This window comes from Phoenix dactylifera, chromosome 7 (genome assembly GCF_009389715.1).
Source record: "Phoenix dactylifera cultivar Barhee BC4 chromosome 7, palm_55x_up_171113_PBpolish2nd_filt_p, whole genome shotgun sequence".
Lineage (NCBI taxonomy): Eukaryota > Viridiplantae > Streptophyta > Magnoliopsida > Arecales > Arecaceae > Phoenix > Phoenix dactylifera.
The window spans coordinates 2,293,576-2,399,950 of record NC_052398.1 but is presented as its reverse complement, the minus strand read 5'-3'; the positions used below and the strand labels follow the sequence as shown (position 1 = coordinate 2,399,950).

Genomic DNA, 106,375 nt, shown 5'->3' with positions numbered 1-106,375 from the left:
TGCGGCTCTAATTTTTAAAAATCAAATTATAAAAATCTTCTCGTGGTTTATATATTGATTACATTTATATGCGCTAGTCTGTAAACCTGCGTAACGACATGGTAAAACCATTTACTTCGTATCAAAAATCAAAGTTATCCTTGGATAGAGAAGGATGCACATATTTTCTCATGTTCCTGTCACTTAAAGATTATTTCAGTTATTTCAGAAAATTTTTCTGATATAATATTTGGATCTAATATTCCATTAAATTATAGGTTAAAATATTAGATAAGAATAAATCTTGGAAGGGTAAATATAAATTTTTTAAATTATTTGGTATAGGTACGATTTACCTCTTATGTCAAGGGGTTTCTATAATTTACTTATTTTCAAAAATACAAAGGGCTTTTCAACTCCTCTAACCTACTGAAATGATAAAATAATATCATTTAGCCTGGGTTGAGATAGTCTGAAAGCTGATGAAGCTGTAGATAACAAGTACATAAATTATATAGGAGAACAATCATTTAAGGGTAGTTACCTCGATGGGCTCTAGAACAGGTAGATCTTTCATTAAAGAATTGGGATTCAAAGGGTTTGGACTTTGTGCTTCCCGAAGCTTTGGCTCAAACGTCTGGTTCTTGACTTGCAGGCTCACATGGTTTGATTGCACTCTGCTTATCGTCAATCAAAATGGAAGCAATGAGTTTAAAACACCAATTGTTAATGTCGTGCCAGTTGCATCAAGAATAGATACAAACTAACCAAGTCCCAAAGAAAAAAAATCAGCATAAATATTCAATACATATTAACCTTCAGGATTATCATACACAGCTTATTGTTTAAATATCAGAGAAGTTGCATATATCAAATAAATAATGATTCGATAGATTATATACAATTAAAAATGACAAAACAAGGGGTCTTGGTTTTGCAAATGCTCATATTAATCTATCCGATTAGAGAGAGAGGGGGAGAGATTTTTTTAAATGCTGTGTAATTGATTGGGAGAATAGAACAGAATGCACCCAACTGAATGCAATCAGAAAAGATTAAAAGCAGGTTCTCACCTAGTTTTCAACTATTTCCATTGATTCACCTGGAGTGCATGTACTCTTGCACGTTCAATTTCGATAACAGATAATGCAGGGATATTAAGTTCTTATCATGTTCAAATCAAAAGAAATCAAGAGTGCAGCAATAATAACATGTCGAAGACAGTCGGTCAACTGGAAACCCTTCGGCTATATCAGTCTCAGCTCATAATTGTCGAAAGCCAGAAATAGTTGTAGATGAGCACCAAGAAATTCGATACAGACCAAACTACTTTCTCACAATCAAACTAAAACCAAACCCTCAAACCTTCTCCAAACTACTTATAGTACAGCTTTGGGGATCCTTATTTGTCAGGACTACTAACTTTTCTAAATCCTTTCTCACTACTTGTAATTCTTCGGCTAATACAAACTTAAAAAATGTAATTATCAGGAATAACAATTCATATGCAGCTTTAACGATCCTGAATATTCAATGGATGATAAACATATGACACATAGTTTAAATACATCATGCTTAGTTGTAACTGAATATCGTTCGCCCTAGGTTTCTAGTATGACAGAATTATGAATGATATCACAAAAGTCACCTTATTAAGAGCAAAACAAGTGGCATAATGGGTTATTTTGTTTCATTGACTATAATATTGCACGACAGACTTTTCTTTGGAAATTTACATATAATAACATAAATATGAGAGCAGCTTTATGAAAGCATATGCACACACATGTTATGAATCAACAATATTGGGGAGGAAAACAAATTTGAAGTTTCATATTAGCTGAAACTATAGAAGTATCAATTTCGTGATACATATCCTTCTTTTCAGGAATACATTGCCTGACTGCTTCTGCCTGAGAAACATATAATCTTGTCCATAAAAGGGAAAACATCGGGTCTTTGCTAGGTCCTTGACTAAATCTAATCCAGATGATCTAAACACAGGTATGGATGCCAAGCATAAATTTTATTAATGGAATTTGAAGAGAATTCTAGTCATCTTGTTTTAATGGATCTAAAAATAGATGGTGGCGAATAACCACCATGCCCTCAAAAAATTCTACTCATCTTTATTATGGCATGGATTGTTTAATGTACAACCTGGGTGCATAGATGGAAGTGCTAGAGGAATTGCACGCTATGCGTATGTGGATTTAAATTAATCACGACCTCACTAAACAGGCCTTTTTCTAGTTATTTGAGAATGGTCTTTTGATTATTTTTTATCATTTTAACAATCTTTCTCTGAAAGTGAAGATTATGAATTACTAGGTGAAGATTATGAATAGAAAGCGCCAGATAGATTATAAAGGAATTTCTAATCAGGTGGATATAGGACTATCCCTCAATGTTAAAATGGGTAAGAGGATAGAAAATTACATTGCATAACATGAGCCTAGTAATTACGGGGATCTTAGGGTCAAAAGTGGTAAACCTTGAAGGGGAAGAGAATACAGGTATGAATGAATAAATTGTGGAAGAAGAATTTATGATTGTCTTGCCATGAGCAACATAAGCCAGAAAAGTAAGTCTTGAATCAAGAGAAAAGGGGTCAGAAAGGAAGGAAGACAGAGGAAAAGAGAAACCGGTGGAAAAAAGGAGAAGGGATTGGATGCATATTTTTATTGATTTGCCTGAGAACCAGTGCCCTTTTATGCAAAAGGCTATATAAACTCCGTCACAGACTAAGTAGGTTATGCATAAATATCTGAGCTATTAGATAAAGAGAACCACGAGGAAAGCACCAAGCAAGCAATACCTGGCAAGCTTAATCATAACAAGAAAAAGAGTCTCAATATTTAATATATTAACGAACATACAGGCCATCTTTCTAGAAAAGGACTTAACAATAAGTTGCATAGGTATTTTTGGAAGTCAATGTAACTTACAACTTGTACCTTAGCACATTCTAGATCCAGAGCTTTCTCCATTAGAAAATATCTCATTCTTATCATCTCAACAATTCCGTGAATTGATACAATGAAGAGTAGTCTGGATATGATTGGCTTCCCTTTGCAACTTATGAAGAACCCTGCAATACAGTAACAGCAAGAAACATAGAACTGTTCCCAATGCTAGTTTCCATAACAACTATTTGATACTTCAATGGAATACTAACATTGGCAGCACCAGAATTCGCACCCTCATTCACTTGAACATCTTCGGTAAATAATTCATTAATAATAGAAAGGTTTAATCCTTGATGCACAATACCAGAAAGCCAAACATATTTATCTTCTGTTATAACTTACCATCTTGCATAGTCATGCCTTTAATGAAGAAGATATAACTAGATGCCAAAATAAAATGTAATTAAACATCAAAGCAGCAAGCAGAATGGACTTGAAATTATATGCAGATTGGATCAGACTTGATAGTTACAAACACTAGTAAATAGAAGAGTTAAGAACATAATCAATATGACTTTTGCTATCCACTCATTGAAAACTTGCAGTTTCAATTATTAATTTTATAGAAAAAAAACTAAACACTCATGAAACAAGCATAAACTGCGTACCTGTACACCGTGTCCAGCTCTCAGAGTATGTGCCAGATACGTATCCAATTGGATATGCATCAGACACTTGATAAAGATTAAAACTCTTTCAACTCGTCCTTATAATATTGATACATATAAAAACTCTTTCAACTCATCCTACTAATGTTAGCCATCAGCCATTGTTCTTATCAGCGATAGGTCAAGGATACAGGTATTAAAATACTTCTGCAAAATGTCATTTTCTTGTATACTTAAGCTGATTGGGAAGTTTAGATGAGAAAGATCCATGCTAAAAATCCTTTAGAAAATAATATTTTTATTTGAAAGAATATAATTTGGATAATTTTTTTCCTGTATGTACATGTATGTCTTTTTCCTCCTCTTGCTGGGTCATGCACTTGGATATGTCATACGTGCCCGAATTTGATCTTTGTTTCTGTATCCATGAAAAACCGAGCATAAGCAAGAGGACTATACCATGATATTTGCACATATCAATAACTAATGACCATTTTAACAAGTTATTTATTACAAAATGGCATAAAAAGAAAAATGTGCCCATCAAACCATCCAAGTCTCCAGGCCCAATAATGTTTAAGAGATAGATTCCATGAACATATCTTAATTTCCTAGTGCCATGCTCATGATCCAACAAATAGCTCACATTACCTGACAAACTAATACATATGTGGGGTGTCATTCAGCTTTCAAGAAGTAATCACCTCAAAATGTGGCAATAATCCAATGTCCAAAATGGAAAATCTCCATGTCAACCACTTCATATGTGCAGTGTCTAATGGCCAGATTTCTCACAGGTCATCCAACTTCATTATCCTACTGTCAACCGCTTCATGACCAATCACAACTGGTTAACAGTTCTCAACATCAACTTTACAAAGATATTTAAAACTTTTGCTATGCACATTCTTCCATCCTTGTTCCTCTACCCATTCTCTTCATCCTAATCATTAACCTCTCACAACTAGCCACCTCTTTATGGAGATCTACCCCAACCCAAAATGGTTAATGACTGATCTAAACTCAAATCCACTAAAAGTTTCCATAAAAGATCACGACAATCACTCTTCCATCCTTGTACCAGCCCAAATTCAGTTCATCGATTACATCAGAAGAAGCTCTAAGAAGATGATGCCAACTGAGGTTCCCCAGTAATAAAAGTCACAGCCTGTCTCTAATTACAAAAAATCAAGCAGAAAGTTAGTAAACAAACAGCCAATTCTCCTTCTTCATCCCATGCCAGCCAACCCCTGCACTAAGAGCAAAAATTATCCTTTCAAACTGCCAATGCATGCATTCAAAATGTAAAGATGACTTATGCAGCCTAAGTAAACTGAAGAGGCAGCTTGCTACTGATAATAATTATATAAACTAATGAATGCACAATAATGACATCTTCAAGAAAAGTCAAATTTCATTAATTAGCAAGCTAAATCCATTTGATGAAGCTTGCTTAAAAGAGACACAAGGTAGCAGCATCAGAAATTGTACCGATTATCGACCAAAATCTTGAAGAAGTAAGAACAGATACATACCTTGCAATATGACGCATTGCAGAAAATGCAAGCATTTCCTCATTAGATTACTTGGATCACCACTGAATGACACAGAAATCATGTAGCTGCCAGTGTCTCATAAACAAATGGATACAATTCAAAGTAATGCCACATATAATGTCAATAGCATGATTGCAACCGCTCAAATAATTCAACATCGCAATAATCCACCGCAAACCCATTAAAAAATAAAAATATAGAAGCATAAGTGAACCTCAGCATGCACAAGAGCAATATATCAAGATAATTGGAACCATGAAAGGGTGCAACCTTTTCCTGCCAAAGGACTAGAAATACACATAAGAAAGTAGAAAGCATCACACGCACATAGACTCACCAAACATGCTTTTTTTTCATTCATTCAATTCTTATTAATAATACTAATTTTTTTTTACTCAATGAGTATTCTGTCCATTCTCAACACCCAGACCATACAACACGCCTGCATATCTCTCAGTGGCGCCGTTGAAGAACGATTCCTTCAACTTCCTAAACGTGCACGAGGTGAGCAGGCTGTCCGATCCGGCCTGGTGGCAGATCCCAACCCTCTCGACATCCAGCAGCTCCGCGAGCTTGTTGAGCCCGCCATGGAGGCTGTTGCAGAACTTCATCAGGTGCTTGATGTCATATACCGTCGGGAAGTAAATCTTGATCAGATTAAAGAAGCCGGGCTGGGTATCGGGAAGGTTCTGGCAAGTGAGCAGCTTGAGAAGGTACCCGAAATCATAGCCACTATGAAAGGTTACCCAGTGGACAGAGTCATTGAGCACGATGCCGGACGACATGAGAAGCTCTCCGAAGCGGTTGGCGTCGATGCCCCTCTCATTGTTCTTCTTCAAATCGATGCCGCTCTGGCGGAGGAGCTCGATGGAGTCGGTTGCAAATATATCATGGTGGACGTCGAACTCCCGGAAGTTGAACTGCCAGACACAGCCGTGGCCGGTGCCGCAGGTTGGGAGGTTGCCGGACTCGTCCGAGAAGGTGAGCCCCAGCTGGATCAGCTTCAGCATGTCGACGTTGGCCTTGAGGGTGGCGTAGTTGAAGTCGGAGCTCGTCTTGAAGTTGCCGAGGGGGCGGGCGACGATGCCCGGAAACTCGGTGTCCATGGCAACATAGGGGAAATCATCGACAATCTCGCGAATCAGGGCGAACTCCACGTCGACGTTATCGTTCCACACCTCCCGGATCTGGACGGTCTCGTTCTTGGGCAGGATGGACGACATCGCAGAACATGAACAAAAAACCCTAGCCGATCTGAAGGTCGAGAAAACCCTAAACCTCAATAAAACCAAATCGAGAGACGGAAACCCTATAAATGGGAGGAGAGAGCCAAGATCTAACCTCAAATGGGTGGAATCTGGAGGAGGACGCAGCGGATCTCGCGAGATCTCGGCGAGGAGGAGAAGGGGGGGGAGCGGGAGAATTTAGGGTTGTGGGAATCTTCTGATGGCGGCGGAGGAAAGGGGGGAAGACGAAGGGATTTTTTTTTGGGAGGTCAATAGAGGCGGTTCGAGAAGGCCCACAAAGGGAAGCGGGGCCTCTAAAGACGCGCTGTTCGCCTCACTCCCATCGTCGCATCACGGCGGAAGCGAGGAGGGTCTCTCGCAGGGGAAGAAAAAAGAACCACCGGAGGGGAAGATGAGGATAAAAGAAGGTACGGCCCCCCTTCTCGTTCCCCTGCTCTGCCGGCAGCGCTAATATCTGAACTATCTTCCACGTGTTCTATTTTTAATGGCTAAGATGGGAACATATTTTTCTCTCGTCCAATCATCGGATTAGGCGCGTTAAGGCGGTGTCCTGAGTAGGAAGAGAGGACGGGAAAGTGACTTATGGTGGGGCCCGGGGCCGGTCGAAGGCGGGTGGTGGTAATGGAGATGAGGGCCGTTATGGACCGCGGGGTTGGGCCGTTTGAAACTTTTTTAGCCGTCAAGATGAGGACGGCAGCGGAATGCGAGATGGTAGGAATAGGATGGACACGAGTCATCGGCGGATGGGAAGTGGGAGCCCATAAATGGACGGCAGAGTTGAGGGCCCGTAGACTCGTCTGGCAGCGTGGGCCCGGGCTTGGAAGGTAGGTAGCAACTGCAGCTGGGTGGTGGAGAGCTTGCAGGACGAGAACCAGCGGATGGATACTTGCCACGTAGCGTGGCGAGGAATCCCATGCGAAGGCGCGTGCAGCACGAATCCGGATGCAAAAGAGATATTTTGGTGTGAGTTGTGCGGTTGTTGGAGGTCGGTAGGAACCGGTTCGGGTCGCAAGGCCGACCCGGCCCGCACTTTAGACCGACCGGGGCGGATTGGGGGGGGGGAGAATTTGGCGACGGGAAGCGCCAGTTGGGCTGCAGAAGCTGGAGCATGATTGAGTTGCTTGCTTCTCGTCACCCCCGTGAGCTTAACCATCAACTTTCCCGGTGCTCATTGACCTTATCAACTTGCACAGTCTAGGAGACTAGGACTGACTAATTGGATGGGTCGAGGTTCAAATTTTGGTATCTTTCATTGGACAAAAATGGCAGCCCCTTGGGTTGGGTTGCAGCACAAGTTAATGTATATGAGAGTTGTAACTCTTTTTTATAACGTACCTGTCGACTTCATATTATGGCAAGAAGATGGGTCACTTCACTTTCTCCAATCCCCCTAGATTAAAGGTGTTGAGTTTTCCAGCAAGATGAGGTGTGTAAGTTGAGCGAGTAGTTAAAAGACAAGTCGGGTCGGGAGTGCCGTGCGGTCCAAGTCAGGCACATTTTTCAGAAAGCAAACCAAGCTGCTGACTGGATCGCCTTATTTACTGCTCATTATTTGAAAAATGTTCTCTAGATCCAACTGTCTTCCGTTTCTTCTATTTTATGTAGTCTTATTGCTAGTGATGTAGCTGGTTGTGCCCACGTGAAAGTAGTGTGAGTAGCCAATGTCATAGATCAGAGATGCAAAGAGGTGAGCATAGAGACTGTGAGGACTCCGTGTTTGGTTGGAAGCGTCTTTGAGAACATGATGGGTGAGATGGATACCAAGGGGTAAAGACTAGACCCAGTTATTAAACAAAGTGGCGATGACGCGGTCAATCCCGGCAAGGTGGAAGATGACTTCTCGCCGCCACGGCAAACTGGGTTGCCAAACTTGATAGTCTTGGGCGCGTTCTTCATTCAAGCCAGTCCATGACCCCAGGGAAACCCCCTGGAAAGCAGCATAGATTTGACCAATTTGGGGACGACTTGACCATGACCCATGACCCATGACCGGAGAAGGGAAGAAATTTTACGAAGTGATACATGCGATTGTCGGCCATATAAATCTGAAAATAGTTGGAAAACATGGACTCATCAGGTCAATAATCATTCTCGTGTATGGTATAATCATTTGAAGATTCATCAAGTCAACCTTAACAAATGGGTGAAGAGGAGTTTTATATCGCGCTGTGTGAAAGGAGTGCACATCTTTATTGTCATCTGTCACAGCTGAATCTAAGAGCGCAATTGACGGCATAAAAATTGAGAATTTATACCTTACCCCATTCACCATACGGCCATGCATGCATAAATATTTATTAATCCTAAAAATTATTACTCCTATAAAAATCTATTAATTATCATTATAGATTGATATTTTTTTATTTATACTTATATTATATATAATTTAAAATTAATATTTATTTTAATTAGAAACATAGAGCAAATAGAAATAATATATTAAATAATTTAATAATATAAATATAATGTGCAATAATACATCTCTATTATAATTTAAAATTATAATTGAATAATAATATGATTAATAATTTGTTATAGTATAATATATCATAAATATAAATATGTTATATCAATATAATATAATATATAATATTAACATAATATATTAGGTATATTAATATTAACAGCGTCAGTTTTCTTTGCAAAAGAATGTATTCCAGAACTGAAGACACAAGGAGTTGTATAATGAGAAGACAAGAACTCTTTTTTACAGATATGAGAACGAAGGAATGCATTGATCTATCACAAGCAATGGTGCTTTGATATGGTTATGAAAAGGAATAAAAGGCAGGGACAAACACACTACAAACCCTTGACCAATAAAGCTGCAGCGACAGACCTCTCATACCAAAATCTTGTCAATATTCAAGTAATAGAAATAAAAAACAAATTGTTCATGGGAAGGGAAATATAATTATAAACTCAAACATGACCTTTAGCACGAAAAATTTTCTTAAGTTCACCAGTCATGAAAAAATATATGCAAGACATGTTTGCCAGATCTGTGGTCGGTCTTATATTTTGGTTGAAAACATGTTTCATCCTTCTTGCCTCTGTTGACATTGGTGTGTTTAGGAATTACACAAAAGGTTTCAACCCCCGACATTGAATAGCTATTTCCCTACAACTCTGGAAAACTGGATTCCAAAACCAGATCACATCTAGGTGCAGTGAGCAAGAAAAAGGGCGTTGATCAGTTGATGGTTACAAACACACAAAAAAAAAAAGTGGATTGATGATTTTAAAGTTCCTCAAAGTCATCAACAGTCCAATAATTCAATCCCGAAATCCTCACCTGCGTAGTTAATAATAATAGGCACCAAAACAACCTTATAACTTGGTTCTGAATTTCTGATATAACATAAACCTAAATAGGATCTTCTTGGATCCTAAATTTTTGAAGTGAAATTCCTACTCCTTCCTAAAGTCAAGGATTTGTGGTCCAAGTAAATGATGGAGAATACAAATAAATTATTTAAATCTGACCCATATATATTCCCAAGATCTGCAGCAAGAACATCATTATCAGATGCTTTTCCACCTCATGAAGCTCACCTTATAAACTGCACAAACGAAAATGACATGATCCAGCAGGGAAAAAAAACAAGGAATAAAGATCAAGCAGCCTCGCAACTGAATCACATCAGAATTCTCCCAATTATTCCCCATGAACAAGTTAAAAAAGCACTATGCGCAGCGTCATATGCCATGTTTTCCCTTCCAGCACGTAGTTGGTTCTTCCATAACAAATATTGAGCACTTGAAGAAAAATATTAAAAAAAAGACAATCTTCAATCATCTTAAACAAGGTATTTATAATGATTTGGTTCAACAAGAGCTTTACTTTAAGGTTTGCTCAATGTGAACATCCTCAAGGATCTTTCCTTACAGAGTTGAGATAGCATCATAGTCCTTGAAATAACTCTCAGAACATTGATATAGATACTTTTCACAGCATATTGATGTCAAATATCAGTAACGAAGATACTATTGGGATGCCAATGGATGCATCTCTTCATGGCTTCCCAGCAAATGATGAATCCTAAGGCCACTCTTAACAAAAAGATGGATTACAAAAACAAGAACAAGAAGACATCCTTCTCATTGCTTTTGATTATTTCATCAAATTTTTTGCTCCATCCAGTCAATATATCTCTTTTAAAAACCCGATCATCTTATGGAATTTTCACACCATCCTGTCAAACCTTTCGTGAACCTTACAAATAGAAGAATTTGCACGCACCATCTCATCTTGATTCACTATTTTTATGATAAGCATCTTAAACATAGAATTAATGAATCGATGAACAGTATATGGACAAAGAAGAAGATTTGGCAAAATTCTCCAGCGAAGGATTATATGAAAATAACCAACAATCAAATAATGCATTCCCAAATTCCAAAACTCAAAAAACACAACATATGCATATAGAGGTACTCAAAACACAAGAAACCAAACACATGGCAGTCTGAATTGCATCTAACTTAACAAGGAACTAAAGGTCATTTAGATGCCATACAATTATAAGCATCCCAAAACTTTAAAAAACATAGGGAGTCCTAATATGACTCAGCAAAGCACATATAATCGGGGGTTGCAATTTTTTGCATGAAAAAGAAGTATCAGAAAACACCCCACTAGTTATGTTGCATGTTTCCTTTTAAAAAAGACAATATCAATATACATACTTATTCAGCTTCCCTTGATAAATAAATTCCAGATAAAACAGCTAGACATCTGCATTTACAATCCTTGCTATAGGTGCCCTAAACATAATCCTATATGATCTCATGCATTGCAACTAAGAGGGAAAAAATCATGCCCAATGATTTGTAAATGATGCACAAAACAGAACTTGGATAAGTGGCAAATTAATGCAAAGGTTAATGCAGGAAGAAGGATTAATTGAAAAAAATAGTTTCAAAGGTTTAGATTTCAAAACAGATAGAATGGATTTGATTTTAGAGACCAATGGGGCAGCTTGCAGCAGCTCTGCAACTGATAGGTGCTAGGTTTGCAGACTGCAGGTTATGGGCGATCATGAGATTAAAGGACAAATTAGCTTGGTAGGTTGGGCACCAAAGAAAGGCCAGATGTGGCTCCTTTAGATGGTTTATAGCTGCTTTAGATGGTCGAGAGTTAACCAGTACAAACTGATACGGTCAGTATAAACCAGTTCAAGAAAGAATGATGTCCCATACCCATACCAGTACTGTTTCTGTTGGAATAGTACAGTGCCGATGGTACCATACCGAACTGGCGGTATTTAAATCCTTGGCACAAGGTTTATTGTTAGTCATTAGCTAGATATCACAACCCTTTTTCTACCTGATGCCCTACGCTGATGCCTTTTTTGGAAGCTATGACTAATTGCCATGACGAGGGACTTAATTATGTCCTTGTCTACCTAAAAGTACCATCCTTCCCCTCTGGTCTATCATTTAGTATTCACTGAAAAGATATAAAAGTGCTGATTGTTGACCTCTCTCTCATGATTGAGATTTAATTACGTTGTGATACCACCCTAAATAAGTCTACATCTTCTTATCCCCGACTCTTTTGGCTTTTATTCATTTCTCTTTTCCTGTTTCCCTCACCTTTTCAGCTCAACTATGATCAAGATCAAACTTTAAAAGGCCCCTTCACCACCACTGCAACAGGCCCTCAGCAGCTTTAAAAGGAGCATCGTCCAGTCAACTAGGGGGTGGCCTGCTACTAAAACCTTTCGATTCTCTTTTACATCCCCACAGCCAGAAGATGCTGATTTTCTTCAAACATCCTTACATTCCCACTAAATTGAACCTAGAAGATGCTGAAAACCTGCATTCCTAGAAAACCCAATACACCAAGTGCTAAACCACTAAGTCCCCAATTCTAACACGAAAACCATTGTCTCATATCTTCATCCATACGATACAAAACCAGCAAGTTGATTTCAAATATAGGATACTTATCCATGGCTAGCCTTTCCCAAACCCAAGAGGCATCCAAATCGGTAAGGATATATTATTCTCATGACAACTCTGGTGACTCTTGTGACGGCATTCAAGGTGCTTTCTTAGGTATTTGATGGGAGTCTTCTATGGATAAAGCAATGCCTACTGGGTACCTCCTTGTTCTCTAGGGCTCCCACTTGAACATCTTGTAGTTATATTACTAGTTCAGTTGCTTAGTTTAACTAAATATTATTTTCAGCTTTTCATTGAACCTTTTCCTCATCTCGCAATATCTAATCCAGGCCTTTGGTTTGCATAGAATATTTTATCTTTCTTTTACACCATTTGGTTGCAAATAGAACTTCTCAGGCTGATTCAAAATAATTAGTGCAATTTGTAGTACAATATCTATGTTTGTAGACAGAGCATCCCTTTAGGACTGTCCTATGTCATATATTGCAAGCATACAGAAAATCTGTTGTTCATTAACTGAAGGATTTGAGTGGTCACGGAAAGATCTGTAAACGCAAAAACCTGTGTGCAATGAGCAATTACAACAGCAAAGGACAAAGGAAGAACAGAGGAAAGGGAGAAGAAAAGGATACAACACATCTGTCATAGATTTCATTGTTTTCAAAATTGAGAACACTAAAGTCCAGTCATGATTCTCATTAAAATAACCTAATGTTCATGGGTTGGGCACGGCTGCCCCTGCAAATGAACCAGCTAGCCACCAAAAGAAAAAATCAACTAACGATATTACTTGTGACACAAATAAGTTACAACATAACGTAAACCAACCATGACTCGCTATACCACTAATAGACTGCTGACGTCCATCTACAATAATCTTATGCTTAATATTTGATCATATTTAACTAAATAGTAGCTAAAGTATGTAGTAAGAACATGTGCACATCAAGTTATGCCTCAAGACTTAAGTCCTCTAGAGAATAAATAATCTACCCGAGATCCTTAATTCAGCAGCAAATCACCAATTAATTACATCCATTAGTATCAAATATGAGAATGCTTGCCTTAAGTGTACCACCTCTAACTTAGTAATTTTTAGACTACTAAAACCCATCCATACCACAACGTATACACTAGTTATGTGCACAAAACTTCACCATAATATTTGGGCATCATGATCAGTCAAACATATCAATAAAAGATAAGATGCTCAATAGTCAGCTTCAAAGTGCATACTCACACACCTAAAACAAATGAATTTATGGCAGACTCGGGAATGGTTGGCTCATTTAACCAAGAAAATAGTTTACATAGCTTCCTTATATAACACAGAGAGAGAGAGAGAGAGAGAGAGAAAATACATGATCCATAAGCAGAAAAAAGAGCTCAAACTGTGTCCATTCTAAGAAGCGTGATGATCAAATGCATTAAAACAGTATCTATGCAATAAATTCAGCAGCACCTCCTTAATATTCATCACGTGAAGGAGCACAAACTTGACAAGTCAACTGCTCTAAAAGAGTTTTCATGCTGATTTCTTATGTTTTTTTTAAAAAAATGCATCAAGCACCTTATACAATAAGAAGCGACCTCAAACCTGCATGAAACAGTATGATAAAACAAAACGCTCCTGTCTGTCCACCACGTCCGTCCCCATCAGTTTCTCCCAAGCGGAAGCGACCTGCAAGTAAAGGTCTCCTTGAAATCGGATTTCTTCGATGACGTGAAGATAGATGCATATACTTCCTTCGTAGCATGAGTTGGCATCACATCAACTGCCTTGAACCTTTTAGCACGCCCATCCTTCTTCCCGTTATCCAAAATACCACCTTTCTCATCATTGGCATGCTTTGTACCACTCAGACATGCACCCACCTTCTTCTCCTTCCTCACCTTCAGCCGCCCCCTCTCCTCCTCCATCTTCTCCCTCAGCACTCTGACTTCCTCTGCGCTTCCATTAATCACAATCTTATCCATATCCGAGAACTCTTTATGACAAACCAAGCAAGTCGATGACTTGACCTCTTTCAATGCCTTGACGCTCAAAACATGCCCGCATCCACGGATCGCCAAGAATCCATATTTCCCGTTGAACTCTTGACCGGTGATCGGGCACTGAAACTTGGTCTCGGAAACGGCAGCACTGGGGATCGGGGTGAGATGGATTGGGATCATGTCCTTCAATCCCCGGACGTGGCTGAACTCCTTGGGAAGCTTCTTGTGGAGCAGAGCCTCAACGAGCGGCTCCTTGTTGAAGAGGTTGCCCAGCCGGTCGATCACACAGGGGGGCGAGAGGGGCTCAGCGGATAGGGCACAGGTGGTCCATTTGGAGAGCCGGGTCTCATTGGGATCCACCTTGTCGGGCTTCTTGATCGCGTACATGTTGAGGTAGCAGTCGCGAGACTCGGCCCCGGTGGCGCCGCCATCGCCGCCGCCGCCGCGGAGGCGGAGACGGAGGGTGAGGGCGGAGAAATCGGGGACGCCCGCGGCGGCGAGGGAGGAGTCGTCCGGGAGGGGCTTGCCGTTGAGAGAGAAGTAAAGGGAATCGATAGTTAGGGCTTGGGAGAGGAGGGATTGGGGGAGGAAGGCGAGCTTCAGGCGGCGGAGGGTGAGATCAGGGGCTAGGGTTAGCGCCCGGGAGGGTAGGACGAGGTCGGGCGAACGAACGAAAACCCGGAGCTTTTTCTGAGATTCCATTTCTAGGGTTTCTACTTTCCCCTCTTAATCGATGGAGAGAAGATCCCACCGAGAGTCTCGAGAGTTCTTCGGGCGCACGGCAATTGGTATTTATCGACAGGGCGCGATCTCTGAGACGGAGAACCACCGCAACACCGCAGCGAGAGAGCCCTTCGAAGGTTACCGGATTCGGATGTTATATAAACCTAGTTTAAGCACGCGGAGTCACGGGTAACAGTCAAAAGACCGACTCGAACCCTTTCCCAAAATACTAATTACAACTCTCTTTTTTTTGGTTTATAGAAGAGAAAAAAAAAAAAAAAAAGAAGAAGGGGAGGAAAATTAACCTCACCCACATAGCAGCTTCCACCGGACCCTCCCTCCATCAGAAAATGTTCGATACAAATAGAAAGTTTCTCATACCCTCCGCACTAGCATGGGCGAACCAGCGTGTAAGTACGTAACTCCAGCACCACCTCAGTACCAGAGGACCAATAGCGCTTCTAACGGGCAAACCATGCTGGGGACATCCGGTTCCTACATTTAATCGACGTCCGCGCGTTTTGAACCTAGATCATTCCGTTGGAAACAAAGCCCGGCTACAACTTCTTCATTACGTTACAAATATATTGGTTTTAAACCCATGCAAATAAGTTCAACAAAACCATTTAATAAACCCATGTATATTACTACCAGTAAAGGATACAAACTTTGGCTTTTCTATCCTCGCAATAAAGAACTGTTACCACAGAGGCATATAACAAGCCTAAAGAATACATTTAGCGCAGTTGGCTTAACAATGTACTTAGGATATTTGCATTTACCTTTGCAACAAAAAGTCACTACTCACAGGTACACGTGAGGAAGAGAGAGTGACCTTTCCAGTAGCAAAGTGGTGCAGCAATCGTCAAGTAACTCACTGTTCGCTCCCCACCCCAAGAATGCATTGGGCAAGATGTGTCAGATATGGCTCTGCTTGTGAACTGTTGCTCAAGATGGGCACAAGACTTTGAAGCTCAGCATTGAATTCCCTTTCAAATTTCCTGCATTACATGAAGCAAAAGCAAATTCACAAAATGTTCCATCTGGATTCTTCGCATGGACCTGATAACAGAGGTACATACAAGATGGAATCGCAGATTTTGGAGTTTTCTGCTGCGAGCTTCAGTTGCTGACTTCTACTCTGTGATCTCCTTGGTTTAGATCGATCCTTTTTAAATGAACCAACTGCAGCATCCGGCTCAGGTATATAGATTGATGGTATCAACAACTGAATGGCAGCTGCATATTGAAGGCATATTGATTTCAGCTTCTCGACCTTCTGCATGTAGTTAGATGGCATAAGAATCATGAACATTTTTTGCACCAGAAGCTTCTAAATAACCAAATATCAATTTTTCTGACATTATCTGAGCTATAAATTTTAACATGTAGACATATGCATAAGAAATGTATCATCAGCTTCCAGCAGACACAGCCCCCAGTATTTTCTCAGCATGGATGGGTGTTGTTTTATCACCTCAGTACTCTCTAATTAAATGGGAGGTGCTAACATAGCGATCAGCATTTGCAATAAAAGATCTCATAGAGCTCCACTTCTGATAGAATATAGTTGTGCAAGGGAATAATATTGAGAACTCTAACTGTTTAACATATGTTAAAAACGAGAAACATCAACAAGAAGCACACATGATGCGCGCATATGCACACATACATGCATACATATATACATACAACATTACAACATGCACACAGAAATAGCCCATCTGCATGCACAGAGATAGGCATCTCCCTGCTTGCTTAAGTGTGAAAGTGTAACAAGACCAATATATGTCTATTCCTTCTAAATGGTCTTCCTAACTCCAGAGGATTGAATTTGGATCAAAAGCCACTGATATGAAATCCTCAATGCTTGCAAGGAGGAGCCCATATAAATAGGAAAAGGCTTGCTTTATTTTTTTAATGGAAAGGCTTGGTGGTTAAGATTAGAGTTAGTGCAACAATAGGCACATCGGAAAAACAAATTCCCTTCAAGCTATATTTCAAAAAACAAAAAGATGACAGGGGTTTCAAGTTTCACAAAAGTAGAAAAAAGGTACAGAAAAATAAAAGCATGCCTCAGCACATCATTTTCAGGTTGCGAATAAAGAATGATAGAATCTCCACCATAAGAAGGGGAAAACCACGAAGAACATAATTGACTACTTATTTTTACTGATATGTTTCTTTATATTAAAAATTTGAATAAATAAAACAAGCAGACCACCTTAAGAAGCTGAGGCAAAAGAAGCAAGCATTCTTTCAGACATTTCTGGAGGAAGAAGTCATGAAACTGGATAACCTGTAAGCATTATCCAATAGCAACAATGTAAATCCAGTACTGTTTCTATAATGTGCCTGGGCAGATAATATCCAAACCACAAACCTCATCTATGCTCTTTGCAATTCTAAGTCTATCATGCATCAGATGCCAATTTGGTTCAAGAACCTGAGAAAGATATACACCCAAAGAATCAACATTCCAACACTTGCAGAATATATGTTTATCTAAAAACTAAACCTTACCTCGAATGTTAGATAATGTAAAAGGCTATTTATAAATTTCAGCATACTGCGACAAAGAATAGAAGATCGCAAGATGGGAGTTCCCAATGTGTTGAAAGCACGAAATCCCTGTAAAATATTTATCAGTTAATTTAATAAACGCAGATCAGAATTGATCAAATGAATTATATGGAGGAAACAGAAAGATTGATACTTGATGCACTTGCCATGCCACACAAAGTTGGCGGTTGACATGTCTGCAATGGAAAAGGAACCGAAAAATCAACTGATACTTTGTTAAAGCTTTTCTTGAAATAACAAGTGATAATGGCCATTGAACCTGAAATTTATCCAATTTACAGAAGTTATGAAATTGTAGTTGGGGAAGTCATGATAACAATAGGAGACAAGTGAGCATGGGAATACAAAAGACCTTGTAATTTAGGCAGAATGTTTCCAAGCCCATGATGCTCAATGGCTCAGGCTGGTCATCACTATCAGGAACAGGTTTGTTTAAATGTGGAGGATAAACACATTCCAAATCTTTAAGTGTAGTCAGTCTCTTGAGCAATGAGGCTCTTTCCTGTTTGGCAGTATATATGAATACAGATAATTAGAAGTAAATATGAATATTATATTGGTGTGTGTGTGTCACTCATGGTTAACAATGCAATGTATCACTTACCACACAACATGTCAAGTCCTCATGACATGGATCTGAAGCAGCAGCAGTGCTGCGCAAAGCAAGGTCAAGCAGAGACTGTAACATTACATGACAGAGAAACCATATTTAGGCCTGTTCATAGACAGTCAGGTCTCTGCAAAAAAAAAGTGTCATAAGTTCTAAGAAAAGAACCTGCAGCTTCTCAACAGAAATGTCCTCTAGTCTTTTAGCAAGCTCATCTCGAGCAATGTCCATAAAATGAACCAAAAAATCACCCTGTAAAACCATGAATAGCTTAATAAGTGAAGGTACTAAAAAAAAATCTCAAGGAAGTAATTATGATGACAGAAAGAAAATATTTTATAATAAATAAGCAACCATATAAAGCATTTCATTCCAAAAAAAAAGATAAACAGAAGACTGCTGAGTTTTATGCCACCTCCATAGCACTAGGAGGGAAAGAGCATCAAGAAACATTTGATAACCAACAACATACTTGAATCATTTGATTAAAAAAAATCCTCTAATTAAGCATTTGATTGCAAATATCAATAGGCATACTTCAAAAAAAGACATCTATTCCCTAAATAAACTGTATAGAAGCCCATATAACAGATCAATACCAACTAACGGAGAAGACAGATGATACACTTAAAATGAAAAATGGTTGTGGAATATATCATAAAGAACTAATGTTGGCAAATACAGAATACACTTGACAGCTGCAAAGCATTTACCCACGGATATACCAACTACTGTTGAAAATAAATAATGTGCTAAAGTACCTGGTCCAGAAGTAAGTAGCGCTTCAGCGACCGCAATTTTCCAATGAGATCAAACTGAGTAAATAATATAAATTATTCTTATATTAGCTGGTGGCACAAGAAACCAATGTTCTAAAAACAGGATAGACACCAGAAATCATAGTCTACCTTATCTTTGATGAGATTCAAGAGCTCACTACTTGCAAAGTCATAAGCAGCTTTGATACATTCCAGATAATGATGATTTGTTCCAAAGCTTGTTAATTTTGAGTTTTCTGATAAGGGGACCTAACCATGACAAGTTGGGCACTCACAACTACGCTCAAAAAATGGTGATTTGATCCTTCAGATAAAATATAGACAGTGACATATGAAAGAATTAACAGCGTACCTGAACATGATGCCCACATTCTCTCATTACATTTAAATATTTCCCAGTTATCAAAATTGTCCCTGCAACACTGGTAAGGAAACTAGGAATGCCATCTTTGAGGCTATATCGCTGTTGCCAATACTTGGTGTCATAGTCTCGGGTGAGGCTCTCCTGTAAAAACATATAATTTAAAGATCCATTATAGCGAAAAACTACAAGTTGTCAATCCACAACTCATATCAGATACCTTCAGAAGTGATTTGTTTTCAACAATGAAAAATTCACCATAAGGATCATCAATTATTCCCTCATATACCCACCTGCAGACTGAATGTTATTAGAAACAAAAGTAACAGGAGATTTCAGAAAGAAAGTAAATAACCTCAGAGCTTCTACAAAATAACTGAACATGATTGCTACACTAAATTAGAACCAAAACAGTAAGAAAAAGCAGAGCCGAGGTCAATTAATGGTGAAACCATAAAAGTGAAATCTAATAACAGGGTCTCCACAAGTAGACACCTCTCTAATATGCCCAGGTATGCAGAACTTGCACACTGTGTCATCTTCTCAAGCAATGACCAAACTGCTTTGTCACCTGCCATAGCCTTGGCCTGCATTGCAGGAAAAAAAAAGGATGACATGTTGTAACATCCAGCAAAAGATAGAGCATATGCACAAACTTTTCAGGTGGAGGCTGCATGGATTGCCAAAGTCAAATCTTTAGAAGAGGGGAGAAAAGGTAGGGCACCGAAGTGGACAATGCAAGTAAATCAGTGTCCAGATATTCTGGATGACAAAAGAAAAAATCTACAAGATGAAATATTGTTATGGACTGATTGCTAAATACAAATGATCCTTAAAAAAAACATTCAAAATAATGCAGATCACGATGAGGAAAAACTGAGGAATTTTATAACAATGTGAATACTTAATCACTAACTAAGACTGCAGAATAAGATATTTACCTGGCTTTGCAAGAGGTTAAGCATTGCAGAGCCTGAATAGTTGTTAGAAGAAGCCTTCTCGACCACAATGGACAAAGCATGCAGTGATCCCATCATTGGCTGGAAGCAGCGCATAGCAACAGCACATGGTAATTGAATGAATACAAATGAGTTGGTATATAAAAGTAGACACAGTAAAAAACCTCAACCTGACAATAAAACCACAATCCTTGAACAGAAAGTCTTCCAAGGCGGAATTGATGTTCAAGTTGTGCAACCATTGCTTGGTAATCCTGATATCAAACAAGAAAATAGGTGAATCATGCAAAAGGTTGGACCCCCCACTACAAAAGAATTGTGTCAAAAAACTGGAGAAATAATTCTAACAGTAGCTGCCACATTAAGTCACAAACTATTTTCAGTTAATCGAAAACTGAAATGTCAATAATGTTAAAGAGACATATAATAATTAACAGATATGCATATTGATTTATTGACATATAACTGTTAACTGGGATGAACCTATTAAAGTAGAATGTCAAAGTAATGTTTGGTGATTAGCTTTGCTAGGAAAGATCAAGGTACTCTAATGATCCGTAAGATCCAAAGATGTTATTCAGTCCCCTTGTTATCAAAATGACAAAAAAAAAAGACGTTAAAATTCACATTCTGATGTAAAGGAGAGCATTCCATTTCACAGGAAAAGTGGTGCAACATTATTTTCAAATATTCTGAGAAAGCATACATCTGGCATTATACAAAACCACAAACAAATTTCTACTGTTGATATAATTATTAAAGTTGGGAAATATCATCCAGTATACGAAATATTTGAAAACCTCCTTATGTGATTAGATATTGCATTTGATGAAGTCAAAATTTACTCACGGTTGATTGCATAGGGATTCCATTCAGGTGCAGATTTAGGTCAGCATACATTGAAAAATAAAAATGAGCAAGCAATACATGTATATATGGTCAGATCACAACAAACTAGAAAAGAAACAGTACATTTGTAGCACATCAATAAAGAAACAGAAGAAACAGAAGACCTAAATAAAGAGACCAAGTTTGGGTTTGTGTCAGAAGGCCAACAAATGCCCGCATTGAAAAAAGGAAAGCAATAAGCCTCAAATTGATTTCACAAAACTTGTTGGTTGTGAATTTCAAGTTGTATGACTTGCCATAGAATAAAAGACACCTGAAAAATTCAGGGCAAACAACCATCATACCAAAGAAAAATTCAGGAAAAACAGAAAGGTAGTATACCAGAAGGAGGGCTCTCAGTGCAGCAGCAAATGCATGGTTAACCAGGCCATTCTTGAATGGGGACTTGGACTCAACAAACTGACTGATCAACACAAAGTCCTCGCATAAAGGGAAGATCCGCTGTGTCAATTCCTGCACCACTTAAAGCTGATCAACCCCAGCTCCATTTTAATCTTTTTTCCTACAACCAATTCTTCACATCCTTTGGTCTCACCTGCAGTGCCAGGTCCATAGATGGATCGATCTGAAATATCACATGGCCTTCCTTCCCTCGCACTCTTTTTATTGAAATGTATCGCCCCTCAATGCCCACCAGAGCAGATAGCAAGTCATCAATGACCAAGAGCTCCTATATTATCATGAAAACTTATAGCTTTGATGTTTTTTCTTCATTAAAGGTTATATCTTTTTAGAAGTGACATTAAGTTGAATACAGTGATCAACTCAAAGAATTTACTATACGAAGATGTCATACCTGGACCGAAACAGGATAGGATCCAATGACATTATCAGTGCCTCGACTGCCGAACAGAAAGTTTCGAAAAAGGAATTTTTAGTATAAAGAAGAAAAACATCAACTTACCAGCTACAGATCACTGAAAATATAATGCCAGTACGTAGAATGGAACATATATGCATAAAATGGAGACAATTGATGGAGATTGTTGACTTGGTGGAACACTGAGATTGAAGTATACCTGAAGGAATCCATGGAGAAGGGTTTCGATACTGTGGTGTGAGGTGGGGCTTTGATTTCCTGAAATCGTCGGGACATTAGGAGGGACGGCGGGTCGGAAGACAGAGAAAAATGAGAGGCCCTTCGATCGTCGAGGGCGAGGAGCTCGGGAGAGAAGAAGAGTACCTGATGGAATCGGCCCGTGAGGAAGGGACGCTCGAGGTTCCATCGGGGAGTCCCGGGGGTCGAGTCCATGGTGATGGCCCGAGATCCGGTTTCGATCGAAACCCTAGATTTAATACCCTACGAATTTGAGAGGAGGTTGGCGTCGCAAAAAGGAAAAAAAGGCGGGTTCTCTCTCTCTCTCTCTCTCTCTCTCTCTCTCTCTCTCTCTCTGGCTATTTGACCCTTTTTTGTTCCCAATTCCTCGTAGCCGGCTTGAGGATTTGCTGTTCGACTGCGAATATGCGGGTCAGCTACATATTAAAAGGTGAGATCCTGGCCAAGTTTTTTTTTTTTTTTTTTTTTGGAGGGGATACAATATTCTGGGCTAGTTAATAAGTTTTCATGTCGCATACAATATCCTATTGTTGTTTACAAATTTCAGCTAAATATTAGAAGCCTTATTCTATTGTTATGTAAAAAATGTCAGAAGGTCACAAAAAGAATGTTTGATCATTTACATTGCTATCTTTAATTGAAATGCATCAAAGGAGGAAGTTATTTGTTGCAAGATAGATGGAAAATATGAGTTGCACGTTGCTCAATATGATATTTAGTGTTGTGTGTAACCCAAAATAGAAGAAAACGTTTGTTAGAAATAAATCAAATAAAAAATAAAAATATCTAATGCACGGAGAAGATTATACATCTGCATATATTATATGAGAGCTATATATGGTAAGCTTTGAAATATGCATGGAGTATTCGTTCTTACATTGTTGCATTTGAAAATGTTATACATTAAGATATTTATAAAGTTTCGTAATGTTGTACTTAAAAATATTGTATATATAAATCTCAACACAATGCAATTTATTTGTGATATTTTTAGCTTTGACTTAAAAAAATAGAAAGCAAATTATCCATGATAAAAGAGAGAAACAAAAATAAAAGTTTAGCACGTAAAATGCGACTCGCACCACAATACATCAATATTGGTAAACCTAGTATCTAGGTGAACTATTGAGGACAAAAGCAACCACTTTGACCATAAATAGCACATCGGACCCATAAAGAAAATAATAGACATATTGATGGATGTTGGGGTATAGGAAACGTTACTCATGGTTTAAAACTAAAGTTTTGAGCGCTACAAAATAGTTTGCGTTGAACTAGTGAAAAACAAGTAGCAACTAAAAGTCACAAGCTCCATTTCCTATAACCTATCATTTTTCCTTTTCTCTCAGTAAGTCATGCTAACAAACTAATTCAAACTATAATTTTCCAAATTAACTTGCAAGAATTATACTCCAAATGCATTCTTGTCTTGAAGCAGTAAAAAAATGGCATTTCCAGTAAAGATGAAGAATAGTCCTTGACCTTGTTTTTGGTTCTAAACCGAGCTCTCTGCAGCACAAGATTGAACCTACCATTCTCATGTCATCTTCATTCAAAAATCCTCTCTATTTCATCAAATTTATAATATTTTGAGATTGTTTTGCCTAAGATTTTCCTGTCTAAACACTTCATGCATGTGCTCCCTTATATCTACAGCAAAAGAGAAGAAACCATGACAAGAGTTTCCCAACCCAAGCATGCATATGTGTTCTCCTTCTGGTTTACCATTATAAGGTCTGATGCTTCGATGCTGATTTTTGCCTACCACAAAAATGCATGTAATTTTATTATTATTATTATTCTCAAAAAAATGATCTTATTAATAGCATTTTTCAAGTTTTTTGATGTATTTCATCAAAGAAGTCGATCATATTTTGTACGAAAATTTAACATGTCGAGTGTATCTGAAGTAATAATGAATGAGCCATGTCCTCTCTCTCTCCGCAGCTGAACCTTTTCAATTGTCATGGACGCTCAGCAGACTCAACTCGGCAAAATGGACGTGCCTTAAAATAATATACTAAATAATTTGAAACTAGATCAGTATTACTTGAGACCATAGCATATGCCCATCTCTTTCAAATTTCTCCAAGATCTTGGCTCATTTTAGTGTCATCAAAAACATCATAGGAGACCATCTAGTACTCTTTAGTTGTGTCCCTACCATTAAGCTGTTTCCAGTCAAAAAGATCCATGAGCGGACGATCAACATTAGTAGACCGCTACTGCAGTTAAGGGTGCAATCGAGCCAAGTAGTTAGAGGCTCAAGCTCAACTCAATTCAAAATATTTAGGCTTAAGATTCAACTTGAGAACGATCGAATCTTAATATTCATACTTAAACTTGATTTGATATATATAAAAAAAAAAACAACACTCGAGATCGATTCAACTCGACAATCAATCGGGCCATATTCAAACTCGAGTTGGAGCTTGAATTCAATTCTTGATCGTAATTAAAAAAATATAGTTAAAACAAAATTATTATATTATATTATATTATTTAAAAAATATTAAATTAATAAATAAAAAATATTATTAAATATTTATATGTATTTGATTAGGCTCGTGTGCTTTCAAGCCAAGTATTTTACTAATCAAGTATGCTCAGATGCCAGCAAAGGAAAATTAGTTATAGACACCGTTGTATCTTAATCCATCTTAATCTAAATCCACTACTCCCGTGATCTCTCCGTTATTTTATGCGTTGGAGGTATTCGAGATCTATGCGGTTGGATGACTGGCTTACTTGAAGATTTGTGCGAAGCGTGATCTAGTGATCCACCTTGCAAAAGAAGATCAATCATTGCGAAAGATACAAACCTGGACCCTCGGCCAATGCCCCACTCTCACTCCCATCCTTTCCGTAAAGCTAACAACCGACAGAATTTCTGGACACGGATTCGCAACTAAATCACAAGTTTACCACCCCGCCGCCCGCGTTAATTCCCATCCCGTCATTCTCTCCAGGGGAAATTATGAAAATGGTAAAGTGGAAGGAAAGAAATTAAACGAATTAAAATATTCAGGTTCTAACATTGGATGAACTTTCCTATAATTTTCATGTATCTATGGGATCATTCCGGAGAACATTTGAAGTTCCTTCACAAATCACAACAAATCAAAGTAGGTTATAAATGATCGAGCCAAACTAACCAATTAGACCACCCGACCTATAATGATAACCAAATCGGCCGACCAATAATAATGAGCCATGTGTCTCTTATTCAAAATGCACTAAAGATGCTTAAAGTTTATTAAGAAGGATGATTAGATGCCAAGATACGTTGCAAGATAGTTACATCTTGTCCCGCATGTTTAGACAATTATTGCACGTTCGATGATTTCAACATGCTTGCTCTTTTCGGGCAACAACTTAATGCCCAAACTTCTATATACGTAGGATCTAGAGGGCATCAAAGTACATATATTGATATCTACTCCACTCTACATAGCACACATTCTTAAATCTTCATCGTTCTATCAAGGTTCTGCCTGACTTAAGCATTAAAGAGCCTTCATTAGGTTAACTCCGGCAACCTTTAATATTTCTCTTTTCTATTTGTATGTAAAATTCTCCACTTCAAGCCAATCTCTCAGTTCAAGCTAACCAAATGTCGACTAATTGCAATCCACCAATCAACCCATTTTTGTTTTTGTCAAATTGGATTTTGGAGGTAATAAATACTTTTTCAAGATTGAAGAGGATTTTGCTGGAAAACCAGTAGTTTACCTATCTTCAATTGCCACGAAAATAATAATTACTGTTGGCTCATGCTAAAGTGTCTTATTAGTTTATTTGGAAATAAAATACCGACCAGTAATTCTTACTAAATATATTTTATTTTTTTAACTGTCACATGAACTTTAAAATATTAATTATTCAAATAACTAATATGAATGTTAAATAACAGACATTATCATCATTATATAATGGCTGTTGTGATAAGATAATAAATATTAATACACTTTATTTGAAAGGTTGGACATGTTTTAAGAGCTGTTATAATGCTATTCAAGTAAGGGTGCAGAACTTTGCCTCCATCTTTAACATTTTTCCCACAAGAATCTCGCCACAATCCTACATTCGTACCGAGAATCCGAGGAAAAAATCATTGCTACCGTACGGACTCCTCACCAACCTCCCGCTCTTTCCCCGAGACTAACGGTGACGGAATCCCATTAACTCAGCTCATACTTGCGCTCCACGCTCTTTCGTCCAACCGACTTCTACTAGTTAAATAGGAGAATTGGCATTCATGTAATTTAATCCACATCGACGCCCTAAAAATTATTTCACTAAAGCCAGCTTATATAAAAGGCGCATTGATAATTTCCACCCATCGTCCACTAAAACTCCGACAAATCAATACGTCTGTCCCCCACGTACACAGAAAGCTAAAAAGTCGTAGAGTACCAATATCACTCCTCTTCTCAAAATCGTTATTCACAAATATAGATTAATCCCTTCGAACAAAGATTAACTGGTAAATTAACAAATAAATCCAAGCTTGCGCACTTAAAAGTAAAAAAATAATTTAGCTAGATCCTAATTTAAACCGACAAAGAGAGAGACTGGAGAGACCTATAGTGTCGTATTAAGAGAAAAGGAAGAGAGATAAAGAGAGCATTCGGGAGTGAAGATGAGTACGGCCATGGCTTCTTCTCCAAGCCTCCGCTCTCTCGTCGTCTTTCGACTGCCGTCGATGTGACTCCCGAGGGATTTTCGACATGGCCAGATGCGAGCGAGGAGATGCCGGATCCCTGGCAGCGGCCGGAGGATTCCGTCTGTGGCTGGACTTCTCCGCGGCCGCATTCCGCCGGAAGCTGCTGGAGGCCATGATGTGCGGCGTCTCCAAGCACCGGCGGAAGGGAGGCGCCGCCTTCGGGTCGCCGGAGCAGCGGCCGAGGAAACCCCGGTCGGAGCGGCTAGCGGAGCTGCTGCGAGCGGAGGTCTCGGTGGCCGGCTCCGACGAGGTGGAGGCGGAGACGAGGCAGAGGATGGTGGTTTTCGAGGAGCTCCAGCTCGTGGTGGGGAGGCTCCAGTCCGGCGGCGGGGACAATGTGGGAGGGGATCGAAGGAAGGAGGCGGCCGGGGAGGTGCGGCGGCTCTCCAAGGACAACGCGGAGACGAGGAAGACGCTCGCGATGCTCGGCGCCATCCCTCCCCTGGTGGGAATGCTCGACTCCCCGGATATCGACTTCCAGATCTCGGCGCTCTACGCCCTTCTCAATCTAGGGATCGGCAATGACTTGTAAGCGCTCTCGTTTCCTTCTCCGATCGGGGTCTATAAGTTCGTCGTTTCTCATCAGAGGTTCTAATTTTAGGAACAAGGCGGCTGTAGTGAAGGCCGGAGCCGTGCACAAAATGCTGAGCCTGATCGAATCGGGGAGCTCCCCGTCGGTCTCCGAAGCGATCGTCGCGAATTTTCTTGGCCTCAGCGCTCTAGATTCCAACAAGCCGGTCATCGGCTCCTCCGGCGCGATACCATTCCTCGTGAGGGCCTTCAAGAACCCTAGCGGCACCGCCGGGGGTGGAGGCTCCTCTCAGGAGAGGCACGACGCACTCCGGGCACTCTTCAACCTCTCCATTGCCGCCGCCAACACCCCCTACCTTATCGACGCCGACATCGTCCCCTGCCTCCTGGCGGCGGTCAGCGACGTGGAGGTGAGCGAGCGGGTGCTCTCGGTGATCTCCAACCTCGTCGCCGCGCCCGAGGGACGGCGGGCGGTGAGCCGATCGCGGGACGCGTTCCCGATCTTGGTCGACGTCCTCAACTGGTCGGACGCCCCGGGGTGCCAGGAGAAGGCGGCGTACGTGCTAATGGTGATGGCCCACAAGTCCTACGGAGACTGGGCGGCCATGATCGAGGCCGGAATCATGTCCTCCCTCCTCGAGCTCACGCTCCTGGGGAGCCCCCTGGCCCAGAAGCGAGCGTCCAGGATTCTTGAAATCCTGAGGGTGGACAAGGGGAAGCAGGTCTCGGAAGGGTTCGGCGAGGGGGGAGGAGGAGGGTGCTGCGGCGTGCCGGCGGTGTCGGCGCCGCTAGTTGGAGGGGCGGCGGAGGGGGAGGAGGAGGAGGCGGGGATGAGCGAGGAGAGGAGGGCGGTGAGGCAATTAGTGCAGCAGAGCTTGCAGAGCAACATGAGGAGGATCGTGAGGCGGGCGAACCTCCCGCAGGATTTCGCGACGTCGGATCACTTGGAGGCGCTCGCCGCTTCCTCCACTTCCAAGAGCTTGCCCTTCTAGTCCAGCGGCGGACCAAGCCACAAACCAAAGGTGACAATTACCAAAAATGGAAGGTTGTATTCTTCTTTGTTTTACTTCCCATTTTCGTCGTATTAACTTTTCTCTCTCCTCTCTTCTCCTAGAATGAGGCCTCGGCCTATTTCCCAAAACTACTGCCGTAGTTTTGCTCTACGATATGCACCACAGAAGTAAGCCATGGGTGGTTTTGGTTTTCGAGACCTCCCTTTGTCCCGGACTCTGTTTTGTTGTCATCTGGCCTTTTACGTCATTGGGTGAGTGATGGAAGTGTCGTCCGTTTTCTCAGTTTCCCACCTCCACGGCCGAATGGCAGACCAGAGCCAGATCTCCTTCTCTGCCTCTTAATTCCCCCGCTTTTTAATACATATACATACTTTGGCCGTTGGTATGGTTTTGAGCAACGGCTGTGATATTTTAAAGTTAAAGGTTTCAGCATGTTACACTGTGGCCGTTATTTTGATCCTGTGGACTGTTTCTGGAGTAATTCTATATCTATTTTGGTGTTTCGTTGATAACACATGCGTTCATTCTGTAAAAAAATATAAAATATATAAATAAATTTATATTATTCTATCATAAGCTTTTGAAATAATTAGTAATTTCAACATGATATTAAAGCAATTATTATAATTTTTGCAGTACATATGGTTACTGTGACGAGTTGGGAATCTTTAGGTCTTCGGGAAATGGCATATTAGAGCTGAAAAAAAAGAAGAGAGAGCATGCATGGATCTTAAAGCTGAACTAATTTCTTTCTAGAACATATGGTTTACAGAGAGATCAACGCTATGCATACAAAAATCCGCTGAAACGGTTTACTTTGTCTGTTTAATTTATAACTTATTTTACTTTAATCATGCTTGCTGATGGAATGCACGTGTTGTTACAGGAGGGAGGAGGGAATGCCAGGGGAGAAACTTGTAGTTGAAAAGCCCTCTCGATTCGTTGTCTTCTATAGGTAACGGTCTCGTATAGTTACAAGTTAGCTGGCCTCTCTTTTCTTTGTGTTTGTTTCGATCTGTCTATAGGAGTTTATTTTATGTGAATTTAATGATAATGGTTGTTAGATTGTATAAGAGAAGAGCGAGTGGATGTATAAAGAGTTAGTGTCGAATGTTGGATGAACCATCTCAGTTCTTTAATTTTTTTAGTATTCTAAGAAAAGGGTAGGATTAGAGGTCTAAGGCCGTTTTGTCTTTGAGATTTTTTCTGCAGTGGACCGGCCTAAGACGAACTCACAGAAGGTCTTTTTCTTTTCTATTTTATCTTCGAGGCCTTTTCTGCTATAGGTCTTCTTTGGATCGGGGCCTTAGACGACTGCCTCAGTTGCTTAAGGATTGGGCCGGTTCTATAGAAGGGACAACCTATACCAAAAAAACAAGGAAACTTAAAAGAAAGGAGAAGGGGCAAGAGATGCAAGGGAGACTTGATGGTTGGTAGGGTGGAATGGTACTCCTTTTGGAATTATGGGTGGTTGGTGGTGTATGGCTGTCATGGCCAGCCGCTTTCTAATGCCTGAGCTGTTTGGTGCTGATGGAAGAAATGGATGAGAAAGCGAAAGGGGCAATTCAGGGATGATGTTTGGAGGTATCTCTAGTTGCCGTACGTAAGACACTTCTTTACTTGGGAATGCAATGCCCTGTGAAAGCATGAAGATTTTGAAGTTTTGTGCCAAAGCCACTAAAATGTTGGCTTCTGGTGGTGAGATGAAAAAGGAAGTTGATAGGAATGTCTCTCTGGTATTTATTTTCTAAGGTGGTTGGGATCACATTTTATTTTTGAATATATTCGTCCGGACCAAGCTAAACATAATTTTAGCATCACAATAATTTTTTTTTTCCATTTTCTGCTGTTATAGTGCGAAAGTCATTATTCAGTCCATAGTATGTGTCACTTCTAGAAGGTGCACTTTGAAAACTTGGATAGTTTTTTAAGGTTGGTTTGTTGAGAAGGTAAATTTTCTAGCATGCATTGATTGAGTAAAATTGTTATGTTATTCTTATTTATTTAGTATTTAAATAAATATTATTTAGTATATCAGATATAAATATATTCATATAGTGATTGGATAAAATAATTCATTTTGCTCTTAGATATTTTCATTATTTAAGCAATATTAATAATAATTCTGATAATAATTATTAAAATAAAATAATCAGTAATAATTTAATTATTCTATAATACAATAATAGTATAATATAATATAATAATATCATCATTAATTACTACGATAGTCAAATAAAATAAATATAAGTAATATAATCAATATTAAATTATTAAATTTAGAAGTAAAATAATTAATTTGGTAATAGTATTATATTATAATGTAGTAATAATATTATTATATTTTTAATATAGTAATATGTAATATTATTAATAATTATTATATAATAATATAATGTTTATTAATAATAGTATAGTCATTTCTAAGCTTCATGGCCATTGGATAAAAGTCAGTTTATTTTTTTCGCATCCACACATTGCAAATGATCGGATATGCACTTTATGAGGATTTGGGAAGAGCCCTGTATAGAGTACTGAATAAGAAATAGCCCATCCCATGGAAAAAATCCCTTTTATCTTTCTCCATGTAAAAATTCAAGATCCGGGCAGCTTATTCAAAGCCACCTACTCCTCATTCCACCCTCTACGAGTGCTTGGGCATCATCTCACTATCAACCCTATCAAATAAATGTTGACGGTGTTTAAACGTACAGGTTTCTATAGATTTCATATCCATCGGCACCGAGTGAAGCGAGTTATTCTATTAGTAGTTCACTACCTCTTCATGTTGGTTTCTATCCTTAAGCTGGAAATGACGCTGGTCTCTATCGCCATGCATTTAGCGAACTGGACCGGTCTGCTTCAAAGCCGGTCCCGTTGGGCCCGACATCCGGATTAGCACCCAACACCAATCATTGCCGGTATTTGGCAAGCTAATTAATGCAGGCTAGTAATTATTTTACAGTGTTCCTATGTGACAATAGAAGAGCTCCGGCACATCATGAACAATTTCGTTTCATGCTCTTCGTTCTATCCTTCTTCGGAAAAGGGGAAATATATATTTATCACTTGTTTGCTGTATCCACATCAGATCATGTCCAAGCCACTTGAAAAAACAATGTCACATTTTATTACATATTTTTGCTCTTCAATCGATCAGATGGATCACGTGATAGTAATTCCCATTACAAATAGAAAATGATGGAAAGGAAATATAATGCCAAACATTTTACTGATTTACTGAGATGGAGAAATAAGAGAAAACAAACAGAAGCAGAGTTGACGTGGCTTATGTAAATCTGGAAGGGGCGGAGGTTTGTGGTTGCCTTTCTATGCTCACACCCAACAGCAACCTCCCTCATCTTCACGCGCCACCGCCTTTTTCTTTTCTTTTTTTTTGGTTTGGTTTGGTAAAAGCGGTAACTTATATAGCTCTAACGTGAGTATATTCTGCCAAATCACGAGAAGGTAAAGAGTACAAGGAAGAGAGAATGTCTTCTATAGATGTTCAGAGAAATTCTCCGAAATGCCGGACGACGAAGGAGGCGATCCAGTCTGCTGCCCTGTTCGCCTTCTGAAATACATGTATTGCCTGGAAGCCGTCCATCTCCTGATCCAGTCTACGGATCTATCTAATGAGAAGATGATCATTATTATATCTATCCACACCTCAGATCCAGTCAATCACCACAGAAAAATCTCCCTCGAGATACACCGGCTCGGCTCCGAGAGACTTCCTTGCATATGACAGTCCCTTCCATGTAGCCCGAAGCTCTGTTTCTACAACAGTGAGCCCAAGCATACGCCGACCCCCGGCTGCATGTTTTTGCCCCATGTTTATTAAAATATTTTTTACCGTTCCCATCTATCCAAGCGCCATTATGAGAACAAAGAACACTGCATGGTTGGTTCCCCCTATGATATATCCAATAAGAGCAAATGAATGTTATTTAAAGGAAAAACGCAGAGAGAGAGAGAGAGAGAGAGAGAGGTAACTAAAAGACTGTTGCTTGCTGGGCCATCCTAATCTCCGATCAGCACGCCAGTCTCATGCGGCAGTGGAATTGCCGTGGAAGACGGTCACGTGATGGACAGGTGGTGGGCTCCATATATCAATCCCCCAAGCAGTGCCGGCCCGTCTCCTTCTAGTCGTACTCGGTTCCTGCATTCGTTTGGTGTCGTCGATTGACTGCAACCCAAGTTCCGTGCATGAAGGTGCCTGCAATTATTTTTGACAGCAGAGAAGGCTTTGTACCCGAATTGCCCCGCCCAATCATCAAATCTAGAGCAGTAAGTGCCTGGCTTTCTGCGTCGCCGTCTTCTTCTGATTAGCTTCCGCCATGCCCCCATGGAATTCTTCTAGATCCATGCCAAGGGCAGGAGAATAAAGGTAGTCCACACAATATTGAAATTTAATATATATGTACATGTGCGGGTATACATACATACATACATACTACAAATCAATTGTTATTATAAAATTTAACTTATTGTTTATACACTTTTAAAAAAAATATTTTAAAATTTCTGCACCTAAAAAAATGTTTTTCTGATATTTTATAAACAGCCAAGGCAGATAATCTCCAAGAATATACCTTCACAGTTTAGGAAGGCATGCACAAGATGGAACTTTTGTGCCTTGTTCTGTTGACTTTTTATATCAAATGATCAAGACTGCTCCCGAAGTCAATGGCTCCAGGTAATATCCAAACCAGAGCCACCATTATAAGTCCAAAAATTTGCTGAAACAGAAATATACCCATTATATGATTTTATTCCTTTCTATTAAACTACTGTTCAGCTAAATTCAAATATAACCAGCTTGCAAATTTATCCGTGGTTGTCAAATTTGCTACTACTTCTCAAATGTTTACATTTGGCAGATTGATCAGAGATTACGTAATAGCATGAAAAGATGTGATTCACAAGGGTATGCATGTGAAGGTATATATATATGCCGTACATGCCTGCAAACTGTAATTTCTGTAAAAAATTCAGATCTAATGTATAATTTAATAAATTAGAGAAGGTGGACCTCTCAAGAGAATTTCCATAACCATTACAGATATTGCCACAAGACAAAATGAAATAAGAAAGAACCAGCCCTTGTAGCTACATTTTACGCTTAAGCAAGACGTGTGCGGTGCTACGTTCAGGCTTAAAATTCTGCAGCCTCCTTAATTAGCATCAGTTCTCTATGAACTAAACATTTCTGATCCAACTTTAATAAGAACAATCCGTTACTTGCTTCCACTAATTGGAAGATACACACCCTCTGCTGCTGACCAGACATTATCAGGGCGCCTATCTCCAACACCACAGACCTGCAAGAGTACCAAAGCGATGTTGAGCAAAAGGGAAGCCTTAAATCCAGATAGTTGCTGACATGACAAGTCTTCAAAATAATCTTCTTTTTGCTTTTGGATTAAAAATAAATGCAGATTTCAGTTGGGGAGCTTCTGCATTGCCCTAACCGTTGGAGAGAATAGATACAAGAAACGATAATTTCTCTTCTTACCTCTTGCTGCCCTCCAGCTATGCGAGTGTACTTCTTGTCATGACTGTGCAGGTAACCACCAGTATCAACATGTTGGAGCCTTATTCTCTGGTCTTGCCTCCATGTTTTCCCACCACCCTCAATTTCAAGCCTGAAGAAAAGTGACATGAATGATGGACAAGAAATCTAGAGTCAGATATTAGAAATCTTCTATATTGACATGCAAGTCTGACCGCCAAAAATCACCAGTATCTGACTCGTTTTCTCCTCCAAAACAGCTCACCTACAGATGATGGCAAATAAGTCGTCAGAAATTGAAAAAAAAATCCACAACTTTATACAAGTGAAAGTAGGGACTTTATATAACTAAAAAAAAATGCAAAATGAGTCAGAAAGATGCACCCGAAAATGATACTAGTCCAAAACAAATGGATCAAATAAAACTGGAATCCACCGCGTACATGCTGACACTCATCTTCTTTGATGAAATTGTCAACTAAATCTTTTGAAAATGTTCCGGGACAATTAAACATCAGTCTCCTGATGGTCTACAGAAAACCTTTACGGCATTTATTCATTTGAACTCCTAAAGAATCTGCTCAGGTTTCATGCAGATAGGTGTTTTGGGTGCAGTAACCTTCTGGGCTTTTGATGCCTATTTGCACTCCCATGAAAAAGGGCCTGCCCTTAGTATGACAGTTTCTATATTACATGCCGTACACACTAGCTGCATCAATATGTCCATGGTTCCATGAGACTCTCAACTGCATTTTGCTGCAGGCTCCAATAGTATCCACCTGCCACTGGGCCCATCCCCATCAGCAAAAAACCCCACAGCCCTCCTCCCCAAATAATAGTAGTAATAAACAAGAACAATAATCAAAATTTAGAACAACAATAAAATGTAGACAGGCTAGATTCTGAAACTTATAATTAGTTTCAAATATAATTAATCTTCTCCAACCAATAATTTCCTTCCATCACAAGCATTAGTTACCAGGAGTACATCATACGATCAAAAACCCGACTTCATTATATTGAGAAATGTATTGCTCCTACCTTGTATGCATGATTTCTGATATCATAGTTTTTGACTGCACAAATGCTCAGTAAAGCACTCTTACAACTTTACCATGACTCAAGCAAAAACAACAAAGTTCAACAATGTTGTCTCCTATAGAAACAAAATAATCACTACTAACCAATTGAACTGACAAAATGAAATAGATACATAGATTATCATAGCTGCATGATACAAAAGTGAAATTCAAATCCCGACTAACCTCCAAGTTGCCAGATATTGGAGAAGCATGCAAGTGGCTATGTAACCACCTTCGAGTCCTCATATGCTGAAGCCTGATAATAGTTCCACTTTGAATGACATCACCTTGTTTGGCAACCGAATCAAGCATAGGCCTTACAAACTGCAAAGTTTAATCATTTTTTTGAGAAAAAAGAGAGATGTTAATAGATCAAACTAAGCCAAATTAATTAAACAGTTCACACAACCTATTGAATGACCAAACGCCACACAGACATTAAATAAACTTAGACACTAAGAATTGTTCTCACAAAGACGCCGACTATCTGAATATAAAAAAAAATGGCATATGAGAAACTAAGAGATCAGCAAGCTATAACAATGGTTCTAACCTACACTTCAAGTAAATTGCAATAATAGGTTTGTTTGCTAGATATTTAGAAAATCAAACTGCGAAAAGATGTTTCAGAATGAACGGTTTTTATTGATGACATTAGTCTGAGTTTAAAGACAACACATGGTTGTTAATAGGTCAACCTAAAAGAAAAGAATCATTCTGTCCTATTTACATGAGATCATAAATGCAATGCAAATAGTCAGTTTGATGATAGCGTGGGAATACACGAGGTTGTAAAGAACAAGATTTCAAATCCCGGCGGGACGTCCTGCAGGATGCCGGGGCAGAGTACAATCTCAAGTGGCGGAATAGGACCATCCGACCATCATTCTAACATCCTAATCGACATGTCCTAGGAATCCCTGTCCCTAGTTTGTCACAGGATAGCGATGCATCCCATTCCATGGAAAAATCGTGATGGCCCTGTCCCGCAAGATTTAAAATCTCTATAAATAATTGTTATATGATTTTTTTTCTTGCATTTTGTACTAGTGTTCTTTTCTACCTTTATGTGATATGTGCAACAACTTAGAGGAGATTGTGAATCCGATCATGGCTAAACATCAATCAATTAGCTGCACCTGGAATATCATATATGAAAGTCTTTATATTTGCATGAAGTTCAGCTCCATACCAAAGTTGCTAGATCTCTTGTCAGCTCTAAACTTCCCAGAGAAACAACAAGGAGTGCTCTGTTATGCTGGGTGGAACCTCAAAATGCTAGAAATGAATGACTTTTTTTAACGTAAGGTGCAATCAGGAAATGTGTAGTTATTTTGGCCATCCAGCTAGCTAATGAGTACCACAAGACAATAGGGAAACGACCTACACAATTACTACTAGGGATTGCAGTACCAATGGTGCCCCAAGCTCCTACAATTCTTTCACCATCTTAATCAACTGGATACTTCCATCCCTTAGAATGGTTCATTTCAACTATTATGGCTTCTCAAGGGACCCTTTTGCTGATGCAAGCTTTACATAACCAGTGCTCAGTGCCAACTACATAACCAAGGGCTGCTTGTGAAGGACTACTGGCAGCCGCACATAGACTAGAGGCTAATTTGATTTGGTTGCAAAGAGATTCTATGACAATCATTTAATGGGTTAGGAACCAAACTTTTGGTGATCAACATTAGAGGGAAGATAATCCACAGCAGATTGGATATTGGGAAGGGAAGTCCATAATGATCGCAAGTTTGGCCCAGGTGGAAGTGCCTTGACAGCTCTCTGCACTCATTGTAGCAGATTCCAATACTCTTTGAGGCCCCTTCTCCCTCTTTACCAAAACAACAACAACAACCACCGCCAAATAATTAAAGATAGTTGCACGAAGCACATAGTCCATCACTTCAATAAGTTGGTAAGAAGTTGAATAAAAAGAGGATCCTTTTCCTATTTTTGAAACTTTATAACAGGAGCAGTGTTATAACAAGAGCTAGAAAATAATTATCATTCCCACAATATTCATATTTCTAGCAAACAGATGTCCTCTCACCCACAATGATCGGATTTCAAACACTAAGTATGACCTGAATATAAAGTTGTATCTTTCAATCAATGACCGCACACCTCATATACTAAAACTACAGAGCTGAAATATAAGCTTCATCATTTCCACAAACTCCTATACATAAAGGAAAAGCATTCTAACTTCCTCTAACTTGCAACATCTGTTGACCTTCCAACCATAAACAATCCAAGCTGACTCATATTACTTTAGACATTGAATTGGATAACTGGATCTGCAAAAGGGACTATATCCCATTAAGGGATCAAATCCTAGTTTTACATTAGATTAGAAGTTATCTTTGAATCTTTTTGGCTGAAAATTAGGGACAAAATGAACATATGGACACTGAAAGCAATGATATCCACATCCTACAGTAATCCTCAAGACCAAAGACAAAGGTGCACAAGGAACGGGGAAAGAGTAGAAAAGAGACACGAACCAGGAATTGATTAACTAAACTCAAAATTCTGGTTTATGTAAATTTTCTTCTCATTTTATTACTCTGAACTTGATTAAAATTTTTTTAAGGACCATGACATTACACTTTCAGACTTTTCCTAACAAAAGGCAACCAAAGACTTCATAAACAGTACATTTTCGAACTCATATGCATAGAACCATTAAAACCATATTTAAAACACGAACACAATGACTCTAAAACATTCCTAACAAAGGTTATACCAAAAGTAAGACGTGTACGATAATTCAAATCATAAGAAAACTCAAACTAGTAGCAAATGACTTGATAATAGAACCCTAAACAAGAAAATAATAGCAATGGCTCCTGATTGAAATATAGACCCCCTGAGACAAATACATATGCTTTGTAACCTATCAAGAAACTCATTCCACAATGGCAAACTTCTCAACACATCACCCTTTTTCCTCGCTCTACCATAGGGGCGGGGGAAAAAAATCATAGTTCGAAGTTAGTATAACAATTAACAACAAAATCAGAGACTGAAATTTACAAGCGAACGACCTGACCTTAAATAGTATACGCCTAAAGAAATTAAGATCAAAGGTGAAAAAGTCGATGATTAAATTTAACATAGTACCCACCCAATAGCTATTGGAATCGTCGACATTGGGAAACCCGGTGACTGACTGTTGCCCGCTCCCCGACCCGTAGGGCACCTCGTGCGAATGCAATCGAAACTTCGTCCTCTCGTGCATCAATTTAATAACACTCCCATAGGTAATCTGCCCGGAAAAATCCCAACAAAACAAAAAGATAACATAACCTGGAAATCAAACAAGTGGCCAAAGATCTGGAGATCTAGCGTTCTAGAAAGCGAACCTCGACACCCTCGGGGGCCGCGGCGGCGGGGAAGACGGAGCCCTCCTCCAGATCGAGGGCGAGGAAAAGGAAGGCGGCAAGAGCGAGAAGGGAGATAGCCATGACAAGGAGGAGGACCAAGAACCAGGTCTGCTGCCAGAAGGGGAAGTCCGGGTGAGGGCGAGGGCGAGGGCGAGGGCGAGGGCGTCTAAGAGAAGGTTGGGATGGCGGAGGAGAGGGGGTGACGGGATTCTTCCTTCGAGAGAGGCTCTGTGGCCCGGGTGGAGCCACGGCGCGCTCCGCCCGGCTCTCCAGAGCGAAGGACCGGAAGCAAGAATGGAAAAAGGGAACCGATCCGGTCGTCTTCTTTGCTTTCTTGTTTAGATTTGCTTCGCCTCTGTATCTCTTGCCGGCATTAATGTGCGGAAGCTCAACTCGGGTTTCCTTCTTTGACGGGTCCCTTTGCGTTTGGGTCGGGGAAATGCGGGGCCACGTCACGGAATGGTTTCTTACCAATGAGACAGCGCCACCTTCACTTGAGGCTGTCGTGGATGGATTCCATTGGTCTAGTGATTGGGAACCGCTTCTAAGTTTGGTCAAGTTAGATCATGAGCTGCGTTATTTTAGGACTTGTCCATGAGACGCAGAGTGGAAAAAAAAAAAAAAGGTTGAGGCTGTGTTTGGCATGATGAGTTTCTAAAAAAAAATAAAAACAGAAAAATTAAGACTATATTTGGCATAGTAATGATTTTTTAAAATAAAAATAAAAAATATATTTTATTTTTAAATTTTTGATAAAAAAATATGTTTCCTTTGCTTTTATTTTTTTTAACAACAAAAACCAACGGCCTAGCCGACGAGAGAGAAGAAGGGGGGGGGGGGGCATAGGGCTGGCGACTTGGGCAAAGATGAGGAAGACCTCGACGTCAAATGAAAAGATAACTAAAGAAGCAACAATGGGTGAGGGAGTGGAAATAGAATCGAAGATGCAGCCTGGGATAAGAGATAAGTCAGCATCAGATATAGAGGCAATCAGCGAGGTCCGACGAGCTAGTGTAGTTGGATGGGGGCAATAGGATCAAGGGCGAGATAGCGCAAAAGAAGAGAGGTCAGAAGAAAGAGGAGTAAAACTCTACTTTTAAAAATAGTGGGAGTGAAAATTTTTATTTTAAAAAAAAAAAATTAGTAGAAGTTGTTAAAAAAAATAGAAACAAGAGTAGAATAACCAAACAAATTTTCAGTATGGATTCCATATTCTGTATGGATTCCAGAGATGGAATAGCCGGCTATATGACACAATAGAAATTGCATACCATCTTATCCTTTGCATGTTTGTGTACCAGCATCGTCTAATGTATTCAGTGCAGGGCCCAATTGGGCATTGCACGGCCCAATTGGGCATTGCAGGGCCAGAAATCCTCATCTTAGGATAGAGGAACATGTCCTATTAGATGAGAATGACCCCTAATTGATCAAAATTTGCATCATCACTTTATTTTATTTTAAATTATAGCTATCCCACTCGATGCTTCAAAGTCAAGGAAGAAAGGTATGGACTGGTTTATAGCTTAGAAATCTAGAACATTTGCGAGTAGTGAGCTGACCCGAGCTTAGAAATCAAATGTTCGAGCATTGAGTGGTTTATCCCAGGATATTTAAATCTTTCAGCAAATTTTCCCGTAAAATTTGTGGATTCGCAAGTTCGTGCCCAGGATAGACCCAAGTACCTCATCTCTTCTCGTATGGGCTGAAATTTTCATCCTCTATTTTAAAAAAAGGGTTTGCAACTATGAATTGTTACATGAAGGTTCATGTGTAAGTGCCTCTATAAAAGCCAAATAAACAAATGCTGCAAATTATTATGTAGAGGTTAAGAATTGGATCATGGATTATTATGTCATGGGTTCCTGTTCATGTTTTTTAACTTTTCTAATTAAATAAAATATCGGTTAAAAAAAATTATGACAAATGAAAGCTTGCTTAAAATCAAGGGCCTCTTCGCATCGATACAATGAATTTCACTGGTCTAGATCCCATTGTCGTTAAACATATTATGTCCAAGGTGCATAGTTTATTTATTGGGTTTTGTTGTTGTATAATATTGCTTGTTGAATATTTATTTTAATGACCTTTCTCAAATTGAAACCCATGCTTTCATTATTTAGGGCTAATCATATAATTAAATCAAACAATTTTTGATTGGATCGATGTGATTTGGCATCAACATTGGTTTTGATCATGAGAATTGATAGACAATTAAGACTGGACTGGTTTTTAATTGATCTCTAATTATAGCTAATTTAAATCACGTTCATCATTGTTTGGTTGCTTCGTATATATCTGAAAAGAAAACTAATGGTCGGGTCCAAGATTTATCATCCTACTTCTCTTTGCAACAAACAACTTGGGTAAATTTAGCATCAATAGAATGAATGCTGACCTTTGCACTCTGCAGGATCTACGCAAAGCCCCAATAAGCTCGAGTAGGCCAAGAAATTATATCCTACATCATGTGCACCAAGTCAGCAACAACACCATAGAAACAAATTGAGACGAGATGTGCATGGCAGCCATCCGAGATGAGTGTACGATGAATGGAGCCTACACAAATCGAGACATGTGATACGGAGTGCAAGTGATGTGGAGTATAAATTCAAGGGTAGGCCCCGCAATCTCATGGTTCCAGCTCAGCTCAACGTGTGGTCGCCGTTGTATCTAACCCGAACACCATCCTCTCATCAAATCCACTCGTTCTTGGGCTCTGCGCTGCTCTTCGCATCTGTTAGTGGCTGCCCTTCCAAACGAATCCTATCCACAATTTGACTCACCGTTACCTTTCCCAAAAACGTGGACGTGCTACCAAGTTATGCTATCTTCCTTTCCACCTTTCCAACAACTATTTTTGTCATGAAATCCCACTGATTTGTGGAGGTAAAGCACCAAACCTGCTGCGTGGAAACATTTGGGCACCAGAGTTTTGTTTGTAGGCGATAGTCTAACCACATTAGGTGGCAATCATAGTGCCCATCCCCTCTACTTTCCTTAAAGAAAATGACTACCATTTTGCTTATCACAATCTCAAATTTTTTATATCAAGATTGTATGGTTTTAATACTAAATTTTTTTTTTGCATGAATATTATTCTAAAAATTTAAATTTGTGTGAATACTCCTTTAAAATTTATATTTATTTCTGTACCTTTATAAAATATTATTTTTACACAAATGCCCCTAATATAACGATTTTTCTAACACCGTTAATAGAAATCACATTTATTTTAATTAAATAAAATAAAATTTTGAAATTATTTTGTTGTCTTTCATCACAATCGTTTTATAAATGTTTTTTTTTTTGCACATCTACCCATTAAGAATATTTTAGTCATTTTAATTTGAAATCGTTAATTTTTTAACGGTGTTGGATAGGGTGGATACATATGCAAAAATAAGAATTAAAAAGAGAGAGGATAGAATAGTAAAATAAGTATTTTACGAGGATTTACATATAAATAATAATTTTGAAATGATATTTATGTAAAATTCAATATTTAGAAGGATATTTGTGCAAAAAAATTCTAATACTGATAAAAAAAAATGTGAATGCAAATAACTTTCTATCATATAGTTGTTGCGAGTTAATTTGTTGGGCACTTTGTCCCAGCTAGCACCGGGCGTGAGGCAACTATGCTTTAGCTATATTCGTGTTTAAGAATCGATCCCATCCCTCTTCATGCAATAATGTTTATCAAAAAACATGACCAAAAAAAAAAAAACTTAATGGCGTTCATCACAAGTTTTGCCCCTATCCAACACCGATATGTTCTAGTCTTACACTAGTGGAGGTGTATATAAACTATAGAGCCAGTTTGGAAACAAAGTAGTTTCTTGTATTCTATTGCAGCAGCAAAAATTTTTCTCTCCTTCAATTTTGTCATAACAAGTGGTCAGATATTTTTCCAAACTGTAATTATCTGCTAGATTTCATTTGTCCCGCGCTTTTTTTTTTTTTTTTTATGAGTGTGAATGAATAGATGCTTTGATATATGATTGCTTCCTAATAGAGTAAGAGTTCCGCTTAGGCGGACCTTCGTCATGCCCGATGTATTTTACGGACCAATTCCATCATTTTAGAGGGGACTCGGCCACGATTATCAGTTGGATCCGGAGGGCTCAAGGAGTAATGGTTGCATCCACCCTTTGCTTCGAGATATCTGGTAAGGAATGAAGGAGTCTTGCAGGCCAAGCATGTTTTCCATGAAGCTAATGAGATTTCAGATTGGATGACTGCTTATGTAGCTAGTCATTCCGGTAGTATCTTATGAGCTTCACCAGTTTTAGGAAAAAAAAAAAGAGTGGGAGTTCCAACTAACTACATGATGTGCTGTTACACGTGAACCCACCACACTTCCTACCAAACCCGTCCGACGGCAATCCGCAGCTAAAGCGAGACGGTACAAAAGTTACTAACTAACAAGCTTCATGAAGAAGCTTAATAATGTTCGAAAAAAGACACTCAAGGTGCGTGGGACTTTTGGGTAAAATAATGCTTTGCGGACGTTCAGATGGAATCTTTACGCGGTCCCCTCGGAGAAACATAAAGATCTCTCACGTTTTTGCCTGGAAAGTAGTTTTTTGTGTCCTTCGCAATCTATAATCAGGTTGCTTGGCTTCAGTCCAAAACGTTGTGCCATAGTTAAACAACTGCTGCAGCACGTGGAATAGACTCATTTGGTTCGCCCCCCAAAAAAAAAGTCACCAAAAAATTGAAGAAATATCTTTTATTTGATTATATTTTTTTAAAAAATAAAATAAAACAATTCTTTATATTTTATAAAAAAATATATAGAATAAAATAAAAAAATAAAAATAATTTTTGAAAAAATATTCTTAAGCTTTTAAGGCGAAGAAAATATGTATTTTATGTAATTTAAAAAATAATTATTTTTTCTTTTCTTTTATCGAGAAAATATTAGATTTTTACCAGGGAAATTCATCCTCACGTGGATTTGTTTAACATACATTCCATAATATCTTTAAAAATATTTATAACTTTAGACATCTATGCTTTAATGTTAAGGGAGACCATATGTTCTCTTTAATTCCCATCCACTTTGTCCTATATTAATCTCAATTTGATTTACAAGGCGTGGCACGTAAATCCTTAGAATAAATGCCCTTTAATCAGTACCCACTACCCACCCAACTTGCATAAGTCCACATTTTAGTTGCAAAAAATTGAATGTCAAATTAACTAGAAACCGCTCTCCTCCTAGACGTGCCAACTACGGCAACAAAATTTAGTCAAAGGCAAAAATCTCTCTCATTTAAGAGAGTTTGGCGAGGAAGTGACATGCAACGTAATTTGAAATAGGAGCATGCAACTAACGTCGTATAATTTTTTGCACAGCTTCCAGGTGCTCGTTGTGCAAGTCGTCTATGTTCCAATAAATTGGTCCACTGAAATTCATGCACTAAATGAATTATACACAAAACTTGGTGCATATGAATCTCGCCAAGCCAGTAGGGACATGAAGACTAGCTTAATTTCATGCATAGGATTGCCCTTTTTTTTGATGAAATATGCACCTAAAATGATGGTCTCAAACACCCGAAACAACCATTTTTGGTCTTCCTTAGTTGTTATCGGCCTGATCAACTCTCGCATAGCTCAATTATACTGACAGCTCAAGACCGATGCACGTCCCTTGCTATCGAATTGTTTCCTTGCGACTATCTCATAGGCTCGTCCTGTCCAAGAGAACTTGAAAAGGACCAAGATCCACTCCGAACGAGACACTAACCCTCCATCCTAGACTTCAACTTACCACACTCATGAAACCACTGCCAAACGCTGATGTCTAATTATATGCCTCGGAACTAGCCATGGCAAGTCGACCAATGAAAGCTCGCCATGTTTTCAACATTAAAAGCATGTGCAAGAATATTTGAATTTCGAATTCATCCTAGATGACGTCCAATATAGCTTAGCCTAGGATCGCACAAACGAGATACAGGGGCAAGAACGGAGGACACGACATGCGGGCGTAGTGCTTGAGCGGATTGCCCGAGTTGTTTTGGAACAATCAGCGTACGTGCCTGATTTTCTCGGCAATGGACGTTGATCCTTGCTTATATATATTTCACCCATGGAGACCCTCCGGTAAGTTTTATAGACTCGTCATTATGCCGCCACTTTGCCATCCAAAAACTGTCCTATTTCTTTGAAAATCGTGCCAGGTCTCGTGCCAAACGCAGTCTGGTAAGTGGACTTCCATGCCTTCTATTTTAGGTTGCATTTGGCATCGGAATCCTCATCCAAACGCAGCCACCACCATCTTTCCACACTTTGGAGGTGTGCAGCGAGCCTATTCTGACCCTGCCGACTTGATCGGAAGCTTCGCCAACCACTTCAGCGACCTCGACAACTCAATGCTTTGGTCGGGCTGGGTTTTAGCAAGGTTAGGGGATGGGGCGTTACACCAGAGAATAAAAGCCAAGGGGCTCTTCGTTGAAGCATGGCTCTTAAGGCTGAAATTTAAAAAGATACTAACATATTCATATCTAAATTTATTTTGTTTGATGATTAAAATAAATATATTACTAAATAAATAATAAATAAAATTATTTATTTTTTTAAAAAAATAGTATTATATAAAATTGAATAAAATTAGATTTTTTAAAACAAATTAAATAATTATGTATTCATATTTATATATTTTTTATAAATATTTGTAAAAATTAATAGGATGCTTAAATTTTTATTTATATTCCAGCAGATTCGCATATGAATAGATCCGGACACAAATTATCAGTGGCTCTCTTCGTCTCGATATAATTCCCCACTCCTCACGCTCGCCCCCTATCGTTTGCTCTTCTCCTTCTCCACTATTCGTCCTCCGCGCGGTGCCACCGAGAGTTTTGAGTGCAAGCAAGGAGAGAGGGGAAGAGAGGTAGGAGAGCTCGGAGGCTTACGGTAATGGCTGGAAAAGGGGTGTTCGAGGAGATCATCGACGGGGATGTGTACAAGTACTACGCGGATGGGGAGTGGAAGAAGTCGGCTTCGGGGAAGTCGGTCTCCATCATCAATCCGACGACGAGGAAGACTCAGTACAAAGTTCAAGGTGCTTGACGTATTTTTTTTTTCCGCAGCAAGCTATTTTCTTCATTTGTTGAAGTTTCCGATATCTTGCAGTGAGTTTTCTGGTGGTTGGGATGTGATTTTAACTTGTATTTTCTTAATTTTCTGGAAAATGGGATTTTTATGAGTTTTTCTCCTAAAAAATGGATTTTCCCCCTTTTTTGTCCGGGAACGGGAGCCTCAGTGCAAGGCCCGGGATCTTCGGATTATACTTTAAAATTCCTTATACTCTTTTTAATTCAAGATATTACCTTAACCGGATTTTCCGTCTTCTTGTAGCTAGTTTTCTGGCAACTGGAATCAAATTTCTTCTGGTTTTTGTTCTCGGTTCTCACTTCCCCAACTCCCTACAAAAAAGGTTTTTTTTTTTTACATTTTTTCGGTGTGAGTCTGGGGCTGAAATCACTTCCAAGATACGCTTCTGTTTGGATTCTTGAGTTTTCAAGAACAGGGATTTTTATGTTTCTCCCCGCAATAATTGGATTCTTTTTGGGAACCAGGACGATAAGCCTCGGTAGTCAGTACAAATTTCGAGCTACTCGTTTTCTTGAGAATTTCTTCTGTTTCATCGACACTTTAAAATAATTATTAATTTCGTGGGCGTTTTCGTTGTAACGAGTTTTTGCCTTCAACTTTACCATTCCCAATTCCGGAAAGGGGAAGGGTAAAAAAAAAGGCAAACTTTGTCGCTCTTTCTCCGTAAAAATTGGATTTTGGATTCGAGTGGTTTGAGGCCGGTTCTCGCTAACCGGAGAGCGTGTCGTGGTGGTAGCATGTTCGCAGGAGGAGGTGAACAAGGTGATGGAATTGGCGAAGGCGGCGCAGAAGTCGTGGGCTCGGACGCCGCTGTGGAAGCGGGCGGAGCTTCTCCACAAGGCGGCGGCCATCCTCAAAGATCACAAGGCCTCCATCGCCGAGTGCCTCGTCAAGGAGATCGCCAAGCCTGCCAAAGACGCCGTCACTGAGGTTAGCTCACGTCACGGTTCTTTTATCCAACGTTTACAAGAACCTTTTCTTTCCTGGTTAAAACGTTCTTTTGTTGATGTTTGTAGGTGGTGAGATCGGGGGATCTGGTGTCTTATACCGCGGAGGAGGGAGTTCGGATACTCGGGGAGGGCAAGTTTTTGGTCTCGGATAGCTTTCCTGGCAACGAGCGTAGCAAATACTGCCTCAGTTCTAAGGTATAGGCCTTCTTTCTTCTTTCATTTTGTTTTTCTTTCATTAAATATTTTATGTCTTATTAGGAGCCTCGAGTTAATTAAGGCAACTTAAAAAGACCTGATCCTCTCGGAGCTTTCATTCCATTATATGTTAAATGGATACCTTTTTAATGGAGATAAAAGGAGAATTGTAAGTCTTTCTCTATTGTTTTTGGAATAAAATAATGTAGTTACAATAGCAGTTGTTGGTCGTTATAACAGAAAATGATAGTGAATATTTTATATTTCCTACATCAACTTTGTTCACGGGTAGTAGTATTATTTTTTGAATTAATTCATCTGTATATTTAGAAGCATGGTGATACAAAATGATACTTATTCTGAAAATCATGAAAATAGCAAATAATGGCATTTATTTTTGTTGTGCAGAAGTGAAGACTTACCTAAATGATGTTTAATATACATTAAAAGTAATGTTTGTTATATTGAGCCATGTTGCGAGGTGAAAGGCAGAAGGGGATCTGATCAATCTTGCCAAAAGTGAAAGGGTGAACAGTTGCTACATTCTGATTGTCGGTCTCCATGAACTCAACATCTTTCCAACTTGATGATATAATATGAATACAGAATTTGCCTCATAACGATATTTTTCTTGAACTAACAATATAATAGGCCGGCATTTCTTGCAAAACTTGAGACCTAAACAAACGAGCAGAGGTTTTGCTGTCAAGTTGAATGTCTGTGATGGGAAAAAGGAAAAGCAAGAAACTGATGCCAAAACATTAGACAAAATTTAGCTGATTTTGGAAAGTACAGGGGTTACATTGGTTGCAGAATGAGAGAAGATTTTCGCTTCAGCATTAGATACAATATGGCTTTAACTTTCAGGGGGAGAGCATGGTTTAAATTCTGGTAAACCCAATGATAGGACCGCTGGCATCTCCTTTTGGACACCAACTTACAGTGTAGTTGCATGGTGATCAGGTCCATCATAAATTTGTAAATACCTAAACTCTAGTGGTATCCTCAACAGGAATTTGTGGGAAGAGGCATAAAGCCAACTACAATATGGTTGGGTGGGTATGACCTTCGGTTATATAGGGTGCTAATTCAAATACCAGGTTTACCATCGGAACCAAATATCATTTCTGTATTACTCTGTACTGCTTTACCTCACAAAGTTTGAAACCTTTTTTGGATTGTTGATTAAAATATCCAGCATTCAGCATTCAGTGAGCGCGCGCACACAGATTTGTGCAGTGGAAAAATAGTGTAGAAGTTGCTGAACGGTCCCTTGGTATAGCATATGGAGTATGGATGATTGAAAGTGAATAGAGCACTTTTAAATATCGACATGCTATACCAAGGGAATAGGAAGCACCTTCTACGCTATTTTCCACTGCATGAATCTGTTTGTGTTTCTCACTGAGTGCTGAATGCTGGACATCTAATGTTTTCTGGAACTTGAAAAGACTGCATGGACTATGGAATGGCAGATAGGGTCCTTCCTCTCAGCTAAAATTAGTTGGCGAAACAAATCGTTCTTCAAGTAATATCTTTAGCGACTAGTTGTACCACTCCATCTGGTTTCCTAAAGTATTTGGCTATTGTTTTTCTACTAGTTATGTGACATCTTTATTGACTTCACATATATGTTGTGCGATTCCTGCCAAAGTTAAAGTCATGGTGTTTCTTCATCTAATACCTTTTTCCTGGCTTCATTATTGCATCTAACATTTCTTTCTTGAGCTATGATGGTCAGCATCTGATGATGCTCCTGCATTTCTAATAGCATCTTATTAAAGTTCTGGGTCAGCGCCATAAAACTTATCCAAACCAAGGAAATGAACAATGAGGAGAGGAAACGAAGCCCTCACTCAGTAGTTATCTCGCTGAGGGTTCTTTTGGTAATTAAGTACGCCGAGCAAATGGAGCTGCATCGAGCTAGAACCACAACTTTTGATAATGTAACTTGAGTGACAACCAAGTGTAACTTCAATAAACACTGTTGACTGCTCTCATGACCTGCAACTCAACCTTCAGATCTTCAATCTAATGCTCTCCCAAGTCCCCACTAATCTATCCCCACCACTTTAGATAAAAAATGGAAACGTTGAATGTTGAAATCACCACTTATCCTAAAAGCTTAAGCTGATAGGTTGAGATAGATTTATTTATATATTTTATTTCTTACACTTCCCCTCATATGTGGGCCGGACTTTTTTTTTTTAAAGGCGAGCCCAATATGTAAATTTTTTTAATAATAGGGTTAAAGAGTGCGGAGACAGGATTCGAACTCAGGACCTCTGCTCCGATACCATGTTAAAATCGCCACTTGTCCCAAAAGCTTAAGCTGATAGGATGAGATAGATTTATTTATATATTTTATTTCTTACATTGAAGACGTAAGATTGCAGTTGCTTTTCACAATCCTTTCCTATTTACAAGCTTGATTGCATTTGGCCACAGATCCCTCTTGGAGTCGTTTTGGCCATTCCACCCTTCAACTATCCTGTCAACTTAGCAGTCTCCAAAATTGCTCCTGCACTAATTGCCGGCAACTCCCTTGTGCTCAAGCCTCCCACGCAGGTATTATACATTAGTATAAGCACCAATTCTCAGTCCATAAGCTGTGCACCTCTTCTGAAGCAGTTCTCTCTCATTCATAATTTTTTTTCCCGATCAGGGTGCTGTGTCTGCTCTACACATGATACATTGCTTCCACATGGCTGGTTTCCCAAAAGGCTTAATCAATTGCGTCACAGGCAAAGGCTCAGAAATTGGTGATTTTCTGACCATGCATCCGGGGGTGAACTGTATAAGGTGGCACCCTTTAGCTGCTGTAGCATCAGATTGTTTACTGAAATCATTCTCTATCCAATCCTTCAGTAACCTGCCTCTAATACTTCCTTGATTGTCCTCACAGCTTTACTGGTGGTGATACTGGAATTGCCATTTCAAAGAAGGCAGGCATGATCCCTCTCCAGATGGAACTTGGGGGGAAGGATGCGTGCATTGTGCTTGAAGATGCTGATCTTGATTTGGCCGCTGCGAATATAGTGAAAGGGGGTTTCTCTTACAGGTAATATTCCTAGCCTGCCCCCGGGCAATCTTTTACTGAAGTAAATTCACGATAGTCCTTATCTAAGGTTCTTTCCTATAAGCATGCATCTTAATCCCTTAAAAAGCCCGAGAAACAGCTAAAGCTTGCAAACAGAACATTTGCATCTACTATCAATATTTTCTAATTGTAAACTGGCATTTTATATATGAAAAGATATCTAGATTCCAATAGTCAGTGTATAGCAGGCCCTGTTATCAATATGTAAATTAATATTGAATTGCTTGAGCGACTAATTTCAACCAGATAAACTGCTCTGCTTTTGTTTGCTGCAGTGGTCAAAGATGCACAGCTGTTAAGGTTGTCCTGGTTATGGAATCTGTAGCTGATGCTCTCGTAGAGAAGGTGAAGGCCAAGGTGGCAAAACTCACAGTTGGTCCACCAGAGGAGGATTGCGATATCACTCCAGTTGTGACAGAATCCTCTGCGAATTTCATTGAAGGCTTGGTTATGGATGCCAAAGAAAAAGGAGCCACATTTTGCCAGGAGTACCGAAGAGAGGGGAACCTCATCTGGCCATTGCTGTTAGATCATGTCCGACCTGATATGCGGATTGCTTGGGAAGAGCCCTTCGGACCAATCTTGCCAGTGATCAGGATCAACTCTGTTGAAGAAGGTATCCATCACTGCAATGCTAGCAACTTTGGGCTCCAGGTATACAATTCTTTCTTCATTGTTTATTTTTCGTTTTTTTTAACCATTGCATAGTTGCAAACATCAGATGATTCATGATATAATGCTTAAAAATCTTGTAAAAAACGAAAAGAAGAGTGAAAAAAATTAGCAACTTATTGATTGATGTGGATACATTTTTCATAAGAATGTGGAATTCTTCCTTGATATAATTTTATTCAGTCTACTTTGGTATTGTTTGTGAAATAAATTAGGGACTATTGGCCTGGTTTGTGTAAGGAAAAGATAAGGATTCTGTAATATCGTACTACTTTTGATCACCGGCTTAACTTCCCTATATTGGCGCACCAAAGTTTAGGGATCACCGGCTTACTTCGGAATGAATAAGAAAATAGTTACAATATCAACATTTCTTAATTAATCTCTAATTCTAGTTTAACAGTTGATAGTATTGTTTTTGGTTTCTGCATTAGCAATTCAAAGGAATGGATGTTTGCAAGGGCTGTGATACTTGTAATACTGCCATCATGAGATTTGGTCCTGCTTGAGCCTAGCAAGGAGTGCTTGACCTGCATAATTATGAGGAGAGCATATTCTAAAACTAATGCACTTGATTCTTGCTTCATGCTTAATATCCCCGTTCGCTAACCACTATCATACATTTTAGGCTCTATTTTTAACATTCTCTGGTGCATTTTTTTCTTGAGAAATCTGACCGATTCTGTTGCGGCACAGGGATGTGTTTTCACAAGGGACATCAACAAAGCAATAATGATCAGTGATGTTATGGAAACAGGAACAGTACAGATCAATTCAGCACCGGCTCGTGGGCCTGACCATTTCCCCTTCCAGGTATAATTTATCCCTGATAACCGTGTTGTAGAATATATATATATATATATATATATATATATCAAAAGTCTTGTATTTCCTGCTACATCTTGTGCTAACCATGGTATGGCTGGTGCATTTCAGGGTCTGAAGGACAGTGGCATTGGATCACAGGGAATTACTAACAGTATCAACATGATGACGAAGGTTAAGAGCATTGTTATTAACTTACCATCTCCTTCCTACACCATGGGCTGAAAGACTAAAGTAGATTGGTCCAGATGTTAAATAAGCACGACATAAATTGTGTGCCTTTCTCATTTTAGTTCCAGTTACATTTTAGTATTAATTGATGACAAATATAAGATGGATGCCAACTAGTCTATATTGGCCTGCTATATATCTACTTTTTGCATCTAAGAAAAGGCAGACTTTGATGTATTTCTTGAGGTGATGGTTATATGAAATCAATAAGAGCTGTTGCATTGGCTGTATTTCTTGTAATGCGAGGACATATTTTCTCTGAATGGATATCTGAGATGATATTTTTGAGACTGTGTATGGCAGCAAAGCATACACTGTGATGTACCCGTCTTTTTCATGCTTGTTAAGCTAAAATGGATGAGAAAACCTCTCTTTGGATCCATTGTCTCAGTGATATGGATGACAAGTTTCGGATTCAGACAATTGTCTTTAATTTGGTAGGACATTTTTATTGGCAAATCATTCTTGAAAAAATTCCAGAGTTTATTAATGACAAGAAGTTGTCTTCGTATTGTCAAACAAACTCAGGAGGCAGTGTTAAATTACATGGCTTTGTTCCTCTTTTGGAGAGTGTCAAAACCCTCTTATAGGGGAAAGACAGAGAAAGAGAGAGATAGTGGAGGGGCATGATGTTGACGTTTAATGCTGGAAAAATAAAACTTGGTAAAGGGGCAAAGCAACAACGGCTTGACATGGCCTCCTATTCGCATTAGCACGGGACTTCAGTAAAGCCCTCCTCTGCTCTTCCTTTACGACCGTTGTTAGCTATGATAATGATTACAACGGCATTTTTTTTTTTTTTTTGGTGGACATCCTCTCTCAACCAAGCTTATTATGAATTATAGCATGGCCCAAACCAAATCCGAACTAGACTCGAATCGGACCCGAATTTTTTGGATTTGGTCTAGATTATGCATGAACCTGACCCGGCCCGAATGACCTGTTGGATCAAAAATTATAGCCGTGGACCTGATCCAAATGATCTGTTGAGTCAAAAATTATAGCCGTGGACCCAAATAAGAAACCGAATTAGGTCGAGATTACTTACAACCTGGTCCGACCCAACCTATTTGTATTTCTAGTCGCATATGTCTTTTGTTAACATTTAGTAAAGATATTCAGAGTTCCTATGTGGTCAATGTAAGCTGATTGTGACGTTGTGTTGGGATAGGGTGCTCTAGCTTGGAAGTAATGATGCTTCTAGCCTCGGAGATAGACATGGCTTCCTTCTCTTCTCTCTTCCTTAATTCTTCAGCAAACTGAAATTTTCAGTTGTCTATTAATTACAAATGAACTTTTATTCTTTCTCCTTGCCAAGATTTGCATCTTCTTTGGTTAGATTTATACGTCTTGTTAGAAATTTTATATCTAGTTTCATTACGTGAGGATCCATATGGATATATGTTTAGTCTCATATTGGTTATATATTAGATAGATTTTGAGTACTTATACAAGACTAAAAAACCCAAATAATATCATCCGGCTAGCATTTTTAGGTGATGTTCCGAATTGTAATAAATGGTATCAGAGTGAATTCGGTCCATAGGCTATGTGGATTATGAAACACTATACCACATATTCATGAAGGCTGACTATGGGCCGATCATGATGTTTGTAATTAGATTTAAATGAATTTGAATCCTTAGCTTGGCAAAGACACCAGGGCTTAAACTAGACGAGTAGGTGAGGATCCGTGCGGGCGTCTGTTTAGTCACACATCGGCTGTGCGCTAGGTAAATTTTGGATATTTGTATAAGGTCAATGAACCTAAATAATACTCTCCGACTAGTTTTTTTAGGCGAGATCCTGGGTTGTGCCATATTAGGCTTGAACCTAACTCTACAAAAAAAATAATATACACATTTTCTACTCGCCAATCCATGGACGGTGTACCTTGGAGACAAAGAAGTTGGGTGTGTTTTAATTTTATATTAGGATGAACCTAGTAGCCCAAGTGTTTTGTGATACATTCTGTCAAATTGTGCGTATGTGGTTCTTGCTCTGAAAATATAAAGCAAAATTTATTGTCTATTAAAAGCTCAATTTTCAAGCAGTGTTTGCGAGGCTCCTACTTAGAAGGTCCTCTGTTTTCACACATGTTTAAAATGCATTGAAAATGTATAACTTCGGTGGTTGTAGTGTTTGATTGGTTAGGGTTACTTTAGGTGTATGCATGTGGATGGCAAATCTTGCACACATCTCATGATAAAGATGGTTTATTGCATGGTCATTGACTCATAGGAATCAGTCTTTTGAATAAAATCACTGTAGTTGATCAATGCTATGCAATTGAACGCTTGTTACGAGAGGAACTATGTCAGCTCACTAGTTAATATGATTAAATTTTAGAATCTGAATTTAGTTTGTAAATCAAAGGGAAAAAATCACAAAGAGGGAGAAAGAAAGTTCAAAACTTTGTAATTTATATTTGTTGATTTATTAAAATCAACAAGTGATGTGGTGTGCCTCATATATTTAATAAATAATTGTAATAGTTTGCAAAATTATGTGTATTGTCGCCTTTTAATATAAAAATACTTTTAACAATTTTGATGTAGGATACAGGAATAAATTGAAAAATTAATCCACATAAAAAGAGGTTGGGTTTAGATGCACTCTATTTTTTAGACCATGTGTCACTGGAGCCACATTCGAATTAATATCGAACATGGAATGTGTTTTGGTGAAATGATTTGCTTCCCTAAATGTGAAATTTTAGTACATCTAATTAAGCTTAGTTGAGTTCAGCATTGTTCCTATTAACACTTGCTGACTAATGAAATATTGGATTTGATAAAAATCATTGCCACATGCACTCAAATTTGTTTACGAGATAAGAGAACAAACAAAAGCTGTGTTATAATAAATGTATCTGTTTTTATTTTTGGACAATCTTATCATACATTTTGAACGTTCTATCAGAAGTATTTGGTATATCCCTCTAATCTATTTTTTCGCTCGTACTAGTTTGCTCTGCAAATAGCATGTTTAAATATATTCACAATGTCCAAGAACAAAATTAAATAAATTATATTTGTTCTTAAAATCATAAATGCAGCTAAGCAACTATTTATCTTTGAAGGTTAAAGCATTAAATTTAGAGCATCTCATATATAATAGCAAGAGTATCCATGTACATCTCGATGGTATCTATGTACATGTTTAATATGTAGTAAGATTCAATTAACAAATACAAAAACCGTGCTTTAAGTAAAATATCTATTTTGTCCTTTATAATAACATATTTTACAACTAGATTAAATAAAACTTTATTAGCTGCAAAAGATATTATAATTTATAGTAATTTTAAAATATTATAACTCTACAAGACGGTGCGTACCAGTTATGAAATCTAATTCCTCTCTTGGTATTAAACATCTCTGAAAATAAAATTATAAATAAATTTATATAATAATTTATAAATATATATCTAGTGTCAAAAGTTTTTACAAAGCTACAAATTGGTTGAGCAGATAAAATACTAATGCTAGTGATACGCTGTCATCATCCTAATTCATCGGGGCTTTCCTCATCATTGTTTTAGGAAAAAAACATTAAACTCTTAAACTATCTCTAAATGCACAAATGTTTTCATAATCATGTTCCTGGAGTACTTCAATCAAATAAAAACAAAAATGAAAAGAAAACCTAATAATTCAAACACGACACCACGATAGTCTCGTAATCTCATTGTTACCACAGAAATCTTGAAGGGCAAACCGGTCAATTCATCTAAGTCCTAACGCGGGACCGCCGATTTCTTCTCGGACCTTCCCACGCGGGACCCGAGAGCCAAGGGAAACCCGTTACGGACGCGAAAGTCCTCGGCAAACCCGATTGCATAAACCCTGGGGAATCCGTCAGGTCCGCTTAAAAGCTCCTCATCCCTCGACAGTTCTGTACTCATTTAGCACTCATTCCGTTCCCCTCACGGCTAGCCCGCAACACCACTTAGAGCGAGCGAGTCGGCGAGCGGAGCGAAATCAAGAAAACAAAATAAAAGCGAAAAGAAAGCCGTTTTTACGCGAGCGAGAGAGGGAAAAACAAGAAAAGGCCAGGTAGATATCACCGAGCTCGGTCCTCCAAAACCTAGCTCTTTCTCCCATTCGGAACCCTATAATTCGATTTCTTTTCTTGCTTTTTTTCGCTCTCCAATCCGTTCTTCTGGGTTCTTGATTCGAGTCCTCACGGTGGGTTTCTAGGGTTTTTCTAGGGTTCCGATGCCCTGACGCTTAGGGGGAGCTCGGAGCGCCGGCGATCTCGAGGCTGGAGGAATGATGTCCGCGCAGAAGGAGCTGGAGGACCGGCTCCAGGAGGTTGGGAACCGGCTTGCCTCTCCTCCGTCCGCTATCGATGAACTCCTCCATCTTCTTGATGTAAGCCCTAGTATCGTCTTTCCGTTAACTTTCTACTTCGCTGTCTTTTTTCTTGATTTGTTTTTTTAAGCCTTTGTGGTGGGATTTATCTGACCAGTCTGTTGCCGGTTTTTAGGATATCAGAATGCACGGGGTTCCCCTTGTGTGGATTTACTATTTGTTTATTTCATTAATCAATCTATCATTCTAATAAGCAGGGTTTAGGTTTTCTTCTTCTTCTTCTTCTTTTCTTGGGAATTTTGGTTTAGATTAGCCTCGTTTCTTCGCTCGTAGGTATTCTGATTTGTTACTTGAAGCTTTATTCGGCATTTGATATGCAGCTAATTTCTATTTGCATATGTTTTGTTGATTAGAAGTTGAAAGAGTTGGATTTTAGACACCTGTGGAACCGTAGGGAATGATCACACATGAAAACAGAGCAGACTCTTAGTGCATTGATGGATGGAGATGCGGGTCTATCAGTTATTCTTTTTTAAGTTTTGCAAGTTTCTTTGTGGATTACAGTAAATGAGTTCTGGTGCAAGGCTGTATGGAATTCCTTAATGTTCTTTTAATTTTAAACTTTGTTTAGTACTGCATGATAAAAGTATTATATTCTACTTCATTCTGAGGAACTGAGAATATCAGATTGTGAAAACTTATGTGTAGATGCTCTACCATGCGTGTTTTCTATATCACATAATCAATAGGTGAAACACACAATTCCTTCTAGCATGGTAGAATGCCTTCCTTATGTAAAAGATATGTACAAATAAGAGCAGGCATGCAATTCTTTCTTTTCTTTCCTTTTTTTTGTTACTTGGTCTGCTTCCAGAAATCATTTATGATAGAAGGTTCTAATTTGTCATGGTTATAGCTCAATATTGTCAAACTAATTGTGGCCTTCAGGAAAGTGTGTTATTATTGTACATTGTTTTGTCACATTAAAAAGCTGATAGGCTATTTATTCTTCAACTTCTGTATCTCCTGCCCTTTTTATTTTTTACTTGTTCTAATGCTGATCAACCTTTTATTCACTGTTGAATAATCTTTCTTTGGAGGGTTATTGTTATTATAGTAATTAAACACCTCTTTTGACTTGGCAAAAATCAGTACTCTAGAAACATATTGAAAATATCAGAGTTTGATCACTGCACTGCTTTCTCTTTGTACATACTAGTTCTTTTAAATGCACCTCCTAAGTTGATTCTTCCATGTGCCGTGTTCCTTCATGTGACTTTGGTTCTTCTAATTTCCAGCAAACTGAGAGCTTTTTAGCAAGAGTGGAACAATCGCCATCTGAGTCAATGTCCAATGCGCTTCGTCCTGCAATGAAGGCCTTGGTTGCTAAAGAGTTTTTAGGACATTCAGACACAGATGTGAAAGTTGCTGTGGCATCATGTATCAGTGAAATCACAAGAATAACAGCACCGGATGCTCCATATGATGATGATTTAATGAAGGTTCGGCAAACAAGCATTTTTCTATTGAGGCATATTGCACTGTCTGAAAATTTATGAAAGACATCACAATTTGTATGATGGTGTTTATAATTTGTCTAACCCCCTCTTTTTTATAAACATCCAGGAGGTATTTCAAAAGATTGTTGAAGCCTTTGAGAAATTGGATGACATATCTAGTCGCTCATATTCCAAGAGAGTTTCAATTCTTGAAACTGTTGCTAAGGTCCGGTCATGTGTTGTGATGTTGGATCTTGAATGTGATGCTCTGATTCTTGAGATGTTTCGTCATTTCCTGTGTACCATAAGGTGAGGAAGTCTGTTAATGGTGTTACTATTTTATGCCATATCTCCAGCCCCCCAAACCACTGCATGCTGGAGTAATACAAACTGTTATTCTTTTTTCTTTTAAATGGAAAGGCACACAGCTACTTCTGGTTTTTGCATGTTGGTGTTGGGTATTATACTGTGGGGCATGTATGATGCAGTTGTGTTATTTGGATCATTTATTTTTCTAATGATCAAATTCTGCTGTTCCAAGAGCTGTAGAAAACCTGGGATTTTTTATTAATTAAATGTTTAAATTGCAATGTGGTCGAGATCTTGGGGGAAACCATTTTCACCCTTGTGATCTTGAAACTGCTGCATGTATGGTGATATTTGTAAATGTTCTGCGAGCAAATGCTGCAAAATTGTGCTGTTTATGTTCTTTTTAGCTTATTTAAGTTCCATTTATCATTAAATTACTATCTAACCTGATCATATCTGGAGGAACCTAAGGTAGCTAATAGTTGGGAGGGTGCAAGCCTTACCGGAAATTCTTGATAAATTCTGATAGTTAAGGTCACCTATGGTGTGTCAGCTACTGTTTCAGTGTTTCCAGAGAATATTCAACATGTGGAAACAAAAAAAAAGTGGAGAAAAAATGAGAGGAAGAATTCACTATAAACAGTTGTCATCCAAAATCTTGGCTCTAGTAATGTGCCATCTCTCATTCATGATACAAATTTTCTTTTTCTCCACATAATGCACATTGTTTCCAATTTTCATGGTTCGTCTTTTAAATTTTCTAGCATTCGACTATTTATAAAGAACTAATGATGTTGTCATGATGGACATCAGGATGTGTAATTCGTAGGCTTTATAATGAGTATTTACTTTTATGTAATGGTAACTCTATTATGGAGAGTTTCTGGAGTTTCTTTCCAACTTCAGCTTTATTGGGTCAAGTGTACCTTGTTGTGTCTTTCACTTTACTGCTCTTTTTTTGGTTCCATTTTATATAAAGAGTCCTCATTTCATGCTTTCTGTGCACTGTCCTTGCTGTTTGTGTTTCAGCAATTTTAATTTTGTACCTGTTTCTCTTGTCAATTGGTTTATCGGTTGTGTGTTTATGATTGATGGACTTTATCTATTTATTTTTCATCTCAGGCCAAATCATTCAGAAAATGTTTTTAATTCGATGGAGACCATTATGACACTTGTATTAGAAGAGAGCGAAGATATTCCTACAGAGCTTCTCACGTGCCTTCTAGATACTGTAAAAAATAATAACAAAGTAATTTTTTATCTCTGTAATGTTGTTATCTTCCCCTAGATAATATGCATTTTTTAATCCTAACTCTTCTTCTTCTTCTTTTTCTTGGTTGCTTTAGGATGTGTCACCTATTGCTTGCAGACTGGGGGAGAAAGTGATGAGTAATTGCACAATGAAGCTCAAACCTTATATGAAAGGATTGGTTAGTTCCATGAGTGCTTCTTTAAGTCAATACAGTAAAATTGTTGGCTCGATATGCCAAGAGAATTCTGATGGCATGGAGCAGAAAGATGCAAATGTTTCTGGTGAGGTTATGGTATGTCCATCTTTCCTCTGCTTCGTAAAAATAAATTGTGTTATCTATACAGCCATGATTAGCAAATTATGAACATTGTACTTTCATTTCATGGAGAACTGCTTTACTTATGGACATGGATGAAAAGGGTCAAAAAGATGTCCGACTTTATCTTAGCTTAATAAAAGAAAATGCCTCTCAAAAACTCTACTGCTTTCGTACCCAAAAAAAAAAACTCTATTGCTTTTATCGTTGATGTTTGAAACAAACTCCAGGGGAAAAAGTTCAATTTTTCTTTCCTTACTAATATCATCGAAGATGATTGTGCATGTTAAAAATAAAGATGCTTCTTGGTCATGCAACAACTCATCTGTACGCTTGTTAGCCAATAACTTGTTATTTCTAGATTGTGTTAATAAGGTCTTTCTTATTGAAATACTTGCATGCGCTGATGTTTCTTCTTTAGTAAGTGGTTTTGATGCTATTAACCGCAAACTACAATATATTAATTTCTTTGTATATTGGCTTGCTCTTTCTTACATCTTTTTGTCTTTTTTTGTCAGTTGATAGCTTGAATTTCACTTATTTCATCATCTATGTCATAAAACTGTACATAGTGATGATCCTCCACCAGATAACAGCCTTTCTGTATTCTCACCATGAGTGCGATGACCCACAGTGTAGTTGGAAGGAAATGACTGTTCATAGAATTCTCTCTTTGTTGCCTATCATTCCAGGCACTGGTTACCAAATGTGTTGTCCAAAAGTAAATACTATAACATCTGAATTATATCCTGTAGAAATGGTCCAAATCCAGCATCAGCTGCCTGAATCAGTATTGTAATGACCCCTCTGGACTCTTTTCCACCCAAACACAAGGGGCTCCGAATTTCACTATACACAAGCATTGTCTTCCCTAAAGCCTTGAATCTCTGCTTGTTGATATATTGAAGGTTTTGCCCTGATTCTATAAATTGCCCCTTATGATCTTGGCTGATATAGTCACAACCTGCATGAGGCAGTTTGGGTGAAATAAGACATAGTTAATCTCAACCATTCCCATTTTGTGGAGTTGCTATTTGACAAAATGATATTATTTGCCTCCCTCCCCTCCTTGCTTGTATTCTTTGATGTTCAGAATAGGATGTGTTGTGTTAAAAGATCTTTGCGCACCCAGTCAGTCCAAAGATTTTTTTTCCTTTCTGTTGAGCATTTTTTGATGATCCACTCAGCAGATTAATTGCTCTTTGACAGGCCAACTATTCTATTATTTCCATAGCGCATAAAAAATGGTTATTGGTGTGGATGAATCTTAGTTTTTTTCCTATCCTTAAGTCTGTGCCCTTGAACTTCTGCAGCCATCTTTCAGTGCCATGGATAATGGTATTGTTTAGATTTCAATCTCAGAACCGGCCCACTTCTTGTAAGAGTGGGGGCAGTGGACAAGGATATGGTTGAGATGTTCCTGAGAAAATTTGGAAGGGTGACATTTTTTCTTAGTGACAACCACCCGCCCTTTGTGCTAATTTCACCCAATGTTAGTATGTTTCAAGTTTCTGAAACTAGCTAACCTGGAAGTGATTGAAGTTCATCTGTCTGGTCAATGCTGGTGGCAAGTATTATATGATCCCATAGGATATTGTTGATATGTTCCCGAGGAAATATGGAAGGGTGACATTTTTTTTAGTGCAACCCCCTGCCCTTTTGCGCAAATTTCAACCAATGTTAACATGTTTCAAGTTTCTCAAACAAGCTAACCTGGACGTGATTTAAGCTCATATGTTTGGTCAATGCTGGCGGAAAATATTATATGATTGTATGATAAGTGATTCATATGATTGCATTTTGTTCTGCTTTGAGTATTATGATGGTTGGAAATGTTCTCAATTTTATTTGTCTGTTGACTTCTTCTTCAGGTATGCTGGAGCTATTTTATTCATCATATTCATTCAGTCAAGATGCTTTTTTATTGGTTTCCTTTTTCTTTTATGATCTATTAATTTGTTTCAGCTGTAGCTTTGCTACTGCTTCTGAATGTCGTGACGTTAGACCCTGAGGATTTTGTTGTATTTCTCTATGTTTTGGAGTTTTTATATTGTCATTTGCAGCATGTCCAGCAATGACATTTTCATGGCATTTCTGTGCGTTCGTCCTTCATGCTTCATTGAATGTCATGCTATCACTTGGCATTAGTTAAAAAATATTAGTATGTCCCATGTGATTTCTTTTAACAGGTACCATATGGTGTGACATAATTCAATGGTTACCATATGTTACCTGTTGTTGTTTTCAGATGTGTTTGGGGATAAATCATCACTGGTCAGTTTGCATCTTTGTAGCTTCGAGCCTTCGAATGCAGTTACTGTTTTTTAAGATAATTGGACTAGCCATGATATGTTCAGTGATTGAGTTTTCATGCTTCAGGCAGATGACAGCAAACAATCTGAGAGGACTGTTTCTGATGAGCTGCGTCAGGCATGTAACTTACATGGTTGCCCTTTGTTTGGTAAAATTATTTTGGCAATTGAATCACAGGATGCTATGCAATTTTTCCTTTCCTCATTTCAGGGTTCGGCGAAGATGGAGCAAGAGGTAGGCTATGCTGAAGAAGTCGGTACTGCTGCAGACAAGTCACCTAGATCAGTGATGAGCAACGGGACTGTTCAGCTAGGCAATGGAGAATCAGTGGTGGAACCAACATCTCCAAAACAGAGGCCTGAACGCTCTCATCGCAATTGTCAGCCCAAAAGTACTTCTGGAGCTAATAGACCTGATTCAGATAACTTGGAGTCATTCCCTGCAAAACCAGAGAGCACCTCAGATCTTAACACAAGGAAAATAAGGGGCCGAGCCACTGACCATTCTCGGATCGACAGCGACAAAGAAGCTCCTGCATTACCTAGTAGGAGGAAGGATTGTGGCAAGGAAGCTGATACTGCACAATTTGTTGGTTCATCTGGAAAAGTAGCAGACTCAGCTGAGGAGAAAGATGAGATTCAGCCCCATTCTGGATCTGATAATGGAACTGGTGTTGTTGCATCACCAGACCTTAGTGAGAGTCCTGATGCGACTCGACCCAGAAGGGGCCGACCCCCTGGGTTAAGGATTTCCTCAAAGAGAGGTGGTGGTCATGATCAGGATGAAGCGTTACCCTTGAAAGATGTTGATTCTAAGAAGGAGCTGGAGGGTAGTGGTGATTCAGAAGGAAAGTCTTCGAGGCGTTCCAGCAGAAAACATCCACGGAATGCTGATGATGGTGCAACACCAACAACTGTAACAAGTGATTCAGAAACAAAACCACAGAGACAGACTAGTAAAAAGACACCCACAAGAAGGGTTGCCGATGGGGAGTTAGCATGTAAACAGCTAAAGTCCAATGTCAAGCAGAAGGAGAAAGGAAATGCTGACAATGATGTAGCTGCAGAACTGAGGTTGAAGGTAGTCATAGTAAAGTTGATAACCCTTCTTCTTGAGTGCATAGTCATGTAGGTATATGCATATTGGCTCCTGTCACTAGCTTTTTACGTTTCTCGCTTTCCTGATGAAAGGTTGCTTCCTCTGCTGGTTCTGACCTTTTGGAATTTGATAGCCTGATATCTTTTCATGTCATTTTAGTCCTCCTTTCCATCCAAGTTCTTCCATGACAATTAGAACAGCTTCTATTGTTGTATTCTGCACAGATTTTCTGTCGGTAGCTTATACCTTCTCCATTGGGCTTAGGTCCTGCATTGGTGTTATCCTATAAAAATGGGAAGTTTAGTTGTGATCCTCGTCTTGTTCTTCAAAGTCATTGACCTCTCATGGTACTGCCATGCTCTTTGCAATCATCTGTACAAGATTATAACCTTCTTGGTGGATCTTTCTGGTGTCTGATCAGAATTCTCTTGGTGTTTTTAAACCCCAAATCATGGCTTTTATTATCTTCATATAATCTTAGCGAGATTCAGAACTAGAATATCATAAGTAATAGTTTAATCTTGTGTGATACAATTGTTGTTAGGTTGTCTTACCAAAGTGGTTCACCATTCATTTAGCATTTCACTTGTCTTAAGAATATCATTAAGTGTGAAGGGTAATCAAAACAAGCGTAGCTACCTGTATGCTTTTCTATATTTCAGTCGGTTTTTCATTAGGCTATCTCACTTACCTTTTTGGATTCAGACATCTTGTTTATTACACATCTGTTTCTTCAATTGCTTGTATTGTATAATGACAGACATGCATCCTAATTGGTCCTGATAATCCCTTCAATGAAAGTGACTCATTCGTCAATTGTCTTAACCTCACTATCATTTACCAACTACACACACACATCCCTCTTGCACCTGACATTGTTTTTCTTTTACTTGCCCTTTAGTTTGTAAATCATGTCATCTAGTTGTCAGCCTTTTGCACGGACACAATTGCATGAGGCATATTTTATTTTATTTTGTTTTATTTGCGCAGTGCCATTTTCTTGTTTGTTCTAGATTATGAATGTTTTTCGAAGCTTGCCATGTCACCTATCTTTTCCCTTACATAGAAACTCAAATACTCACCATCACAATCTCTTGTAACTACTAGCTGTGTGGAAGCAAGAATTCAGCGGTTGATGAGTTTAACTAATAAAAATTTCACTTTGCCACATAAAGAAAACAAAGATGAAGTTGTGATTGCTTAAGATTTTTTTTATTATTTTATGCGGTAAGTTGGATCCTTGTATTCTTGGGAAGTGGTTATAATTGTTTTGTTTCTTCTTTTGGGGAAATGGTTTCTTCACCAAAGTCTGCTTTGAAAGCTGAAAGTAAAGATGAAGGAAATCAGGAGAAGAGTGCTAATGCAAAAACTAAAAGAAAGCGTGCTCAAGGGACTGAAGAGGTACACTGAAGATTGCTAATAAAATGTGGTGTTTTTGACAATCTTGAAATAGTTACATCTTACTCCTATAGGATTTGTTAGTCAGTATCATACATTTTGCTAGATGTGTCGTAGGCCATCTGTTGCAGCATACTGCACACCATTAGTATGTGCCTGTGATTGAGGATCAAGAGGGCTTTATTGCACTTCCAGGGTTTCCTTTATCTTTTCCAACGTTTGGATTGCGTAGGACTATCATATTTTTTTTATCAGTTATGTGGTTCTTAAATACTGGTATATGGAACTGCTCCTTGTGCAATGCATGCATCTCTGATTGGTGACTTCAGGGGATAAAAATAGATTACCATAAAGTTGTGCAGTGCAAACCATTTCGTGGTAGGGTTGGTAATTATTGCTGCCTCTGAAGTTAGAAAGAAAAATATTAATGCATTTCCTAGCTGTCGGTATAAGGTCATTTTGAGATTCTGACTCTTAAGGTTTGTCATTTGTGAGGAATGAGAAAACTTGAAATGCCATTTTCATTTTAGAAGCTGACTATTGGTGCTTTGTAGACTTCCTCTTTTTTTTGTTTTTTTCAGGGTACTTCTCTGCTTTATGCGTATCATTTTCTTAGTTTAGTTGCTGTAGTAATGCTATGATCTTTAAGATTTTATTGTGTCCAAAAATGAAAGCTTTATTAGGTAATGATTATTACTTCATTATGCGTTTGGATGTTGATAGAATGAGACTTATGTTTCAACAGGTTCATGCTCATGCTCAGCTTGAGTCTATCATCTGTAGGCATTTGGATGCCAAGAGACTGAGAGTAATGTGCCTTTGTATTGATAAACATTATCGACAAGTTTATGCTCGGCTCGAGTGTTATCTAGAGTGGTGTTATTGTCTTTGGATATAATATACTGGAATGTCCTAGCTCTGTGGTTTGATATTCAGGCATTGGGAATAATAATCTGTATTTTAACTTTGTTCTAGATTCTCTCTCCTTTTATTTACTCGCGCATATTCCTTCATTCTCTTCCTTCCTTTTTCTCTTGTATATGCCTTTAGTTTCTTCCTTCCATTTCTTTTCTCTCTCTACTCTATACTTGACGGCTTGCATGCTGCCAAGAGCTTCCTCTTCCTTTTCATTTCACTTGTAATTTTGTCTTTTTCTTGGTTCAACTTGGAGCCAATCACACATGCTTTCCACAGATCATGCCATAATTTAACCTACAGTCTTATTCTTTTGAATAACTTTTAATTTGATTGGAGCTGCTTACGCTGCAGTTTGAAACTAGTGCAAGGATTAATTGCCTAGGGAGAACTTGTGGAGATTGTTAGAGCAATTGCGCATAGAAGGTTCCACATTTGCTAGGAGCTTGTAGTCACAAAACATGTTGATTCTTCAGATATACCGTTAGTAGAAACTCTCTAATACGGGCAAAGACTCTTGAAGCAAAAAATATGTAAGCAAACTAATAGTTGCAATTAATGACCTCTGCATTCAGTGAATCTAAAATTAACCAAGATCTTCAGGAATGAATATAAATTGGTAAAGCATATTACCATTTAAAGTTTAAGACATTCTTATATCATCAAGTGCTAGTTATATGGGCTTGACTATGATGGAAGCAGCTTAGGCTCCTAAAATGTTGTTGTTCGGTAATAATCTATAGCATGCAGTGCTGTATATATATGATTATTGTCCAAAACATGACCTGTGAATATATGTGCATCCAGTGAATTTTAAAATTAAATATGATATATTGATATGTTGGAGGTTAATGAATATAAATAGTTAAAGCATATAATTGTTGAAAGTCTAGGACATTCTTACATTGCCAAGTGAGTTATGTGGACTTGACTATGATGGAAGTAAAATGATGTTTGCTAATAATCTATAGCATGCGCATGCTGTATGATATATGATGTCTGTCCAATGCATGGGGTTGGCGCTGGTATCATATCGAGAGCGATCACTTGCAGGCCTTGACAATGATTTTCCCAACTGTTTGTCTTTTAGTTTATTTCAAACGATTCTTAATTAGAAAATATAATAATCTAAAGTTGAACAAGTAATTAATCAATATCATCATATGTGAAAAAAAAATCCTTTTGAAACAGAATATATTCAGCAATCTTATTTTATCTAAGTTTTAATCTGAAGACTGTTTATATAATTTATAGCATGAGTTTTAATGATGTGCTGCAGATGTACTCATAGGCCGTGCAAAAATAATTGGAAGGTAGCAACTAATAGCAGTGATTGATATTTGTATGAGTAATAACTGACAAAAGAATTCCAGCAGAATCAATCATTTTGTGATTGGGTCCAATACCCATTCATTTTGGACAGTATTTGACAAACTTCATTCGAACACGTCAAAATCTTTTTGACACAAAGTATTTGGACTGTTTATTCCATTGACACAGTTTATTGTCTAAATCTTTTTGCTCTTCCCCCCTCCCCTCTTTTAGGAATTGAATGTTCAATTATTAAGAATTATTCTTTGTAAACTAATGTGCCTGAAAGTTACTATTGCTCGTTATAAGCGAGGCCAGTACTAATTCAAGATCAATATTTGATGCTTCCGTCTATCTTGATTTTCATTCAAGTGAATTAGAAAGGCCATAGGAGTTCTATTGGGAACTAGGAGAGTGATTTGGTGGCTTGGACTTCCTCTTGTGAAGCCTTGGATGAAGTTTCGTGGATTGTGCAAGGAATCACTTTTTTTGAGCCCGAAGTCATATTTTGGTTTGGGTTTATTTATTTATTTATATTTCTTTGGGATCGTGCAAGGATTTTCTTTTTTTCTTTTGGCTTTTTACTTTTTAAGTTTTAGGGATTCTCTTGGGGCTACCGGATGCCCAGTTATAGGGATTCATTTATTCTTCTCATCAGCATCTTTTTTATAGAGACACTCAAATTAGCTAGTATTGGTGGCAAATTGTTTGCTGTTCAATTTCCTTATGGAGTTCTATGTAAAGTCAACCTGACCAGCTATTACATGGCAATCTAGGTCCATCAAAAAGAGATAAATTGGCTGATATATACTCTGATTGGGACTTGGAAGTCCTAATAAGTCTTAAAGGGGAGTCCTAGGAGATCACAAATGATGGACATTTTGATTGCAATGATATGTTAACAGGACATTAAACTTATGATGCAAAGGGGCGCATGATTCGTGGTCCTAGATCTTACGATCTATATTTTGATCTTATGACGAACCATTTTTCTGAGTTGCCCTATCCAAACTGTGGATCATGGGATCCTGGCAATGATGTGCCTTCCTATAATTTCTTTAACATTATATAATCTTTTCTTTCTCAGATAATAAATATGCTGACATTTAATTTCTGTTTCTTTTTGTGTTGACCTTCTTCATTGAGTTTAGGCCTAAAGAGGTCTGAGAAGATAGTACCTTCTTGAGTCTTGTCTTTGGTTAACACGTAGGCTTTTATTCCAAACCCACAATATATAAACATATTATATATATGTATCTGTATGTATATGTGTATATATATTGATCTTCAAACAATTTAACTTTTTGTGTCTTTACACTCAAATATGCACGACAGGTCTATGAATGCGAATTCTCCTCCATTATGTTTTGGATGACCCCAATCTGGATTATAGATCAAACAATTCTTGTCAGTTTAAGATATTATCAATTCACTTTTCCTAGTTCCGTTGTGGTTAAAATTTTATGTGCCCATTGCAGAGTTTTTTATTTGTGTAAAACTGCTATTTTTTGGATCATCATTTCATGGTGGATTAGTTTACAAGATGGGAGAGTGATCAAAGCAATTGGGTGTAGTGGTCCTTATCATTTTACATATGGGCCTTTATTTTGGACATAAGCATGGTCTAATGTTTTAGAGGCAAAAAGTTAATCTCGACCTACTATTTGGTTCAATGCAGAAGAAAAGGAGTTCTGGGTTTCGAAGTATTTGATAGAACATGTGGTAAAGCTAGAGGCGGCCCTTGATAGGAATGATTGGTGAATAAGGGGACAACTTTTATTATTTGGGAGCATAGTTGGGGATTAATGTTATTGATACTTGTTCTTGCTTTGTAGATATGGACATTGATGTGAACTTAATTTGGAATCTTGCTTTTTGGTTTTAAAATTCTTAACTTATCTTGTTGCACTCGTTTTGTGTTCCATTTAAGTCACATTCAAATTGTTATTTGTTGGATATGTTTCTCTGCTTGAATATGTTTATTTATTGTTTATTTCTGATTCTTCATTTGATTTATTACATTTAGTATTATTGTTATTGAGTGATTTGTTGTTCCTCATAGCCTTTTTGTTCTAATTATCATGTTCATACCAGGGTTCTGGTACACCAGCTCAAAGTACACAAGTAGATCGGAGCCTCGTTGGTTCTAGGATTAAAGTATGGTGGCCAGATGACAAGGCGTAAGTATCACATCATTTCAATTCTTCTACCAATATGATACAATCCCAATAGTAGCAAGGCAGCATGTTCTTGATGGATTTTAAATTGCGCTTGAGGATTGTTCTTGAAACTTTCTGAGAATTTTTTTTTGGAATTGTCACTTGATTATAAAAATATAAAATATCAGTATTCTTGGGTGAAGCTGGCTGTTGCCATTATGAAGATAAGCTTGCAATTTGGAAAAGGAAATGGAAATTAGCTTCTTTAACTGGTATTGGCTTGATTAGTGGGAGAGCAAAATCAGGATGTGGTTTAAACATTGTCTTATTCACATAAAGGTTTATTCTTGGCACCTGCAGTCCAGCCTTTTTCTGTTGCCACAAGACGGACACTTTTGAAAATTATCGGCCACCTGCACGAATTTTTGGTGGCAGCAGAAGTTCTAGATTTTGTTAGGTTTTGAGGACTACGAATCACTACCATCTAAGATGATGTGCATAAAGTTTACCCTCTTCACATTGTTCATTTACACTATCTGGTTTCATTTTTGTCAAGTCTTAATATCTTGGTTGTCGTGTGAGCTTACCCTTTTAGTGGAGAAATTGAAGATTTTACATAAGGTTTAGTACAGCTTTGTTGCCCGTACTGGTACTGTGCATTTCTTGGTACCAGCACCCAGTATGTGGGATCCTCGTGTTTGTCTGTTCCCTACCAATATTGTATGATATGCACAGTACGGATTGCTATAGTCTGGTACTAAGGTGTTGATGTTTACGAGCAAGCGAATACTACTGCACTATTTTAATGATCACTGACTCTGAAATTTTGCTTAAAAAGGAAATATTCCCGAAACAAATATCAGGCATCTGACGTGCTTAATTTTTTGCACACTGCAGTTCTTAATGAAGTTCTCTACTTAAATGGTCACTTGTCATTTTTTATCAAGCAATTATCATATTGGTTATCCTCATTTAGACTGCTTTCTTCTGCAGGTTTTATGATGGTGTTGTCGAGTCTTTTGATCCTGTTTCAAAAAAGCATAAGGTAGAATGCTGCTGTACAAGTATGCTATATTTCAAGTTGTGTATTTCTTGATCTTGAATGTTACTTTATGCCACTATTATTTATAATAGGTTGAATTTGGTTTTATTTAGATTCTTTACGATGATGGTGACATAGAGATACTGTTGCTCAAGAATGAACGCTGGAAATATGTCGAAGGGGATGCCAGAATAGATGGGGTGAGTTAATATTAGATCAGTATCCCATTACATATGTGATTGTGCGCTGTATTCTAATTCTGTAATCCTTTGATATATCAGGGACTGGCAAAAGATATTTCAAGTCCTGATGCTTCATCAGAATTGTGAGTATTGCTTTTATATGAATATCATACATCATATGATACTTTTACTGTGTGGGTGGCAGTTTTGGTGCATGTTTTCCTCCAGTATAGTAGTATTGCAGCCACACTTCTTGTTTCCTTAGCTTAAGCTAAGCAATACAATATCACCATTTATAGTGTTGATCTCATTAGTGATCAGAAATACAAGTTTCTCGTAGGGTTGTACTCTCCATCTTAATTATCCGATTAAGCTCTTCTAACATGCTCCTCACTTCTTGCTGTTAGGGATGGCAAAAGGTTGGGTATGGGTCGGGTCGGGCGTTACTTGTCGGGTAGGCCATTATTTGTACCCGCCCCGTATGCGCCTGGGGGTGGGGCAAGGCGGGTAGAGTTAGGCAGGGCGGGTTGGACGGATTGGCTAAAGCTGCAATTATTTTTACATAAAAATCAAACAAATAAAAAAGAATATAAAAATAAATCTTAGTATTTCTCGTAACATTGAACGAAATAAGAGCTGAAGGCATAAAACATAACAAACCAGAATTTTAACAATAATAGATATATAACAAACAAAAATATTGTTCTTTAAGAAAGTCAAATGTTCCTTGAACTAAGCCAAGCAATCAACTAAAAAATTGAACTAAAAATATTGTACGGCTTGCTCGTTGCTATGTATCTTTTGGAACAAAAGCCTGCGTACAATTGGATTTGAGCCGCTGACAGAAGGATTTTCAGTTCTTTGCTCTAACCTGCTGAGATTCTGAGGCCAGCCTGACTATTAGATGCTCCTATCATGGTTGCCAGATTTTGAAATAGGATGATAGTTATATGTTGTCACATTTCTGTATAAGCATGGAGTTGGCTGACAAGCGGAAAACGAAGGATGAAAGAAATGTTGCTGGGGATTTAGGAATTCATGGACTTAGGACGGTGGAGTTAAAGGAGGTGCGATTGGTTTGATATGTTGTAAATTTATCATCCGATGCTAGATGAACTTTGATGTCTGACTTAGAAGTACAATGCAGGGTAAAATTTGGGGAGAAGGGTATCGTAAGTTATGAAAGTTTGGAAGACAATGACGAAATTAATTTACGAGTTGAAATTGTTAGTGTCTTAAACAAGTCTGAAACTATTAATAAAGTTCTTAGGGATGCATTCCAGGTGAGATTTGTGGAACTTCAGTTAATATCTTTGCATATTTCTTGTACATGCATCGATTTTGCAGCGATGGAAGTTTAAGGTTGTAAAACAAGCTGTGTTGTAAAATCTGAGTATTTTTCTTGTACATTCAATGAGAATTAAAGAGAAGGAAGAGAGAGGGCAAAGGAATTAATTTGACAAAAATGTGGAAGGGCGAGAAGGGGAAAACAAAGTTGTATGAGGAGGAAAAAAGTGAAAAGTAGAAATTTCATATTCTGCCAAGATTAAGGTTGCGATTGAGTTCCTAAATTCCATAATCATAATCTTATTTTATTTCTTTCTTCAAAATTATTTGTTTTGAAAGTTGAAATTTTTAGTTTGTATTTCTTGCTTGAAAGTTGAAATTTTCAGAAACGGAAACTTGTAGATGGTAGATGCTAGAATCGTGAACTTGCAAAATTCTACTCAATTTCTAATTCCATAATTTGAGGGATTTTGGGGAATTTTGTTGTACTGCTGGGCACCAAGTTATTAAAATGATGACTTGCATTTTCAAAATAACAGCATGTCATGAAACAAGTGACACTACGTGCTAATTTCTTAAGCCCCACCTGAATTATGTTGTTTTGGAAATTTGGTCCCATATTACTTGTTCAGCCTGGGTTCTACTGTGGTCTGAGGGGTCCATATTTTCCTCAAATTTTCCTTTATAGCTGATGTCATCAGCTTGTTTTGGATGACTTATATTCCGTATTATTTGTTCCGAAAAGAACATTCTTAATAGAGAAAGTGCTCTCACCCTCTCAAATATGGTTGGTCAATTAAGTGTTCTACTCTTCTACCCAGTTTTTTAATGGTATTGAAGAAGTGAAAGTTGGGGATCCCATTTACCTTCCCACTGGATCCATCTTCACTCTACTGAATCTGCCACCTTCCCTCTTGGTGCTTGAGGTGTCAGCCTACACAGTCCTCCGTCCCACCAAGTCTACTTCACTGTTGGTTGATCTTTGCATTCAATTTGAATTGGTTGATGACGACATCAATCAGTGGTTTTCCGGGCCTGGATATTGGCCCAGATGGCTGTAGCCAGTGAAGACATGGGGCCTAATTAGGGTTCATGGAGTTTAGGTACGGTTTGAATGTCAATCCATTGATTGAAACATCCGTTTCAATGGTTCAAAATGGTTTTTTTCAGAAGTCTGGTCATAACACAACCCAACTCTTACTTGTGTGACTGGTCAAATGAGTTGACTTGCTTGACTCTTGACTTTTTTTTTTGAGTGGGGACCCTGACAAGTTTTAATAGACTGTTAAGTACATTTATTTGGGTTGAGCTAAATTGTCTATCTACATCTAATAACATGTAAATATTGTTTCACCACAATTTTATTTATGATATCATTTGAAAACAAGGCAGCAAGCTTGTTACCTCCTATACCAACGAGGACTTTAAAAAAAACATTGTAAATTTCAGTAGGAGTGTAAACTTTGGAACTTGAGCCAATTAGATCACTTAGGTTCAAAAGTCGAGCAAGGAAATCCAGGACCTCTGAAATTGGTGATCATCATGAGGGGGACGTAGTGTTGAGGAGGACATTGCTGACCATCATTGGTCTTAGCCTGAGAGTGGCTGGATGTCCACATCTCAGTCAACTGCCTATTGATGGGGCAGGCATGAGGGTGAAGATGGAGGCCACGATGATGTTCTGAAGCTGATGGAGTTGGGGATGACTCAGCATGTTATTCCTTTTGATTCTTTCTTTAAGTTCATGCCTGATAGATATCATACTATTCCTTCTTTGCCTTGTTGCTCATATTTTTAGTGCTTCATTGAAATTGCATTTTATCAATTTCACTTAGTGGCATTTTTTGTATGATAAAGAACAGTCTTCATTGCCACATTTTACATAAATGGTTGCATGCAGCAGTGATGCAAGGAACAACATCTGTTTCTTTGATACCTGAGAATATACAATTGTCTCCCTCCTGTTCTTTCCATTCTAATATTTCTTTCATCTGTAAAATGCTGTCATGTTGTCATCTGCTTTAACATTGCAAGCAAGTTAAAAGTTGCTGCAATTTATATTCATATTTTATTCGATCATGATGCAGCTTCATGCTATTTCTTTACTTGACTGCAGCTCTTCTCTGACGATTCGAGCATTAATGCTGAAATTTGAGGCTGATAAAATTAGCTTTGTTGGTTTTGGGGTAACAAAATCTCAAATAAGTTAAAAGTGAAGATTTGAAACTCATGCATACTATAGTGTTAGAGAGACATTTGGATTTTTATGAGATGCCTCCATGTACCTTCTGAGTCTGTCAGCAAGATAGAACAGGATCTTCAAAAATTATGTCTTGGTGATTATATAAAAAAGGTAGAAAATGATGACCTACAGATGGATTATTCCGTAAGCATGAAGCAGGAACTTAGTTAAGGCAAAGAATGATAAAAAGTGGAAGAAGATTGGGAGTTGAAGGGTAGAAAATGGGAGGGGAAGGTAAGTGAAATAGGACTCATTTGGTTTGCGGGGAGAGGAGGGGGGAAGGTGTGATCAATGGACAAATAAAAAATGCCTCATGTTTGGTTGAAGTTTTCAAAGGAGATGGATGGGAAAGTAGCTTGCTCATGGAAATTAGTTTTCCATTTTTCATGGGAAAGAAAAATTCATGTGAAAGAAAAATTCATGTGGGACATGGGTAAGCCACTTTCCCACATGATAGAAATTGCAGTATTTTTTTCTCCAAAAATACCCTTATTCCGTCATATCTTCTTAGTAGCTATTTTAATATCTAATCTTAAACTATTAAAATATACTATTAAAAATAACCACAATATTAAGAAGTTGTGGTAATTTTAATATAAAAATATACTAATAACTATTTAAAATGATCATAATGTAAAGAAGTTGTCTAACTATTAATTAAAAACTCAACCAATAAATATTTTTAATAGTTATTTTTAAATATTTAAAAGTATTTTTTTAAAAAAATTTTAGATTTAAAATATTTAAACATAGCTATTAAAAATATATTATGAATCATGGTAATTTTAATAGTTAAAAATACTTAAAAATAGCTACTAAAAATACATTCTAATCTTTTGGTGTTAAACCTTCGAAACCTCCAGACTTTGGTGTTCCAAGTATCTGATTTTGAAAACTATGGATTTGATGCTTTTTCCTTGTAGTCCCTTTATTAAGGGTATAATTGGTATTTTAAACTACTTTTCTAGGAAAGTATATGCTCAGCCAAATATAAATCACTCTAGAAAGTGTGTTTTCTATGCTACTTTCGTATGGTCAATCAAAGATGCAAAAACTATTTTTTCAGGTGTCGTATACCCAGGCATCAGTTTTTCAGAAAAAATATTCCAGTGAAGTAAAATTCTTTCCACGAATCAAAAATGAGTCCTTAATGTTAATGAATGCGGGAAGAGGACTTGGTGGTTATAGACAAAGGTAGAAAATGATGAACATACAAAAGGATTTTTTAGTAAGCATGATGTAGGAACTTAGTTAAGGAAGGTGGAGAATTATAAAAAGTGGAAGAAGATTGGGAGTTGAAGAGTAGGAAATGGGAGGGGAAGGTAAGTGAATAAATGTTAATGGATGTGGGACGAGGAAAAGGTAATGTACTAGCTTGCCAAACATTTGGAAAGAACAACAAGGATTAATGGAAAGAGAGAATAAGAAGAAAGAAAAGAAAAGCACTGCTGATGAGAGGATGAAGAAAAAGGGTGGTACTCTGATTTTTGTACTTCTTTTCATATGCCTGGTTTTGAAAATTTATTTTGCCTTGGTAGTCGGCTTTTGGTTTTTATGCTGAAGAATTTAATAGTCTGATTCTGGCTAGACCTGGATCGAACCCAACCTTGGGGTTCATGATTTAGAAGCAAGCTGGACTCGTCACTAAGTGGGTCAGGTCTAGTTGAGGTCTCATATTGGGTTTAATCCAGATCAGTCCTAAGTGTAATGTTTTTGCTTGGATTTTGAATTAATTTTGTGAGATATATTCAGGACCATATGGTTCTGGGTTGTTTTCGTACCCAAATTTGCAAGAAAAGTAAGTCTTGACTAGAGTTTGTGTCTCAATTTGGGATAATACCTTGGATCTAGCTCGTGAGGGATTTGCAGGCCTGGTATATTTATATACTTGCTTGATAGTATAATTGTTACATTTTATTTTATTTTTTGGTTAAATCTCAAGGCCTAGCCTGAAGTGGGCATGCAGAAGCATGTTGTTTACACTTCCATTTCCAATTTTGATTAGTTGGCTTTTGATCTCTGATCATGAAGACTATTTTACATCCTTCCAAATTTGTTATATGGTCTTTGATATGCTGTTTACTGATATTAGGCGACGAGATAAAAAGACAAAAACAAGTTTAAGTTCTGTTTCAAGACATTCAAAGATGGAGACACCAGTAAAAAGGTAAACACTGCTATCTGTTTTCATTACTGCATTTTGTGAATCATTTAATAATAATCAATCTCTGTATCCCATGGGTTTTTGGTCAGTAGTGCGGGGTCCAGCAGTGTTGCTAAGCGTAAAGGTAGACCCAGAGGTGGAATAACAAGTCCTGGTGAGCTGTCCAGCGATTACAGTCCTAAAACATCAGGCAATTCAAAGGAGAAGGCCGCAAGCAAGCATGATGATGACATCCCTAGGACTGGCAGTAGGGTTAAGAAGGATACTGGTAATAAGTCCAAGGATGACACTTGGAAAACTGGTGACAAGTCTACTGATGAAACTGGCAGTAAGTTTAGGGACGATACACAGAAAGCTGGCAGTAAATCCAAGGATGATCTCCCTAAATCAAGCAGAAAGTTAAAGGATGACACCTCTAAAACTGTCAGCAAGTCTGGAGACGATGTGATCAGTACCAGTGGCAGGGCCAAGAAGGAGGCAATTAAAGGTAAATCCAGTGAAGAAACTCCCAGAAGTGGCCGGAAATTCAAGGGCTACTCTACCAGCCCCAAAGCTGGGGGTGAGTCCAAGGCAAATGGCACTTCAGAGAAAGGAAAATCAAAGGCTGATGAAATTGAGACTTCTTCTGGAAAAGTGCAATCAGATTCAGTGAAGGCACAAGAAACTGAGGCTTCAACTGGGAAGAAGCGCAGAAGAAAGAGCCAAGGTTGAATACTTTGTGGTAACATATGTTTGTGTTTACTCTTTTCTTCTCTCAGGTAAATACACCCACTTCATTTTCTTTTACTGCCGCCAATAGGCGTTTCCTCTCTGTTTTGCATTGTAACTTACCAGTTGCCTATCTGGTAGTTCTGCGGCTGGTGACCGTGAAGTGGCCGACAGGTTTAGGATTCATGGAGGCTTTGTAATGTTTGGCATTACTTTGTCTCCTCTTGTAAGGAAAACATGTTACAAGCCTCCAGTAGATGACTTGATGCTTAACCTATGTTAAAAAGTTATCCTAGATGGTAATGCAGGTTGTTGCTGGTGGTCTATCTCCTTTTTTTTTTTTTGGTAGTTCGTACAATGGAAAATTTACAAGAAATCATTGTTGTGGGTAACTTGAACAACGTACTCTCTCTCTTGGAATCTCTCCCCCCGTGCGCGCGCGTCCCCGTGCCTGCACATCATGCCTCCCATGAAATCTCATTTGGATTTCAAAGTTTGAACTATAGTGGTGGCAATCCAATTCTGGTTGGTTTTTGTGATTCTTGTTCGCAGTTTGTCCCGTGGCTGCTTGAATGTTTGTTATAATTGTTTATGCTGGCATGGGCAGGTGAGACAGCATGGTCGGTCGCATTAGCCTTCGCATTGCCGTGTCTTTCCAAACCCTGAATCCGAGAGGGTCGATCAGTTCAGGAGGTTGCTTATATCTGGAGCAGACGCTGCTCACGTGACTGTAGTGTGTAGGATTGTGGAAATGCTCGCGTTTTGTGATCATCTATTTCGTGACATGATTATGCGTCTGTTATATCACATTTCATGAACCTCATGTCAATCAATAGCATTACTACACTTCCTCGTTTCATCTTTCTGTTTTCAGGTTTTATAACTAGCTTTAGGGATGAAGCGTCACCTCGCAATAAATTTTGGGGCTATCGCATGTTTTATGGATGTTTATGGCCTTTTGGTTCTTGCGTTTCGGACGTTAGTTACCGGATGCTGCTTTGGTGAGGAAGCGAAATGGTGCTTTTCTGTAAAATTGCTATTGGAGCAACGCTTCAGATCTTATGGAAGGAGTTTATTGGTAGGGACTTTTAAGTATATATTTTAATATATTTTTAAACTACGACGAGAAAAACATAACTCATGCTTTAGAAGAGTTCCGTAAGTTCGGGTTTTAAACCTGATTGTTTTTTTGTGAAAAGGATATAAATAAGGACAGAAAATTGATTGATAAGTTATGGATTCGAGCTGCAAATGGAAAATGGTGACGGATGCATCAAGCACGTGCCGCTCAAGACGTGTACGTGCAAATTTTGGGAGGCACTCGTTAGATGTGGGGAAGCTCGTATTTGCATTGAAGTGAAAGTAGAGTGGACGGTAAGAGTCCCGCGGAAAATGCTCAGGGGTCTGTTCTATCGTCATGATCTCCTCATCTCGAATGCGATCTACCAAAATAGTGTATATGTTTCTGTGGGCAATGGAGGCGACTCGACCTCGTCTTCAAAATAAGACCAACGCAAATGAATCCTACAAATATTGTAATAATAGGCCTCCGACCATGGTGCGAAGACGGTAATAATAAGTGATGTTTGTTACATGCTCGCAAAAAAAAAAAAAGAAAAAGTCCTCCATGTATGCGGCACAGAGGGATTCATAAAACTGATGAAATTTTGGTGTAATAGATGGGGATGGTTGAATTTTGAGTTGTCCGAAACAGATATAGGTTTTGTATGAGTATATTTATATCTATATCTATTTTTATCTAATAAATACGGATACAAGAATGAATATTAATTACATATAACAGTTATGTTAATATTTATTTCAAAACAAGCGAGAATACAAATTCGATATTAGAAGTGTCGATATAAATGCAGATGCAAATTGGACAGTTGAAACGTTATGGACCAGCAAATCAGCGACATTCACTGTATGAAATGTAAATTTAAATAAAAATATATTAATATTTTTAGTTATTTTATTTGCAATTTATAAGAGGTATGTGAGACTAAACAGGATTTCGAATGGAATGTAATATTCAAATATAAATTGGATATGTATTTATCCATATATATACATATATCCTATTTTTTGTTACAAGCACAAATATGGGTATTAACTTGGATCCTAAATCATCTCTGAATGTATTTAGAAACAAAGATAAATCTGGATAGATGAAGTCGATCCATTTTGACCTCTAGCCCCAAAGCATTTTCCTTTGTATCCTGTAATGTTCAACGAAACTTATGCAAGAATAAACCTTTAACAATTATTGCTGGATCTTCTTTTTTGCTCTTGAGATAAGATTATATCATGCAACTTATATGTTGTGTTTGTCTTACAGAAGATGATGATCCTCTTTCTTGTAATTGCTCTCACAACCTGCACTTCATGGACTAAAACATTGATGCTGTCATTACCATCACCAGCGCTAATAGATCACCTGACACTATGGATGAATAGATCTTGCGACGTTCTTGTAACTTGAGATTACTTCAACCAGTCATCATGAAAATTGGAATGTCTACCCTCTATTTATGTTTAAAGTCAACAGCCTTTTTTTTTTAAAAAAAAAGTTTTAAAAAGGATACGGTGGTAATTCTATCTTTCATGTTTTTACTGAAACCTGTCACCAACGCACGCACTAATAAGAGGAGTTACAACCACCGGGCCAAGTCTCCTTGTCCTTGCTCCTTGATTTCTAGTCATTAACTTCAGACATTAAACCATTCTTCAGCCTCTTTAACTTATGCATTAAGAAATTCAAATGACATTTCTTTTTATGGAAGATGTCACTTTAAATTGCAGGCTATTGTTTTAGATGCATGCCGTTATGTTATTCATCGGACAAGATCACTAGTATGCGTGTACTTTGCATAATCTAAGTAGTCTTATTCTCTAGCAACATGGTCAGATTATTAGTTGAAAAATTTAGTGGCACTATTGTGTGTGTGCATGTGTGTGTGTGTGTGTGTGTGTGTGTGTGTTCATTAATATTTCACTGAATCCCTAGCATTTTTATTTTTGCACGGGATGAAACCCTTGGTTGATTGGTTCTGGATAATTTTGCATTTGTGCAAATTATCAACCTTTTTGCCTAAGCGTCAGACCCATGTAGAAGAGACTCATATCAGCTTGTCAATGTTGTAATCAAGTGCACATCTTCAAGAATTATGACGAGAAAACTTTAAGAAAGCCTAATTGCTTTCATAAAGAATATGCAAGTAGTTATTTGGCCAGACTTGGATCTTCACTCAGCTCCATCATTAGAATAAATGTGCATTGCAAAACAGTGGGTTATGTCCTGGGTGTGAAGTATATATATTAGTTTTTAATCGTGTAAATGTTCTGTCTTTGTATCGGACATAATGCAACGTTTTGTGTGCTACCATCACGAAAGCACAGAAAAGAAACATTTAATCGCTCTTGCGTCTCTTTCGTCCCTATGCATGAGCCAAGTCCATGACATAGAATTCGTAGAAGCAACGACATCTTTCGATTTAGTCTTCACCTTGTGCTGTTAATATAGCTTAAATTCTGGATTCCGCTCTATATATGCTGGTGTCGCCCATCTTTTTTTCTTTTTTTTCTTTTTTTTTTTGCTTTTCAAAAATGGCAATACCAACTACTTTTATGGAGATGCCATATACTATGTTGCATGATAATTCTTAGTTCACAGAAGAGAATAGCGGACGAGATGGTGCACATGAAGTAAACTAGAATCTTGTATTATAATTTTCTAGTGCAAGATTGTTTATCTGATACTCCTTCCTCTAAGGATGAAAGAAAACATAAATAGGAGGACGTAAAAAATAAAGAATATGAGTGCCACGTGCCCTGCATTCGATCCTCTATTCCCATGCCTAGACGAGTTGCAGAGAGCCGCAACCCCATATATATATATATACATATAGAAAGCAACCACGACGTGCAAGTGTGTGCGTGTGAGAGAGAGAGAGAGAGAGACGAAACACCACCTTAGTCGGATGCACATCAAAGCCATATCATATTATCACTGCCAAACCCTTATAAAATACTACATATATTATATGATTGCTACTTGCTCGACGCTTCACGCTATCACTTTATTATTCGCGAATTCCTTAATTCCCACACAAAACAAAATCGAAAGTCTTATCGATCACACATTACATTATCACAACCCAGTTATAGATCGTGCAGTAATCCTCACTCGACCCGCACTATATATCCTTTTACTCCCAAGAGACTACCTACCCTTATCTTCATCATTTTTATTCAATTATCCAAGCATCCCCACCTACAAATATATCATCACCACCGGCATCATTTCCACCCTTTGACCAACTATTAAACCCCACCACCTTTTCCTCCTTTTTCTCTTTTTAAATTCAAAGGGAAAATGTTGCATAGTATTATCTATCATATTTTAATGTTAATCATTGATCCGGAGTAGTAGTCATCCATGCAGAGCCAATCATAAAACGACAAACTTCGATTAAAAATTAAACGCAAAGGTAGGCTTAACTAAAGATGAAAAAATAAAAAAGTTGACACAGAGAGAAAGTAAAAAGAAAAGAAAGCTGATAGAGAAAAAGGGTAGAAGAAGGGAGCTGTGGGGCGGTGGGACGCCTTCCTCCATGTCCAAGCAAATACGGCCGTCAAAGCGTCGACGTCCTCCTTTCTCTATCTCTTTCTTTCCGGCCCCCACATGCATAGACCCAAAAAGCCTTCTCCTTTTCTCCCCCAGACTTCTGAGGAGCTTAGCTTAGTTAGGGTTTGGAGACGGAGGCGGCGTCCTTGACGGAGGTCCGGGAGACGTCGGTGTCGGCGCCGTTAGCCATGGCGGACTGCACCGTCAGGACGGACATGCTCGGCGAGGAGGGGGCGTCGCCTCCTCCGCCGGCGCCCGAGGCAGCTGCCGGGTTGTTGTGATTGGAAGGTGGTGGGGCCGGGATGAGGCCGGGGTTGAGGTGGTGGACCCCTCCGCCGTTTCCGGCGGCCGCGCGGGGGTGGCAGGTGGCGGAGGAGATGGCGGAGGCCAGGGAGATGGGCATGAGGCAGAGGCCCTTCCCCTGGAGGTACTGCATCGCCGACCCCATATCCTCCTCCATTAGCTTTGCCACCTGGTGCTCCGTTACCGTTAGGGTGTCGTTACCCGCCGCGCCGTTACTCCCGCTCCGCCCGCTCTGCCCCTGCATCCCACCACCGCCTTTGTCTTTTTAATCCGAAACCATATCACGAAGGAAGAAAAAAAAAAAAGGAAACAAAGGGTATTCCGGGCATTTCATAGGGCGGCACGCGTGCCGCTGTTGCTGCTAGGGGTGGCAAAATATGACCCAACCCGCCAACCCGACCCGTGTTCGACCCGCCATAAACAGGTTTGGGTTTGGCCTAAACAGGTTCGGGTCGTAAATAGGTCGACCCGTTTAACCTGTTTATTAATTGGGTCGGATACGGGTTTTAGATGTCTGACTCGTTTAAACCGTTTAACCCGTTTAACTGTTGGGCAGGTTAAACAGGTCTAAACAGGTTAAACGGGTTAAACAGGTTAAACGGGTTAAACAGGTTAAACAGGTTAAATAGATCTAAACAGGTTAAACGGGTCTAAACAGGTCAGGTTGGGCAGGTTAAACAGGTTGGGTTAGACAGATTAAACAGGTCTAAACAGGTTAAACGGATCAGGTTGGGCAAACAGGTTAAACAGGTCAGGTCGGGTTGGGTAAACAGATTACCTGTTTATTAAACAGGTTAAACGGGTCGGGTCGGGTTACCTGTTTAATAAACAGGTCGGGTTCAGGTTTGCAATTCCTGACCCGTTTAATAAACAGGTCGGGTTCAGATTTATAGTTTTCTGACCCGACCTGTATTTGACCCGACCTGTTTATGCCTGACCCGATCCGATTGCCACCCCTAGTTGCTGCTGTCTTGCTCAATCGCTATCAGCCCGTATAAGATATTCCAGCGTATAAACAACTCCTTACCTTTTCCGGATTAGCGGAAAGCGGAGGATTAAGTTATACGCCAATCCGTGGTCGGATTATGCTATACCAATCAATACCAAGACAGAAAGGGAGAGGGGACGAAAGATAGCTACCTCCGAGGACATATCGGACACAAGTGGGGCGACCGCCGCTGCTCCGCCTAACCTACTCATGCTCAGCACCTGATTTGGATACGGTGTACCAACAACAGAGAGAGAGAGAGAGAGAGAGAGGATATCGATTAGTTGCAAGTCTAATGGTTAAATATAATTGAAATAAATAATTAACTTGCATGGAACACGAGAAAGATTCGATATGGGTTGTTAATTATTTATTTAATAACAGAGTAAGGAGAGACGAGAGAAAAGAAAGTAGGAGAGAATTTGTTGGGAGGAGAGAAGTTGCCTTGACTTGCAGCTGGAGGAATTTTACGTAGTCGATGATCTCATCCAGCATCGACGCCTTGTCCGACTGTCATTCCATTAACTCATTTTAATAACAATTATCGGTAAAATAAAGCTAAATTAACATAATGGAAAATGACAAAATATCCTTGTTCCGAGACTATTGGCTTGGAATTGCGGTCCATTATGCCGGTGGCGTGATGAATGCTCCTCCAACAACGAACGGTGATGCGCTTGGTTTCCATGCGTGGGGAACCAACACGGCGTCCGAGCAGGGATGTCGCCGGAGAGCCGCCGGCACACCATAAGATATATTCAGTTGTAATTATAATCGAAAAACTAAGGGTCGGTTCCCTTTTTTTCAACGAGTATCCGACAAGTGGACACACGGTTTCCCAGTTGCCCCAGCTCCCCAGAAACCCAGGCTCTATGGCAATCGGAATTGATGTAAAAGTCCCTTCAAATTTATCCTATTTGGAAGTTCATTGATATTTATCATAACCACAGAGATTTTTTTTTGGTAGAACAAAACGACAGAGATTGCTGCACTATGGTTACAATTAAACAACTTCTTCTTTCGACTTAAACTGCTAGATAGATCAACAGACCTCATTCTTCATGCCTTTCTTCACTAGCTTTTGACCAGCTTGAATTTGTTCAAATATAATAACCACAGCCATTAGCACTAAGGCTTAAACCAAAACTACCTGAGATGATTTAACGAGTCCTCGTTCACCAATGGTATCTAATAAGGATTACATCTGATGTTGCTGCAAATTTAAGTGCAAATCAACTATTGCCTTTCTTTTTTCCTTCACAATTTTTACTGGAGGAGCATAAAGGATGATTATTTTGCAACTTAAAAGGCAATTATGACTAATCCGACAGTTGTTGATGCCAGGACTTTTCGGTCAAGCAGTACAATTTATTTGTGAATATGGATCTCTATTAAAAAAAATATGAGAGTGAGGAAGAAGACAGGAAGACCTTAATGGCGTTTGGCACCAACTCCTGGAGAGCTTTCATCCTGTCCGCGATTCTCTCCCTGCGAAGCTGTCCACGGAAAGGAACAAAATAGAAAGCCAACAAGTGAATCAAATGCATGCCTACAGACGGAACAGAAGGAAAATCCAAAGCAGTAACTGCCACTTAGCATTTAATGCTCCGGCCTAGGTTTCTGGTCGGTTTAATGCACCCATTTTTATGGCGCAATTATTAACATTTTGAGAATAAAATAAATGTGTAAACTTTTCTTCATGGCTTATTGGCTTACTCGTTCGGCGATGCTGTGGGGATCCGTGGCCTGGCCTCTTCTCGCCCGCACCCGCTGCCTCGGCGGAGCCGTACCGCCACCGGCGGCCGCCGCCTGCCCCACCCCGGGCGACGGCGCGCCTCCGAAGTTCTGGGCCGGCATCGACGGGCCCTGTACTTCTTCGAATTTAATAATTAATACCAAAATGCTTGTAAAAAGAATTTTCTTTTAGAAGAAGAAAGGGGGAAAAATTGGGGTTTTGGGAACCTGGGGATGGTGGAAATGCTGTTGGGTGGCCGTTTGAGATGCTCCCTGAAGCGATCCGCCGAATCCATTGTACAGGCCTTCCCCTCCCTGCCCCAAAAAAAATTAAATTTTGAGCCCCAAAAAGTTATTTTTCTGAGGAAAAGGAAGGCGAAGAATTGAAGAGGACTGGAATAAAGAAGCGTACGGTGGGATTGGATCCGAAGGACGGGTCGAGTTCGTCTCGAGATCTGTCCACGAGAAGGCGGGAATCGGCCGAGCCGCCGCTCCCTAGGGACAGCGGCAGCGGGAGGAGCCCGGAATCCCCACCGCTGGCGGCCACCGGAGATCTCCCTATGCCCTGTAGCAGCATCTGCTGCTGCTGCTGCTGCTGGTGCTGGTGGTTGAGCTGGAGCAGCATCGGCTTGCCCGCCGGCGAGCTCCCGCCGCTGATCTGGTGCTGCCGGAGCCGGGAAGCGAGCAGCACGGACTCGTCGTAGGGCGCGTACTGGAGCCCCTCTGCAGCGACGGCGGACTCCTCCGGCGACTTCCCGGCGAGGCCATTCGGATTGGAAGAAGAAGTCAGGTCCCAGGGGACCTTGGGGTTGCCGAGGTCAGGCCAGGAGGAGGGGAGGCTGGAGAGCATCTGCTCGAAGAAGTCGTCGTGGCCGCCGGCCTCACCGCCTCCTGTGGAGTGGTCGAAGTGGGCGGCCGGGACCTGCATGCCGGGGTTCTGGATCTGCTGCTGCCGGTGGCCGTTGTGGAGCTCCTGGAGGGCGATCTGGGCCGCGGCCGCCGCAGCGCCGGCGGACGATGGTATTCCATTCAACGAAGACGCCATCCCTTGCATTTCCCTGCTGCTCTGCTGCATGGCCGCCTTCTTCTTCCCGTAACCAGGGTTAGGGTTCGAACTGGGGATTCCAGGGAACAAGGTGAGATAAGAAAGCAGTGGTGGGATTTGGGAGCTGAGAGCCCTGGAAGAAGACGGGCATTTCGAAATCTTGATGCTATTTATAAGTGCATTAATGACGATTAATTAATCACCATAATTTCTGGATTAATTTGGGTAGTATTTTTTAAACGGGAACAGTGGTTGGGATGCGGGAATTGACCATGGTTAGTTTAAAGAGGAGGGGCGGGCACGGATACGTCCCTATCCGGAATGTGGGGGCCAGCAACCGTGGGGGACAGATCACATCCGTCGGATCATGAGATCGTTGAGTCGGATGAAAGCTGCTTTTATGGTGGTTCCAAGTAATAATTCGGTGGTTTGACCCGAGAGATTACACGGAAGAGTGGAAGGGGGGTCAGAGTCAGAGCTTTAGGTAACACGTGCGGAGTGCTGAGAGGATAAGGCCTGCACGCGCGTACGTGTCCGATCCGGTGCAGCGCTGCTGCTTGATTTGATGTAACCCAACCGGCGGGCCATGTTACTTCATCCGGTTTAGGCTAATTAGATTGCAGTACATGCTGCATGCTATGTATGTGATTTTTATCCTTCATGTTTCCAGCACTTGCATGCATATATGCTCATGCATGTCGAGCATGCGGCTATCATTAGAACACGAGCAATGTCTCTCATATTGAAGGTGGTATATATTTTTGTCTATCTTTCAATCTAATCGAGATTGAAAGATGAAGGTCTTTATTATTAGTTTTAGATTGAATGATGAAGATCTCATATCGATGATCCGAGCTGCTAGATTTGATTTACTACTTCTAATATATTTATATAATAAAAAATAATATGATTTGAAATTATTAATCTATACATCAAGTGATCAAAATATTGAACTTAATAAATAATATAAAATTATATTTATCTTTTTGGATGCTTTGATACATGAGTTAAGAGTTTTCAAATCATATAAATTTTAGTATCTAAATAATTTAGAGCTAGTATGTCACATTTAACGGTTTTCATTTATCAATATAGGACTTCTATTGTGTGTTGTAAATTTGACTCAATCTGTCTGAATGGAGATCCACTCAAGTGAAGTCAAATCCAGCTCGACTTTCGTTTGATTGTGTGTTGCAAAATAGTTTAGTTCAAACATTTGTAATTGGACACACATCACAAACTGCAAGTCAAATTTGGCGTCTATATCTTTTTGTATAACAATTAAATTGTGTTGTAATAAACTAATAATAAAAAGGAACCTATAAAGCTTAATAGCCCAAGAATTTGCTTGATTCCATGACATGAAGATAAACAAAGGGGCGTACCGTCACCTAAGTCAAAAAAGAGGGATATCGAATCCCTTCTAATAATCCCCCTCAACTCTGTATGCTCGCCCTCATCTAGATTAAGATTTTTTATAGCAAGATACCTACTCACTCAGATTGACGTGTGGATCACACCTATGTAGTCATCAAATGCCCTTGAGAGAGTGTGTTTGTGTGCTTCAAAAACTAGGCATGTCAACTAATACTCTTAATTGATATGTTGGCTAATTTGGGCTCAAAATATTGATCAGACTCTCGCCTTTTTTAGATTGTACTCAGTTGAAAAAAACCACTTTAGTTTGGAGCAAAATCCAACAATTTTCATAAATCACACCATTTTTTTTGGTGAAAAAAGAAATAGCCAATCAATTTAGAATAAATATATTCGTGAGCATCAGAAAATTAAAAAAAAAAAGACAACTCAGAATGAATATATGCCAGCCATTCACAACATAAACCCTATGTATCTAGTAATATATAATGCCATTCAGTCTGCTATATTGTTAGCTTTTTTTGATATACATATTTTACTTCAAAAATTTGAAGAGCCACTACCAATGTCCAACGGTCTTTAATCAGCACAGATACATGAAAATAAATCTATTGGATTGCTCCATGCCCCAACATATTATTTATCATCCAAGCGAGCTAAAGCTAGTTTTTTTATTCTTGTTATTTGATGGTTTAATATAACACATCAAACATATCCAGCTCTAGGTTTTGCAAATTTGATGATTACATAAGCGTTGCCATTCTAAGGATCTTATAGTAAAATATGCTCCTCTTTTACTCGCCTTTGTCATATGGTCGTGGTGGTTTCAGAGCATGGACACGTCGTGTGAGGATAAACTTTAAAGATTTAGATAGCTTTCGGAAAAGAAATGCTATATACTGAGGCCAAAGTATGTTTATTAAACAAGCCTTCAATTCCCGGGAACAGGTCAGCTTTATATTATCATCACTGAAAAGACAAAAAGTGGGTTCCCGTTGGCGTTATCTTGCAACGCATCGTGGATGGAATGCGAAATACCTAAAGAAATCAAGCACAAAAAAAATAAAATAAATTACGTTAGAGCCTTGTAACAATATTTGCGAGCCAGATACACCATGCCAGTCTGAGTTCGATTGCCAGATACACCATTATGGTGCAGCATATAGGTAAGAATGAAAGTGAATCAGATAATATCAGTCCGAATTCATTTTCGTATTCAAAACTATATCAGAGGTGACTAGAAATTTAATTATTCAACTAATATCCGTATCCATATTTATATCCGTAAAAATAAAATGAATATAAATATGGATATGGATAGATAAGTATCCGAATATTCGATTCTATTTGTGACCTTATTTAATTTTATATAGCATTCACGAACTTTTAATAAAAATAAATGACTAAATTAATATGCTATTAATTTACTTCATAATATTTTTGATTTTGTAGTTTTAAAATTTAATTATCCGATTTATATCTGTATTTATATTTCTATTCGTTTAAAACAAATATTGATATAATTTTTGCATTCGATTAATATCCATATCTGTATGTGTATTCTTTAAGCAAAATAAATATGGAAATGGATATGCTAGCATCCGATCTGATTTCATTCCTACACGTATGTCCTTGATCTTGTTATTTCTTTTATGTTGCATGTACTATTAGATGAAAATGTTCATTATCACCTGCATACAATGTTGTGTAGATTAAATTATTTTTTTCCAAGGTTTTGAGCACAAGATTGGAAACAACAAAATTAAGATCTCAGATAAAATGAAAAAAAATAAAAGAAAATAATAGTTCGAACGAAATGGACTAGATCCACATGTCGAACAAACGAGTAAGACCTTCCAATTAGAATACAGAATATTAAAAACTAAAAATAGCTGTCATATCCAAATAGAACACCTTGTGCCATAACAAGTACTAGAATATCACATATATAAACTCTTTTAAAGACTTTCCATTCACTAATGGCTAGAGATAAAGATTAAATTTGAGATCTGAAAATTATAGCCCTAAAAGAATAATGAAAACACTAGTGCATTCCACCTCTCTCAGTCAAAACGTAGAAATTGAATGGCCCTTCATATAACATTCCAACTAGAAAATCATGGTAAAGAAGGCTAGTTAACCTCAATAGATAATGTTTCATCACTGGACCAAACAAAGATAAATCTTTGACATTGTGCAAGAAAGATAGGGTAAATGTAAATATTCTAGATGCATTTGATATTTCATGGGAAGCTGGGTGTTGCATGGATTGTTGGGTTTTTTTTGTCTTTTTATTTTTTTTCCCTTTTCATCTTCTCTCTTCCTCTTTGCTTTTTATGTTTTTTCTTCTCCATTTTTTGCACTCATTTCATTTCTAATAAAATATGTTGTAATCACTTTCGCTCTTTTGCAATATATATATATATATATATATATATATATATATATATATAGACACACACACACACACACATCTCTTTTGAGCTTAAATATAGAAGAAAGGAATTCCATCATCAAGCTTAATGGGCGAAGATATCAGCTACAATTAGCAGAGCTGTTCAAACATCCCCTTCGAGACCAGGCAAAAACTTTATCAGCTTATAGGTTTAGCTTGTATAAATAAGTATTAAGGGACCCCAGTGCTTTTTGGGTGGGGCTATATGTTCTATACTCTATTTCGATAAAAATATATATATGTAGTTAAAAAATAATTTTTGAAAAATACATAATTGGTGTGTAATTAGCTTCACTTTATGTTATATAATGTATGGGAAAACGAGAAATGGAAAAAAAAATTATCTATTGGTTGCTACAGTAGCATTGTTCATTTTGATTTGCTTACTTGGCATAATTTGAGGACCCCACCTGACAGGCCAATTAGGCCTCGACATGTCAGCTTAGAGAACAATATCTCATGTGAAGTCCCCATTGGTTTGCCACCATTTGGTTGACGGAGAACCAAGCTACTTGTTTAATCGCATGGTTTAGAGCTTTGATGGCCAATATGAGACCACCCCTCTTTTTTTTGGTGAAAAACTGCAGGCAAGCAACATGAGATGAACAATTACTAGGAGTTGACCATCTTTCGTAATCAGGACAGGGCTTGCTTTAGACCAGAGATAGCCTTAGCAAAAGCTGGTTGTCCTGTTTAAATAAACAGGGTATTGATCCTTGTCTTGTTTCAATCACAAATCAACTTTCCTTCTTTTCTTTGCTAGGCCACACCCTCTTTACAGCACATCCACAAGCATAACATTTTAGAAAGCCATGGCAGCCTTCGGAATTGCATCCAAAAGCCTGTCCTTGTAGGGCACTCAGTCTACTACATTCACCAAAAAGAAAAGGAGACTGATTTGCTCCATTAGTACTTGGAACTCAACAGGCTATCATGAGTTTGTCTTGATAAAAAAGTTCAGGATTTGAACATCTCACCGTAATTAAACAGGAGGATACTTTGCAGAAAGAAAAAAAAAATCCATGTTACTTTCAACTTTTACAAAAATGGGTTACTTCTATATTTCTTTTTGAACTTTATTAGAGACTATTAAGACAGCAAATGCGCTTATTTAGTTCATAAGGCGTACGAAATGCTGACGAATCTCTACCTTCCAATTTGAGTTGCAGATGTTCTAGCTCAACTTCAAGCTCTCTTTCCATTTGATCTGTCTTCAAGCACCTTTTGCATCATGATGCTGTATCAGACTGTGCATCAGATTCCATCGCACCGGGAACCCTTTGCGCATGGTAAGATGCTTGATCATTTCGCAAAGAAATAGAAGTACTTGTATTCCCATTTCCAAAGCTATTAGATGCAGAAGAGCCAAACTTTGTATAGTTAGGAGGTCCTTCTTTCCTTTGAATTCCATTTGTTAATGACTTTAACTAGCATTTCCATCTGCTCCCGCAGTTCTACCATCTTACTGAATTCGTTTGCACTTCTGGTTAAAAGAAAGGCCAGACCTATCACCATACCTAGGTTTAAAGAGACTTCTTCAGGCTTGGTTCCTGAAGAAAGAATAAATTGCCAGTGAAGGATTAAATATTTTCATCAGTAGGAAAAAAAAGAGATGATTACAGTATGGATCAAAGGCTCCTTCACATTTCAAAAGGAGAGTTGAAATTCAGTAAAATTACCTGTGGTCATGTCTACGGCTCTAGGATCTATCACAATGTTACCAAAAGAAACAGTTTCAAATGGCTACAAAATTACATAATAGATTAAAACATGATGCAAGTGATAAATTGCTGTGAGAAAAAAAATAATTATTTGTTTCAACAAGGAAAGGCAAAGCAAGATGACAAAGCCTTCAAAATAGTTCCAAGAAAAGTTCTTCAATGAAATGCACAAGTCCAATCATGCATACACTAAATGTTAAGAAAAACAGGATTCTAGCAGTGTTTTCAACTTCCATGGGAATCACAATAATGAAGAAAAGAGACATAAATAAACAACAATTGGCGATCAACAGATGAGTAACGATCATTGGAGATAAATTTTGAATTAATCATACTAAAACATTAAACTATTGCATATCATTAGCAAACATAATGAAGAAAAAATTGTAAATGAGATAATAAGCATTAGAAAAGCTCTGACAGGAAACCAACTGCCCTTTTCCTGTCAAGAAGGGCACAGGAATAGAACCCTTTATTAGAGATCTTTGATGATCTCATGAGCAACAAAAAAATCATAAGCCTTAACTACAATCCAAAGGGAAATTTAAATAAGAATGACACCACCAAGAATAACAGATTCGGAGAATAAACAGAGTTGTGAACTCAAACCATAAAACTTTGAAAGAATAAGACAAAAATCCTTCCTTCCGATCAGAAAAAGCAACAGCACTAGAATCATATGCAGGCATCGAAGCAAGAGGAATGGAGGAAATGGAAACCACGAGACCGAAGGAGACGCAGAACTCTGTTACCTTTCTCCCCGGAACCCATCGTGCCTCCTTCCGCAGTAGCCGAGTCCAGAGGAGGTGGGGCCCTCCATCCGCTGGCCGGCGACTCCGACATAGGTGAACCCACCACCTTCCGTTCGCCCACCTCCGACATAGGTGCGTGTCCATATATTTTCACGTGCATGCGTGCTTCGTGATTAGGTTCAAATGCGGCTGCATGAGTTCAAGCAATAACGAGCCGAGTGGCTTTGCCTCCCTCTTCATTGCGCAAATATATATATGTATATCCAAGTAGGACCCTACGCAAGTGTTCATGAATTTTTTAAATTATTTTTTCTCACCACATATAACTTGTATAAAAGCTCCAGCGTACTGCGGGCATTTATGATTTCAATCTCGAAGGAATGCGTGGAGGCTGGACGAATACTCTTGGGCGAAGAAAAAGGGAGCTAATGAAGGAAGGTGATTCGCAGGCAAGTCGTGAGGCATTTAACGATAACAATAAGTGATAACTATTAAAACATGCGTACTTGTTTATCAAATGACAAGAATATCAAAGGCGGCCAATTATTGGACTTATTTCTCATGGACCCAAACTCAATAATGGCTATTTATGCAGTCTTCTGGCTCCATCTTCGTGGGCACATCAGCAAATTCTCCGTGAATAAATTCGAATAATTTTAAATTGGATATTTTGTCTCCGTTTGGCCAAAAAGTGGAGAAACGACAATAAATAATTGTATCTTCTTATTTTCCTAAAAAATATATTTATTCTGATCGAAGAAACAAATGAGCAGAAAGATCTTAGAATCTCCAAAAGTACCTCTGTACCAACTTTTCAGGATAAAATGAAATGAACTGTGAAGTAAGTTGAAAAAATGATTTTATTTCCAGGTAGCCCCAGTTAATCCCACAACTCGACACTGCTTATGAAGGAAACGGGTTCGCATGTACTCAGAGATGAGCCAATGATGCAGGAAGTGGGGAAGGACAAAAAGCTCATCTAGCTTGTTCATCCTCAACTAGGTTGTTTGCAAGTAATAAGTCTTGGTGGCTGGTGCCCACTCCGCTCTTCAAAAGAAAAACAAAACATGAATCAATTATAACACCAAAACAAGGGCCAAAAATAACAACAATTTTCTCCTTTCTTTTTCGCCATCATATCCTGAATGGTTGATTCCCAGATCTAATGTAGTCCACCTTCATCTTCTGCTGTGCTTTCACGTTGGAAGTCTCCTGGAACGGGTTTGGTCCGTTAAAAGATTGTCTGGATTTCTTTACCTTCTTCACCTTCCCTCGGTCATACTCCTCATCCCTGAAAATTATCAGACATAATGAGGCCTTACAAGAACAAATTAGAACAACTATTGATTACTGAAATTGCCAAAATTGGATTATTCGAGGTAGGGAATGTAACTCGGTTTATCATAGATTAGACATTGGAATGCAGAATCTAAAATCATTTTTAAGCGGCCGCAGGTAGGAAACATATTTAATTCAGTGTCAATGACTGTTGGAACTTCATGTCAGACCGAAAGAAAATCATATTGCCAAGTCAGATAAGTATCAGACTCATATGTCTGATGGAGAGTCAAACTCTTCCAACAGTGAGTCCAACAAAGCACTCAATAAAATCCATCCACAATTTTCTTGGAAGTGTAGCTTTTGTTATTTTGGGTGCCCGGTTTCTTAAAACTGCATAGAAAACCATAAAACTCGTAAGATTTGAGGTTTCAACTGTAGTATGGATGAGAAACATATACTCTGATCACTAAATCTATCGTAACCCTCGCAACTTTGTTACCTATTCAACACAATTGAACATAACGATACTGTGTTTGTTACCTACCATGTTTGTGTCCTTATAATTCTTAACACTAATGCCTTTTAGTTGTAATAAAATATAACAAATGAAGAATTTTGCTGTCATGATTATTACTTGCTGCCAATTTTAAGGTCCATAAAAGCAATATAGATCAGTCCTACATATTTTAACATACAAGGTAGATAGAAATCAAGCACAATCTTCTCATATGTATTGATTAAATACTAAGAAACTAGCATTTTACTACAAGAGAAGCAAGTTCTCAAATTAATAAATATAATTTTAGTAGTTCATGTTCTACACTATTATAAAAACTTTCCCTGCTCTCTTATCTCTCTTCTCCTTCCAGCCAAATCAGACACTCAAATGTACCCTAATCCAACTCTTGCATCCATATCCATGCAACACCAGTTATCTTGTAACACCATTTGTTCCAGTAAAGTAGTAATAGCTAATTGCATTCAGACAGTGCTGAGAAAGCTGTCTTAGATGATCCAACAAAGTCTACTTGCAGCAACTGCATAATCATGGCTAGAAACCGCCAAGCCAATCAAATTTGTGGCTCACTCTATATATGCCCCCTTTGCCATTCATTCCGTCAGAGAACTGCGTATGCTGTCGTTCCCAGCTTATTGAATTCTCACATCTTTTATCTGCATTATCTTCTCTTTTCCTTGCTTGACCCTTTAATGCAAATCCAAGCCCCTATCATTATCAGGCTCTTGACAGATATTACTTGAACATGCTCAGACAATTTTACTTGTTCTCTTTGACTTAAAAATTGACGGAAAGGTTATGCGTTCACTATACTCACTTCAAACCCTCTTTATAAAATATAGCCAGCAAAATGAATCGCTATGTTACGTAGACTTGGGTCTGTGGTTAGAGCAAGAACACGTGTCAAAGTGCAGGATCCTTCCAATCTTTAAGAACTTCTCACAGACGATGTCTGTCTGCCATAATCATACCAATTTGTCATGGGTTTTTTGGAGTAAATTGAATGGTCCAGCCAATGTAGTAGCACCATAAAATCATAGCTTAAAAATCTGTAATTTATACATGTTGCCTAAAACATTCTGGTTTTGGCATAGCCAGGGGGGTCAGTTTATACCTTCACAGGTTCATTTAAATAGTCAGTTTCTTAGTCAATGTTAAATTTTCTAATATTCTTCTGCATTTTGACTAACTTAACTTTCACTCCCAGAGTCAGGGAGCAGCTCAAGTTTATGATGCAGTGATAATAATAATATATTATATAAAGCAAGACCGTTTCATGACAAATAACCTGATAGTACATAGAAATTAGATATAAGATTCCAACATCAATGCATTTGTGCTTTTATTGATTGAAGGAAGCTTAATCAATCTACAGGATGAATATTGAAATCAACACATCTAGATTTTTATATTCTATCTCTCTAATCTCTCAACCAACTTAAAATGGCCACGCAAAGCTTATTGGACGTGGCTAGGTAATTATATACTAACCACCTAAAGACTGATCAGCCAACATAATATCTGACAATCTAGTTAATCATAGTTTTTGGACTCTGTGATATAATTCCTAGCTCATTATTTATCCTGCATAGTTAGGAAACTCACCACTTATCCAGCACATAACCGATGCTGTTATTTCTTGAATTTTCTGGTCCCCGTGCCTCAGACTTGGCCAATTCAAAGTCATCCCACTGTGCAACTGCATACAAACTTGATTAGCTTGCTACAATTCAAGTGCAAAAAAGATAAAAATGAAGGGAATCAAACAGGAAAGGCAAAACCCATAAAGCATGGCAAATACACACCGGTGGTTTCTTTCAAACCCCTCATCAGCATACTCATAAATTCATGCTGCTGTGGCCCTTTCTCATTTGCATCTGTTTCTCTTGAATTGCATTCATTTGCTGCAGAGCTCAAACACCTTTTCACTCGCCTTGATGCAGCAATCATGGAAATATTTTTATCATTTCCCTCCTCTATTTGTCCATCAGTGACCGCAGAATCACCATTACAATAACTATTATCAATCGCTCCCTGGCTATTATTATCTTTGATAGAACTAGAATGGGAGCGTTTTCTGTGGGAATGTATACCAGCTTTAATGGCCTGAGATGTCAATGTTGTTTGCTCACTTATGCCAAGATTGTCTAGAACTCCATTTTGGGTCATGTTTCTAGAACTTAACTGGTGTTTTCTGCTTCTCTTGCCTGTTCTACTTTTATGAAGCCTTAAAGAAGCGAAAAATAGCCGCTTGCGGCCAAGATACATGTGCCTCAATGAACATTTTGCAAGCTTCTTCAGCTGCCTGTCTGTTTGGTAGAACTGGGCAACTGAATGCTCTCTGCCAGTTTCTGCAAAAGCTTCCTTCTGACCATAACCATTTGAAGTGCTTTGTTTCATTGAAAGTTTGGCCAACCCAGGTTCACTCAGAAGGCTTCCCTCATCATTCTGGCAGGGAATGTTGCTTGAATACTTATTCTTACTGCCAGGGGCCTGGATAAACAAACAGAACAAGAACTTTAGCTTGATTCAAGCAAATCAAACATGGAAGCTGCAACATAAAGTGAAAAAAATGCTACCTGTTGCTCCACGTGTTTTTCACTAAACACTCCCTTCTGAATGGACTGTTTCATGGGACTTGATTGGTTGGGGAAAATAGAAGGCTTATTTTTGCTGTCCATCATGTTGTTCTCTGTGAGAAGTTTCTTGGCATGTTTCTCAGTAATTTTGGGGGAGGCGGTGTCATTCGGCTCGGCAGTAAGGATATCTGACTTCATGTCTGCATTACAACCATTACAGAGATGAAATCTATCATTTGATTGGACGCCATGGATAAAGGAGGTATCACTTCCATGATAAGTGGTGGTGACAGTATTGTCCTTTAGCAAAGCTGGCTGTGCTAAGTCTTCCTTCAACTTCTGGTCCCTAGTGGATGTTACAACAGGCATCTTCGGATCTTTACAAAAAGGTAGCTTTTTAGGAGCTGGCAACGTTGTTTGCTGCAGTCCCTCAGATATAACACCACCATTTCTGAGCAAGTTTAAAGCATCTTTTGGCATCACTTGGCCATTATTCTGTGAGTTCTGTAAAGAAGAAACCACTTCCTGTAAGGGGTGATCTGATGAAGTACCACCCACAAAATCAGATTGGCGATTACAATCAGACTTAATTTTGGCAGAGATACACTCTGCAGTGCTTAATCTTCTTTCAACTCCACTATTTTTAGCTGCTCCATTTGAGGTTACAGCAGATCGAGTAACTAATTTATTTACAGGGCCATTAGCATAAAGGTTATCTTTGTGAGCAACATCAACTGATCTCTTGATTAAAGAACTTCTATCACGGACATAGAATAACATGTAGGCTTTCTGTGCCAATACAGTCTTCTCACTGACTTGTCTGACCTGCAATGACATGAACATAAAACCCACTTAAGAAAAATATAACATAATACATGTACATAAAACAGACTTCCATTGACATGATTCGTTCTTTATAACAACACCTAAGTCGGTTTCCCATTTTTCATCCATTAATTTGCTTCCTTCCTTTTCTTACAAATTCTCTACGCCAAGAGGGAAAAATTTTCATCATTAAATCTTCCAAAATTGATTGAACATGGGGTATAAATTCATCCCTCTCCCTCTTCTTCTCTTTTTTTAACTTTGTTATATTTGGTGGTAAGCTGTGCTGATATATGAGCAAGTTTATCAGGAAAAAATCATATATCCAAAATTTCAACCAGAATGAATTTCAGAAGGATTCACCAGGTATACAAACATAAAGACAAAGTAAATCATCAATAAATGAATTAGCAACAGAATTATGTAAATAAGATAATGACATGGAAAGTTATCTCTGATCTCAACCTGGTTATCATCAAGCGAATGCCACGTGCCACTTGAAGTACGAACATAACAGTAATAATGACCAGAGTGGGTACTCCAACCCGCATGTACTAGTACACCATAAAGAGTATATTTTAAATTTCCTTCCTGCAAATACGGATGAAGAGTCGTATAGTCAAAAAGGAGAAGGTAATGGAATTTTCCAAGATGATGAAAGCCCAAAGAATGTGTACACTGACATGTGCATCACTGACGAAGGGTTTCAAGTCTAGAGTGGGCTCAAACTCAACTCTTTTGTTAATCTTTTGTCCAGGAATATGAGAACCAAAACGCTTAAGATGAATTGTGAGGACACATGGGGCCTTATCAATAGTAAGCTGCTTCAGGGCTCTAACTTTTTCTTTGCACCGTTGGCATTGGTACTGCCTCCCCTCTCCATCTAACTGCTCCACTTCAGTGAAATGTGCAAGTGCCTTGCGCAAAGAATCAGCCTTCACTATTTCCAGACTCAAATCTAAGAAGGGATCAAACTTATTGGAACAGTAGGAACATTGCATGCATTTCACCTGCAGCACATTATAGAGTGCTCAGCCATAAACATGTTTGAGAGAATGTTTTCATTGGCAAGCGTCTGTTATAGAAGTACATCCCTAAGTTACCTGACTCCTGAGACGACCCCCAAAAATCTTGTGGACCAAACTTTTTTCATAAGCACAAGGAGACTCACTTGGGACTCCAGAAGGCAAACAGCATTTGTGCATGGACTCAAGCAAGTTAACCATGTACTCATGTGCATCTTCTTGTCTGTAATTGCGAAAATTGCGAGATATGCCTGACCATGTAGTCAAGAATTTCAACTCTCACACCAAAATAAACAGCAAGGTCAAGAACTACCATACTGATTACCATTCATGAATCATCCATTCCAACATTTTAACAAAGTCTAAGAAGATGTTTTCTTAATTTGTTAAAAAAAAAGAAAAAAAAAAAGAAAAGAAGAATCTGCATTGAGGATACATCGCAAGTTCTTGACAATATGAGAAGGTGACAATATCTTCCCAGTTGATTGTAGAGCAACCATGACATGATTCTGAAGAGCGCACATTGCACAAAATCCAGTGGTATGGCCTACAAAAACAAAGATTGACTAGAAGTTAGTAAACAAAATAACAATAACTAATAGCAGCAACAAACTCAACATCTACTACGTGCAGTTTATGTATTGAACTCATGCACTTGCATGTATACAAGGTTTATTTTTAACTGCATAAATTAGAACACTAATCACGTCATTTCATCAATTTGTGAACAATGTTTTGCTTTATTTCTTAAGAGTATAAGCCAGAACAAATATTCATCACATAGCTAACCTATATCTGTACTTTTTTTTTAAAAAAAAAGACAATTCTAAATTTTAGCAATATTCAAGGAATATTATGTCTGTCAATTTTGTTCCCAAATTAATTCAAGGTTGCTGGTCATTTGGATAGGTTTCCCCTTTTTTGTTACTAATTAACACCAAATCCAATCAGATCTTATTTTCCTTTCCAAATATAATCCTATATTAAGTGCCATATAATCTAAACTCCACACTTCCTCAACTAATATCTTTAATATGAGAAAGATAAATAGAGAGAAGCTTTGTTTGGGGGAAGACTAGCAGGGAGGAAGACATTCTTTTCTCTCCTCAACCAATACCACAATTCCATATATATTTGACTGTCCATCGAGCCTTGTAGCACTTTTCAATATGTACTGCAAATGTTCTACTTTCACATAAATATTTCCCACATGAAACCTGCTCTACATCAATAGCTTGCTCTTTTATCCAGCACACAAATATCAACTTGCCTTCCCAATTGTATTGAACTGAAAATATGTTCACAAGTAATTGCTTTTAACACTTAAGTATGCAAATGAATTTCTAAGACAATTTCTCAAATAAACTCACATTTTTGTGAACCATAGACTATGGATCAAAAAAAAAAAAGATATTTACTACAAAGCATACGTAATTTGAATGATTAGCCAGTGTAAATTTATATACCTTGACAGCTAGTATTGACTATAATCATATAAAAATATTGACAGTCTATTTAGTATCGCATTGGCAATTATATAATATTGTGAAAACAGTGTATCTTTTGTAGAGAAAACAAGGAGTAACAAGCATGCCCATAGAGCTACTAGAATATGGAATTTATAAGAAAATCCAAACAGCAGAAATACCACACAAGAAAGGTAAGTCTTCCAAGTTATAGGAGAGTTATAGTGAATTTATAGGAAACAATACAAAATCAGGGGGGAAAGGCAATTTTGCAAGCTCACTGCTATGAAATTTTTTTCATATTACACCGAGAAACAAGCTGCCAATTAAACAACTATCTAGTAAGAGGCCTATGATTACTTGTCCACTCAATACCTTAGATTATTGAAAAATAGTGCATATAACTGACACATAACAGAACAACGAAAGGACCTCTAAAACCTAACTTGCAGCTCCATTCACTTAACAAAGGCTTTAGAGATTATACCGTTAATTGGAAAATAACATGTGGAATAGCCAGCATGCAGAAGACAACTCATACAATCAAGTACCATCTAAGCCCCAGATACGACATGCAATCCCGAGAGTGATACAATTCTACCGCAAATTCATTTACTGTTAGCTAATTTAAAAGACTGTTAGGTTTCGCCTATAATAGCTGACAGCTTGCACCTATTATCCTTTCAATCAAATATGCCTTGGCGTCTTATTTATCATTAAATACATGCATCATTAAACAGAACCTTGGTGCTCCTAGTGAACATGCAGTATCTGATGACACACCATCAAAATACTTAACCAGATGGACAGGGGCATTTGGCCAACAAGTGAACACCTTCATCAACAAAGATCGTAATGACTCACCGGATAAGGTGTCATATCCTTAAGCTGCTTATGAGTAAATGTCATTGCCAGACCATCCCTGCATATTCTAGGAGCTTCATATGGTTGAATTCTAAATGTTTCAATAGGTTGTACCCTTGAAATATGATGCCCCAATCATCAACCGGTTTGAGGATCGACTAAAATTAAAATCATTAGGTTTCTGCAATCTCTAAGCCCTTGCACCCTCCTTCTGCGAGGAGAATAGATGTCTGTTAATGATATTAAGATGTTTAGTCATTTTTATCAAAAGTTCTTCCAATGCAAAGACACCAAACATGGCAAGTCATCAGGTCATGAAGATATGGCAGAAACTGAAGTGTCTTTATCATTTGAAACAATAAAGCTCATACAAATTTTCCAAGCTTATCTAAATTTTTCAAAAGGGCAAATCAATTTTAGTGTTGAGACATCTTTTGAGCTCTCAACTCCAATTCCTTTCATAAGGCTCTTACATCTATGTTGCTATAATTGGCAAAATGCTGAGCATTTAACTCATTAAAAGTCTAGTCCTTTGTTTTGGACATCCAATTCTTAACAAGATGCCCAAAAGAAAGATGAACAAAGGGGCTAAAGAAGTTTGGCGAGCTCATAACCACCTACATTAAGTTCAACTAATCCTTAGAATATTTGCTTGGCTAGATTTGATTTAGTTGTATTAAGCCTACAATGGCAGACCACCCAACCCTTATTTCGTGGACTTGACTTAATACTAAAGAAACACAAATCAGACTATGATCAAGAAAAAACATATGAGATTATCAAATTTTTGACAGTTTCGCCTTAATCATCAAGATTATACTTTAATTTTGCTATATCGTTTCCAGAGTAAAAAATAGTTGACTTGTAGTTGATATAGCACAGAAACAATGCTTTCTTAAGGCATACTGTCGCAAAGTCAGCATGTTTTTGAACATAGAAAAGGACCAAAAATCCCTTGCTTTATTATTGATACATATTGATATTATTTTTCGATCAAAAATATAATTTACAATCTATCCACTTCAGCTGACATTCCTCTCTCAGACCCCATTAAACATTACCAGTGGTGCATTGACACAAATAAACCTACAATGACAAATATTGAAATTAATAGCGTTCCTTAAGTGATTTTGGTCAAAAAGAAAAAAATTATTCAGTAAGAAGAATCAGATAGACATGGTCAAGTTGCACTGTATGGAGGATTGCAACAGAAACAACAAACCTAAAAGCAGGAGAAATTAAGGAAAAAAATAATACATACATGAGGATTTATGTTTGCCGCTTTGCAAATAAGCTGCAAAAGGTTCAGTGTATGTCAAGCATTGGAGAACCGAATTAAGAAAACAAGTGTTACCAAGATTCTGCAAACCAGCACCCTGCAAGACATCACAGATTTTTGTCATCTACTAAAGGATTAGACATAATTTTCATTAAAAATGCAAAATAATCAGCAGCATATATGGATAATTGGAAAGGGAAAATATAGAGGAGAAAGCGATTGAACTAATCTTTCTCAAAAGAATGAATAAAACCAACAAATTGATGCCCAAACAACTTGAAACATTAATTAAACACATCAAACTATCATCTGAAATAGGGAAAGAAAATGCCCGAACTTACAATAAAAAAGAAAAATTGAATGCCACGTGCAAGGAGCAACTGTAAAAATTTTAGAAAAACATTTAACAATGTTGACAGATAAATCCTGCAACTTGTCCCTGATCACTCAATAAATAAAACATGATAACCCAATCACCGTCAAAGATACACAAATCCAGTACTCCAACAAACCAGAAACGAGAAAACCATACAGAATGAACATCAAAGCCAAACCCTGAGGGGGAGAAAATCAAGAATCCTAAATAAACTCCGAAAAGCAATCCAACATTAACCAAGAACAAGACCCGACTCACGATTCTCCGGAAGGTGATCCTAAAGCTGAGCTCCGGATCCAATCCATGTTCGTAGAACTCCCCGCGGTCCGATATCTTCTTCCCCGCCGCCGCCGCCGTCCGAGCCCCGGGGCTCGGCGCTGGCCGGTGAGAATCCGTGCTGGAATTTAGGGTTTCGATGTGGAAATCCCCCCCGGCGCGGGCGATGGGGGAGAAAGGCTTCCTTGCTGGATGGAACTCAATCGTCCTCGGCGACGAGGCCGCCGCGGCCTCCGGCTTCTTCGCCTTCGCCAATCCTTCCGCCATCGGGGCCGAGGTCGGATCCGAAAGCCTAGGGCTTTGTTAGGGTTTTGAGCTCGGCGATCGGCAAAAGGGCGTTCTTTTTCTCTCTCTTGCGAGCTCTCTCGCTCCTTTTCGCTCTCACATGGCCGGAAGAGCGAGTGGAAAGCGGAGATCGGGTGTGGGATATAAACCCTATACCCTTCTCCGGTGAGGTGCTCGGGGTACGTTTCGGTGGATTCAACGGCTGGGAAAGGCCCTGGGGTGATATTAAGAGTTAAGACGGGAAAGAAGTGATCGGAGCCGTTGATTTGCGTGGAGTGTATGGGCGATATATGGCTGGTGGGCTTTTTTCACTTGGACAGCTGGAGATTAGTGCGATGGTGATAAAAATTTCTTTGAGCACGTTTTTCACATCATTATATACGCGGCGTCGGGTATAAACCCGCATGGCTTCGTTGTCTTCTTTTGAGGTGAATCTGCCACGCGGCCTAAAGAATCTGTGTCTGAACGCAGCCACAACCCTGCGGTGACATCTTTGGGCCAGTTGGCCCAGTCCGGTCCATTAACACTTATAGCTAGAGGCGGCAATCAGATCGAATCAGTTAAGATACTGGACAAGTTGGATATAAGACATGTTTGTTCTTTCACTAAGAATCTCATGATCTCACCATTTTGTAGTAGTTCGCATGAACATGTGAGGGACTATCCTATCTATTCACTCCTCTTTCAATGAGCCCCAACGGTCTATAAAGTGAAGGAAAGCGCATGGTGCTATGGTAAAGAAAGCTCAATAAACACGATACAGGGCATAGCAACAATGAGACCATTGATCATATAAAAAGATATGTTGGACCTTCCTCGATGCTTTTGGATAACTAAAGAACCGATCCAACAGCGATCAATGACAGAATGATACAAATAAATCAAAAAGTCATTAGATTTTTGAGTTTTTCGTTGACTTCTCTCTTTATCCACCAAAAAGCTTAGCATATGTTTCGCCGTGGGTGTGAGCTAAAAAATGATAGAGGATGGACAAGAGACCATTTAGAGCAATAACTAGCTTTGATGGCATATTTAGTCATATTTATTTAGGCTGATAGCAAAGCTTTGCGCTGTTAGGATTTGGCTTGAGAGGTAAGTGACATATTTGCAAGCCTCTAGCCTCATGCAAATTGGGGGAGGAGGGTTAATAAATTGCTGACCAAATTTCTAGAATTTGCTGCTCATACCCATATTTATTTTAAATGGATAGAATGTAAATGGGATACTAAAATTATGGAAATGAATACAAATATAAGTCAGATAATTAAACTTTATAATCACAAAATTATAGATATTACTAAATGGAAGTAACTCAAATTAATTGCTGATCAATATGGTAATTTATTTTCTTTAGAAATTCATATATATTATATAAAAGTTAAATAGGGTAACAAATAGAATTAGATATTCGGATATGGATGAAAAAGTTGTTTATCTATATCCGTATCTTTTTTTCTTTAATGGATATGTATACGATGTGTAATTTTGACTTCAGTCTGCTTCCTATAAAACTCAATCTTCCGATGGTTTGCCGGGAGCGCCTCTCTGTCTGCTACTTTTAACTATTCCTCTAGCTGGACTTGAGGCATACAAATTAATCAAATGCTTAAATGTTTATCTATATGCGGATAGATTCGAATACAAAAATGAATCTAAATAAATATTATCCAGTCCTTGATTCTTGCTTTCCTAACGTGTAACCGGCTGGACAACTTAGCTCTTGGTCCTTAGAAGGCCTACAGTGTTGGTTGGATATTTCTTAGAAGTAGTTAATATGAAACATATATGGATTTTAGATGCACAATGGTTTTTGGATGGGAGGCATATATAGATTTATTATTTTTTTTTGGTTGTTGCTGTTTTATGATCCTTTGACTTGGCATTTGATGCAAATGCATGCATCTGTCAAATGAAACATATATGTGAAGAATGAATTAATTTCCAATATAAGAGCTCATCTTTTTTAAAAAAAAACTTTTCATAATAAATAAGGAAAAAAAGCTTTCACTCATATTACTAGAATCTCATGATCGATAACATAACTTGTTTACAAAAGTTGCCTTCTTTCAAAATTCTACGCTAATTTAGTAGTTCTCTTTGGATGTTAGGAAATCAAATCTGGCCCTTGAGAATGGGAAAGTAGGCAATGCTTAGATTAGCATGTGACTGGAAATCATTCGGGTAATGCTTAGAAATTAGGTAAGTCTGAACAATACTCATGTGACTGGATTCCCATCTAAAACACTACAACTTCAGCTGCTCTCAGAGGGACAGCAGAGATTACCTTTTCAAGCACTATACAACTTGCAGGCTTTCTGAATCCCCTCCATAGGGCTAACATTTAATATCCAAAGGTGTCCCCCATGCGAGTCTCACACACTTCACACTTCACCGCCATCCACAGTACAATCTGATGACGTTCATCACTCAATCCTGGCAGCCAATTCAATGGAGTCATCAATTGATGGCCTTGCGGTACATGTTCTCTCTGTATGACTCACAGGAGAGCCAGGATCGCCGGCTCTGTTTTCCGGTGGGGTCGGTTCTTTTATATAATCCCACCGCTGAGGGAGTTGAAGGGAGAGGCGGAGAGAAGGGGGAATAAAGGTTGTCGCGCTCTGAAATCAGACCATAATTTTCCAATTCTCCGCCACCAAATTCCGCAAAATCAAGGACGACTCCAAGAAAATCGCCTGCTCTCTGATCCCCTTTTCTCAAAATCGCTTCTTTATTTCGTTAGCTGCACTGATTCGCCTCCCCTGGATTCTCCCCTGTTTTCTGTATCTCTCGGAATTCCATTTGAGTTCGATTTTTTTGTTTTTCTTCTTAATCGTGGTTTTCTTCCGATATTATCCAGCTGATTCGGACATTACGCTCCCAAAATCTCTCTTTTGGTGTCTAAAATTTGAAATTTGGACCAAAGTTTCGATCTTTTTGAGTCGAATTCAACCAAGGTATGCGAGCTTGAGCCATGGCGAGCGGAAGCGACCGGGTTCGATTCAATGTGGGCGGCAAGATCTTTGAGACCACCGCCACCATCCTCGCCAACGCCGGCCGCCAGTCCATGCTCGGCTCCCTCCTCGACGAGTTCTGGAAACCTCGGCAGCCCCCCGGCGGTGGCGAGTACTTCATCGACCGCAACCCCGCCTGCTTCGCCGTCCTCCTCGACCTCCTCCGCACAGGCGAGCTCCACGTGCCGCCCGACGTCCCCGAGAGGCTCCTTTACCGCGAGGCCCTCTTCTACGGCCTCCTCGACCACGTCCGCGCCGCCCGGTGGGGCCCTTTCGACGGCAACCTCCTCCGGCCTGCCGCCTCCGTCCCCGGCCGCGCCCCTGGAGACGGCACCGCCATCCGCGCCGGTCCGGACGGCGGCTGCTGCGTCGCCCACGGCAGCATGGTCCACGTCTACGACTGGATGCTCGAGGAGCACCGTCCCATCAGCCTCGACTACCAGCAGGTCAACGACGTCGGCTACCTCGACGCCCAGAGCATCGTCGTCACCGCCCGGGAGCGGCTCGGTAGGGGCGAGGGAGGGATGGGAGTTTTCTGCTCGTCGACCGGCGAGCTTCGACATCGTTTTAGGGTAGCCCACGACAACCAAGTTAAGAGCTTTACCGCCGGCGCTCTCAGCTTCAGCAGCTCGGACTACAAGATCTTCGCTAGCTGTAAGGGGAGGTGCAATGAGCATGGAATTGGTGTCTGGGATCAGAACACTGGCCTGCAGGTAGATTTCTTCTACGAGCCGCCCGGTTGCCTTCTTGGCGACGCCGACAAGCTCCAATGGCTGGATGGAAGCAATTGCTTGATGGTCGCCACGTTGTTCCCGAGAACTGATTACTGTTTCATTGGTTTGCTGGACTTCAGGAAGAAGAGTGTGGCGTGGTCTTGGTCTGATGCCAGAATCACGACATCTCTTGATGACAAGAGGGTCGTCCATGCAATCGCAATGGAGAATGGCCGGTCCATTTGTGTCGTAAACCAGCACGAGGACCTGGGTTTCATGGATTTGAGGAGCCATGCAGGAGGGGTCAGGTGGAGCTCTAGAAGTAAGCTCATGAACCGGAGAGCGCCCGACGAGGAGAGCTGCTATCCTAAGCTCGCAGCGCACGGCGGGCAGCTATTCTCCTCCATGAATGACAGCATCTCAGTGTTCTGCGGACCCGAGTGGGTTTTGACATCAACTCTGCAGAGGAGCTACGGTGGTTCGATATGTGATTTCTCGATTGGAGGTAATCGGTTGTTCGCTCTACATTGCGATGAGAACGTGTTCGATGTGTGGGAGACGCCCCCTTCTCCAATCTTCTAACCTTCAACCGTAACTTGTTTTGTTTGGTAGTGTTGTTTGTGTGATTTCTTAGCATAATTAATCCAAAAGAATTCAGGTGTAATCAGGTAGACGTTGATGCAGGAGTTGAGTGTGTTTGTGATTTGTACAACACTGATGGCTTAACTGCACATAAAAATGGCTATTTTTCTGCATC

At 38.8% G+C, this 106,375-nt stretch overlaps 10 protein-coding genes across 21 annotated transcripts; 4 read left to right on the top strand and 6 right to left on the bottom strand.

Annotated features, from left to right (window-relative positions):
- Positions 1–5,333: 5,333 nt before the first annotated feature.
- LOC103710413 (probable CCR4-associated factor 1 homolog 7) lies at positions 5,334–6,773 on the bottom strand. Its single transcript, XM_008796108.4, has 2 exons — positions 6,454–6,773; positions 5,334–6,366 (listed from the first exon to the last, which is right to left on the bottom strand). Exon 2 carries the CDS (start codon positions 6,333–6,335, stop codon positions 5,508–5,510), a length of 828 nt encoding a protein of 275 aa, XP_008794330.1. The 5' UTR covers positions 6,336–6,366; positions 6,454–6,773; the 3' UTR covers positions 5,334–5,507.
- Positions 6,774–13,652: 6,879 nt separating this feature from the next.
- Positions 13,653–15,133, bottom strand: LOC103710414 (replication termination factor 2-like). Its single transcript, XM_008796110.4, has one exon. It carries the CDS (start codon positions 14,964–14,966, stop codon positions 13,926–13,928), a length of 1,041 nt encoding a protein of 346 aa, XP_008794332.2. The 5' UTR covers positions 14,967–15,133; the 3' UTR covers positions 13,653–13,925.
- Positions 15,134–15,595: 462 nt separating this feature from the next.
- Positions 15,596–22,571, bottom strand: LOC103710415 (gamma-tubulin complex component 2). The gene is made up of 21 exons (XM_008796111.4): positions 22,369–22,571; positions 22,205–22,263; positions 21,982–22,027; positions 21,721–21,855; positions 21,507–21,638; positions 20,447–20,530; positions 20,259–20,357; positions 19,813–19,904; positions 19,538–19,610; positions 19,309–19,461; positions 19,086–19,205; positions 18,939–18,992; positions 18,346–18,429; positions 18,175–18,249; positions 17,923–18,072; positions 17,704–17,829; positions 17,511–17,618; positions 17,371–17,433; positions 17,212–17,286; positions 16,070–16,266; positions 15,596–15,988 (listed from the first exon to the last, which is right to left on the bottom strand). Exons 1-21 carry the CDS (start codon positions 22,435–22,437, stop codon positions 15,862–15,864), a joined length of 2,121 nt encoding a protein of 706 aa, XP_008794333.2. The 5' UTR covers positions 22,438–22,571; the 3' UTR covers positions 15,596–15,861.
- Positions 22,572–26,727: 4,156 nt separating this feature from the next.
- On the top strand, positions 26,728–29,795 carry LOC103710416 (U-box domain-containing protein 12-like). Of its 4 annotated transcripts, none has more exons than XM_008796112.3 (3): positions 26,728–27,496; positions 27,570–28,521; positions 29,399–29,795. In XM_008796112.3, exons 1-2 carry the CDS (start codon positions 26,973–26,975, stop codon positions 28,489–28,491), a joined length of 1,446 nt encoding a protein of 481 aa, XP_008794334.2. In that variant the 5' UTR covers positions 26,728–26,972; the 3' UTR covers positions 28,492–28,521; positions 29,399–29,795. The 4 variants fall into 4 exon arrangements, 3 of the variants coding, with proteins under 3 accessions (XP_008794334.2, XP_017699102.2, XP_017699101.2); XM_017843613.3 differs by lacking the exon at positions 29,399–29,795 and adding an exon at positions 28,614–29,024; XR_604621.4 differs by having other exon boundaries at positions 26,729–27,496; positions 27,570–28,544.
- Positions 29,796–33,463: 3,668 nt separating this feature from the next.
- LOC103710417 (stromal cell-derived factor 2-like protein) lies at positions 33,464–38,892 on the bottom strand. Its single transcript, XM_008796113.4, has 6 exons — positions 38,481–38,892; positions 38,243–38,383; positions 35,293–35,433; positions 34,243–34,292; positions 34,031–34,160; positions 33,464–33,836 (listed from the first exon to the last, which is right to left on the bottom strand). Exons 1-6 carry the CDS (start codon positions 38,580–38,582, stop codon positions 33,753–33,755), a joined length of 648 nt encoding a protein of 215 aa, XP_008794335.2. The 5' UTR covers positions 38,583–38,892; the 3' UTR covers positions 33,464–33,752.
- A 6,349-nt stretch (positions 38,893–45,241) lies between these two features.
- Positions 45,242–51,897, top strand: LOC103710477 (NADP-dependent glyceraldehyde-3-phosphate dehydrogenase). The gene is made up of 9 exons (XM_039127906.1): positions 45,242–45,579; positions 46,369–46,562; positions 46,649–46,777; positions 49,226–49,345; positions 49,443–49,579; positions 49,683–49,838; positions 50,153–50,531; positions 51,246–51,362; positions 51,486–51,897. Exons 1-9 carry the CDS (start codon positions 45,435–45,437, stop codon positions 51,597–51,599), a joined length of 1,491 nt encoding a protein of 496 aa, XP_038983834.1. The 5' UTR covers positions 45,242–45,434; the 3' UTR covers positions 51,600–51,897.
- Positions 51,898–55,512: 3,615 nt separating this feature from the next.
- On the top strand, positions 55,513–76,975 carry LOC103710418. Of its 8 annotated transcripts, XR_604622.3 has the most exons (17): positions 55,513–55,663; positions 55,808–55,981; positions 57,220–57,423; positions 57,548–57,729; positions 58,852–58,978; positions 59,076–59,273; positions 61,677–61,727; positions 61,821–62,690; positions 64,017–64,109; positions 68,427–68,512; positions 69,485–69,536; positions 69,647–69,733; positions 69,815–69,858; positions 75,337–75,411; positions 75,498–76,166; positions 76,258–76,641; positions 76,724–76,975. XR_604622.3 is itself a non-coding variant. In XM_008796116.4 (16 exons), the coding sequence occupies exons 2-15, from the start codon at positions 55,880–55,882 to the stop codon at positions 76,117–76,119; spliced, it is 2,793 nt and encodes a 930-aa protein (XP_008794338.2). In that variant the 5' UTR covers positions 55,513–55,663; positions 55,808–55,879; the 3' UTR covers positions 76,120–76,166; positions 76,724–76,975. The 8 variants fall into 8 exon arrangements, 2 of the variants coding, with proteins under 2 accessions (XP_008794338.2, XP_038983833.1); XR_001879647.3 differs by having other exon boundaries at positions 55,819–55,981; positions 75,498–76,641; XR_003386312.2 differs by having other exon boundaries at positions 75,501–76,641.
- Positions 76,976–80,572: 3,597 nt separating this feature from the next.
- LOC103710419 (bHLH transcription factor RHL1-like) lies at positions 80,573–84,968 on the bottom strand. The gene is made up of 7 exons (XM_008796121.4): positions 84,184–84,968; positions 84,000–84,086; positions 83,754–83,903; positions 83,468–83,533; positions 82,482–82,547; positions 82,190–82,258; positions 80,573–81,287 (listed from the first exon to the last, which is right to left on the bottom strand). Exons 1-7 carry the CDS (start codon positions 84,844–84,846, stop codon positions 80,865–80,867), a joined length of 1,524 nt encoding a protein of 507 aa, XP_008794343.1. The 5' UTR covers positions 84,847–84,968; the 3' UTR covers positions 80,573–80,864.
- A 6,912-nt stretch (positions 84,969–91,880) lies between these two features.
- LOC103710420 (ubiquitin carboxyl-terminal hydrolase 23-like) lies at positions 91,881–102,097 on the bottom strand. Of its 2 annotated transcripts, none has more exons than XM_026805933.2 (10): positions 101,592–102,097; positions 100,940–101,054; positions 97,785–97,895; positions 97,427–97,599; positions 97,007–97,333; positions 96,789–96,914; positions 95,499–96,323; positions 94,725–95,412; positions 94,525–94,618; positions 91,881–92,412 (listed from the first exon to the last, which is right to left on the bottom strand). In XM_026805933.2, exons 1-10 carry the CDS (start codon positions 101,874–101,876, stop codon positions 92,256–92,258), a joined length of 2,901 nt encoding a protein of 966 aa, XP_026661734.2. In that variant the 5' UTR covers positions 101,877–102,097; the 3' UTR covers positions 91,881–92,255. The 2 variants fall into 2 exon arrangements, with proteins under 2 accessions (XP_026661734.2, XP_026661735.2); XM_026805934.2 differs by having other exon boundaries at positions 97,058–97,333.
- A 2,162-nt stretch (positions 102,098–104,259) lies between these two features.
- Positions 104,260–106,363, top strand: LOC103710478 (BTB/POZ domain-containing protein At2g24240-like). Its single transcript, XM_008796193.4, has one exon. The coding sequence runs from the start codon at positions 104,866–104,868 to the stop codon at positions 106,198–106,200; it is 1,335 nt and encodes a 444-aa protein (XP_008794415.2). The 5' UTR covers positions 104,260–104,865; the 3' UTR covers positions 106,201–106,363.
- Positions 106,364–106,375: the final 12 nt, after the last annotated feature.

Excerpts from the sequence above, each read along its gene's own strand:
- LOC103710413 (XM_008796108.4), bottom strand. The coding sequence starts at position 6,335 with ATGTCGTCCATCCTGCCCAAGAACGAGACCGTCCAGATCCGGGAGGTG.
- LOC103710414 (XM_008796110.4), bottom strand. The coding sequence starts at position 14,966 with ATGGAATCTCAGAAAAAGCTCCGGGTTTTCGTTCGTTCGCCCGACCTC.
- LOC103710415 (XM_008796111.4), bottom strand. The coding sequence starts at position 22,437 with ATGGACTCGACCCCCGGGACTCCCCGATGGAACCTCGAGCGTCCCTTC. Across the intron at positions 22,028-22,204 it reads TTCTCCATGGATTCCTTCAG|TCGAGGCACTGATAATGTCA; the intron begins GTATACTTCAAT and ends TCTGTTCGGCAG. Across the intron at positions 19,611-19,812 it reads TACCTGGGCATATTAGAGAG|GTGGGTATATGAGGGAATAA; the intron begins GTGTCTACTTGT and ends TTCAGTCTGCAG.
- LOC103710416 (XM_008796112.3), top strand. The coding sequence starts at position 26,973 with ATGGCCAGATGCGAGCGAGGAGATGCCGGATCCCTGGCAGCGGCCGGA. Across the intron at positions 27,497-27,569 it reads CTAGGGATCGGCAATGACTT|GAACAAGGCGGCTGTAGTGA; the intron begins GTAAGCGCTCTC and ends TTCTAATTTTAG.
- LOC103710417 (XM_008796113.4), bottom strand. The coding sequence starts at position 38,582 with ATGGCTATCTCCCTTCTCGCTCTTGCCGCCTTCCTTTTCCTCGCCCTC. Across the intron at positions 35,434-38,242 it reads ACGATTCCAATAGCTATTGG|TTTGTAAGGCCTATGCTTGA; the intron begins GTGGGTACTATG and ends TAAACTTTGCAG. Across the intron at positions 33,837-34,030 it reads TAGCTGGAGGGCAGCAAGAG|GTCTGTGGTGTTGGAGATAG; the intron begins GTAAGAAGAGAA and ends GTACTCTTGCAG.
- LOC103710477 (XM_039127906.1), top strand. The coding sequence starts at position 45,435 with ATGGCTGGAAAAGGGGTGTTCGAGGAGATCATCGACGGGGATGTGTAC. Across the intron at positions 49,580-49,682 it reads CCGGGGGTGAACTGTATAAG|CTTTACTGGTGGTGATACTG; the intron begins GTGGCACCCTTT and ends TTGTCCTCACAG. Across the intron at positions 51,363-51,485 it reads CTGACCATTTCCCCTTCCAG|GGTCTGAAGGACAGTGGCAT; the intron begins GTATAATTTATC and ends GGTGCATTTCAG.
- LOC103710418 (XM_008796116.4), top strand. The coding sequence starts at position 55,880 with ATGATGTCCGCGCAGAAGGAGCTGGAGGACCGGCTCCAGGAGGTTGGG. Across the intron at positions 61,728-61,820 it reads TTTCTGATGAGCTGCGTCAG|GGTTCGGCGAAGATGGAGCA; the intron begins GCATGTAACTTA and ends TCCTCATTTCAG. Across the intron at positions 69,859-75,336 it reads CCTGATGCTTCATCAGAATT|GCGACGAGATAAAAAGACAA; the intron begins GTGAGTATTGCT and ends TACTGATATTAG.
- LOC103710419 (XM_008796121.4), bottom strand. The coding sequence starts at position 84,846 with ATGCAGCAGAGCAGCAGGGAAATGCAAGGGATGGCGTCTTCGTTGAAT. Across the intron at positions 83,534-83,753 it reads CCCACAGCATCGCCGAACGA|CTTCGCAGGGAGAGAATCGC; the intron begins GTAAGCCAATAA and ends TTCCGTGGACAG. Across the intron at positions 82,259-82,481 it reads TCCTCCAGCTGCAAGTCAAG|GTGCTGAGCATGAGTAGGTT; the intron begins GCAACTTCTCTC and ends TATCCAAATCAG.
- LOC103710420 (XM_026805933.2), bottom strand. The coding sequence starts at position 101,876 with ATGGCGGAAGGATTGGCGAAGGCGAAGAAGCCGGAGGCCGCGGCGGCC. Across the intron at positions 94,619-94,724 it reads GGGTTTGAAAGAAACCACCG|TTGCACAGTGGGATGACTTT; the intron begins GTGTGTATTTGC and ends GTTTGTATGCAG. Across the intron at positions 92,413-94,524 it reads GGTTATGTGCTGGATAAGTG|GGATGAGGAGTATGACCGAG; the intron begins GTGAGTTTCCTA and ends GATAATTTTCAG.
- LOC103710478 (XM_008796193.4), top strand. The coding sequence starts at position 104,866 with ATGGCGAGCGGAAGCGACCGGGTTCGATTCAATGTGGGCGGCAAGATC.